The sequence below is a fragment of the Erithacus rubecula genome (assembly GCF_903797595.1).
Source record: "Erithacus rubecula genome assembly, chromosome: 10".
Taxonomy (NCBI): domain Eukaryota; kingdom Metazoa; phylum Chordata; class Aves; order Passeriformes; family Muscicapidae; genus Erithacus; species Erithacus rubecula.
Genome location: NC_136662.1, coordinates 12,173,608 through 12,316,672, shown reverse-complemented (window position 1 = coordinate 12,316,672; position 143,065 = coordinate 12,173,608). Strand labels below are relative to the sequence as shown.

General features: G+C 42.5%; 3 protein-coding genes and 1 long non-coding RNA gene across 11 annotated transcripts in view; all 4 read left to right on the top strand.

Moving 5' to 3' along the window:
* Positions 1–11,158, top strand: part of LRRC8C (leucine rich repeat containing 8 VRAC subunit C) — a 19,159-nt gene extending 8,001 nt beyond the window's left edge. The window contains exons 2-3 of the mRNA XM_079313833.1: positions 6,102–6,243; positions 8,703–11,158. Coding sequence (XP_079169959.1) covers positions 6,106–6,243; positions 8,703–10,973 — 2,409 coding nt within the window. The 5' untranslated portion in view covers positions 6,102–6,105 and the 3' untranslated portion in view covers positions 10,974–11,158. The remainder of the gene's footprint in view (positions 1–6,101; positions 6,244–8,702) is intronic.
* A 34,313-nt stretch (positions 11,159–45,471) lies between these two features.
* Positions 45,472–96,882, top strand: LRRC8D (leucine rich repeat containing 8 VRAC subunit D). Of its 7 annotated transcripts, none has more exons than XM_079314311.1 (4): positions 45,472–45,710; positions 57,083–57,221; positions 69,972–70,088; positions 91,231–96,882. In XM_079314311.1, exon 4 carries the CDS (start codon positions 91,233–91,235, stop codon positions 93,798–93,800), a length of 2,568 nt encoding a protein of 855 aa, XP_079170437.1. In that variant the 5' UTR covers positions 45,472–45,710; positions 57,083–57,221; positions 69,972–70,088; positions 91,231–91,232; the 3' UTR covers positions 93,801–96,882. The 7 variants fall into 7 exon arrangements, with proteins under 7 accessions (XP_079170437.1, XP_079170438.1, XP_079170435.1 ...); XM_079314309.1 differs by lacking the exon at positions 69,972–70,088 and adding an exon at positions 55,035–55,247 and having other exon boundaries at positions 45,473–45,710; XM_079314308.1 differs by lacking the exon at positions 69,972–70,088 and having other exon boundaries at positions 45,473–45,710.
* Positions 96,883–100,151: 3,269 nt separating this feature from the next.
* On the top strand, positions 100,152–106,932 carry LOC306805970. Its single transcript, XR_013775348.1, has 3 exons — positions 100,152–100,848; positions 102,095–102,202; positions 104,987–106,932. It is a non-coding gene; the product is annotated as an uncharacterized lncRNA (long non-coding RNA).
* Positions 106,933–113,775: 6,843 nt separating this feature from the next.
* ZNF326 (zinc finger protein 326) lies at positions 113,776–136,966 on the top strand. 2 transcript variants are annotated; one of them, XM_079313850.1, is made up of 13 exons: positions 113,776–114,017; positions 114,490–114,564; positions 120,198–120,324; positions 122,349–122,754; positions 125,294–125,492; positions 126,877–126,911; positions 127,797–127,884; positions 129,992–130,106; positions 131,106–131,253; positions 131,564–131,663; positions 132,826–132,956; positions 133,905–134,000; positions 136,251–136,966. In XM_079313850.1, exons 1-13 carry the CDS (start codon positions 114,002–114,004, stop codon positions 136,410–136,412), a joined length of 1,698 nt encoding a protein of 565 aa, XP_079169976.1. In that variant the 5' UTR covers positions 113,776–114,001; the 3' UTR covers positions 136,413–136,966. The 2 variants fall into 2 exon arrangements, with proteins under 2 accessions (XP_079169976.1, XP_079169977.1); XM_079313851.1 differs by lacking the exon at positions 114,490–114,564 and having other exon boundaries at positions 113,870–114,017.
* Positions 136,967–143,065: the final 6,099 nt, after the last annotated feature.

Sequence of the window (143,065 nt, the reverse complement as noted above, 5' to 3'; positions counted from 1 at the left end):
TCATTTAAACATCTCTTCTAGTCAGCTTAAGAAATCCCACCAATTTTTTGTGCTTGCCGACTGTCAATATCACTATTTCTTTCTCCTCCAGCTGTGTTCCTTCTCCTTTTTCCCTCTGGTGTATAATTCATAGCCTGCCCTTGCCAAACTGACACTTTTTGGATGATTGCTGCTTGTCTAACATCCAGGGCCCCTGATTCTGGTGCCCAGCTTTGATTGTTCCCCCAAAACAATAATGAATGACACCGATTGCTTCAACATGTGGCATGATTGAGTAACCACTAGTGGAAGGACAAGATTGCAAAGGGCTTGACTCCTGGTGAGTAACACCTGTAGCATGGCAAACAGCTCTGGCAAGTCCTGGTGTCCTGCCTGAGCACATAAAGCAGCAGTGACTCCACTCCTGTCACATGAGGATCACCAGGGCACGGAGACAGGCTGGGTGTGCAGGGCACAGAGACAGGCTGCTGGGTGTGCAGGGCACAGAGACAGGCTGGGTGTGCAGGGCACAGAGACAGGCTCCTGTGTGTGCAGGGTATGGAGACAGGTTCCTGGATGTGCAGGGCACGGAGACAGGCTGGGTGTGCAGGGCACAGAGACAGGCTGCTGGGTGTGCAGGGTATGGAGACAGGCTGCTGTGTGTGCAGGGCACAGAGACAGGCTCCTGTGCGTGCAGGGTATGGAGACAGGTTCCTGGATGTGCAGGGCACAGAGACAGGCTGCTGGGTGTGCAGGGCACAGAGACAGGCTCCTGGGTGTGCAGGGCATGGGCCATAGCCAGGGCGCAGGGTGGCTGCTGTGACACCGAGCAGCGCCTGGGGAAGGTGCAGAGCAGTGGCAGCTCTCCTGGGGCACGGCGCAGGTCTCAGCTTGTCGTGGGGGGGAATGGTGGTGGGAGCTGCAGGGCTCTGCCTCAGTGAGGATCACTGCCAGTCCTTCCTTTGCTCCCGGTGGTGCCCTGAACGCGTGTCCCTACAGGCCGTGCCTGGAAGGCTGAGGGGCAGTGGCAGTGGCAGGTGCTGTTCCTGGGGTGAGCCGTCCCCAGCAGCCCGACCCTGGCTGTCCTGAGGGTGCCGCCAATCCGCGCAGCTCCGCCACGTGAGACGAATGGGGTGACTCCATGAGAATCCGCCTGAAAACAGCAACGTCACCTAGCAAGAGCTTGCGCCTGGGGCCTGGCAGGTGCTGCAGGCCAAAAGCGTCTTTGTTCAGGCTTGTACAGAGGGGCAGTTTTCTGAACATGAATGTTTTTGCTTTGTGAAGAGTCTCTCAAGACCCAAGATGAATGCGGCTTAATGAGGGGGCGTGTCCACTTCACGTCCCTTGTGTTTGCCCGTCGGGCGCGGTGTGTGCTGCCCCGGCCGGGGTCCCGTGCGTGCTGCGGCGCGGTGGCCGCGGTGGGCGCGGTGGGCACGGTGGGCACGATGGTCACGGAGCCGTGCGAGCAGCTCTCGGTGCCCACCTGGGTAGCGCTGCCCGCGGCCGCGGCTTGTCCCAGCGCTTTGTGGCCGTGCTGTGGCAGCGAGCAGTGCCGGCCAGGGCGCGCTGGGCCCTGGGGCTGGTGGCACTGTGCTGGTGGCACTGTGCTGGTGGCACACAGCCCTCAAACCCCCCGGCTGCCTCCCGAGCTCCTGGGCACGAAGTTCGTGGATGGATTTCGTTTGTACTCTGCGCAGACACCACGCAGATTGCCGTGCCTGGGATTTGGCTTTGGCCGCTCTGGCAGGAGCCATCCTCACTTCCCAGCTGTCCCCACTGCTTCCCTTTATTCCCTCTGGCACAAACCAGCTCCTGACAGGCTGCTTTGCTCCACGCTGCAGCATTTCCCAATCAGCCTTTCATTCAATCTGCTGATTATTAAGTCTAATTTGGTTCTGATACTTTTGTCTCTAACTTGGATCTATTTATTCTCCTTGACTCTTTTAGGTCACATTAATTGGTTGTGTCTCGCCCCTCATCTCCCATGCAGTAGCTGATTCCTGTAGCTGGGGTTTCTGATGGAGAAGGTGTCACACTTGTACCTGGATTCAAGTATTTAATCTTATTATTACATACTCATTTCCAATGACCAAGTTTTCTACATTTCTTAGAAATTTTTAAATAAGAATCACTACTGATTTCTCTCCCAGCCAGTGTTTTTGTGGGGTTTTTTCCTTTTGTTTGTTTTGGGATTTTTTGTGTTACTATTTTTTTCCAGGTTAGTTTTTTTATTATTTTTATTTTTAGTTAATCTGGCAAACCCACAGCTCTGTTCTACAGCACTGCTTAACAGCCAGTACAACTGTTTTTCAATCCAAGTACCTTTTTTATTTCCTTCTGGTAGCTGAATATCAGATGATTTATCTCATGTACCATTTTATTTTCTCTAGGGTCTGAGGATTATTAAAAATGAAAGAGGAAAAAAAAGGAAAAAGTTCTGATTTTAATTGAAATGAGTATCCAGTATTTAGAACTCTAGTATTTACTAATGGAGGTTAGAATAATATTTTACAGTAAGTCAGATGCCAATTTCGGCTACAAAGTGCTGTACAATTAAATAACATTTTGAATGTGAGGAAACTCAAATTAGTAATGCAGTTTTCACCAGCTGAAATGTTCAACTCCTTATCTTTTATCTCCTTGCTACAAGGAGAGAGAAGAAACTACAGTGTGACTTTTTAGTACCCATTGGTTTGTTCAAAATGGTGATTGATTAAATAATTTTATTTTGTGGAAACCTGTTTTGTGTGTGATTATAAATGAGTCAGGCAGTGGTGCACCTTTGGGTGTAGCAGTGGAGAAGATCTGGACTTTGGATGTGGCCAGAAGGGAATTTTCAGGATTGCTGTGAGCCAGGTGGACTTGCTGTGTCTTCTCTGATAGATGTCCTTTCCATCCCTGGAGAAGCCAGAATGGAAAAAAAAAAGCTAGAGGGAAGTGGGAGACAAATGAAAAGCGACTTGGTGTCATTTTGTTCAGTGTGCAGATGTCAGCAGTGCTGGTGAGCCTCGGCTGCTCTGCAGTTCTTTCCAGCATTTTCCTTGATTCTTAATGCAGCAAAGGGAGAGGCAGCAGGGTTCCTCCAGTGAGTGTTGGAAAATGGTTTTCCTACTTCATCATATTCAATTGCCATTTAAAGTTTCTTGTGAATGTCTTTTTTCCCCAAAGCTAAAAAATATAATCTGTCAGTAGACCTTTTTTTTACTGTTATTTTATGCGTGGTACTATTGTCATCATTCAGTAATGTTTGTTTTCTTTTTTAAAGATATAGGAAAACATTACTGGCAGACAGGTTTTGATGTCTGGTGTTGAACTCCACCCCCAGAGATGGCTTTTCTAGGATGGCTCAGTGGGACTCTCTGTGTGCAGCTCTCCCTCTGCCTGGCCCATTAATTTGGGTAACAGTATGTGCACTCTGCTAATGAGGAGTCACGCTATGCAAACAACAGCCTGTGAAGGGAACAAGGGATCAGGGCAGCATGTGTTCCTGCTATCAGAACCTATCTGCCTTCATCTAAATTCCCCACACATCACTTAGGAGAAATAAAGCAAATACGTGAGCCCTAAAAATACATAGTGAAACTATAAAAAACAACAGCCTAAGGATTTTTTGGTCTGAAAGCTGTCCCTGCACAGTAATTTGCAATATAGTTTCCAGTCCCATCTGCTGTCAGGCACTGCCCCTGATTCAGTGCTGCTGCTTTCATAACGCTGTGGCTCAGCTCCACTGTTGCTTGGGTGTCTAACCAGTGGCTCCTGGGTCTTCACATGTTTCTGTGCATGTGAGCACTTGCACTTTGTCAAGAATCTCCACTGCAGGAAACATAATTCTGTCTTTACCTGACACTCAAATTGTTTATCCTTATGGGAAAAAACATTACAAACAGGATTTCAAGAGACTGTGCCATCAGAATATGAAAACACACTCCTAAGCCATTATTGCAGGGGTGGGTAGAAAATGTTGTGATTTTAAAGCAATCTGTTGATAGGTATTCTTGAGTGTACTGATGACATTCCAGTCAGCCAGCTGGCCTCAAAACCTGAGCCAACAGTACTATATGTGTTACAAAACTTTGAGCAGGACTGTTGCATGGCAACTGCTTAGCTAACATTTGTAGTAGTGGATTCCTTTGAGAATTTTCTAAGTTTTTCAGTGCTTGATTGAAGAAAAAAAAAAAAAAAAAGCTTACCAGCAGCTACTCAGTCACTCAGTCACTTGCGTTTTATGTGGAAATGAAAAAGAGAATGGTAATTCCTTACCAATAGCAGTGAAATGCAATGGGAATGGAAGAGAGATTGTGCATGATGTTCTTTAGCTCAGGTGCCTCTGGGAGCTGCCAGCAGAGGTTTGGCTGAAGGAGTGCTGGGCATGGACTTAAAGCTACATGGGGCACTTCTGATTGATGAGAACTACTTTTTCAACCAGTATTTTTATAAAAGGAGAGTGAAAGGCAAAGGTTTGTCCCGGCAGCCACCCCAGCTTTTCTCTGCTGTAGAGGTATATCTTCCCTGACATGTCTGCTAACATTTGCAAGGCAAGCACACAAATAGCAGAATTGTGGATTCTGGCTGCCTGCCATTTGATAACAAATGCTGTGTTTCTCTGCCAGCACTGCAGCAATTCAGGCCTGTTGGCAAGGATGCTGCCAGGCCTCTGACCTGGCTGTGTGAAGTCAGGCTTGCATGGCCATCATTTTCACTGATGGTCTATTAATTTGAAAGTGCTATGGAGGACAGCCTGCCTTCATCTTAGGGATTGCCAGTTGTGCAAGAGGTGTGTGTGGTTTCATCTGGCATTGTGGCCTGTGTCCTGGGGACAGGCTTTAGAAGGACAGGAGGCTGAGAGAGCGACTCTCCTGTCTGGCCAAGTAGTGTTTAAAGCAATATGGAAAGGTTGCAAGGAACAAAAGTTTCTGTGCTACTCAGCTGCAAAGCCCCAGGCTAGCTGCTAGCACAAGTTCATTTACAGACTTCACCTTATGCCTTTGGGAACTACAGTATCTCCTGAGCATCAGATGGGCAGGCAGAGACAGAGACTTTGGCAGTGCCAAAGTGAGCATCCTTCCACACATGTATGGCCAGTTAGTGGAGGTCAGTTCTTAATCCATAGGGTGGCTGTACACTTGGCAATCAATTGCAGCCATTAGGGCTTGAAGCATTCCCTTCCTGTTCCCTGGCTCTGAATGAACTGAATCCCTGAGTTCCTGGGCAGCCTCTCAGCAAGTGTGTGCTTATCACTAAGCCTGCACAGAAATGCATGTCACCAAACCCACATTAATGGGTCCCAGTGTGCAGCTGAATCAGGATTATAGGCCTCCAGTGTTACTGTGATATGAGCTGATTGTGGTGAGCATTTATGATGTTAGTTAATGGACAGATGTTGTTAATTGCTCTTGGGAGTATTTTTGTTACATTCCCATCTGAATTTATCTTTCCACGGTAACTTACTAAGGAGTTTCAATGCTGGTTTGATCTCAGGGATTCAGTTACACAGTATGCTGTAGGCTTTAATATCAGTTGCTTTGCCTGTACATGCTCATGTCTTAGCTGATTTTTCAGAGGACATAATGATGTAAGCCTGCACATCTGAGGTGATGATAAAGGCCTTGATCTGGCTGTAGTTTTGGTTACCTAAAGCACTTTAGGAACTTGCATTTGAAACACAGTAGATTTAAAATTGCAGTGAGTATGCACAAAAATATTCCAAAGCATTCCTGAAACCACTGTGAATAAAATGGAAGTGAATGAAACATGATAGCTAAAAAAGTGTGTGAAGGTTTAATGCAGGACAAGCATTTGAGACCTTTGAGATCAAGGCTAATGCGTGTGACACTGAGCATCTCTATCTGCAGAATGGGCTGGTTTTCAAGGATGCAGGAGATCTCACTGACCCATCAGAGATGCTGGAGTCAACAGAGAGGGATTTGCCTGCCTGCATGGATAGCATTGCAGCTCTCCCTCCGTCAGGAGCTGTACAGTGTCACCTCGAGCATCCCTCTCCTGAGCGGGGTGTCAGTAGCTGGGGATTTCTATGGCACATGGGGGAGCTGATGCGGAGAGGTGTTTCAGCTGCCGGCAGTGTGAGGGGTGAGCAGGAGGCTGAGCGCGGTGCTGTTTTGCAGGAGGATGATCCCCGTGACGGAGTTCCGGCAGTTCTCGGAGCAGCAGCCGGCGTTCCGCGTGCTGAAGCCCTGGTGGGATGTGTTCACCGACTATCTCTCGGTGGCCATGCTGATGATCGGCGTGTTCGGCTGCACGCTGCAGGTACGGCGGGGCTCGCGGGCTCAGCAGCGGCAGCAGCGGCAGCAGCGCACGGGCGCGGGCCGGGAAGGATGATGGCCCGTCTGGTTTTATCTCTTGGGCTCACCCTGAACAAAGCAAAAATGCGCTGGTCTCAGGATTAAAGCTGTTTAAGTAGCAACATCAAATAACAGAGACCAGACTTTAGCAGCTGTGAATCAGCAGACTTGCGCTACAGTCGGTGGAACTGTGCCAGCTGAGATAAGAGCTGTTGGTTTGGCTGGTGTCTGGATCACTAATTTCAGCTCAGTTTGGCATAACAAAACATTATCTACTTCAGTTCCTACTTGTTATTATTTTGCTATTTGAAAGTTTAAAAATGGAATTTTCTAATTCCCGTTTTTATTTGGCAAATGTTAATATTATTTCTGTCATTATGCTTTAAAGAGATTTTAAATTAATGTGCTAATTTTATTAACAACACCCACAATTGGTATTATGTCTATTCCATTCCAAAATGTCTCTGAGGATGCTTACACATAAACAATTGACATTACTGTCAGTCACTATTAGTTACATTTTGCTGAAGAGCCAAAAGCAGAAAAGAAATGAAAAATACTGTTTGGGATGACTCCACAAAAATATAAAGTTACAGTACAGGTTCAAAGATGGATCTCCCATTCCTTGGCATGACTTTAAAATGGAGCTAAAGGGACATTGAGAGAGCTCTTGTTTCAGAGGAATTTGCTCACTTCTTACATGGCTTAGGATTTAGATATACTGTGTCTCAAATTTCACATTACATCAACTGTAGTCTCGTCCATATTCTCCATTCCCAAGAATTTTCAGTTGATACAACATTCGTGTTTAAAAATATCTTTATATAGAGCTGAATTTTACATTAGTAGATGTTTGCTTTACCACACAAAGTAAATCCTCTGTTGTATCTGTTACCTGTTGTAAGTTTACCTGCTTGATTGGAGGAAGCACACTGGAAAATAATGTGTGGAAAGAGGAAAATAATAGACAAATTGTTTTTATTCCAACTTATTGTGAGATACATAAATCCAGGACGTAACTAAGGGCGTATATCACAGTAGCAGACAGTTTACAGACACAAATTAATTACAGAAGTTTTTGATGTGTCAACAGTTATGGCACTGATACTGTTCAAAACACACGTGGTCTTATCAGCATCTCCCTATACCAGGGTGGATCATCAAGTATCATCTGATTTTGGTAGCTCTTGTTGCATACCTTATATTTGATGCTTTCAGCAACCATGATGTCAGAGTACATCTAAACTACACACACCTTCTTAGTTTGGGCTAATTCCAGGTAGTCATCCAGGGCAAGTAAGAGCGCTCCTTGGTTTATCACATGGACTAGCATTTTAAATTCCAGCCTGTAAGGAGCTTTGCATTGAACTCAGGGCTGTTATCCCAAATTAAACCAAAGGTCCCTAAAGGCAGTCTCACCTCAGTTTGTCAACATGGATGACCACCCCAAATTAAGAAGACTTCTTATTTGTTTTTTTTTCATATAGACAAACTCAAGAACAGAGCTAGATTTCCCCCAACATGTGTAGTCCATGCTACAGTAGCCCCCCATAGAGAAGGACTTTGGACAAGGGTGTGTAGTGATAGGAGTAAGGGCTTTTAGCTGAAAGAGGGTAGGTTTAGATTAGATATTAGGAAGAAATTCTTCACTGTGAGGGTGTTGAGGCAGTGAAACAGGTTGAAGTTCCAGAGAAATTGTAGAAGTGTCTGAGGCCAGGTTGGATGGGACTCCGAGCAGCCTTGTCTAGTGGAAAGTGTCCATGTCCATGGCAGGGTGTTGGAAGTAGATGATCTTTAAGGTCCCTTCCAACCCAGATCATTCTGTGATTCTATGAGGACTCTATGTATATGTATGAGAAACTAAATGAAATTTATGTCCATGCACATACAGATGCCATCAAAGAACTGTCCTTATCTGTCTTTATTAAGAAGATTAATAATGTCCCAGCAGAGATGTGCTCACTTTAGCCCTTTGTCAGCCATTTTTGGTGTGATAAGACATCACAGTGTGAGAGTACAGCCACATGAATGCAGTTGTGCTGCTGTCAGGCCTAACCTGTCTCTGAACATTGTAGCCAGGGTGATTACACCTGGCAGTAATAGCCTGTCTCTGGGGAGAGCAGAGCAGGAGATCCCTGGTCTTTTCCGGAAGCATTCCCTACATTTCTCCTTTTTTTGGATCATCTCAATGCCCTCTTATTCAAATTATAGAAAGCTAACCATACATATAGAAAGGAGTGGCCTAGTTCCTGGCATGTAGAACAAGTGTCTTGTTGAGCATAATAATAGCACAGCCTGTGGGGCCAAGTAGCAGGCTATGCGGAGGAATGCCTGGAGCTGGAGGTACTCCAAGGACAGCTACCCACTGGTGCTGCCACCATTGTTTGTACATCAGCTCAAAAGATATCTGTTTGTGTCTTCCAGGTCATGCAGGACAAGATAATATGCCTTCCAAAGCGTGTCCAGCCTTGCCAGAACCAATCTAATAGTTCAAATGTGTTTAACACAATACCAGATACCACCTCCCTTCCACCCCCGAAGCCATCCACCCCTCCAGCTACAGTTGAGATGAAAGGACTCAAGACTGATTTGGACCTTCAGCAGTACAGCTTTATCAACCAGGTGTGCTATGAACGGGCTCTGCACTGGTATGCCAAGTACTTCCCTTACCTTGTCCTTATACACACACTGGTCTTCATGCTGTGTAGTAACTTTTGGTTCAAATTCCCTGGATCAAGCTCCAAAATTGAACACTTCATTTCAATACTTGGGAAATGTTTTGATTCTCCCTGGACAACAAGAGCTCTATCCGAAGTGTCAGGAGAAGACTCTGAAGAGAAGGATAACAGGAAGAACAACATTAACAAGTCTAATACTGCTCAGCCAAGCACTGAAGGCACTTTGGTCAAGACACAGTCTTTAAAATCAATCCCTGAGAAGTTAGTTGTGGATAAAGGAACACCTGGGGCATTAGATAAAAAAGAAGGTGAACAGGCCAAAGCACTGTTTGAAAAGGTGAAGAAATTTAGACTGCATGTTGAAGAGGGTGATATTCTCTATGTCATGTACGTTCGCCAGACTGTACTTAAGGTAATTAAATTCCTTATTATTATTGCTTACAACACAGCACTTGTCTCAGAGGTTAATTTTACAGTAGTCTGTAATGTTGATATTGAAGACATGACAGGATACAAGAATTTTTGCTGTAATCACACAATGGCACATCTGTTCTCTAAACTTTCTTACTGCTACCTGTGCTTTGTAAGCATCTACGGCCTGACATGCCTTTACACCCTGTACTGGCTGTTCTACCGTTCACTGAAGGAATATTCTTTTGAGTATGTTCGACAAGAGACGGGAATCGATGATATCCCAGATGTCAAGAATGACTTTGCTTTTATGCTTCATATGATTGATCAGTATGATCCTCTCTACTCCAAGCGCTTTGCTGTCTTCCTGTCTGAAGTCAGTGAAAATAAGCTGAAACAGCTGAACCTGAACAATGAGTGGACTGCAGATAAACTGCGACAGAGGCTACAGACAAACTCCCACAGCCATTTGGAGCTACAGCTTTTCATGCTTTCCGGACTACCAGACACAGTGTTTGAAATTACTGAGCTGCAGTCTTTAAAACTTGAAATAATTAATAATGTAATGATACCAGCAACCATTGCACAGTTGGACAATCTCCAGGAGCTCTCATTGCACCAGTGCTCGGTGAAGATCCACAGTGCTGCCTTGGCTTTTCTGAAGGAGAATCTCAAGATCTTGAGCGTCAAGTTTGATGACATCAGAGAACTTCCACATTGGATGTATGGCCTCAGAAATTTGGAAGAGCTCTATTTAATTGGCTCCCTAAGTCACGATATTTCTAAAAACATTACACTGGAGTCTTTTCGGGAGCTTAAAAGCCTAAAAGTTCTTCATGTAAAAAGTAATTTGTCCAAAATCCCACAATCTGCAGTCGATGTTTCGAGTCACCTGCAAAAATTGTGTATCCATAATGATGGCACTAAGTTAGTGATGCTCAACAACCTGAAGAAGATGGTCAACCTGACACAGCTGGAATTGGTTCATTGTGATTTAGAGCGCATACCTCATGCAGTCTTCAGCCTTCTCAGTCTTCAGGAATTGGATCTAAAGGAGAACAACCTCAAATCCATTGAAGAAATAGTAAGTTTTCAACATCTGCGAAAATTGACAATTCTAAAGCTGTGGTACAACAGTATAACCTACATCCCAGAGCATATAAAGAAACTCACCAGTCTAGAGAGACTTTCCTTCAGCCATAACAAAATAGAGGTTCTTCCGTCCCACCTATTCCTATGCAACAAAATCAGATATTTGGATTTGGCTTACAATGACATTCGCTTTATCCCACCTGAAATAGGAGTTCTGCAGAGTTTACAGTACTTTTCCATTACTTGCAACAAAGTGGAGAGTGTGCCAGATGAACTATATTTCTGCAAAAAACTTAAGACTCTAAAAATTGGGAAAAATAACTTGTCAGTCCTTTCACCTAAAATTGGTAATTTGACGTTGCTCTCCTACTTGGATATTAAAGGCAATCACTTTGAAATCCTCCCACCTGAGCTCGGAGAGTGTAGAGCTCTGAAGAGGACTGGTTTCACTGTAGAGGACAACTTGTTTGAAACTTTGCCTTCTGATGTCAGAGAGCAGATGAAAGCTGAATAGCTTCTTTCTCAGTTTTACAGAAATAACACTTCTACCAAAAACACTCTAGAGAATGCATACTCCGAATATGCATTTGATTTGTCATTACTTTTTGCTTTTTTGAATCCTTTCTGTACAAACAAATTTGGAGTAAGGAGTACATATATTTTTAAATAAAATTTTCTCATATTTTTTCACTGTTTTAAGATATTTTTAAGTTTGTTTTGCCCTGAGAACAAGGGCATCTGTAACTTAATTTTTACCGGTAAAAGTAAATGATTTTGTTTGCTGGTTTTTCTTTTCATTTCCTAATCCCACCAGGGAACCTGTGTTTAAATTGTATGTTTTGGGTTGCATAGTTTATAATAGATGATTATATTGTCTTCCTGGTTATTGTTAATCCCTTAGGACATGGTCTTCAACAGGTGGTGCTGCAGGTGTTGAATGCCTTTGTTTCCTCTTTTCTTCAGTGGCAGTAGAAGGTGTTCAACATCTAACAAGATCAAATCTAGGCTGACAATCCCTTTTTACTTACAACAGGGTTTTCTCAGATGGTCAAAGCAAGTAGAAAAGGTTCTTTATGTATTTTAACAGGTGAGAGGGAGCATTCAGAGCTACTTCAGGGCCTGTTGGCAATCAAGTCTGGCTGCCCATTCACACACTGCACTGAGCAGGGGGCACTCACTGCTATTTCCTCTCTGGTGCAGGAGGAGTGAGGTCACAGTTCACAGTGGAATCAGGACCAAAGTGACTCATGTTGAAGCTTCTCCTAGCAGTGCAAAGAGATGTGGCTGCCCATTTCCTACTAACTTGAGTAGAAATTGTGCAATGAACTCACTTTATTGGAAATGTCAACTCAGCAAGATGGAATGCTGTCTTGAAATACCCCATCCTCCCTTAAACACTAGTGCTGCAAGACAGAAAGTGCCCTCTGCCCCCTCAGCCCACTTCCCCACTAAATTGCTTTGCACCTTCTGGAAATGGGATCCAGAAAAAGTGCAATCATGCTCAGTTTGTAAAGCTTCTGACAAGGAAATAGCCTCTAATGTGCTCCTTGATTTAGCTTGGGTAGCATAAAACCAAGATCAGCACAGGAACGTTTGCAGATTTGCAAAAATGAGATTAAATGAATATATTCATAAGTCTCAGCCTACCCTGCATACCCAAGGACAGTGATGAAGGCTGTGTTTTCATCTCCCAGAGAATAATTAAATTGGAAATGCTGCATTTGGAAGTTTGCTTCTTAAAATAATGTAATCTCTGATGATTGTGCATCAGATTGGGAACTTTATCCTCTGAAGCCATGTTCAGCTGTTTACCTAATCCAGCCATTTGATTTCTTTTAGTCAGGTTTTAAAGGGATATGCTGCTCACAAGCTAATTTAAGCTAATCAAAAGTAGTAAAACATTTTGCTGGGAGGAGATCTCTTCATCATATCCAGCAACACATATTTGAGTCAGATGCAGGCACTCGATAAATGTTTCACTAGAGTATCTAGGAATAAATCCTTATTTCTCTAGGAGTCAATGCTGTTCATAAATTGCAGAGGTTGAATTGCTGATTGTTTAAACGTATGTAAAATATTTGACAGTTGTCAGATTGGTTGCTCATAAATGTTTTCTGAGTGCCATTGTGTGTCTTGAGCTACAGTTAATCTGAGTTCTGGAGCTTGGTACAAAAGCATACAGTTGGTTTAAGAGGATGACTTACAAAGGTGGGGAGACAAACTACAATGAGAAATTCCTCATTAATCCAGGATGTGCTATGCAATTTGATGTATGAGCTTGCCACAGTACCAGGTCAGACTTACTTTTTGTGTTTGGCTATGTTCTGGAGAAAATCCATGTGATTAATCAAAAATGGTTCAGGCATGAAGGAATCAAATCAAGCTTTTTTTAAAGGGGTTTGATTTAGTTCTATTGAAGACCTCTAATTGTAGTAGCTGTTTTGAGAGCTACCCTTACTCGTATGTGGAATGCACTTACTGGAACAGCTTGGCAGTATATATATTCTAAATGTATTTCACTTTGATGTTATGTGAGGAAGAGAAACATTTCATTGCTCATATTAACCTAATTATGTAAACCAAAGTGCTGTTGTCCCTGATGAATGTAAACTGTTTGAAGTGTCCAGGTAATTGGTGGAGCTGTATAGTTCTCTTATTTAGATTTTAAATATGGGATTACATTTAAAAGGTTTTTTAAAAGTCTTTATATTCCTAGATGTAGCATTTGAAATCCCTAATTTATTTTGTGTCTAATGTTGTTTCATGTGTAGTTTGTGGTCTAGTTTCTGAATGGAAGTTGTGCACACCTTGTAACTGAAGGTTGGAGATGTGTTCTATGCCATTTTTGTAAATACATCATGTAGGGGATGTGGGGTTTTGTTTGTTACTGTTTATATTTATACCAGTGCAACCCCTCATGTGGACACAGTTACATGAGTATAAAGTGCCTTGTGCTGGCATATCTTTATTCACTTTGCTAGGAATAAACTATACCGGTCTAAGCACTTTCACACTAATAACTGTATCTTCTCCAAGGTTTTGGTGAGCTGGGACAGCTTCCTCAGTCTGACAGCTCACTGTCACCAAAAAGGGGCAGCTCCCTCCTCCTCCCATGCTCCCTATTCCTGCCAACACGTTCCAGCTGCTTCTCATGTCCCTTTACAGGTCGGGTGCTGGTCTGATCCCTCCACAGGACAAATCAACTTTTTAAGCCAGCAGAAAACTATGCCAGTCTAAAAAAGGGAGTAATTTTCTGCTGGATCAGCTCTCTAAAGGATTAGAAGGACACTAGGATGGGGACAGGACTCTGCAGCTGGGGTCTGTACAAGGAGAAGGCGGCCAAGTCCCTTTGGAGATGCTAGGTCAGTTCATTCTCTTGCCAAGCCATGTGCTTGGAGGACTGTGCTGTTTTATGTATAGCAGGGTTAGGCAGCTTGGCTTTTGTGAGTAGACAGCCCTCAGGCTCACAGTGGATGATAAAATACCACATTACTGTTAATTTCTTAATGAAACAAACTCAGGTAGCTGCACTGTTGACTTTTCTAAACTTCTTACTGTTTATTCTGGGGTGTATTTTCCAAACCCATGTTACAGTAACTTAGAAATTAGTCAGCTGAGGGAAGATTGTTTCCTAATTCTCTGTAACATCCAGGAAAATATGTAAAAGTGCCATATTTACTCAGTGAATCATGTACTGCTCATATGTATGTTCACATGTGGTTCGTACTAGACTTTTCTGTGACCAATGGTATTTGACTTTGAATGGATGGACATTTTGTGGACAATACTTTAGCATGGTTTGTATATATACAGAGTTTATATAACTGCTTATACTAATCAGGTGCCTAACAAGTATTACAGTTCCAGAATTTAAGCAAGGTATTTTTTCATCATTGCTCAAAAATAATGAAAATCTTTGGTGACAGAATTAGAGATGACAAAGATTGCATCAAAAGTAAGAAGACAACCTTCATAGTACATTGAGCCTGACAAGCAAATCTGCTTTGTGATCAAAATCTGGAGATGTGTATCTCCCCACTTGTCAAAATTAGAATGGATATTTGTGCTGACCTCGTGCATCCAGCCAGCCCCAACAACTTTTGCAAATTCTGATTGGAAAGCGCCTGCTCCAAGTCTTACATCACGTTTTTTTGGCACGTCAATAATTCATGTGCATAAGTGGTGACAAATCCTGTAGAAATGCCAAGAAAAAAACTTTGAAATTTGACCAAATGGACAAACTTAATTCTGTAGCAAGAATCTTAATATGATAATAGACCTGCATAGTGTTATGTTGCAATATAGTACACCCAGAAAAAAGAAATAAAAGGCTGTTTTGTAATAATGACCATTATCAGACTGCACTGTGATTATTTGTTTGGGAAACACTTTGTTTCTGGGTTACCTAAAGATCAAACATAACCATCTTTTGGGTTTGGTCCCATGGGAGGGAAATCAAGAAATCATGCTTAAAAAACATCGTTATGCTTGACAGGATTTACAGCTGCATGGCCTCGCTTCCTGTGCACCTCCTTCCATTGCCTGACTCCAACAGCCAGAAGAATGGCCAGGAAAAAAGCCATTCCTGCTGGAGCAACTCCTCCACTCTGTTTCTGTGCTCTGCCAGGGCTTGGGAGGTGCTCTGGGAGCCCTGCCAGCCTGCAGCCAGGGCTGTGAGGGCTCCTTGCTCCCCCTGTCCTGTGCCTGCTCTGCCAGGGAAATAGCACTGTTAGCCCTTGCCTCTGACATAGCCTGCTATAAATATGAAAAGATTTGGAGATTCCTCCAGAGGCAGTTGGGCTGCCTGCATTTGGTATAGGATGTTTTCCTGATTTCTGTTTCTTTTAGCTGTAAGGAATAATGTGTTTCAGTTTTGGTGTTTCACACCAAGGCAGCGCTGTCCTGTCAAGATGGAGCAGGCATTAGTTCTTTCTGTGCTTGTGGTCCCAGTGATGGGAGGGGGGTGGTAAAACACAGCACTGGAGTCACCTTTGCCTTTGGATAAGCCCTGGCAGGGAGCTGGCCTGGGGACATGCTGCCCCTGGGGCATGGTGGGACTCCCAGAAGAGTTGAAGGAGATTTCCTGACAGTGCCTGCTTTTACCTCCAGGCTGTTCCTTTTGAAAATGTGGAGGGCTGGGAAAGCTGTTCACTCTTTGCAGCATTGCTCCCTCCCACCAACCCACTGGAGATGCCATCTCAGGACTACATCCAGAGGGATGGGAGCCATGGCACAGGTGTCACTGCCAAGGGGATCCCTGTGGCAATGCCAGCTGCTGGTGAAGATGTCACCCTGTTTATTGAGTGTGCTGGCAATAGGAGATGTTCATGGCCTGAGGCAGCTGAGCCCTGAAAAACCTCTTGTTGCACTTCCCTGAGTATGTGTGCTTGGGGATGGGATTTAACTGGAGCAGGTGCTCCACCAGCAGCTATGTCCTCTCCTTACCAGCAAGCAGCAGTGCTAGGGCCAATGTGTCCTTCATGCCAGATAGGTGCTGGAAATTCCCTGTAGCCATGACAGTTTGTACATCTTCATGTATTACACTTGAGAAATGCACTATATGCTTTGGTAAAAAAAAAAAAAAAAAAAAAAAAAAAAGGCAAGTCTGTCCTCTTTTCCCCTTTGGGTTGTACATGAAGCCCTGAAGATTCAGATGAAAAACAGTTTCTGTTGTTGTTACTTTTCCTCTGTGATTGCCTCAGAAATACCCCTCCTACCAAGGGTGCAGGTCCTCCCTGCAGCCTCCATCCCCACAAGGAGCAGGTGCCTGGGAGCAATGGCACACAGGCAAAGGCTGGGAGCTCTGCAGGAGTGTGGATGCAGGAGAGGCTCTGCCATGAGGGTGAGGAGCAGCAGGGGCAGGCAGGGTGGGCAGGCAGTGTCCCAGCAGCAGGGCAGCTCAGCACAGCAGCTCTCTGAGCTCCAGCCGTGGGGGCCTGGCCCGCCAGGCTCAGCTCCCGATTTCCATCACACAGGCTGCCCATCATCATGATCCTTTCTGATACACAGGGTGCTGAGGACCTGGGGGACAACTCTGGGCTGGACCTGCCCTGTTCCCTCTGGGATGGAGAAGGCTGGTGTGTCATGGGGGGATATGAGGTTGGCAGACATGCAGTGCATGGAAATGGCCCCAGAGCTTCCACAAAAGGAAGCCCAGAGCAGCATGAGGACCTCACTCCAGTCCTCTGGCTCCAGGCACACATCTGAAGGAGCTTGTGCTGGCAGGGAAGTAGTTTTCAAAAATACAATACCATCAAGGAGTGAATTAATCATGAGCAAAGGGGTTTGATGGCTTTTGGTGAGTCAGATTCCCAGGTACCACCATGGGCAGCACTGGCAAGGAGTGTGATCCCAGGGGTGTGGAATAAAACACCTGCATTCCAGGCAAGCTTGAACCATTCTACTGTCAAGAATGATTTTATCAGTCCACCCTCTCCCCTGCTGCCAGGCTCATGAAGATACACCTAAAGCAGTGGCTATGGGGACCACATGCAGCAGAGTCCTTCTTGTGACAAGGTGGCAGTGACATGGACATTGATAATGGTAATGGCAAGATGGTGCTTCATTCCAAACCTCTCAATGGGCCAAATGGGACAGGAGGGGCATGTCCCTTGACAGTTACTCAAAAGCCAGACCTGAGCTACTTCAGACAACTGTACCTTTCCTCAGGAACCTGACAGAGGTGGCAAGGGAATTCAAGACTTCCAGATACACCAAAAGCACCCAGAGATTTCATCAAGGAGTCTCTTAGTAGTGCATGTGCTGCTGCTGGCCTGGTTTGGTATGCTGGAGCATAGGCTGACTTGATTCTTTGTGCTTTTACATTGCTGGAGTAAGAGGGCTACTAAACTGTCTGTCAGAGGAATTCTGTCACATGAATTTTATGAACTGTGGTAAATAAGTGTTGATGCTTTTCTGAATTAAAATTGAATTTAAATGTAACCCTTGTCTCTTCCCAGCTGGGGTCATGTGGCACTGTTGGACTGGCTTGGGAGACTGCCTGCAGTTCTATTTATTTAGTAAAATATTTTGGCAAAGCTCTGGCATCCTGTTTCCTTGCTGTGAGCAGAGAGAAGAAAGTAGTTTAAGTAGCACAAAACTTCAGTACAGTCACAAGGTTACCCTTAGGATCAAGTTGTTGGCTACATCTAGAAGTTAGATGAGTTCAGAACAAGTTGCAAACAAAACCACAACACAAAGTAATAGCCTCAGCAGAGTAGCTTAGGGAAACTGAAGTGGAGGAGCAAATATAGGTGGGATTAGTGCCTGGGGTACTTGTGACCTCATTGACCCATTTGCCCCTCTCCCAAGGCACATGATCCTCTGCAATGCAGGGGTGGAGAGTGAGAGAGGCATCCTTACTGTGGTTGGATGCAAGACAAAGTAGCAGAGCACTTCTCACCTGTCTTTTGAAGGTGATGCTACCTGTAATGCTGCTAATTTGCCAACTTGACTGCAGCATCTCTGTGCTGGATGCACTGAGGAGAATTGGCAGCCTCAAAGGGACAGAATTTATTATTTTCTTTAAATATTAGAAATCTATTGCTACATCCTCACTGCAAGGTCTCAGGGAAACACTGACCCTTCTCACCTTCACCAGCAGCACATCAGAACCCACATGTATACTCTGTGTGGAGTAAGACCTGGTAAATTAATCCCATCACAGATGTGCTCCTACAATGCTCCTTGGAAACACTGCTGAATCTTTAGGGGGTTTTACCCCTGTGGTATCAATGACCTGAAAGTTTCTACAAAGCCTGGGCCTGGACTTTTTTTTTTTTTTTCAAACCAGAGAGCTTATCAGGAGTACAAATCAGAAGAATAGACAAGAAAATTAACTTTCTGAGCTGATGGAAAGGGCTTTGCAAGGCCTGGCACTTGCACAGTGGAGGAGCAACCATGTGGTCCTGCCAGTTCAGGGCTGAGCAGGTCGGGCTGGTTCCTCCTGCCCAAGCAGCCCCTCCCAGGAGCTTGGCATGGACACCCTGACAAACTGCTGGGGGAACTGCCGAGCAATGCTTTGCCTTTGCCAGCAAGTATTTCTGCAGAGGTTGTCAAAGTGCAGAGGTACTGATTCCAGGCTGCTGATAGCATCCACTCTCAGAATCCAGCTGCACAAGGGGCTCCTCCCTGCCAGCACCAGCATCCAGGTACCTTGAGCATCAATGGTCCAGCTCTGCCACAGCCCCTGTGCTGTTCACAGCTCCTCCACAGCTCTGGGACTCTCTCCTTAGCACCATAACCCACACTCTCCTATGAGCACCCAGGTACTTGGAGTTGTTTTCTACAGAGAAATGAGGCTGGGACTTGGTGAGTCCAACTTGTGCATCAACAGAAGCTTGAGCTTGTACCTGCTGCAAGTGGAGCTTTGCCAAAAATCTTGCAAAGAGAAAGATTTTTTGGTGGGAAATATTAAAAGGACCTGAAGAGATAATTTAGTGCTTATCAAGCATCTGAAGGGGGGCAAATAAAACCTTGCATGTTTAAAAAAAAGTGAGGTGGGTGAAGCAGGGGGCTGCTGCATCTTGTGATGATACCCAGGGTGGGGAGTGGTGCTGGGGTTCTGCTGGCCCTTTTGCTCCAAGCTCTCAGGGGTTACAGTGCTTTTTCAAAAACAGGGCTGCAGCAGTGAGGCAAACTTTGAATGTTCAGTCCATGGCAGAGTAAAGGCTTTTACAGTCATTGAAGAGAGGGCTGTGGCCTGGGGAGAGAGAGACCAGTGAAAAGGTGTTTTGTTGGGACTGGGATTTTTCCTGGGCTTGTGTTGATGCCAGAAGGGCTCTCCCTTGGCAGGAATGGGGAAATGGAGGGAACAGATGTGTTGCCATGGCAATGCAGGGAGCAGCTGCCATGGGCACAAGCCTCCTTTTCTGCCACACTGAGAGCCCCCATGAGGGACATCAGCCCTGCAGCCCCACAGCCACCCTCTGACCCCAGTGACCCTGGGCAGTGCAGCACCCACACCACCAGCCAGGCTCCCCCTGCCACCCACCAGCACCAGGAACGCCAGTAGGACACTGAGGGCTTTCACTGAAAACACTTTTGTTTATTTACTTAAATGTCATTTTTTTCACTCAGGTTCATAGCTCCAATTCCCCTTAGGTAGGCTTCAAGAGTCCTCATTCACAAGGGAGCAAGAGGTAAGTCAGACTCTTTGAGGGAAGTTACACCTAAATACAAAAAATGTGTCTGCTCAAAACTTGCAGATTCCAAACTTATTATCTCTGTGTCCCAGGACTTGCAAAATATTTTTTTATTTACTTTTCAGGAAAAAAAATTTAGTGGGTCAGTAGATAACTGAAGTGGTGAGTTTCCCAAAACTGGTCTTCCCTTTGTTCTCCTTGAACCCCAAGATTGGAGCACAGGGCACCCAGGGTCCCTATGCATCATCTCACCAGAAAGGGCAACAAGGTCTAAAGCAGCAGAAGGGAGGAGTGTGGCAGAGGCCAGCTGAGGCCAATTGAGGTGCTCCCTGTGTCACTGACAGCTCTCCTCCCCATGCTGCAGGTGTGCTCAGTCCTGGCAGGAAGAGTATTTGTCTTAGTATTTGTCCCAGGATATTTTAAATAGGGATTAGAGGGAGAGGAGTAATCACTGCTGAACTAATCAGTAGGCTCCAGGGCTAGGATGTTCAGTGGTACAATTAGGTCACTCTGCCTCAGATCCCTCATGTGGCACAGGCTGCTGCCTCCTCCTCCAGCTCCTTTCTGCATCCTTTGGCAGGAGCTGGAAGATGAGCAGTAACAACTGTGTGATGCTCAATCCCAAGCAGCTGAAAGGAGGGGGGAAGTTCCCTACCCAAATGACTTACAGCAGGTTCCACCAGCCCTGGGGGTTCAAGGGTGCTTGATCCCAGTAGCTGAGTGTAGCTCTATACAGCACAGGCCAGCTCAAAAAATTTTGCCAGGATTTTGATATCAGCTGAGACACCATCCAAACAAAAATGAGCAATGTCTCTCCAGGTCAGTAATTTATAATGTGTGTGGATGTTTTCCCTTGACAGCAATACATTTGAGCCTTAGCCTTATCTAAATCTCATTTATCCAGCTATCCAAGAAAAGTTTAAAAAGTAGCTGAAAACTGCATCTGGATCCATCCATTTGAGCATCCAGTACTTGTTTAGAAGAAGTTATGCCTGAGAGTTCTGCCTAATGTATGAGAGTTTTCCTTACACATTGCCTGCCTTGACATTATTCCACTGGAGATCATTCAGCTGTTGGGGATCTGTGATGATAATGATGATTTAGAAACAAGGCAAGCAAGGAATTCAGACAGTGTACAGACAAATGGCCCAAAGCTGCCTCCATGCCAAACATATTTCCATTCTTCATACCCTGTTTCTCTACAGCATAGAAGGCCCATAGCACTCCATAAGTACACATTTACAGTCACTCCAAGGGTATCCTGTATGAAAACAACTCTCATATAAGAAATATTTCCAGTTCAGGAGCCTTTAAAGTGAATTCCAGTAGTGTCATGCTTCTGTGAGTCCTGCAGCTCTCTCAGTAGGATTTGATCCCATATTTACATGTTCCTTGGATGCTTCAGTTGCCTTCCAAGTTATCAAAAAAAGGTTTCCCTGGTTTTTTTAGTTACATGGTAGCCTAAGCACTTTGTTTTCAGGCCTTTAATGTATTATTTGCCATGGATGCACAGATAATGCAATGGATGCCAGATTTATTACGTCTTACAGAGAGACACTGTGAATTTTTTCCCATTGCAATCTTCATGAAGAAGTTTATTTATTCTGTAAAACTTCAAAGCATTCAAATTTAAACATTTTGCTTTCCCTTTTATGGCTGTGAAAAAGAGAGGTGAGAGCTCAGAATGTGAGCTTTTACCACTGACACTAACAGGCAGTGTCACTGACAGGCAGCAGATCCTGCAGAGGCTGGGGGAAACTGGGAACACACCAGACAAGATCTGCCAAGGGTGAAGGGCAGGAGCTCACTGGGCAGAGCTGCTGGAGGCAGCAGGAGCTGAGACCTCAGCTCTCACACAGTGCTGGCTGGTGTGGCAGGGCCAGGCAATGTTCCCTCTCTGGATTGTGCCCCTTTCTGTAGTGAAGAAAGTAGAATTCGCTGGGGACAGGCTGGGGAAGTTTGTCTCTTTCCTTAGCTAATTAACTTGCTAAGCACACATTGAGCATGATGCCAGCTATTGCCCCAGGACAGGGGCAGTGTCTGGCCCCAGGTGGGGGCACCCATGCCAGGTGGGGCATCCCAGAATATTCCTGCCAGGGCTCAAACTATGTATGGAAGTTAGAGCCTGGTACCCAGCATGCTAAAACAGCTAAAACTCTGTGACCTCTGGTCTCTCCATCCCCACCTTTGGCATGGGAGGAGCATTTGAAGGAGTTTGTCAAGCTGACAAGAGGTGATGTAAAATACTCTGAGGTCCTCAGGTGAAATCCACAGATGAAATAACCTGTTATTGCTGTGCATCTCATCAGACTTCCATGAAAGTCGTTCTGGCAGTTCCATGTGAGTAATGCAGGGGTGTATGCAGGGTTGGTAAGGGTTTTTCCTCTTTCCAGGTGAAATAGGTGCTGATTTGATCCTGGTGGCAGTTAAATATACAGCAGATATTAATTATTCTGTGTTTCTCCTGGGAGTTTATAGCTGAGTGAAGCTCCTGATCAGTAAAGTGAGTAAAGCCAGAGGTGAAGCTGCACTGCAGGAGATCCTGGCAGTGTAGATGCACCCTTTGTCAGCAATGCATGAGTTTGGTTTGCTTGCTTTGGACTTGCTTCCTCTCCCCTCAGCCTCTGCTGCTGAAATCCTGTCCGTGTCTGTTCTTCAGTGCCCCATGGAGCTGAGGGGTTGTGCTGGATCCCGGGGGCAGCAGCTGCTGGGTCAGACTGAATGGTTCCAAGGCTGCAGGGCTCTGTGCTTTTCTGGGGGCAAGGAGCCCAGGTCCTACCCCTCAGGGTGTCCCTGCCTGGCTGCAGGTCTCACAGCACCCCCAGCCCTGGGCTGTGCACCAGGAAGGGCTGCAGGGGCCCAGCTGCAAATGGCAGAGCTGAAAGCCTGACTAGTAGAGGAAGGAAGTTTTCCAACTGTCTTGGTTTCTGTTCTTTCTTCAGAATTAAAATGTAATTGGTATCTAGGAGAAGGTTTTATCCTTAATATTGGTCCTCTTAAATCCTTCTCTTTCCTCCCTACATTTGCTCTGAAAGCTTTTTGTTCCCTTGCCTGTTTCTCAAAGCTTTTCCCGCTCCTTGTTTCCCTATCACTGAGGGGGAAAAAAAAAGTAAAAGTTCCTAAACGCAAACCAACAACAACAACAACAAGAAATTAAATAAATAACTCAGACTTACAGGAAAAGCATGTCTATTTTTGAACTTCCTCTGCCTAACTTTATTTCTGCCTCCTTCAATGCCCAGTGTCTCCTGCCACCCCCCTCTGGCTTGGTCACAGTCACAGGCAGGGCTGGAGGGGTAGGGGGAGCCTGCAGGGACCCCCCTGGGCATGTTAACCTTGCTGCCTCATTGGGGTCAGGGTTCTCCCCCAGGGATGGGGAAAGGGAGGATTTTGCTGGCTTTGAAAAGCAAAGGAATTACTATGGCTGGGCAGGAAATTCTTATAGGAGTGGGGTACACAAGGAGTAGCTCAAATTCTCACCGAATCAGAGTACCCAAAAAACTGTGCCACAAAAGCAGCTTGATATCACATCACCTTAATGGGAGTGCTGTATTCCCAGGCTGATAACATAAAAAGGAACAACTAACATGTAAAATAAGGAAATACTGTATTTCTCCAACTTTCTAAGTGCTTACCTACATGGGGTTTTTTCTGCTTTTTGGTTCCTATTTTCTGCAAACCCAGTTTTTAGGCAGGATTATCGTGGCTCACTCAGTGAATGCCTCACTCCAGTTTGCTTTCTGCAGCTTTTTTGCACTTGGATCCTCTGTTAATAAACAGCCTCTACTGTTTACCTCCCTGGAGAACTATGAGAGAGCCTGCAGTCAAAGGGGATTGAACACATCATCTTTCCTCCACCATTGAGCTGGAAAGAAAAGCCTCCTGAAAAGCCTGCAGGACACTGTTTATAGGAATCTCAGCTCAGATGAGGCCAGGAATAGCAGAGGGATGAAATGATTCATAGGGGCACCAGGGACACAGGTGGCTCCTGGAGGAGGGGTTAGCCAGAGGGATGGCTTCTCCTCCAAAAGCTGTTGAGAGGTATCATGCAATTCCTCCTTGGTACACAGAGAGGGAGAAATCTCTCTCAGCTGCCACAAGTGACTCATGCAGAAGGAAGAAGGTGGATCTAAAAACCAAACTACAAATCAGGACTAAAGGGTTTTACCTTCCTCCTCCGTTACTATGCAGAGGAACATTAGAATTGAAAGGGCATATTGCTGTTTGTGAAATAAATTGCAAACAACTGGAGGGCTTCAAGAGTCTGATCTATTTATAATAAAACCAGTAGGAAGTCTAATTTGCTTATTTTCCTAACACTTAATAAAATAGCTGGCAAACAGAGGTGATAAAACCATTTATGTTAAAAATTTTGTGTTTTCACTTCTTCAACAAGCCTTTAACTGTAGACTCTGCTCACCCTGGGATACCATCAAGGGACACTGGAAATTCAGAGTTGAAAAATAAACATTCAAGCTAAAACTCTCTGAGCAAATATTTTATTACTTATTTCTTGGCATTAAAAACCAATACCCCCAGTTCTTCTAAGATAACTTCACATCACTTTAACAAAGATTCAAAGAAATAAAGAGGGGAGAGGCCTTTAAAAGGGTAAATCCTCTTCCACTGCAGTCTGCAAAGCTGCTGCCAGTGGAGCCACTCACTGTGGGAATTTCTTTGAGAAAGCCCTGAAACAAGATAAAATTGCTTGGTGAAGGTGATATTTTTGATGAATATCAACACTCACACACCATTTCACAGTGCTTTTGAATGAGGCTGGGAAGAGGAGGATGCAGAGAATGTGTGGGTGGTTTGTTCCTCTTTACATTTATTTTCCAAGTTCCTCTCTAATAAAATAAAATTGTTTAAAGTGCAGTTGAGGGTATCTGAGAGGTCCAGGAAGGCTGGTGGCCTGGCAGGGCAGGACAGGGGTTTGGTTTGGAGGCAGCAGGTGGAATGGCTGCCATTACTTGCCTGGCTTTGGCAGCCCCTGGGTCTCCTCCAGGCAGCACAAGGGCAACAGTGAGGCAGCTGTGCTCACCTGAGCACTTGCTGCAATTCTCAGCTCAGGGAAAATAATACCTGGGAGAAAAATATGTGCATTTATTTGTTTATTTGTGTATATTTTAAATATATGCAGGACCTTGATCCTTAGAAGCATGAAAGAAGGTGAGAAGGATTTAAAGAGCTGTGTTTCTATCATACTTACGAATTGTGCACTTATTTTCCTTCATATATACTTTGCAATAAGGCTTACAAAGAATGAGTACCTTTGCACTAAAGGTGCTGAGGTGCTGCTTGCTGGAGAGAGCTGTAGGACCAGCTGTGTTGGTGCAGGTTGAATCAGAAAGCCCAATTGGCAGGGGTAGGACACTGGCCTAGGATGAGTGCAGTGCTTCCCTGGAGCTGATGCCAAGCTCCCTGCCCTACATGGCATCTGCAGTCCATGCAAACAGGGCCCTTTGAGCCTGGTGAGTGTTTTTGTGGAGTGTTTTTCAGGATGAGCTCTGGGTCCCCATCCTATTCCAGAGTAATGTGTTCCATATTCCTGCTGCAGGGCACTCTCTTCCCCCACCTGTGGATCCCACCTCCCACTGACAGGCTCTTTCTTTGCATTACTCCCTGCAGCTCCTGAGTCCCTGCTGCTGGCTACCTTCAATGTAAGGGCTTTGATTTTCCACAGGAAGCTAGAGCAGAAAAGGGAGGATGTAGTTACAAGCTTGTGGCAGTGCTGATGGGGAGAGTTGATGTCTCCTGGGCACTGAGAGCTCTGTGTGTGTGCTGCAGTGCTGGCAGGCACTGACTGATAGAGGTGCATGAAACAGAGGCTGAGCAGTCCCAAGGATGGGCAGGGTATCCTGCTGAGGAGGTGGAAGGAGCCTGACTAAGCAGGCAGTGTCTGGGTTTTTGGTTATTTTTTTTCTGTTGCTATTCAAGTGCTGTGCTAGTTTTGTCTGCTGAACTCTTTCAGCCATTGGTTCCCACAGTATTCAGCATTTTTCTAATGTAAATGAGCTCCTTCTCAAAGTCTCCCTTGAACTGCACAATGCTTGGGAAGTTCAGAGAGACACTGATGCTCTAGGGCAGGGAATTTTGAAACCCCTGTACAAGTAGCTGATTATCAAATCCTTTCAAGTTATTTGTCTTTATCCTCATTTTTCTCATTCACCTGGCATTTACCCACACTCTCCATTGGTGTGGCAGTGGCTGGAAGAGGCATCTGGTCTGTGTCAGCTTTTATCTGCTGGTTTTTTCCCTACTGTGCCTCATTGTGTATGCTCACTAATTCAATTCAGATTTGAAAGGAAATACATGAGAAATTAACTGTCAAGACAGCAGCAGCTGCAGGAACTCCATGGGAGAAGAAATCTATGAACTAATGGACTTAGTGGCAATGTAATACCTAGACATTACTGCAAATTGCTTCAGCACATGTCAGTCTCAAAACAGAGAGAGGATCAAAACAGAGAGAACATGGAAAGGAGTCAGAGAAAAATATCTGTGAAGTGGAATTTTCTTGCTCCTCTCAAGGCTGTAGATGTACTCAGAGCACAGTAAGGCACCTTGCAGAGCTGGCACAGGCAGGGCCATACAGGCAAAATCCTCAGCAGTGCAGTGGCAAAGTTCATCACACTTGCTCCCAGTGCCCTGGGAGCTGCCAGCAGGACTCAGGGCATGGTGCCAGCAGTGTCCCAAATCCTGAGAGCACCTGAGGCTGCATTCTGGGTGCTTGCATTCCCCACTGCCAGTCCCTTGGAGCAGGAATATGGCTGTGAGGAGTTTGCCATGGTTGTCCTTCACTTGGCACCTGTGGGACACTTGGGTCTGAGTAATTACACACTTTGAGCAGCCTTACTACAGATATAGGGACAGCTCCAAAAAAGCACTCTGCCTAATTACAGATTTCAGTAGTTGATGTCAGGATTAAAACAGAGACACCTCCCCTAGAAGACCTGTGATGTCCCCTAAGAGTCCACCCCAGCCCTGGGCACTGTGGGGCTGGGGACATTGCACATGTTGTATTACAGCTGAGGGTTCCCACTGCCTTCCTTCTCTGCTCTTTTGTTTTGTTTGTTTCTTTGTTTTTGGTGGCATTTTGTTTTGGTTTTAGTCAAGTGACAGAAATATTCTCTAGTACTGAGGAGCCACATTTATTTTTTAAGACTGAACTTGTGACACCTCAGTGTTTAGGGCAGTTTCCTAAGAGAACTGTGCTCACCCAGACTTCCTGCCCCTTGCTGGTAGCCAGTTCCATCAGCTGGGACTCCCAGCCTGCTCTCAAGCCAGGAATGGACTGGGAAAATGCCACAGAGGGATGCTAGGCACAGCACAAGTGACAACAGCCAGCACACAGAAAGCAAGTCTGAGTTACAGCTTCTGTGCTGCAGCTCTGCCTATAATGGGGAGATTGTTTCAGCTGTGAAAAATGCCACTCACTTCAACCAGAGTTTGCATTTGGACAAAATGGAAATAACAGGTACCCACAGGGTATCAGGATGTGGTTCCAATGCCCAGAACCACTGCACAAAATGTTGTCAGCATGAGGCAAAGAGACTCCTTAAATAACTTGGCTGAAATTAGCCCCAGATCAGCATTCTTTCAGTAGCCCTGTGCTGTAAGGCCACTATAAATTTTTCTTTTTATCTTGCTGATTATAATAGCAGCAGCAGTTTTTCTTGGTGTGCTGTGTTTGTTTTCCTTTCTTAGGAATTAGAGAAAAAAAAAAAAAAAAAAAGAAACAAAAAAGATGGACCAATGTTCTGCAGGCACTGTGGAGATAAGCATGTGTCCTTGTCCACAAAATGAAATATCTTCTGGTTTTTTTTTTCTAGCTCCTTTTGCTTGGGCACTTGGCCAGCTCAGCTGGTGAAGTCCAGTGTGATGAACTCCAATCCTGTCACAGACTTGCCAGGAGGTGAGGCAGTGGGGGCTCAGCATGGGGAAGCTTCTTTCCTGCGCAAGTTTTCCTGGCTGATACACAGAAGTCCTGGCATGGAAACCATGGTGGCATGAGGATTTCAGCCTGGAAAGCACTGGCCTCCAGAGCTGGGGAGCAGAGCCACCATCCCCATAGAACACAGGGCATTTCTGTGGTGTCAGCATGGTCCAGGACAGCCCTGCCATTCCCTCCTCTCCCTACAGGTTTGGGACAAGTGTCTGGGGACAGTGGTGAGCACAGAGGCAACTGGGGCTCAGCCAGATTGACCAAGTGTCCCAGGCAATCCCAGAATGTACCCGTTGCTCTGCCTTGCACTGGGAACCAGAATACAGGAAGATATAGAAGTTTTTAGACCTCCACCATCATCCTCACCTTTCCATTCACCCTTTGTACTGGGTTTGCTGATGTACAGCAAAGGGTTTGCTAGCATTGCCAGCACTGTGCAGTTATCTATAGCTGTAAAATTAGGTCAAATGCTTTGGAAGTGATTACAGAACAGAGGTCAGGCCCATCTTACAGTGACTTTGGACTCTCCAGAGAGAGGGATATTTGGATTCCAGTCATCAATAGGGAATACAGATAGCACAGAAGGAGCAGAACAGATGTCCATGAGTCTTTAAACAGTAGAAAAAGGAATTTAAAACAGATTCTTGGAATGTAACTTTTAAAACAGGTGAGTAGAAAAAAGAGAAAACAAATGCAAATAATTTCAGGTTTCCAGTTCTTTAAAAATTGTAGTGGTTCAGTTATGTGATGAGCAGCCACTTCTCTGAAAAGCAGGCAAAATATAAAAATCAAAGAAAAAGGAGAATATATGTACATATGCATGCACTTTGAAAGCTTCCTGTTGAATTATGAATACCTTCAAATCATAAAATATAGAGCCTGTCAGTGGTTTCCATAGAAGTTTGAACATGCAGTTTCACTTGTTCACAGTGCAATCTGTGTGTGCTATCACATTAAAACCAGAGAGAAGCAAGAAAAACACAGAAACGTCTTGTAGGTAAAAAAAACCAACAAAACCCAAACCAAAAAAACCCACAAACCTGATTGACAGACTGAGTAATTACTAATGGGAAATTCAGAGTGGAGAGGCATGAGGAACAGACTTCTCTAGGGAGCAACTTTGAGGTCGAGCTGGACAATAGCTGAGGCTTTCCAAAATACTGGGGAAAATGATTCAGGTGAACAAGCAGAAAATTTCTCAGCTAGACAAGACACAGCTGCAAATCCAGTAGGCAAACCTCAACATGTGGCCAAGGTAGGTGGAGACAGTTACATTGCTCTGGAAGTCATAGAATGATTTGGATTGGAAGGCACCTTAAGTTCAGCTGTGCCTTAACTCTATGGACTGCTGTGTGTAGCCTCACTAAGTAGGAACTGGGTCATTCAATAATTATATGTCAGTTTTACATGTAATCATATCATATGGGCACCTACTATTGATTTTCTTTACTGCTAAAAAGGAAGTAGTTTGAAATGAAGCCACTAATATAGGGAGATACAGAGATTTCTAGCAACAATGTGGGGGGGTCTGAATGCAGTTCTACAAAGGAAAAACTTTCCTTCTCTGGAGAGTGTGTGTTCATGATGTCCAGAAAAGCCTTGAAACAGGCTGCAGCACACCATCAGAACTCTACTGATGCAAACCCTCGTGTGGATGCCCTTGCACTGGAGTGACTAGAGAGATTCCTGTCTGGTTTGTGTTTATGGGCATAAAGAGCAAGTTTACCCTGGTTATTATTATCTGGGTTTGATACACATCAGAGTCAGCTGGTTTAAAAGCAGAACCCTAGGCCAGATCTCTTGTGATACTCAGAGCAAAGTCCTTTCATGTAGCCATGCTGCCACCAATCCCTCTGTGGCTTAACCTGACAGGTGCCTTCTTTCTGCCACCCTCATTTCTGGCAGGGAAGCAATTCCTGTTACTCTGCCATGTGCTGAGGGCAGACTGTGCTTGCAAACTGCAGCCTGCCCAGCACCCCAGTGTGTGATGGCACCTTCCTGCCCCTTCCCTGCTGAGTCCCTTTCACCTGCCTATGCACAGGGGGGAATTGGTGGGGAGAGCTGGTTTCCCCAGGCTGGGTGCAAGAGCAGGCAGCAGTGCTGGGAAAGGTGAAGGGGGCTCTTGGTTGGGTGTGTCCAGAGGAGGCTGCTTGTGCTGTTCCCTTTACAGAAAGCATCAGGGGACACTGAAGCTTGAGCATTGTGTGACTCCAAGGAGGATATCAGAAGTACTGAGGGATCCACCAGCTGTCATCAGAAGAAAGACAGACATAGCTGAGGCAGGTGACAGCACAGGCAGAATATGCACTTGCAGAAACCTGGCCAGCAGCAGAGGGTGCTGCTGGTGAGACAGTAAAGGACATGGGCAGGCATCAGTTCATCATGAAATGCTCTGGGTAAGCAGGTGAGTGCTGTCAGAGATCCCTCACACGGCACTAGAGGGGGTAATGCTGCTCTGCTCACTCACAGCAAATCTGCTTTGATAGCATGGAGTAGTGCCCAGCTTTCATCTGTCACTTTGCAAGTACAGAGAGATTCTAAAGAGAGAAAAAAGAGAGTCTACACAATCACAGCACTTGCTCTTTTTTTTTTTTTTTATTTCCCTCCTGATGGATCTCTGAATTCACCATCTCTTGTCCTCTATTCCCATCTCTAAGACTGAAGGTTTCCAGTACATCCTTGCATGCTCCTCTGGACTCTGGTGGCTGCTTTGCATGGGCCAGTCTCCTGAGCCTCCACACTGTGTCTGGAAGCTCTGTGCAGTCTGGGGCACCTTGGGGTGTTTAAAGTGGTGGGTGGGCAACTGCTTATCTGCCCTACTGCCAGTACCTCCTCCATTTCCTATGGGCCCTTCCTGTCTTCCACTTTGGCTCCCATCTTGGCCTCGGAGACATACCAAGAAGTTGAAAATAATCTCCAAAATTTCAAGTATTTTGCTAGAGTTGTGACTGCTGAGAATCCACATTAAAGACACAATTACTACAGCAGTGAAGAAAGCAGAGAGCTGGGTGCTGTGTCTGAGAACTGCATAGCTCACTGGGACACTGAGAGAGCATTTTCTTCCTCTCCGTGGCAGGAAAACAATCAGCTCGAAAAGTGTGTTTGTGGGAGAAGGAATCTCTTGTGTGGGGGTTCAGATACCTGGCATAAGCAATTTTCATTATCCGTGGAAGATAGGGGCACAGCACAGAGTCACTTCTTTGATTCCCCTGGTTATCCAGCCCCACCAGGTGAGTGAGGCCAAGGGTCTGAACAGGGCAGGTCCAGTAGAGAGCCTCCCGTGAGGGAAGGAATTCCGTGAGATGAGAAGTCCTTGCAACTTCTTTCATCCCTCATTTACATGTTTGGTTTTTGTTGGTTTTGGTTTTGTTTCGGTGGGGTTTCCCCACTGTGTGCTTGCTTTTGCTTCTCTTATTGCTAGACTTTAAAATATTCTGGTGTGTAATGCCTTCCTGACCAAAAATGTCAATAAGAAGTTAAAAGCCTGCCACTATTCTGAAGTTCATTCATGGAGTGGGTGTAAAGACTCAGCTTTAACAGCATGGCACACTTTCTCCCGTGGCTGCCTCTCTTGCTGGTCATGGAAACAGGAGAATACTGGCTTTTTCCAGAGCGTCATCATGACTCCTTGTGAGTAACGATGACGGTCCAGGAGTGCAGCGCCAAGGTGATTTTTAAAGGTGCGAAGCCTTGCGAGCCCGCCAAGAAAGGAGCCGCGCTCCGACCCGCGGGCGGTGCCGGACCGGGGCGGTGCCGGGTTCGGCCCGCGGGCTCTGCTCCCCGCGCGGCGCGGCGGGGCCAGCGCTGCCCTGTGTTCGTGTCGCTGCCCTGTGTCCATGTCGCTGCCCTGTGCCCGTGTCGCTGCCCTGTGCCCGTGTCGCTGCCCTGGCACGGCTCCCGGGAGCCTCCTGCCGACGGGCCGGCAGCGGAGCCGCAGCGCACACCGGAGCTGCTGGAGCGGCCTCCCGGAGCCCGCACGGGTCACGGCCCCGGGCTGTGCGGGAATGTGCGGGGACCGGCGTGTGCGGGACTGTGCTCAGAGCCCATGACTGTGCAGGGATGTGCTCAGAGCCCATGGCTGTGCGGGGCTGTGCTCGGAGCCCATGGCTGTGCGGGGCTGTGCTCGGAGCCCATGGCTGTGCGGGGCTGTACGGAGCCCGGCAGCGGCCCGCACTCGCACCTGCTGTAGGGGCCGGGCAGCACCGGGATCTAAACGCCATTTGCCAGCGTTTGGTTTAGCGCGCTCTGATGGGATTTGGGCTGGATGGCGAACCCTCCCAGCGGGAGTTCCGCCCGCCTGAGCACCGGGCCCGTTTAGCAAAGGGACAAATTTCTGCAGAGACACCTTCCCGAGGCTCGGCAGTCGGCTGTGCAGCACCCACTGGGGTGCTCTGCGTGGAGCCCTCATTTAGGTCAGAGAGCAGCTGTAGCTTGAGGAGAGTTTACTTCCCTGACCTGACCATCTTCGAAGTATCTTTGCAGTAATAAAAAGGAAACATTTTTACTTTGCTGTTTTTTACTTCTTCTTTTTTACTTACTACTCGTGCTGCAAGATTGACCTCATGAAAAAAAAGAGTGTTTCATAGTGCTAGATACAGCATTTTTATAACATCAATCATTTTATAACAAGTACTGGAATATAGCAGTAGCAGGCTTCAGTCATCTCTGATGGATTTTGGAGCATGACAGAAAATCTGTTGCTGGTTCTCTTTGCTCTTCCAGATAAGTTGTTCATAGCCAGGGCCCCCATGGCAGCTCCTGAGCCCACTTAGGCCAGGCTGCTCCTTGTGGTGGTGGCCAGCCCCAGCTCTTGTGTACTATGAGGCCATGACTGCATTGTTTAATAATTTTGCTTTTGTCTTCCTTTGCAGAACTGTTAAAACCAGCAGACATTCAGGCAAGAAGACCAAGACTGGGAATGCAAAATGTTGCATGCTCAAAACCATATGAGTGAAGTGTTTGTTTGCCCTCAAACCTAGGGACCAGCCTACTAACACCGGTGATGGATGATGAAGGTTGGCTGCAGGAATTGGAGCTTGCTGGGAATCTGGGAAGGGCCAAGGATCTCTGGCTGATGAGCTCTTTGTCTCTTGGGTGCTGCAGAAGGTGGCCTCCCTTCTTCCCCTTTTCATGCAAGGGAAGTAAGGATGTAAGAGGGGGAAGAAATGTGTTAGTGGGCATCCTCCAAAGACAGATTTCATTTTCTTGGAAGATCTGTGCTCTCTTTTCTGTTAAAACATATGGAAATTGAGTGCATTTTGGCCTACAGTCATGTGGATGTTTTTCTGACTAAGGATTCAATACTGTATAGCACCCTGTAATGTGGTCTGATAGGGCATCTTCAGTTTGCCACTGTGGACAAGTTTCTTTGATTGCTTTGTGACTAGTGCAATTGGAAACATATTCCAAACACAATGATGGGAAGAAAGGGAGGCCTGTATTTCCCTTCAGTGCTCTCCATGTGATCTATCTGGATCATTTTGCCATGCAGTTTTCTGTGGTTCTTTTGCATACAGCTACCCCAAGTGAAGAAAAATAAGCTTTTTAGACCTAAAAGAAGCTATTCTTTCAAAGCACGGGCTTTTCCAGGTTTGTAATAAAAGTATCATTGTGCTTCTTAAAGGTAGAGCTTCTGCAAGTGCAACTCATAAACAGTGTCATGGGATATTTTCAGTGCAACTCAAGATTTGCTCTACTTCCACAGAGATCATGGAAGTCTTGGTGTTGACAATATCCTGATTTACCTCCAGTTGTTATTCCAGCAGAAGAGAAGTCTCTCATGGTCCTGTGTCATGTCTGCAAGCCCTTCTGGCTGCTGACCCATATCCCTTGTGAAGCTGTGCCAGGCACTGGTTTACCAGAGATGCAGTAAAATGCTGCATCCTACCTTCAAATTCCAAGAGACAGAAAATGAATTCATAAGCTTTGGTCTGTAGATGTCAATACACAATCATGTCTGTCCAGATGGGACAGTTCAATCCTCTCCATCAGTTGCATGCGGGGTTTTCAAAGATCTACATAAGTGTTTTTCAAGCCTGTACAGCCTGGAATTGGAACAGTAAGAAAACATCCACAAAACTCAAGTAAATGGACTGGGGAAGAATCTCACCTGGATTTAGAAAATCCACACAGGAGTAAGTAACACAAAAATAGTGCAATTAGTCTTAATTTAAGGGATCTTCAGCTACCCCCAGCCCCAGTTTCTCAAGTTGGTACTTCATCCCTATTCATTATGTGCTTAAAACAGAGATCAGCTCTTCCTTCCTGTTCATGCAGCTCTGGGAAAACTGGTAGTGCTTTGTTCAGAGAAGAATAAACAGCAACCACCAACATGGTCAGCTCATTCCTACCATCATCACTGATCTTGATCTGTCAACTGCTTTTGCTGCTTATTTGCTGGCAAAGAAACTCAAACCAAAGGTCCTTTGGGACATGCAAAGACAATAGAAGGAAACATTTGCCTGATGTCTGATTTTACCACAAAGATCTGTCAGTGCACATAGAAATATTTGACTTCTGATGGAATCTTTCATTGGAAATATTGCAGGAATAGAACCTGTGCTTCGAAGGGCTTATCAGTTCCCTGACATACGCTCCAATTTTCTGTTCTTTTCCAGCACACTCCTCCCCCTGGAGGAGGGTACTAGTCACAGCACCTCTCCTAGTCATTCTGTTTTCTATTCCCAATCCCAATTTCCAGAACTTCCAAAATTAGACAGTGCTTGCCATCTGAGTAGTCCTGATGTGGAGTACAATTTAATCACAAGACACTGACTGTCCAATCCTTCCCGGAGTTCTTCCTCAGGTGCATTTTGGCTCTTCCCACTTGCACCAGAAAATCCTGGTTCACTCACAAGCTGCCACTGCTCTGTGCAGCTGCTGCTTGTTATCAAGAGGGTTATGTGTGAAACAAAACCTAGTTATAGAAAAAGGGGAATATGTGGATTCCCCGGGGCTGGGAATGAGGCTGTGGGACTGTCTTAAACCCCTGGCAATTAATTTCTTGTTCTGCAAACAAGCTCTGAGTGGAAAATATTGCCTGCTGGAGCCAGCTACTGCCACCACAATTAATGTGCAGGAACTCGACGTATGTGAAGGTTGTGTCTCTGGAGGCATCGTGATGGACCACTGCCACTACAGAAAACCTAGAAAAAGGGCAATAGTAAGTAGACATAAACTGGAAAATTAGGCTGTTTTCAGTGAATTTACAGTGGATTTAGTAACATTAAGTTGTCATTTTATAAATATTCAGATTTTTTTAATAGCAATCCAAGCAAAGGGGTTTGCAATGGAATCAGCTGAAGATCAGGAGGACAATATATGTGAGTACCAGTAGAGCTCATGCCACAGCAGCATCAAGCATAGGGTTGTGTAATTTGAAAGTTTGGGTACCCATCCCTCATCCTTTATTGAACTAACCTGAATATGTTTTGCAATAGAATTCATATGGGAAATATATGAATGGCTGGTTTTGAAGTGGAAAGACAAGAGAACTTTTTGATAGCACAAGGAAAAGGCTCAAGCATAGAGGGTGTGCTAGAAGTGTTTAAAGACACATTCAACAACTGGTATTCAGACATGAAGAAGAAACTCTGCAGTAAGCACAGGTAAGACAAGCTGCTCTATATAAGAAAAAAAAAAAAAAGGCAGTTGAGGGCTAACAGCACAGACAGTCTCTTTTTCCAATACCTTGGAACTAAAGTATAGAAATTTCATATAGGGAAAACCAGGAATATAATGCTGCCAGTCTTCTCCAGGCCAGAATGGCCACAAAATGCATTTAGAAACTAGATATAAGAAGCTTTCCCAAATACTGGGGAACAGGAAAGAGATGGTGACATACTAATTTCAAGTGTATTCAGGATGCTGTTCAAATGGACAGGGAGTGTTCAAAGCTGGAAATTTGAGTCCAAATATATAGATAGCAGGACAACGTGGTGTGCAAAAAGCAGCTAAAAGAACGCTGCAAAAAAAACCCAACTTGGTAATGTACTGATCTCAGGGTCCAGAGGTGTCATTACAAAATAATGAAGTGTCACCTCACTTTTCCTTACTTGAGAACACACATGCAAATTACTCCAGGCTGCATTAACAACCACATGTGGACCTGAGACTACAGACAAATGTTAACACATGCCAAGCTAGCAGCCAAATGTGGGTTCAAGAGTCAGAGATGTTAGGGGAAGACTCTGGGTCACATTAAACTAAGAGACCTCGTTGTTGTTAAAAGATGAGCAAAATTGGGAAGCACAAGAAAACTGTTCACATTTTGCTGAGTTTTCAGATCTGAGTCTGCTAAATTAATGTTTTAAGCAAAATAGCACAATTTTATAATATGCTTTCAACTAGTCATTTTACAGTTTTCCACAGATGGTAAGAAGTATGTCTGAAAATATAATACATATATAACAAGTGGAAAATTCCTTGCCTTTAAAGCATCCTTATGTGCTCTCTGATAATGCACACCTCCTGTATGTCCTGCAGCAACAGCTTAAATGTTACGATTTCTTGACCACTGGTGATTTGCTGATGATGAAATAAGGCTGGAGAAGTGGAAGCAAAAGAAACAGAGCAAGAAAGAGTGATGTTTCTAGTAGCAAAAAAGAGTGTGCAAATGCAAGGGACTTGTGAGGAAAAGTAAAAGAATTAAAGGAGGTGGTGTTAGCAGCACTCAGTTCATCTAGGAAATGGTGGGGTTGGCTGAGATGCAAGGTGGAGAGACACCCATCAGGAATGGGGACCAGCAGACCTGTAGATGTTAGCTGAAGACCTCCAGGCAGATGAGTTGGTCTCCAGAAGGTCACCCAGGAGACATTTGTGTCCTATTCATGGGAGGAATCAGTAGATACGGTTACTGGAGACTCCCATGTGGAGGGCAGGGAACAGATAAGGGCAAGGAAGGATGAATAATGTGCCTGGTGTGGGATTAGAAGGAGGACACTGGGGTCCTGATCCAATGGTCTTTGTGGAAAGAAGGCAGCAGAGAAGAAAAGCAATTGCAGGAATAATACAGGAAGGAATAATACAGCTTCAAAGGGAATTTGCAATCAATGGCATCAGAAGCAGCAACACAACCAGAGGGATGGGGATAGAGATGGAGAGGTGAGAGGCTGTGAAACTTCATGGTGCAAGCACTGGAATAAAGGTATAGATCAGTGTTGTTAAGCTGGGGATGGAGTTGGCTGTGGTGCTGGCTGGATTCTCCCATTCAGAGGACAAAGAATAAGAAAGGTGTGTAAGGGTGGGATTTAGGGACAAGGGGAAATTACAAGGTGATTACCTTGGAGCCTGGAGGAAAGTGAGGATTTAGAGCTGTGAAGGATTGAGTATGGATAAAGAAGGTGGCAGAAGATACAGTTTCTGAGGTATTTGGATAAACAGGAGCAGAGAATGGGTAATGCTGTTGACTGTATAAGAGCCAGGGAGAGGAACAAGCCTGGCTCAGACCTGGGAGAAGCTGGAAGTACCCCTGCATGGGGTTAGAAAACAGAGGAGACCTATGTCAAACAGTAACCTGAGGTGGTAGACAGTGGGTCTAAAGTGAAGGAAACTGTAGGAGGACTGGGAGAGAGGATGGAGCAAGAGGTGTTAGGAGAGAGCACAGAAGATGTGAGTAGTAGGGAGATAAAGAGGAAGGAAATGGTAGAATAGTGCAGCAAAGCTTTGTGTGGCTGAGGAGTGCAAGAGCGAAGGGGATGGGAGTCAGACAGCAGAGGTAGTGTGAAGGTGGAAAGGATGAAGAGATGGAACTATTCCAAGGTGGGAGGGAAGGGGAAAGGCAAATGAATAGGCAAATTATAACTAATGCAATAATTAACTGCTACAGCAGTAATCTGATTGTCACCCAAAAAAAGAGGATGAGGCAGGGAGTTCGTGAGTGAGGGGGAGGCATGATCAGGCTGGCAGAGGAGCAGAAGTGGGCTGAGCCCAGTGGGGTGCAGAGGAAACATGGCAGGGAGGAGCAGGAGCAGATGCCGGGGCTGTAGTTCCTATGGCAACATCCGAAGGCAAATGCAGCAAGTGTGTCACCGTGGCAGCGTTAGCAGGGACAGCTCTGTGCATTTCTGTGTGCCCCTCCTCAGGGTGGGAGTGGAGCCATGCACCATCCCTGGGCACCAGGGCTCTGCCCCTGCAGAAACCAGCACGAGTTACTGGCAGGTTTTGAGGCCTGGCCCCCTCACTGCTGCTAAATGTGTGTCTTGTGCTCTCTTTCTCCAATCCCAGGAACCCCAAAGTGCAGCAGAGCAGGAGCTGCTGAGCATCTTGCCGGCAGTGAGGCGCCTGTGTGCCACACGGGAGGGGCAGCTCTGCAGGGAGCCATGGGGGAGTGAGCATCCCCTCCTCATGCCCGTGTGCCGTGAGGCTGGGGCTGGAATCTCCCACGTCCTGGCTCAGCATGTCCTGCTGCAGCTGGCACAAACCTCCCGGCACCTGCAGGGCTGGCACAGTGTGAGGCCAGTCTGCCTACAGCAGAGAAAGCACATGGCTTTCACAGGCTGGGGCCTTATTCTTCACTCAGTAATTCTGGCAGTTTTCCCTTCCCTCCCTATCGTATCTCCCCTAATTAACCAGCAGTTTGGGTCTGCATCTACTCCACGCATTGTGCTCATGTCCTAGCTAAACAGCTGGAGGCAGAACAGAAAGGCAAGTTTTCCTGTTGAAACAGAACAGCCCTGCGGGGCGTCCGACGAGCTGCTGCTCCTCTCCTCCCGCCCGTCCCGCAGCGCCCCGGGCTCTCCCGGGCTCTCCCGGGCCCGTCCCGCAGCGCCCCGGGCTCTCCCGGGCTCTCCTGGGCCCGTCCCGCAGCGCCCCGGGCTCTCCCGGGCTCTCCCGGGCCCGTCCCGCAGCGCCCCGGGCTCTCCCGGGCTCTCCCGGGCTCTCCCGGGCCCGTCCCGCAGCGCCCCGGGCTCTCCCGGGCTCTCCCGGGCTCTCCCGGGCTCGCCCCGCGTCCAACGGCAGAGGGAGCTCCGGGAGAGGAAGAGGAGAGCCCGGGAGGAGGGCGGCGGGCAGGGCTGGGCGCAGGGAGCCGAGGCTGCTCTGCTGCAGGTACGGAGCTTTGAACATGAATGGATGAGGGGAAAGGGGCCTGAGTGAGAACGGGAGCGGTTGAAAAGCAGCCACCGTGGAAACAAAATTCCAGGAGAACTTTAGGTATAAAAAAAGAGAACGAGACAAGCGAAAGATGTGTCTGGGTGCTCTTTCTAAGATTTAAGACTTAGGCTAACTTCAGGGTATCTTGTGCTAAATAGCTGTAAGGAGGAAGAAGGTATCTTAGTAACTTGGAGAGTTTTCTGTGTATTTAAGTGCTAGAAGTTCTGGCTGTATTTTTTTCGAGAATGCCCTTTATTGGACACCGTTGTCACGTCAAATTAATTTCAGAAAGTTTCAGTGACACTTGGAGAAACTCTGGTGCCACGGGTTCACACCAGGATCAAAGGAAAGCAGTGAATATGCCTTTGTGGCAGTGGAGATGCAGCCATTGGAGGCTGATGGCCATTTCTGCCACACTTGGGATGGCAGCAATGCCAGCCAGCCACATCACAGCCCCTACAAAGCCAGATTGTGGCTGGGACTCTCTAGCCACAGAGATCAGAGTAAGGAAATAAATATGTTGGTCTTTCCATCCCTTGTTCTGCGTGGTCCTGGGTGCAGCACAAGAGCAGGCATGATTCATTCTACAGTCTCTGGGCAACCCAAGGGAAAATCGCCTGCTAATTTCAGCTTCTGATGTCAGAACATATAATTAACCTGACAAAGCAAAACGTTATTTTAGGTTAAGGCGTGATCAGACCTTCCTTCTCCCCCTACCTATTTCTAAATGGTAATAATTGAAGGTGCTTGAGGCTGAGGGAGGTATATATTTTGGGGTGGCTATACAGTGTTGCCAGTGAATTTGATGCTCTTATGCCCTCCCCTTAATATATAAAAATATTACTAGTGCTTTCTCCAATTAATTTATATTTAAGTTAAATGCAGAGAAAACAGATTATTTGGACATTAGAATAATCCTCTTCCCTGTCATTGCATGTGTGTGCAAAGCTGTCCTCCTTCCCATGTCATTGCAAAGGTGTTCTCCTTTGTATCAGTCTTTGGAACAGGAGATGAAGCAGGTTTTCAAATTAGCATGCTGAATGCCATGGTGGCTGTGCATAGGAATCACAGGAATACTTGGAATCTCTAAGGTGTGTAATGTTGGAGTGGATAGTGTGATGCTAGACTGACAGTGGACATCTAATTGTGGAAGCTTTAGTGACTGGAATACTTTGGTTTACTGTTCTTGTATTTGAAAAAAAATATTGGAAGAGGATTTCAGAGGTGAATTTATATCATGTTGTTATGTTTTCCCTTGGGTAGAATTGATAGAATGGAGCAATTGATTTTGTTTGATCTATAATATGTGCACATAACTAGCAGAATGTGCTGCATTTAAAGTAAGAAAATTAATATAACCCATTTCAAACAAAATCAACTTCTTTTAGTGCTGTGTTGGCAAATCTGGGTTCTGTAGGCTCCCAGGTACAGAAACAAAAGCAGGCCTTTTGTAGTTCTTGAGGTGGGAAAAGAGCTCTAAGTACCTCTGGGTCCCTGATTAAGGAGCTCCATTTTAAAATAAGAATTCCATAGTCATCTGCAGAATGACTGGTGGTTTCTTTGCTCCATGGTAAAATAGGCAGGCAAAGAGAAAATGCAGTATGTAAGATATAAATATTACTCTCTTATCCTTTTTTTCCCCCCGTGCCGTTTTTGCCTTGTATTCCCCAAATTTGGCAATTTTTTGGTAGTTGGGGGTTTTTTGGTTGTGTTTTGTTTGGTTTTTTGGGGTTTTTTGGGGTTTTTTTTTTTAGTTTTGGGTTTGGAGTTTTTTTGGGGAGAGGGTTATTTGCCTGGGGTTTTTTTTCTGATCTAGTTGGGTGAGTCCTTAATCTTTAGCCATTTGAATGACTGGATATCAATCATTTGCAGGCTCAGAGCATTTTGGTCCCACATACATTCTTTTTTCCTCCTGCTGCTCAGAAAGCTTTGCCCAGCTGTGCACCTCATTATGCCCTTGTGGCTAGGCTATTTTAAGGCAACTTATTCCAAAAGAATAACAAAATCAGCAAGGTCTAACTATTGTACCTGCGTGATTGGGGAAGTAAAGGTTAAGTGCTGGCACAGGTACAGCTCAGTACTCTGAGGATAACTGGCTTGCCATTTCTTTAAAGGCCACCATTGTCCTAGATCCAGGTAGAGCTCTTAGGTTTTGTGTCACTCCATTTGCACGTGGAGCCACAGCCATTACACTGAGAAAGCCAATTGAGATCTGAAGGGGAAAGAGGGGCTTTCAGGCATGATTTGAAGAAAGAAGTAACAGACTGAAATGTCCTAGGGAAAGCAGGAAAATTGTTCCAGAGAGCAGGGCTGGACAAAGCGTGACACCTGAAAGCTTCTTTTGGTCTTATCCTGCTAATTCTGATTATGGCATGTTTTTAATTTTTATTTCCTATTCAGTCTCCATGTTTAGCATTTAGTATTTGTGGAAATGGTGGCGAGCAGAAGAGGCAGAGACCATAGAAGCAGTAAAGTGCAAAATTAAGAAAATAGGAAGATCTAAGTAGATTAAGTGGACTGGAAAAGACTAACGCCCCCTCCCAGCCTGCTGGTTCTAAAGATCTGAAGGTACTCATCATCTCAGAGGTGATTCCTGCCTGGGCTCTGATCTGAGTACACAGATCCATGTTACCAGCCACTGCATTTGACTGACACAGACTTCATCTTGGGCTGGCCAAGCAATGCACAACCATATTCTTGCTTCTGCTAAAATAAAGTCCTGCCCTGGCAAGCTGCCAGGGTGAAGGGCAGGTTTTCCTGCAGCTCAGTTTATGGCCTTCCATGTCATGCCTCCCATCTCCTATAAAGCTGTGTGCTTTGTGACTTTGTAGTCCTTTATTGATTAGTACAGAATGAAAGAGATTGGCCATCTGTTTGTATATCCACTGGATTAAATTTGACAACTCATGAAAACTAGGTCTTCTGTGTAATCAGCAGCAGCCAGCATGTGTTCCTGCCATCACTTGAACAACTTTGCTGAGCTGCAGTGTGATAACACAGGCTGCTTGCAATGCTCACCATCATGGCTGCTGCTCGTTTCAAAATACAAAGGTACTTGCTAAGAATGAGACCTCATCCCCCAGATTGTTAGAAATTGAACTGCACATTGGGTGGCTGACATCACAAATGAAATAAAACAACTGGTGAGCACATTATTGACTTCTGGATGTAAGGAGAAACTGCTGTTTACCTAAAACAGTAATTTACTCCTTTTTCAGCTCAAAGATAAGGTAAGCAATGATTTTTTTTTCCATCCAGGAAGTTCAGAAGTTGGGAGAATGGTCACAAGGCCTCCAAGAATCACTGTGTTTTTAATGCAGAGGCTGCTGTGCCAGGTGTTGGAAGACAAGCATAATAGCAAAATATCTTCAGAAAAAGCAGTAATTTGGTCTAGATAATTGTTTATAATGGAGTTACCTAATGGCAAAGAAAGATGGTTAGCAAGAATTAAAAAAAAATTTGATGGAACTACAAATGAATCTAGAAGGGACAGGGTTTTGCAATGCTTTTTATATTGGAAAAACATGCTTTTTTCTCTTCTTCAGTATCTTTGGGGTTGTCAGTAAAAATGTATCTAAAGGAGGACTGTCTAATAATTTGATTAGACTTTCTGCAAGCTTTGGCACTTTGTCCTGGTGATAGGGCAGACTAAGATGCAGCAGTCTGGTATCATGGGATCACAGTCCTTGGGCTTCTCCCCTCTCTGGAAGAGCAGAGCCCTTGGGCCCCACACCCCATGGCTGGCTCTCCATGCCAGCTGAGGGCATGTCCAGAGCCAACATCTGCTTGCAGGACAATGAGCCAGCTGCCAGCACAGCTGCCAGCTCTGCCTGGAAAGGCTCACTCCACCATGCAGGCATGTGGCACAGGGTGGCACTGGCACATCAGGCTGACCAGACTGCATCCCCACCCCATCCTCCTGCCCAGGTGTCCTGGGTCAACACCACAGGCTGAGCTGCTCAGCACTTAGAAATACTCTTTCTTGAAAACAGGTGGCCAGTAGCCAAGAAAAGTGACTCATATGCATCCTCCTCCTTATTTAAACTGGAGTCTTCCCCTGCATGCTTTGCCCACTCCATGAAGCCAAATTGCCCTGTTTCTGGAAAGGGGAAAGCTAATTCCCTGCCTCTTTTATATAGCCATCTGCACTTCTTCCCAAGTAACTACAGCCTCATCTACTTCTTAATCATAGAACCATAGAATAGTCTGGGTTGGAAGGCATCTTTAAAGGTTATCTTGTCTAATCCACAATATAAAAATTCTCCTTCATCTTAAATTTGCTTGGGAGACAAATTTGTCAGCCCACTGAAAGCCAGAACTGAAATATTTCCCAGTATGGAATTTTCTCACTGTTTTCTGAGTAACCACTGGCACACTATTTTTGACACTATCCCTTCCTTAAGTTCACCTTCTGCTGGTTTTCCTTTTGTACCTGGTTCCCTTGGACTGAACTTGGACACCTGCTGAACAATGTTATGCAGGTATATATGAAATGCACAGTATGGCAGTTTGAGTGAAAGAAGGTAAGAACTGGAAATCATCTCAGCTTTCAACCTGCCAAAACCATAACTCTGTTGGAGAGCTGATGTTTTCAGAAAAAAATTTAATGATATGAGAATAACAATAAGGTTGAAAAATACGACATATTTGGCTACTCAAGATTATGGAATTTGAAAAATTGAAACTAAAATGCAGTTGTAAAACCAGAGAGGATTGGTTTATCCTGTGAGGCATATGGCTGCATTGCTACTGCTTGTTAATGTAATCACTAATTCAGTTTTCTGAGCCACAAATCAAAATAATAATATTAGTTTATTTAATTGTAAAGGGCCAATGTCAAAACTGTGCAAGTGGAAAAGAGCAGTTCTCCCCCCACAGCCTCTGTTTTCTGGCATCTTTTCTATCACATGGAGTAACTTGGAGTTGGCTGACTTGTATTTTTGCCTATGGACTACAGCAAGATAACAGAACCGTTGGGATTTTTATTTGCCCTGAACTGAGCTCTTTCAGATTTATAATTCCCCTCCTCTCTTTTCTGTCCCTCCTCAGCATGTCCCAGGTGCTAAGAGCCAGAAACAGCAATCTAGAAAGAGCTGCCCAGAAATACTCAGACTTGAGCATGGGGAAGACCAAACCTGAAACAGTGGGAGAAGTCTTGACTAGAGAAGCTTGAAAGAGAGGGTGTAGAGAGGTTTAAATTAAAACCCATTAGCTTTACCTTAAATACCAAAACGAGTGAGAAAAAACAAACCAAAACAAACTCATACCAAAACAAAAACCAACCAAGCAACCCAGCATATGTTCTGTAGGAGGTAAGTCCTTTACACTTGTGTTTGCCTTGTCAGAAAGGGAATCTTAATTGGATCCGGATCTGCCCAGTTCCAGGTGTCTTCTCTCTCAGGTCCCCAGAGCCATTTGTTTGTTTTGCTGGTGTGCCTCAGCTTGGCAAAGTATCTTGATTGCTAAGTGAATGTGGATTCAGCCAGCTCTGACCAGCTCTGGCATCTGAAAAAATCCTTTTTTCTTCCGCTTGAATTTCTCTGCCAGCTGCCTTCGACTCAGGATTTCCCAGCCAGCAGCTCTTGTTATTATCTGTTTTCACTTGCCTTGATGTTTACCAGATTGGACTGCTTTTATCTCTATTAACCCTCCGTCAATGTGGAGCCCCAGTATTACACACCCTATGTGCCTTGGCCACTGGGTCAGAGCAGAAATAAGTAAACAGATAATAAAATCACCTTATTGAGAAAACCGTGAGGTCGAAAATGGTGGACAAAAATAACACAAGTGATGATGATCTCACGGAAGAAAATAACTAAAAGGCCAAATGAAGGTTGTAAAAATCAAAGCTTAAAATAATTGACAGCTCATTAGACTAAATCTGAGCTCTGCTAAAATTCCCCACCAGATGAAAACTCTAGTATGAAAATAGTGCCGAACAGCTGAGAGCAGGACAAGCTGGCCTGATTTTTTCTGGTCTCAGAAGTGAATTGTTGCTAAGAAGTGCTTTCATTTGTAACCTTAGATACATCATACAGTCATTTAGATCAGAAGGTCTGATTAAAAACGCATCTAAAAATATAGAGGGGAAATTCTCAATCTTTAAAGGGACATAAAGGTCTTCTGAACAAGCACCAAAAGATCACTTTCCATCTCCTCCAGTTCTTGAAAACGTGGGGAGGAAATAAAATATGAAAAAGATGAGCTTGTATTTTTTTTTTTTAAATTCCATTTTGATCAAGACCAATATACTTTCAAAGGCAATAGATTACATCTAGTTCAAAAGACCCGCAGGTCTGGTCACGTGTCGGCTGAGTGTTCAAGAAATATTTAAGAATATCGGTGGCTTTTCAGTTCAAGTAGGAAACAATTTTCTAGTGAATTTCGGGGCGAGGATCAGGGTCAGTTCGGCTTCTTCCTCAGTGTCCTGTACTCAGCCTCTGGAGCCCCATGGAGGAGTCTGTCCCTGCGATCCCAGCGGTGCCGCCCCCCGCCAGAGCTAACGCTGCCTTCGACTTTGGGTTCCCTTAGGGGTTCAAGACAGACAAATAAAATAACTTTCTTCCTTCCCCACGGTAGTATTTTAATAATTAAGACACGCAATTTGAACTTGTCGCTGTTTTCTTTGGCTCACGCAGCACGATCCATCTACCTGCGCGCCGCCAGCACCGCCCGGGTTCGGCCGCCCGGCGCTCCGCTCCCGCCGCGACCCCGGCACAGTCCCGGCGGGCGCCGCCCCCGGCCCGGCCCGCGGGCACCTGAGCGCGGCGGCTGCGCGGGGGGCGAGCGGGCGGGGCCGGCCCGGCCCTCACATGCGCGGCGCCGCGGGAGCCATTGGCCGCCGCCCGCCGGCCCCGCCGCCGCCGCCGGCAGCCGGTGCTGTCCGCTCGCCGAGCCATGCGGGTGCGCGCTGCAGGGCGCTGCTAGGAGCCGAGCCCGCCCCGCCTGTGCCCGCCCGCATGGCAGCGCCGCGGGACTGACCGCCGCCAGAAGCTCTGCGCCCCTGCCGCACGCTCGGCTCGGCTCGGCCGGGCGGCTCTCGGGGTCCGCAGCCCGCAGAGCCGTCCCTGAGGTGAGGCGAGCGCGGGGCCGGCGGGAGGCGCTCGGGCAGGCGGCGGAGGGGCCGCGGGGAGGGGGCGGCATCTTCGCCGGCGCCCCCGCCGCTCCCTCCCCGCGCTTTCCGTCGCGCTTCTCTTTATCTCTGTGCGCGCAGACCGGCCTGGGCCGGTTCGCGGTGCTGCTGCCGGTGTGCCGGCGGAGCCCCGGGGCGGCTGCGCTCGTGGCGCTGCTCTCCGCGGGATGCGCATCCGCGCAGGACGTGTCCGAGCGGCGAGCGCGGGGCTGGCCCGGGCGGCTCCGGGAGCGCGGCGCGGTGCTGGGGAATGCGGCTGGAACCGCGAGCTGCTCTCGGGGCCAGCGGGGATGGATCCGGCCCCTCCGGGGGCCGCCAGCTGTGCGGCTTTTGTGTGGGGTCAGCTGTGCTTCGTGTTGCAGCACACGCAGATTGGAGGGGCCCAGGCCACTCAATAAAGCACATCTTCAGGGCAGAACCAGCCCTTGTCAGATAACCATCTCTGTTTTTCGAGGCGCGTCTTCTCCCTTCGCCCTGCTCCCCAGTATGTGGCAATGCCGACTCCCGCTCCTTTAGAATCCCTGAGCTTGGCACAGCAGCTCGTGTCTTCAACCTCCATTTCCCTCGTCACAAGTGCTGCCACTGCTCTTAAACAATCACGAATTCAGGCGCAGAAGCCTTGTGACTCGCCCAGCATCCTCCGAGGGAGCTGGTCTGCGGTCACCGGGGGGATTCAGGCTCTGCGTTTGCAGCACGCCCGCAGCCCCTGGCACTTTCTCCCCTGGACGTTCCCAGTGTGTCAGAGCCATGAGATAGGTTGTTCAGACTTGAAAATGGAGGACGGTAGTGGTGGTGGTGTTGTTTGGTGGATAAGTCTTAGCAGTACTTCCTGTAATGGTGGTGCTGAAAGTGGTGTTTTACTTGACTTAGCTGCCGGTGCAGAGAGCACTTTAGGGTACCTGCTACTCATAAGTTTTGACACAGCTTTAAAAAAAATCCTCAAACGCTATAGGGAAGTATTTGGGTTTTTTTCAGCGTTATGTCTGTCACCGTGATAGGAAAGGATAGTATTTTCTGCTTCTGAAACTGAAGGTGGGGAGTGACAGTGCCCACTTGTTTGGGAGAGAGGGCTTCAGGATGGGAGAAATTTATGTGAACGGGGCTGAGACTTTAAACACACAGCTCTGAGCTATCAAAAAAGCACTCTCATGCCTGGTGGGGTAACTACGACCCTTTCTCTGTTGCTGTCATTTTTTTTTTTCTTTTTCTGTCTTGTTTGTTGGTTTTGGTGGTGGTATTTTGTTTTGTTTTTTTCCCCTCACCTCTTCCTGGAGGCAAAGGAAACCATCTTTCTTCAAACTTAGGGTAAGGTTAGTGTTGTGTTATTTGCTCTTGATTGCCGTCTTAAATTAATTCACCAAGCCTTACTTGGGGCCAGGATCCTATTCATTCTTTGTGCCTTATAAATGCCCTATAAACCTTTTATTATTAGTTGGAACTGATTTATGAGGTCCTGACCTAGGAATATGCTTCTGTGGCTATATTTTTTTACACAATTTTCTCCTGTGTCTCTAGACAGGCATTGCCTTTATACTAAACTCATTTGGTGCTTTGGTTAGCGTCAAAAAACACTTCTCTGTTTGCTGTGTCTGTTTTCTTGCACATAATAGCAAGGAATATTAAATAGTTACTGTTATTTGTGATTGTGATTACTTCAACACAAAAGATGAAAAGTTTAGAATGGCTGTGTGAGGTTATGTGGGGAAGGGAGCAGCATTAAGCTGTCATTTGTTTTGTAAGATCTGGGTATGCACATTAGATCTCTAGCAGTCCTGACATCCTTGATGGGATGGTAATCTGGTGTGTTGCGATCTGGGAAAGGAATTCTGAAGAGCAGTACCAACAATGAAGAAAAACTGTGTGCTGCAGTCAGAGGAAGGTAATTATTAATAGGAGCCAACCTCTATAATAACAATGCAGAGAGGGAAAGCACTTGGGTGCTTGCCCTGCAGAGATTAACTAGTGAACGTTGTACTAACAGATAGCTGTACACCTGAAATGTAGTTCTTGCATTCATATCCCTTTGTGCCTGTTGCCGCCTTCCCAATGCATAAGTGGTGGTACAGGGTGCCACAGCTCTGCCTCCTGTTTATGGACAGTTTTCTTGCCTGTGTGCCTGAATAGGCAGGAAAAAAGCTAATGCTGTCTGTGCTGGGCTTGCAATAAATCCTGTCAGTGACAGGAGGATAAGAGAATAAAGGCTAGTGGAGAAAAGTTTGTCCATCCCTGTGGTCAAAAGCACTTGCAGCTATGTGTGCTGTGGCTTGGCGCAATTTTGTAAGAAGGGACTGAAGTTTCCTGGGTTGACGTTGGTTCTTTTAAATTCTCTAGGTCTTCCCATTTCCTCTGTGTATTGAGGTCCCATTCAAGGTCTGTTCTAACCAGTGGCAGTAAGTGGTTTTGACCCAGGGCCTGTCCACAGGCTGTTTGTTGCCTGCTGTGCGTTCCCTGGCGCGCCGGTGGCTGCAGCAGGTCCTGTTCCTGTGCGAGGCTTGGGCTGCCCTGCAGCCGGGTGCTGCCTCAGTCCCCAGCCCAGGGGCTGCCTTTGCTTTGTCCTGCACCTCTGAGAGCCACAGGGAGTTTTGGTGCAGCTACATGGATGCTGTGATCACTGACTTAGTGCCTGAGACTTCACACACTTAATCTGTGTGTGGCTGCTGAGGGCTGCTTTGCTGAGAAGGAGCTTGAGTCACAAATGGGGGAACATGAGGGAACTCAGTAAACAAGTTTCTCAACTGGGTGCCAAAAAAAACCCGGGAGTTCCAGGGTAAGTATTGCATGAAATAATGAACTCTGAAGGTTTTCATTTCCTTTCAAAAAAGCAGTCTTTATCTTCCAATTCACAAAGTTGCTGTAGATCTCTAAATATCATAAAGTACAATTAGCAATATTTGTTATACTCAGATGTTACATATAATAGCACAGAACATTAAGTGGAAAGAACAAAACCTGTTATTTCAGATTCTGCTATTTAAATTCTTCCATTTTTTGCTAGCATCAAAATAGGGCTGCACAGTTCTCCTTTTGTGTTTTTCTTCTTTCTGTTTTATTTATTTATTTATTGTCTCTTGGTGGTGGGAAGATTATATCTTAACCAGTATAGAAAGAAAAAGCTACTGCTGTTTTAAGAAAAACAGCAATATTTTTCCTTGGAAACCTTACATTTCGATGAAGATTTGTCTGTGCTTTTGCATAACTGACATTTTAAACAATTTTTTAACAAGCAGTGAAGAGTCTGTAGACTTCACCATGCAAAGGCTTATTTCCATGACTGATTTTACATGTATATATAGTTTAATGAGTCCACCTGCATGCAGGAGGCTCTCTGGGGTCACACTAGTGCTGCTGGATCTTGGAAGTGTTTATTCTTGGCTGTGATGATGAGCTGCTGTGGGTCCACACAGGGCTGAAATATGAAGAAAGGTGTTTGTGAAATGCAGTTTTCTAGCAGCCACTAGCATTATGTTTTGTGAAAGCACTTGTAATTAGTGTTTCAAAGCTATCCTGTTCCTCTAACCTTGAGAACACTTTGAGCTACGTTTTTTGACTTGCTTGCATTGGGTTGGGTTTGGCTCAAGATCATTTGGTCGGAGCAAATTGAGTACAATTTTCTTTTAGCCATATAACAAAGAATAGGTACCAATTGCTTGCCAAACAATTTCTCCTCTCAGAGGTTACAAACAAATTTAAGAAAGAACAAAGCCAGGATTTCTAGTGTCTAACTTCTTGAGACTCATCTTGGTTTTGGCATGTTAGAAAGAAAAGTGCGTCACAAGTCAAGTTGGCACCTAATACTGTCAGTAATACTAATTTCCGCATCATTAATTTTAACTGACACTTCTTCAATCTTTCTCTTACCACAAATTTATTTAATTAAAAGAATTGAAGTTCTTTTAATTTATTTCTATATTCCGTTTAGCTGTAGCAAGAACAGGTTCTTGTCCCCATTCAGGAAATTGATAGGAAGAGAAGTTAAAAGATATTCGTGTAGCAGCTGCCAGAATGTTCAGAAAGATATCCTTGGAAGGAGAGAACATGTTTTCATGAACTCAAGCCAACTAAATGCCACTTTTACCCAACATTTGGAGGCAAGCAATAGTATAGGAAGTATGGCTGCACCAAGGACTCGTTTGTTATAACTGTTTTAAAAGAAATACCTTAGTTTTTCTTGTTCTCCCTCTTCAAGTATAAATCAGGATACAAAACCATATTGTTCTCATAGCCTCAAAACTAATACTCCTTCTTTCCACTTGAGCTCTTTCCTCAGAAGTGATTTTTCTGAGACTGAAGTAATTGCAACATCCAAGACTTGAGAAGCAATCGTGGTGTAAAATACAGCCACCCTTAGGGAGGAAGAAGGATAGTTGTTGCTCAGATATTTTTTTCTTTTTGAAGGCCCTTTTTTGTTGAAGATAACTGATTAAGAAGCAGAAAGAAATAACCAGGCTGAAAGCATGTGGCATCCAGCAGTGGGTGAGGATAGCATTTGTTTAATCATCATGGTTTTGCTTTTTGTAGTGTGTGATCAGTAGAAGAAGATAGTCTGATTCTTGTGATCTGCCTTGCTCCTTGTTAGTGCTAAAAACCCAAAATCAAATCAAAAAACCCCAAAATCAAATCCCCTCTGTATATGGTCTTCTTGTCAGAAGTTAGGCATCTCAGGTGTTCTATCTTATGGTTGTCTACTTTGAAGACGAGATTCTCAGTGGAATTTTCTCAGACCTAAGGGATGGGCACTACAGATAATTAAATGCTGTTGTTACCTTTTCCTGTCAGATATCTCTTCAAGCTGTTTGCTGTGCATATAATTTTTTTTTTTTTAAAGTGCAGTTCTCAAACTGTTTCATGATCTCTCTGTTCATCTGAGTTGTATCTCCAGATGATTTCCCCTGCATGGTTGGACCATGGATGAGGTGGATGAAGTGTCTGTTGCTGTTTTAGATGTCTTACCTGTGACACTCACATGGAGCTGGTAAATATGATGAGCCCATCTGCTGGAGACAGTGATGCTCAAGATGAGCCCCCTCCCTGCACTCCTTATGTAAAGATACACAGAGAAAAGAAAAACCTCATGCATGAAGGCTCTTTATAATCCTTCTGATGAGGCAGTGAGAGAGGCTCCTACCTGTCCTCATGCAACCTAATGGCTACAAAGTCACAGCCAAGATACAGCTTTTTCCTCTCTTGAACTTCATTCTTTACAAGTCAGCATTGAGATAAGTTTCTTTATGAAAGGTATTCCTGATTGCCCTTGGGTCCTACAGAAGCCAGAGCTGCCACACCTTTGGTGTTTTCAAGTCTGGCCAATGGCACAGATACCAACATGCCTGTTAAAAACATGTTTTTTGGTGGTTTTTTTTTTTTTTTTTTTTTTTTTTTTTGGTATGGAAAAGATTTTGAAGCACTTTACTCTTGCTCTGGTGGTTTTCCAACCTGTGATTATAGCTTTAAGGACAGAACAAGTGCATGGGATGTATATATGAATATGATGGCTGAATATTACCTATTCTTCATCTGTTGCAGGATAGGAAAGAAAGGAAACTTACATGCTTTCAGCTGGTGTGAGAACTTGATTTAAAAATGTGGATGCCTGCAATTATCCCAGTGCAGGCTTGCTGAATCTGTGTGTGCTGGGGATGGATATATTTTGATGTGCACACCTAAAAAGTTGATTTTTTTTTTGTGTTATGTCAATAAAATATATGGCTTGTTGTCTGTCACAAATAAACTGATTAAATAACCAAGCTTATACAACACTGATTGGGTAATCATTGAAAATAACCTTTTGGTTCAAGGGCTTCCTCTGTGAAAATTAATATTTTATACAGAAGTGTTATGTAATAGACATTTTGTTGCCTTTGCAGTCCTGCACAGAGGAACACGGTGTTAAGCTGATGTAGTTTGGATTGTTCTGTATAAAATTGTCCACTAAACCAATGCAAATACCAGTGAATGATGGGGAAAAGAAAGTCCACATTGCAGATTTGTAAATGGTGGTTTGTGCACAGGTCGTGGAGAGGCAGGATGGGAGTTGCTTTGGTCTGACAGTCTGTGCATTAAAAGCTGAGGGAGCAGTGTTAGGGGTAGTGCACTGGCTTGCTTTGTTTCCAGGCACCACTATGGTTACACACGCCTTCCACATGCATTAGCAATTGCCTTCATCAGGGATGCAGGGAGGAACCAGGCTCCATGGTTAGACTGACTGGTGTTAAAAAATACAAATGAGAAGCCCACATACAGGGGTCCTCTCAATGGCTGCCATCCAGAAACTTTTATGTACTTACTTTCTGACTAATTAAATTAAGAAACAAAGCCTAACCTCCCTAGTTCAGTGGAGGAACTGACAAAAGGGAAATGAAACTTCTCATGCACTTGAGTTTAAGTAATGTTTGCTGGTTTATAACCTATACTAAATTTCTTTGCAGTTTTGCCTTGTTGGCCTTGATAGTAGAGAGAAAGAGAAAACTGGCTTGATAGTTTTGCTCCTTTCCTTTTCTGCCTCTCTGAAACAAATCTATTGGCTCTGGAAACAAGGAAGTGGAGGAATGCAGATGTATAAAGGCTTGTTGGTGCTGCAGAAATTGTGAGTTTAACCAGTGCTGATGTCCCCATGAAAAGTGGATAGGAAAGTTTTTAACAGAAGAGTAAGAGAAGAAAAGTGTTCTTAGAAAAAAAAGTGGACTGAGAAACAAAATTGTGTTAATAATCATCCAGAAAAGTGAAAAATGTGCAGGTTTAAACAAGATTCTTTTTCCAGTGTTTAAAAGTTGTATTTATGCTATGTTTATTTTTAGTGAAAGTTAACTAAAATGTACTTAGATTGAAAGGTGAATTTAAGAGTGTCTTTATTAGCATTGATCAGTTTCACCCAAACAGATTTTAAAGAAAGAAACCCCTTAGGCCAGAGTTATAGGAGAACAAATATAGTAAAGTCTGAAAATAAAAACATGAGAAACATGCAAAATTACAAAAGAGAATAGTAATAGTGAGGCATAGGAAAGGAGATAACAGAACTGTAAAGTGTGAGTAAATATAACATAAAATTGTAAAGTGTGAGGTTATGTTTACTGTTCTGCAAGTGGAAAATTTATGAGTTCTGTTTGTTTCAGGGTGCCTCATTCCAGACACAAGGCTTTCATGCTCACAGTGGGATGGCCAAGTTTTCTCTCTTTGGAGTCAGCTTGAAAGCAAAGTGTCTGAAAAAATGCATTGCATGAAATGTAATGGGTACCTGGAGCTTGTGGGTTGAATTAGTACAAGCCTGGCTTGGACTCATGGTTTGCACGTGGCTCATTTGTATGTTAGGGCTGTCCTCTGTCCGTGTGCACGGGCCAGGGCAGCCTGGGGACAGGCAGTGTGCAGCTGGCCAGCATGAGCAGCAGACAGCCCCTGCTCTGCTGCTCTTTTGTGCCTCAGGACAGGATGGTGGCCTCCACACTCTCATATTAAGACTTCTTCAGTGTCTGATTATTTACCTGTTTGCTGTTTGAACTTGTAAAGTCTTAGGTCTGTGTTTCCATCTGCCAAAGTGTGTAATAGCAGAGCTACCAGCAGCCCCCTCCTACTGCCTGTGGGCCAAGCAGTGAGTTAGGTGGAGCAGGGAGAAGCTTTGCCTGCTTGACCAGCAAGGTTTGGTTAGTTTATGTCTCTGCTGTATTCCTGCTGTCTGCAGCAGAAGAGAGGAAGTGGGGAGGAGTTTGCACACAGCCTCTGGCTCATGGATGGGGGAAGAGGAGGTGGCCACCAAGAGAAGGGAGGAATTACAGATAGCTCCCGGATTAAACTGGGTGTTGGGTGTCATGTGAAAAGCTGCAGCAAGGCCCTGGAATGGACAATGAACTCCACAGGGAGTGGCAGTGGGATCCTGTTGGATCCCATGCAGCAGGAGCAATGCCTAAGGTGCTTTCCAAGGGCAGTGTGGTTTCAAGAGCAGCTGGAGCACATTTGGGCTTGCACTGCTGTTGAAAGGGGGAGTCCTGCCTTCCAGCCCACCCTCTGCTTTGGGCAAGATGCCTTTCCCAGGCACACACCATGGAGAGAGCAGCAATGTTAAGTAGCAGGGTGGCCACAAAGAATTCTCAGCTACTTGCAAAACTTACTCAGAGATAGCAACAAAATCTGGTATTTATCTGGTTAGGTTACATGCTACTTTTGACAGTGTTACTACAGTAGGTATCTGTGCTGGGGTTTTTCTCTCTTGATGGCATGACACTTTTCCTGTGAGCTGGTTTGTTGTTTTTCTTACGCAGCAGCAAGGGAGGAGGATGGCATTTTAACTGAAGAGATTGTCAAATGTCTGCTGTTGTTTGGGGACTTGGAGATATATGTAGAACTGAGAATTATTCACTTGTGCTGAGATTAAACCTCTGATGACTGGATTGGCTTACTTATTTAATTAGCTGAGGTTGTTGTTTGTTTGTTGTTTTTTTTTCCTCAAAATCTCTACTTCTTCCCCAAAATACTTCCCTCCCTTTCCTTTCTCTACAGAATTCATAATGTTTTGTTCTGAGTGAATTGTTTGGGTTTTTCACTCTGTTAACAATGATTATTTCCTTGTTAAATGCATCAGAAGTATTGTTTTCCTTAATAGAGAAGATGTTTGATCAAGTGACTGTACAAATGGAGGCAGCCACATGTAGGCTACTGTATGTAGGACGTGGCATTTGGAGGTTGCACGTGTTGTGCCTGAAGTGCCAAGTGCCTGGCTGTGATTCAGATGAAATTGGCACTGGCTGATGCCAACACCCCAGTGTAAATGTGGTGTCTTTCCCTATGCTGTAGGGCCCTGAAAAGAAGGTATTGAAGTGAATGAGTACCAGAGGGGACGAGGTTAAAAGAGAAGTGGTGCATGTGCTCCTTATTTAATCTCCTTCATAGCCACAGTCCCACACACTGACTATACCAGTGGGCATGTATTCTTGTATCAAAGCAGATGTTTCTGTAAGAAAGATGTTGCTTTGTTTTAATAAATTGAGGTTGTCACTTCAAAAATGGGAGAGGGAGGTGAAGGAAGTAGCATAAAGTGAGAATTTGTCAAGTGGGATTTGGAACAAAATCCATGAGAATTTTTGTGGTAAGAACTGCAGGAAAGAATTCTTCACTAGTCTTGGCATTGCCCAAACATCTACTTATGCACTGCTATGATTTATGTAAGAATTTCTGCTTTTAAATTGGTTTTTGATTTGGTTTTTGTTTTCTTTTGTTTGTTTTAAACCAAAATTATGTAAGTGTTTTGTCGTTTGTTATCCTTTACATTTCCTCCAGGTGTGATCTAATCCATGTGTTCAGCCTGTTCTGGGAAGGGGAGGGTGGCAGTGATGGACCTCAGCAGTCTTTCAGATTGTGGTTCAGCTCTTGAAGACAAGCTCTCCTCTTCTTCCATGCCTTTCCAGGTGTGGTGATGGTGCTGTTCAGCCTCTGCTGGCCCCTTTCCTTAAATGCTGGTACATTCTCAAAAACCACAGTCCTACTTCGAAGGTGGGAACTGCCTTTGCCTGCTGTTTTTGGGAATGGCTTTGGGGTGGTGCTGAGGAGGGATTGCAGGGCATGGTGAGCTCTGTTTAGGCTCTTCTCACATGGCTCCCTGACCTCATGACAAAAAGGGTTACAGAAGCAGCCGAGGTGAATGGCCCCGTGGCTGTGAGCATTTTCTGTTAGACCTCGGGTATGATCCAAAGGTCTGTTCTGAAGTCTGCTTGCTGTAGACCTTTGGAAAGTATCTGGTGGTTTTTTTTGTGGTTTTTTTTTTTTTTTTTTCCCACTGTATTTAGAAACCTGGAGTCTCTGAAAACTCCAGTTCTGCATGAAAAGATTTGCTTCTCCTGAGATCACTTGACCAGCCCCAAGCCCTTTCAAGGAGAAAAGTTTATGAGGCATATTTTATTAAAGGATTTGACAGTGTTTTCCCCATCTCCTTATCCTGGGTCTCTAGTGCTGAGAAGAACCTGGATCAGCAGGTTCCTGCTGACCTTTAAAATGATCTCAGTGGGAAGCGTGACACAGGACTTGTTCCTGTGTGCTTCTGAGTGCCAGTGGGTGCCACCCCTGGAAAAACCTCAGAAAAAAAAAATTAGAGGTTGATTTGGGGGCGGGGGGGGGGGGGCTTGGTTTGCATTTTTTCTGCAGTGGTTTGGGAACAGCTCAGGTGGGTGAGTGCCCTGCTCTTGGTGCTGGGTGCAGACCCCTATGGTTGCTGAACCCTGGAGCTGCTCTGCTGCAGGCACTGCTGGGGTGGGGGCAGTGGCTGGGGGCTGAACAGGGGATGCAGCTGCTGTCCCTGCCTGTGGAGCATCCTCTGCCCTGCAGGGCTGTCCCTGTCCCGTGTGCCCAGGGCTTGCTGCCCTTGCAGAGAGCTGTGCCTGCTGCATTGGTGTTGGCACCTGGCACTGTGAGCTGTGCTTGGCAGTGCCAGGAACGCCCTGGGCACACAGCAGTGCTGCTTGGGCTGCAGCAAGGCAGTGGCAGCCAGCGGGCTGCACACAGCCCTGTAGAATCCTGCCTGTTGCTAAGGGACTCCTTTGGATATGGAGCAACATTGGTTTACACAGCAGCTTTCCCTGTGTTTGTTGATTGGAGGCAATTACTGTAAAATACTTGATTTATAACAAGGCATACTTAATAAGCGACGAACTGAAATAAATATTAATGAATTACCTGCTGGAGTCTGGCTGTTCTTTTTGCTGGGTTGTTGCTTTCTGTCTGTGTGCTCTGCACAGCCCTGGAGCCTCTGGGTCTCTGGAGGTGAAGGCTGCCGTGCTGGGTCTTAGCTGGTGGAAGTTTTGGCTGAAGTAGGAGGGGGACAATCCCACTCCTTCTCTATTTTGTTCATCCCAGAGGACAGAGGTGTTTTCCTGAGATTTTTCCAAGCAGCTCATTTGACTCAAGGTGGTCTGCTTGCCTGGCATCCGGCTGTAATGCAGCAATTGAAGTGTTTGTGTGGAGCACGTGCACTGTGCAGCTACCACATCACTGGGGTCTGGTCTGGCTTTTGTGGTGGTGTAGGGAGGTGATGATGTAGAAATAGCAGTGCTCTTGGTTAAGTTAGGATGAGCCAGTATGTTTAAGAAAATATGTGGGAAATGACCAATTGCTCATTTGGGATCTATGCTCTTCAAGAATAGGATGGCTCATTTAGAGTAGTTCCAAAGTTATTAAAAAAAGGATGTGCTCAGTCTTCCCCAGAGATGAAGCACTGTCAGCAAAAGGATGAGTAACCTTTGTCTTCTGTGTTGCAGAGTGGCATTCCTCTGACCCCTGCTGCCATGACCACTTTATTTGGCCAGTTTGATTCACAGCAGTTTATTTTTGTATAGGAGGAATCTGTGGCGCTTGTCAAAATGAGGAAGTGATCATCAGAGTCTGGCTTGGTTTTCCTGCTGCTGGAGCCTTCAGGAGCCAGCCTCAGCCCAGCTGAAGCCAGAGGAGGAGGGTGGAGAAGCACAGCCTGATCAGGTACTGAGTCAGTAATGGGAAAAGTTCTCTGATGCAGAGTTAAGTTATAGATGATCATTAGTTATAAAAAGTTACATTCCTTAGAAGATCTTGTTTAGGTGTGTGATGCAGTGGAGGCCCAGTAAGGACAGCCACATCTGTGGGCCTGGCATGGCTGCATGTTTGATATCTGAGTTCTGGAACAGACCTGAGGTGAACATGAACAAATGTAACATGTTTTCTGGGGTATTACTGTGCAGTACTGCTCAGTATGTGTTTGCCAATACCATTTTCATGGTTTATGTAAGTTGTAAAGAATGGGCTAGGAGTACCAAAAGTTTGAACGATGAAGAGCAATTTGATGTCTTGAGGAAAGATTTTTCCTCAGCTTTGTTCTAGTAGGGAGACTGCAGTGCAAGCTTTTGATGAGCAGCATGTTATGTGGGAACTGTAGAGCAGAACAGAGAGGTAGCAGACTGATGGGTTTAAGACAAAACCAGCTGTCAGCTTGCTTGCTGATTTTATATGCTGAGATGTCCGTAACAGTTCCTGGAAACTGGTATTTATTCTTGCATTCACATCTTTCAGACTGTCATTCTTGAGAAGATTTAGTTTGGTTCATCTTCTATGAAGACAGAGAAGTTCAAGGTTTTGATTTATTGCATTCAGTTTTTCTTTTGTAACTTTTTGTCTTTTGTACCTTCCAGTTTAGGTGAAACTCCTGCTCTGAGGACCATGTTTTGAAAAGACTTTGCATGTTTTTATGGGCCATTAGAGATCCTTTAAGAACAGGGCTGCTACTAATGTGGACTTGTACAATGCTTGGGATGGCAGTGGCATGCAATTCACTGTTACAGGGAGCATTCTTTGAAGAGGTGCAGTGTTTTTTTCATCTCAAGTGATGCTTTCTTTCCAGAAATACCAGCCTCTGTTGCTTAGACTGATTTTATTAGTCGCATTTTTGTTATTTTATTTATTAACCCGGGTGGAAGCAGTGAGCATTTGTTTAAAATCTGTTAAGAAAATGATTCCTAATGTTCCAAAGGCAATTTCCAGCTCTCATTTTATCTTTCCTAGTGTGGTTAAAAGACAGACTCTTTTTCTAGCATCCATTGTGAATACTTCACTTCTTTTTTTTTGTTGGTTTTTTTTTTGTTTTTTTTGTCTTGGGAAATAAGAATCAGCATTTATTTGATTCAACAACCAGCTTCCTGCTTCCCAAGGAAGAGATAGTGGCTCATTTGCCTGCAAACATCCCTCCTGTGGAGAGTCTTTGTTGGAGAAAGCTAGCAGTTCCTAGTGAAATAGCTGCATAGAGGATGAAGAGGGATTATTGAAGCATTACTAGGAAATTCATGGCTGTGTGGAAGACCTTATGTACTCCACAGACGAGCTGACCTAAATTCTGCAGCCAGGCCTTACTGGTTTCTGTGTTGATGTGATGTGGCAGGCTGGATAACCTGCAGCAGATCTGGGGTTTAAGAAAAAAAAAAACCAAACAGAGGGAATACAGAGATTTGTATTTGAGTGGAAACACAGACAAATCTTTAAAATTGTACTGAATTTGTCTTAATTTTTTTTGTTGTTTTCTAGCCCATATTTCTCTATTCTTAGTATTGAGTATTTTTCACATATCCAGAATGTGTCTGTATTACAAGGATGCTCATTAGGAAAAGTGGAGATGTTGTTTACTCCTGGGTGGGGAATACGGGGATGGTTTTGCTCCTAAGAGGCTTTTACAGATGGCTTGGAGTTCTGAGATAGGCTTTAGCAAAGAAGTTATGCTAAGTATCTTATCTTCCTTAGTGAAACAGTTAACACAACTGACACTTGAACTCTTGGGGAGAATAGGGTTAATATCCACTTGACATAAATGGCATGGCTTATGTTTCAGTTTCTAGGTGATGTTTGTTTCTCAAGATTATACACTGCACAAAACAGGACACAAAAATCCAAATAGAGAACAAAATGCCAGGTCTACCACAGTCAAGTTGGTCAGTCTGACCTGTGTGTTTTCATGCTGTTATTTGTTGTAGCAGTGTTGTGACTTTGCAGTGTAGTTTCTGCTGGCACAGATGTGGTGTGAGGGCAGTTACTGCTCCCTGCCTTTTTCTGTACACATTAGCTGCACTGATGCAATGCTCACCTTTGCTTTCACCCTTCCCACTCCCACACTCCTGTTACCTGGTCTCACCACTTCCTTCTCAGGTTCCTCTGCTGGTATGAGAGGAATTCTTTCTGCTAGTACTGCTTATACCATGTCCTGTGAAAGGAATGGTTTATGCAGGCAGAAAAGTTTTGCAATCACTAGAAGGGCTTTTGCAGTAAGATTTTTGCTGGCGTAGTTGGGAAGCAAGAAAAAAAAATTGGCTGATACAGTTCAATGAACAAAATGTTAAAGTGTGGCTAGGGGCTTTCCTGTGCAAGTGTTCTGGTCTGGTTACTGTGATGGAGAGTGTGTGTGTGTGTGTATTTATAATACATTTCTGTCTGGAAAACTATTTTTATGGGAGCATAAGCTTTAAGTCTTGAATTGTTTTAGAGGAATTTCTGCAGCTGCAGCATCATGAAGTGCCAGGGGAAATGGTGATATTCTGAAACATTGCTGGCTTATTTTAGATCACATTTCACTTGATGTGCTTTTGATTTGTTTTAAGAACAACTTGTCTGTATAAGCTATTTGTTTACTATACTCACATAGTAAGCAGCAATGCTGACCTGTGACAGGAAGCCAGAATGGCTGCTGGTCCTGCTGCCCCACTGCCAGGGGCAGGTATGGTGGGGGGATTTCAGAGCAAGGGCTGTTTCCCTTCTGTGTGTTTCAACAGCAGAAGTAGTAATTAGAAGGTTATGAACTGACATATAAATTAAATTGAATGGAAAGGCCCTCAAAAGATGATAAGCTGTTTTTTGCTTGCATCAGTGTTACTGCCCAGGCTACCTCAAGGCAGAAGCAATGTTTTCCTTAGTGCTGATATAGATGTTGTTTTGAGTAATTCTTTGCAATGAGAAGAACTTTTGTATATCTCACTTAAATGTTACAATTTTAATGTTAGTTTATCTCTCCTCTTCCTCTCCTCTTCCTCTCCTCTTCCTCTCCTCTTCCTCTCCTCTTCCTCTCCTCTTCCTCTCCTCTTCCTCTCCTCTTCCTCTCCTCTTCCTCTCCTCTTCCTCTCCTCTTCCTCTCCTCTTCCTCTCCTCTTCCTCTCCTCTTCCTCTCCTCTCCTCTCCTCTTCCTCTCCTCTTCCTCTCCTCTTCCTCTCCTCTTCCTCTCCTCTTCCTCTCCTCTTCCTCTCCTCTTCCTCTCCTCTTCCTCTCCTCTTCCTCTCCTCTTCCTCTCCTCTTCCTCTCCTCTTCCTCTCCTCTTCCTCTCCTCTTCCTCTCCGGAAAACAGTCTCAATTTGGTGGTTTTTTTCACTGTTTTTACTCTCATATTTCTTTTCTTAGGCAGGTGACTTGTCCATTATTGATGCCAAAAGCCAGTCCCCATAGCCACGAGTCAGTGAGCTGAGCTGCTTCCAGCTTGTCCTTCTGGAGCCTGACCCCAGCCTGGCCATGGGCAGTGGCACCAGCACAGCACGGGGGAGGAAGGAGGTGGCACTGGCAGGGCTTGGCACTGGCTTTCTATAGCAGAGAAAAATCTGAGCAGGGTCAAAATGCAGCACTGCTCTCTTCCAGCCTTCCCTGGAGTAATGCCTTGTTGTATGGCTTTGTGTTCACAGACCTGTTTCCTACTGGATACATATCAAACTCAGTGGGCTGCAGCATTCTTTGCTCTGTGCTTTGACATATTATGATGTTGTTTTGAAATACTTACCTGCTCTCAGTTCTCTGCTGGAATCTCAGGAGGTGCCTTTTGCATAGATGGCAAGTGTTTCTCACCATGTTGCTCCCTCAAGCTTTGTCTGTTGCCTTGGGTAGGTGATGCTGTTTTGAAGAAGGCAGCACCATCACAGCTGGGTGAGCACTGCAGTGAGGTCTGCCTGTCCTTGTCCATACATGATTTGGTTTCAGGAGAGGTGAAATACTTCCAGCAATTGAGAAACCACAGGAGAGACTGGGCTGGGGAAGAGTTGACCTTTCCAACACCAGGTTTTCCTTGTGTAGATGCACCCAACATTTCTCCTAGTGCTGTATTTGCACATGATGTAAAGACATGCAGTAAAATGTTGGTGACATTATTGCCTTGCACCTCAGATACTAAAGATGGGGGCAAGAGAGAGAGATTTGCAAGGGAAAGAAATGAACAATCAGCTATTTGTTGCTCAATTATTTTAGTGGTTCTGTGGTTTGGCTGTTATATTATGTTACTCTGTCCACAGCTTTTTATGGGCCTCTTTTAGAAAAATTCTAAATTTGCATAAATAATGCATTTCTCTAGTTTTATTTATTATTTCAAGTGCTAGAATATGCTTGAAATTATAACATTCTACTGCCTCTGATTGCATATATAAAATTCTGGCCTTTGCTGAGCAGTGAGCTCCCAAACTTTCTGTTTATCTGACTGTAGGTTTTCTCACTGTATTATTGGAAACATGGAAAAGTCTTCTATGCATAATTGGAATTGTTTTGATCAATAAAGCATCAGTCTCTTTTCCATTCCATTAACTCTCATTCTGCAGGAGCTGGGCAAAAAAGGTGATATTTTTTTTTTGCTCATAAACTGAATCTGCTACCTTTTGAGGTAAAATGTTTTTCCAGCAGTCTGCAAAACAATTTTCATGGGCAGTTCAAGTAATTATTGTAAGGAATGTAATGATTGTTTGCATTACTGATATTTGAAACATTGGGGGAAAAGCAATTCCATTAAAATAAATTTTTGAGAAAGAAAAATGCCATGCAGCCCTGGCCCCGCCACGTGCTGTTTTGAAATTCTGTGGTACTTAAGGGCAGCACTGCCCAGGTTTGGGTTTGGTTTGTTTTTTCCAGTCTTTAGTGTGGAGGAAGAGTTGTAGTTTAAGGCTTTAGAGGCAGAGTTCAAATGCCACTCCACTTTTTCCCCCCTAAACCCCAGATTGTTGCTCATACCTGAGCTGCACTCTGGTGTCCAGCTGTTCAGTTTGCAGCTGGATCTGGCAGTCCCAGATGCTTTGTCTTTTTGGCAAGTTGTGTGTTTTGGTGACATGACAGCAGGCTGAGATGCTGCCAAAGGCTGGGAGCAGCAGACATTCCTGTGCCATGGGTGAGATGGGAAGGACTGGAAATAGGGGTGCTGCATGGGTTTTTCTTTAGATGCAGGATGTGATGGGCTGATAGAACCAGACAATTGCCTCTCAAGTTACCACCTTTTGGCTGATGGCTCAGGGCTGTTTTGTTCTAAGTCTGTGCTCTCTAGTCCTTGGGAAGTCACTGATTGGTGGTAACTTGCAGTCGAATTGACTGCAATACCAGTTCTTCCTTTTCAGCTCAGGGAACAGGATGGGAGCTGCAGGTAACCTCTGCAGGACCTGGGTGAGTATTTGTGAAGGCAGAGGTGGGTGGTGGTGGAGCTGGGAGGTATCAGAAGGGAGAACATGGAACATAAACCGCAGCTAATCTTGCAGGAGTGTATTGGCCCACTCCTCTGGATTGTGCTGTACTAGTATGTGTATTTAAACTGAGACAATCTGAAATAACTGGCTGTCAACTTGTTAAAATAATCAGGTTGCCAAGAACTCTATCATTTTGTTAAGCTTCATTTCAGATTTATTGCATATTTTTTCACCTTTAATGGAACTAATTCAGGGGATGCAAACATGAGGTTTAGCGCACTAGTTCCACTCCCTGCAGTTAATTTAATTTTTCTTTTGATTCTTTTGCACCCCTGCTCTGTCTCAACCAGGGTTCAGTCTGAAGGCAGCAACTGAAAGGGTTTGTCTAGGTTGTAGGAGATGGGAAAATGAGAATCAGAGCTCTTATCCATAAACATTGAACAAAGTTTATTTCAACAACCTCTTCTGTGTTTCTTAGAATGGTTGGAGGTATGCCAACCTAAAAACCTAACCCTAACCCCAAACCTGCTTTTATTTAACTTTCAGCTAGATCTTTATGTGTAATACCCTAACAAGGGGCAGAGCTACTTCTGTTTTCCTTGTATGTTGGATAGCACTTTCATACACTGGTGGTAGAACTTGGGTGGGTTTTTTGCAGTGCCATTGAGTTTCTTTTCCTTATGGGGGTTGTTCAAATAGCTATCTTAGTGGGAAGACAAACACTTGAAATTGAAAAATATGATGAGGCAAGGGCTGTCAAGTATTATGCATCAATTTTGTACTTTGCATGCTGAGGTCCTGGCCTGTTTGAGGTCTCTGCGTACTTCTGCAGTGTAAGTGTTTAGCAATGATAAACTGCAGTGTCTGGCAGAGGGATTTGGTGTGCAAGGACACCTGAAAAAACAACCTTTAATCCTTCCCTGAAATGAGCTGGTTTCCAGGTTTCTCTTTTTTCAGAGAGGTTGGCCAGGGAGCTTCCATTCAGAGTGTGCTGGCATGATACTCAGTGGCCAACACCTTTTTTTAATAGTTGTCAACCAAGTAACATTGATAGATCTGATTTACTGGGCTTTTTTCCCCCTGCGTGTGTGCTGCATTAATTCTTTGAATGTGTTTTCTTTTTTTTTTTTTCCTAGAAGTAATCAGTATACCAGGAAAAGCCCAATTCACCAATAACATCTGAAAACAGCAAAAGCAGCAGAAGACCAGAAAGCCCCCAGATATCCCTAAACAGCAACAACAAAATGAGCTATAATTTGGTCAAGGACAGAGCTACTTGTAGCCAAGGGCATTTGCTAAGAGGGAGACAGATTATAAAAGCCCATCATTTATCTTTGATTTTTGAATGGGGAAAATGTAATCGTGTTCTCTAAATAAATGTGTGGAGTAGTTATGTTATGTGTTGCTCCTTGCAGTAATAAACGGCTTGTTAATATTTATAGTTTCACAGCTTGTCACAAAAGGCCTTGGTGTTTATTCTTGGTTTTCTAGATAGTCTGATTACAGATGATGGAACTAGACAAGCTAAAAGGTCATGGTGTTTTAGAAGGAGATTCAAAGAATATCTCAAGGACCTTTTAGAGTTAGAGGTGTCCCCAAGATAAGCTGTTACTGATCTGAGGCCACAGATATGAGTGTTTCTTGCTTATTAAATGCCCAGAGCATGAGTAGATGTGTGCATGGTAAAAGGCTCTGTGGACCAGCACTGGCTGAAAATGTTTTCTGGAGTTTGTATGGGTTAAACATCAATGTTTCTTGACACTTTTTCTGCAATGTTGTCTAATCTATTAACAGCATATTTAGGGGATGGGCTTGTTTTCATTCTGTACAATCGGAGTGCACATAAGGAATGTGCATCTTGCTTTCATAGCAGTCACAGACCAGTCCTCAGGAGCTGACTCACTGCTATTTTGTAAGCAGGGTTTGCCTTCCTTTTATGCGGTTCTGCATTTTTCCATTCCACAGTCTGTGGTAATTTAGATCTTAAGTGTGCTGGTGTTAAAAAGCCTGCTTCCTGGAGTAAATGTTACCCCCATGTATGTGGCATGTAATTTGATACTAACAAAAGCAATTTTTGATAATTTCACCTTTTTTTAGTTGGCTCTTAATCACGTTATGTTACAAAGGCACTTTCCCTGCAGCTAACACAATCATTGAAAAACAAGTATTAATGATTTGTGGGGACTTGTATTTGGTCTGTTAGTTATTGTTGCACTGTCACACTTGTAGGGGTTTGTTTTCAAATTTTCCTGCGCAATATTTGACTAGCTTGAGTTTCAGATTGTCTGGTTCTACTTGCATTTTAACTGTGTTTTGCTTTTGGGATGTTGTGGTAGGGTGGGAATGGTAAAAACGAACCGCTGGAAAGATACAGAAGGGAGGCCATGGCTTCCTATAACTTGAGATTCAAGTTAGAATTTCTAGTGTGTAGCATACCTTGAATAACTCTGGATTTCATTATTGACTTCAAAATCACTTAAACTCACTCTCACACCTTAGTAACACTTTATTTAAGGCAAGTCAGATGTTTTCCTGTGAGTTTATTACTTGCTTTTACTTGGCTCAGTTAGATTTATTTTTTCCCCCGCACTGGCATCTTTGGAGGAAGTAAAGTGCCAGAAATCTTCAGTGCTGTTGTAATTTCTATTTTTTTAATGAAAATAACTTTATTTCTGAAAATAACTGTGCACCAGTGTGTAAACCAAACTTTTCCCAAAGTTCTGCTACCTTTGTAATTTTTCTTTATAGCTTTCCTGGGTAAAAGTTGCAAGATCAGATTGTTTTAATTGATGTTTTTGCAAAACTTGTGTGGCTGGAAAACTGACAGTAGTCATGTGAATTTTGAATTACTTCTGCATGATTAAAATCAACAGCAGCACTCTGGGCTGCTGCTAGGAATGTTTCAGAAAAACCATGCAGGAGAGATTAGGGGAGATAACCCAGCAGAGAATTTTTTTTCCTGTTTCTTGTATTCTGCGATAGCTCCAAGGCTGAGCATAGTAAAAGGGAAAGATGTAAACCATTCTGATGGGAAAAGGGTGAAGTGATACTGGTTCTCCTGGTAATAATCAGGAGGCTGCAGAGAGGAGAGAAACAAAAGGAAGCTTTTTGTTTCCTGGGTGCAGTTTCACGCTGGACACTGCTAAGTGGGAGCCTGATCCAAAGGCATCCGGCCCTAGAACAGCAGCACCTTCCCTGGGAGCTGCTGGACTTCAGCCTGGGTGTTCCTGCAGGAAACTCCACCCTCTCCTTCTATCTCTTTCTGGTACGTTTTCTAAGCCCTGATGTCGTCTTGTTACTGCTGGCAAAAAGTTACATGTGTGGGAGATATGCAAATGTGTTGTAATGTTCTGATATAATTTTAGCACAGGAAAAGAGCAAGCTCTGTACATAGGTATCACCAACTGAGCTCCAGTCTTGCAGCTCAGCTTATTTAGTACAGCTGTCAAACTTTGAAAAGAGATTTGCATGGATGTGGGGTATAGGATCAAGTTCATAATTTTGTAAATTTAAGAAGTAGCTTCTGTCAATCCACAGTTGTCTAAATTTCTTTGCAGACAGTAGAAACTGTCTGAATGAGTGTAGAAGAATTGTACAGTTCAATGACATGATAATTGAGGATTTCTGATTGTGAATCCTCTAATTGAGGATTTCTGATTATGTGAATCCTCTTATTATTTACAGTGTATACTCTTGCTGGAAGAATACTGGCTCTCCATGAATGACTGAGGTGGACTTTATCTTTTGTTTCTCTCAGTGTAAAATTCTAAATACTGTCTTGCCTTCTCTTTTTTTTCTTTTTTTTTTTTTCATTTTCTTTGGGTGATTTTTTTTTTTTTTTTGATAATTTTTCTTTCCAGGTATAATGAGGGCTTGATAATCTTGTGGGAGAGGAATGAATTTACTAAAATCCTTTCTCATATATACAGGGTTAAGTATCACACTCAGGAGGGTAATGTTCCAGTGGAATTGCAGTCTCCCCATAACAGTTTAGACTTTGGTAAAGCAAGTGGATGAGTCATTGCAGGGATTTGATGGCTGAAAAGATTGATTAATAATTAATTTAAAAACAAGATGCCCTTTCCTCTGTGTCCTAGCTTTCAGCCATTCAAAAGATCATCAGATTCCCACATGTAGTTTAACATTTGAGTGCTAGGGAAGTGTTTATTTTGATGTCTTTCCCTGAACTGCAAATGTTGCTTTGTCTTTGCTTTTGCTCACACATTATTTATGGAGTTATAAATGTCGAATTTGATTCAAGTGTTCTGATGAGGTTACAGCACTTAGAAGGAGCCAAATGTTCCCATTTGGTGTGCTGGGGTTATCCTTGCCTCATGACCTTTTTGAGGTGCATTGGTGTACCAAGTGCTTCATGGATAATGGCATGGATGATTTTCAGAAATTCCCACATAGGGGTTCTTTGCTTTTCTTCAGTAGACATTTGTCAGTCAAGGATTTGTTTTTCTACAGGTTTGCATTTGAGCTGGGTGTCTAATGGGAAACCCTGGATCCAGGGTGCTTTCTGCCTTTATGCTGTGATAGTCATAAAAGGGAAGAATGCTGCTGGCTGCAGTGTGACCCTGAAAGGATGACTCAAAATGAGCCCTTTGAATTCAATTAAATTAACATAAATAATGTCTATTTGAGGGGGCGTTGAATAGAATAGGTCAAAGATGAGGGATCAGGGAAAACCCATCCATGAAAGGCATGGAAGCTTCAGCAACCTTTTGGAATCCTTTAAGATTCCAAAAAGGAGCACCCTCTTGAGTGCTCCTGTCTGGGGCAGATCTTTGATACAAGATAGGTCTTGTGACTCTGATATTAGAAGTGTTTTGTCTTTTTGGTTAATTAAAAGCACACTGTGTGCAATCCTGGGCAGTTTAGGTGCTGAATCTTGAATAGTGTGTGGTGAAAATACATCAAGGCATTTATTTGCTGACAGTGTACAAAAAGCCACTCTCCAAACTTTCATTTTTACTTATTTATAAGAGTGAAAGGTGAATGAAAATGCATAATAATCTTACCTTGAGCTGTTGCTATCATTCATAATTTAAACCTGAATAATTTAAATGCTTCATGTTTTTAGTGTAATGATCCCCTTAATTCTGAACTATGACTTGGATGTTTTCTTCTGATCAGGCTTCTGACAAAGAACAATCCTGATATGTGGTACTAAGATGTAGCTACAACCTTCTGGTGTTGGTGTTTGAGACATTGCATGTTGTCAGATATCTAAGGTACAGGAGCTGACACCTTGCACTTTGCAAAGCCTCAAGCTTTGAAGATTTGTCTAAATTTTCCAGCCTGCAGATAATGAAATACTTTGGCCTCCTTTAGCTGTGAACATTATTTTACTGTAGTCAAAAGTTAAGATTTAGTTGCACTGCTTTATAAGTGCTGTATAATTATTGCATACTGCAGAGTTTCTATGAGTAGGATTTTAGCCTTTGCAAGGACAGCATTAGAGTTAGACTTCAGGAAGTTTTGTAAAAAGGGGTTGTGTTTTGACCTTTGTGATGAAATCACCATTTGCCTGGGCACAGAATATGGAAGGAGAAAGCTCTCCCTCCCTCCCACTACCTCTTTAATTTGTGTTAAAAGCACTGAAAATAAGAAATGGGGAGATGAGATTTTAGCTGCAGGGAAGAGTAAGTAATCTGATTTATAATAAAAACTAGACCTTCTTGAATGCTTGTTTTACTCCAGCAAAGCCTCATTTGGTAAATGCAAGTGCAGGATTGAGTGGGTGTTCACCTGCTGGTTTGCAGAGAGAGGGACAGGAAAGCAGTTTGCTCTTGAGGAGTGCTAGGAAGAAGTGGATGATTTCACAGCTTGAAGTGTATAAAACTTGCTCTGGTGTCGGTATGGGCAGTGGAATTTGACAAGAAGTGGGAGGGGAGAAGTGTGTGTGTGACTAGGGTGATACTTTGCATTCTGGAAGGAAGAAGCAGGGTCTGGAATTCATAGTTTGACATTTTTGAATGCGAGAAAGAAGCCAAAGGAAGCTGGTGGGTGTTGGGACATGACTGATTTGCTCCAGTTTGCAAAGTAGGTGTGGACAGCAGAAATCAGAAGGGCAGCAAGAAATCACCAGGTTTTGTTTTAGCTGAAGGGGTAAGAGACTGCCAATGGAATGGTCACCCAGGGCACCCTAGCCTGCTTCATGTCCTGATATTGGAGGCTGGCACTGCAGCTGTTTTCATTTCACAACTTGGGAGCCACTTTGCTCTGGATTCTTGCCATTGGAAACATCCTAAGGCAGAGAAGTCCCTTTAGAGGAGTCGTTGCAGTTCATTAGCTTTTTCTCTGGGATCACTGTGGAGCTCCTGGATGGATGAGACAGGGGTCAGAGATGGATTGGTGTTTCCTCCGGACCTTATCAGATCTGCCTGCGGAGATGGATTTGTGTTGAGCAATGGAGCTGTAAGAGGATTCTGTTGTGGCAGAGTGGGTAAATGTGGCTGCTGGAACTTGCCCTAAGGAGCCAGCCTCACCAGGGCAGCTCCCCAGAGCCTGTCAGCTGGGAGCTTAATACACAGAGTATAGCTGGGCAACCCTTTTGCATCAACTTTGGTAATTTCTGTAAGGTATCTCCTCTTAATTACCTCACTGCTGAATAGGTGAGAAGTAAGATTGGGATTCTTTTTTTCTTTTTATTAAGCTGACCTAGAAACAGTCCCTATGGGTTTGGAGGCTTGGTCACAAGAACATTACTTATCATGTGGTGTCACATCAGCTGGAATCCTCAGACAGTAAGGCTGCTGGATTTCCCGACACTTGCCTTTCTCCTAGTCTGTCACAATTGTTCCACCATTCAGACTGGTGTTTCTTATATGTTTGGGTTATGGGGGTAACAAAGCTTGTGAAACATGACAGTCTGTGAAAAATAAGTCTGCAGTGTTCCTTCAGCTTTTCCACTGGGATGATTTTTCACATGTACATTTGCATTAATAGCAGTTGGCTTCTGGTTAATAAATACAGTGCCCTGTGAAATTAATGGGTTATTAGGGTTGGATGGGTTCCTATGGCACCCTAAGTGCTGCAGCTTTCACTAGCTAGCAGTGCCTTTGCCTATGTGCACAGCAGAGTTGTTTACATGTTAGGAATATGCTAGAGGCAAGGAGAAAGGAACAGCTTTAATGTGATGCAGCTTAGATGCTCTGTGGGGGAGGCCTCAGAATTGTTCATAACAGGATCAAATGTCAATCAATGTTTCGAGAAGAATAAAGTTACTGTTTATGAGAAAATTAAGGAGTAGTTTATTACATGCTTTTCCTCCATCTATTTTTGACCCTTCTAGGAAAATGTCCCTCTCCTGTGGTTCTTTTGAACCCTGTGAGAGTATTAGTGGTGCCTGGGACAAGCATCTGTGCAGACCTCTCCTTTTGGCTCCAGCCACTTCTCCGGGCTGCCTTTGGTAAGGAGACAAGTAATATGCCAGCCAGCTCCTTTCTGCTCTTCCATGAAAAGCCTGCTGATTGTGTTGCTGAGGATGCTGCTGGAGCATTGTGGCTACTATTAAATTTCTTTTGCAGGCACATCTGGGGATTTACTGCTCTATAGTGTAAGAAAACAGTTATTGACATCAAGCCATGAACATGAGAAAATGGCTTCTCCCTCACTGCAAGGGAGGAGAGAGAGAAGTGGAGAAGGAAACAGCTGAAAACCTCCTCCCCTCCCTCCAGAGCTATTTTTTGCTGGTGACAGAGAATGGTGGGATGAGCAAAGCTGATCTGTATCTGCAGCAGGCTGTGGCTCTGATCTGAAGATGTATCCCCAGGAAAAAACAATGAGAGCCTAGTTGTGGGGGAGGGAGCACCTGAAGTCAAAGCACTTCTCTGCTGGTTCTGCACCTGCAGTTTCTGTTCCAAGCTGCTTTGCATTGTAGGCAGGTGATGCTTAAAATTTGTCAAGAAGGGGCTGTCACATTTTGTCTTAGACTGTGCCCCATGTGTCAGCTGTTAGGGCAACGGGCTGGGGTTTAGAAGAGCAGCTGGGGAGTGCAGCTCCTGGAGAAAGGGTAGGGATGGGGAGGAATCATGGACAATTGTGTCAGAATAAAAGGATTTTTAAGCCAAGGCTTAGGTGCCTGCTGGAAATACTTCTCTAAAACCTGGGAAATACACAGCCAGGAATTCCATTTACCAGATTCAGGCTTTTCTGATTGTGTGGCTTCTTGCATTCTTCTTAGAATGGTTTGGGGTTGAACCAGTATCCTGATGTGTTGTGTTGTCTGGGCCTGTCTCCCAAGGGAGATATTTTGGACAGTTACTCCCAAGTAAATTCTGTGTGTCATTCTGGAGTTAAGGGCTTGTCTTCACATGCCATTTAGAAATTATTCAAGTCAGCTGAAGGTGTGAATTTAAAGTGAATTGCTTCAACTGTTCTACATCTTTGAGGCACAATAATTGAGGGTCGCTCTGATTCTGAAGAAGAGCATCTGAAGAAGGTCTCAAGCAGTTTAATCAAGTCAGTTTTTAAATTTGTGTGGTTTTTGTTTTAAGAATTAATCCAAAGTGCCTTATGCAGATAAAGCCTCAAAGTGGATTGTATTATATAGGAAAGCTGTTCTTGAGGATTTGGGAGGGTTTATGTGGATGCAGATGTGTTGCTAGTCAGGAATAGCACTTGTATTTTAAAGTCACCTTGCACTTTCATCTTTCAATTTTTCAACTTTCTGACTCTGCTAACCTTAAGCAGAAATTATGAAAGGATGTGAATTGACTTTAGTCTTTGCAATAGACCTTTGAATTGCTAGTGGCATCCTTAAAGCTGTCACTAGTCATGTAATTTCAGTAGAAACATCTGGTTTACATATTTAATCTTTTATAGTGGATGGAATGCACTTTAGTGGGTAAAGCTGCTGATTTCTTCTAAGATTTTCTAAGCTGGTGGAAGGAGGGTGAAGGACATTGGAGGAGTCCTCTTGGACTTCCACCCCGAACTGAAATTCTTCTCATCCCATACAAAGTCTTTTTTTCAGATGTGTGTGTGAAGCAGGGACCTTTAGCAAAATCTGTGTAGTAGGAAAAGGCTGACTGTTCTGTTATCTGGGGCTTTTGGCAACTTGCATAGTTTACCTGAAGGGTAAGGGACAGGGGAATCTGGCACAGAGATTGCACAGACAGTTCTGTCTGAAGTGCACAGACTGGCAGCTTTGAATATTTGCTGCCTAATTCAGGGGGAATTAGTTGGAGAAGTTATGGGCAGAACTCTCCATTTTGCATTTTAATGTTCCAGCAGCCATGGGAGATTAGGTGGAAAGGTCCATCATGTATGTTGAACTGCAGAATTCCATCTGTGGATTGCTACTGCCATGCATCTAGAACACATAACACATCACTGTGTGGATAGTTAGCATATTATTTAAATAAGGTTGTGAAAATGGAAGGTTCTGGATATTTTTCTTATTTTTGAGGCAATTATAAAGTTGGATGTAGTTTTCTTGCTGAGTGCTTTATTTTATTGCCCTGTGAAAGACTTGGTCCTAGAGACTAAGGACTGATTCAGTACTAAGGCTTAATTGACAGGATGGAGAAATGCAGGTAGAGCACAGTTGCCTTCACCTTGGGCAGAGGAGGGATGTTGTGTGTACACTCTGAGTGTGCTTTGCTCTGCCTTTCTTGGCTGAGGAGCTGTGCAGTTTCTGTGACAGTGTCCCACTGGGATCAGACTGAGATCAGCTCATTTTGCCTTGTTGATCAAACAAGCAGCAGATGGCTGGGCTGTGCAGAAGCTGTCAACCAGAGTGAGGGTCAGGCTGATGGTGAGAGTCTGAATTTGTATGTTGTCCAGTCTGGTTACTAACCAAGTTGGTTACTCAGTAAATACCTCATCCTAGAGTCAAGGACTGGATTTTGAGGTGCTTTTTAGAGATGGCTGATCAGCAAATATATGGGTTTGTTTCCCTTTGTATACTCTGTTTTGTTTTGGCCTTCAGAGTGCTGAACATCCTGTTGGCATCATGGAAAGATGTTCAGTGCCATGGAAATTTAGCCCACTGCAGGTCAGTTCTTGTTTCAGGTCTTCAGCTGTGAAAGCTGCTGTGGACTTTGGTATCACACTGCTAGAAGTTGGTGGTTGCCATGGGACCATCGAGTGTGACCCATTTGTGTAAAGGATGGACAAACAGAAAACAGCCCCAAAGAAATTAGACTTAGTGCTTCAAAAGAGCATATTTGTCATCATAGAGAACTTGATGTCATTGTAGGAAAAAAAAAAGTGTATGGAAAACAGATCCTTGTAAGAAGACACTAAATAGTCCAAAAGCTGAAATTCTGGTTTAAAGAAAGAAGACATCTATACTAACAGCCCTCTGGTTTAAGGACAGATCTAGAAATTTCAGAGAAAAAACAGTAATTAAGGGGAAAATGCAAGTTGGAAGTTAAGGAAGTATGTTAGAGAATTAACTGAATATTTTCTACAGCTCAACTATGTTAGAAATAATTCCAATTACTAGACAGAGATAATAAAGTAGCTCATGCAAAAAAGTAGAAATATTTGTTAATACTCTTCCATATTTGGGAAAGTGTAGAATGTGGTGCCATCATTGCAGTTCCAGTAGAGAATGAAGTCTGATTTAATAAATGTAGATTTCTTCTAGGGATGTCCATATGTAAACCAGCAGTGCTGTGGCTTGATTGTTCTAAAGACCTTGATGAAAAGTCTGTAGGCATGCAGACAGTTTTTAATAACTGTTGTTATTGGGGGGTCTTAAAATAGACAAGGAAATATACAGAATAGACAAGGAAGGCGTGGGAGACTGGCTTAATCATATTCCAACTAGCTTGACATTAATAGTCACCAAAACACTGGAAAAATTAAAGCAACCAGGACGCTGAGATGTAGTAAAACTATGTCTTCAAAGACATCTGATGCAAGGGGGATGGAGACAGTTCAACCCATTGTGGTCCTCTGCAACTCCCTAGCTCTTCCAAGTCCTGTCTCTCATTCCCTTTCTCAGCAGCAGCAGAGGTAGTCAGTGAGCACTGCTGTGCCCCTTGGGGACTCCTGTCCTGGCATGTTGCTGCTCTGATATTGCAAAAGTAAACGAATTAAGAACTGACTAACTGATGTTTAAAAGTTAGTCACTTGTGGTGAATCACTGTCAAATGGGAATGATTCTAGAAATCTTGCTTAAAGGATTGAGGCCAAGATTCCATTGAACCTTTTCATCAAGTAGCTGGAGACAAGGATAGGATCTGTACTGATAGAACTGGCAGGCCATATCACACTAGGCAGTGTGGGAAACAAGGACAAGGCAGCCTGTACCATGGAATTTACACAGCCTGGTGAACTGTATCAATCAAAGGTGCAGTTAATATAATCTGCAATATCACGGGGCCTGCAGGTGTTGTCCTTCAGTGTAGTGACAGAAGAGGAGCTTGGGGACAAGGCTGCTTGGGGGTGCAGTGAGTCAGCAGCTGGACGTGGCTGCTGTTTTGTGGGGCAGCAAAGGGGTAGAACCTGTGTGTGGGAGGGGCAGTGGGTGAAGGAAGGTGACCTGTGTACAATTCTGAGGTCATGAGCAGCCTTGAAAATGGGAGTGAATTCATATAAGTCAGAGGAGATATTTGAAGGCTGACTGGTGTTCCACAAGGAGAGCCTGAAACGCTCATTCTGTTGGCGGGTTTGTTGTTTTTTGATAAGTGGAGGAACTTGGTAATTGGTGGGAAGCACGCTGGAGGCTAAAATGCAAGCAGGCATAACAGAATGATGGCTGGGAGCTGCAGTCAGGCAATTGGAAATAAGTGCATTTGTAATGGTGAGAGAGCATAAGTGCTAGAACAAATAACAGAGGAAAGTGGTGGATTCCACCCAAAATGTTCACAGGGCTGAAAGATTTTCTTAAAGTGTCCTATGTGCTACAGGAATTATTGAGAGTAGTGGTATGTGATGTCAAACTGACTTTAGTGAATAAGTCATAGATGGGACTATACAGACCTGCAAACCAAAATGTTCTTCATGTGTGCTGCACAGCTGAGCATTGGCTGGCTTCCCTGCTAGAAAGTGTGGAAAGTGTGTGTGTATATATGTATATATATAGCATATGTGTGTGTATACTACAGGAGAGGAATAAACATGGGTGGTACCTCTTGGCCTGAGATATCGAGCTTCTCTGTTAAATGTTTCAAGAGCAACTGAAAAAACTGGAACCCACAAGTGGTGACCAAGAGTTTCCTAACCATACATATGGTTCTTCATGGACTCAGACTGGGAAGCATGAGTGCATTTCCACTCTGCTTATGCTGGGATAATTGCTCTCTGCAGGGCAGACTAACTTATGTGTAATGCTGTCTGAACTCTTCTCTCTCTAGAACTGACCTTTCTTGAATATAATGACTTTTGGGATCTTTGTGCTGCTCTTCTCTCACAAACCAGCAGCTTAGATCTTTCTGTTCCTCTTGAAAGTGCATCTAAAGGAGTGTTGAGAAGTAGAACAGAATGGAGTAAGTGCAGCAGGCTCACAAGCAATGAGTACAAGAGTAATATTGAGGGGGGTGGTGATTTATTTTTTCTTTTCTTTTTTATAGTGAACAGTTAATTTCTGAAACTCACTGCTGCATGGTACCATTACAGATAAGAATTGATAGGAATCTAGAATGGATTAGACACCCAGGAGATTATTTTATTTAGTTTCATGTAAATCTGTATGATTCTGTTCTGGACTTATGAAACAATTGGTAACAATGGGGTGTAATGTGGTGGACTGATTATTCTATAGCTGTTTACTAGGAAACTTTTGCTGTATCTGTTTCTAGCTACTTTCACAACAGGAAAGAGTGATTCAGAGTTCTGTTTCTAAATTTGCTAAGAGAAGGAGCGTAATTCGGGCTGGAGGAAGACTGAGGGTGTGTGTATGGAGTGGAGGTGGTGATAAAGGGAGAACGCACCCTGTGTGCTGAAATGTGTCATTGTATCTCTGATTGCAGGGCATACATGCTGATCTACAAACATAATATGCATGGATCACAGTAGCAAACTGCTTTTTGAATACTCAGCTTTTCAGTGATAGCACTTATACAGTATTTGTTGTATTAAAGTAATTAATCTGCTGAGAAAATGAAGCATCTTTGAGGATTGATACCGTCAGAAGTGGAGAGAGAACTAGGAGATTTAAGTTATGGAAAGAAGAAGGTTTAACTGTGTTTTTGTCAGGCAAAGTCTTCAATTTCCTTTGTCATTAGCTCTTGACACTTGTTTTGGAGAAAGCTTCTCTCTGTTCTTAAATGGAGAGTTACAAATGCTGTATTTTCATTACTTTTTATTTTCCCTTTTTTCCTTCCCAAGTTACATGTAGGTGAGACAGGCACAGCCACAGCTTTATTTGGTGTGACAGTTGCATCTGGTAAATACAAGTGGAGAGAAAGTCTTGGTGGGAAGGTGCAGGTACAGGCATAATGACTGTGAGGGTTATTTCAGTGCTGCTTCCCTTTGATGGTTTCCAAGCCCTGGGATGGCTCAGCACTGTTGGCAGGGTATGCTCAGAGTGCTCCTGAGATGCCCCACGAAGAGCAGAGAGCTCCTCTGTGTTTGTCACTGTGTCCACACACAAGCACATGCACATGGTCAAGGAAAACCAGTCAGTTCTGCATGGGTCTTGCAGCACACATCAGTTCACCACCCAAATCTTGGTGGAAAGCAATCTGAAGGATTATACAGAAAGGGAAGTCTTAGAACAAGGACATGAAAAAAATGGTGATATAGTTAAAGTTTTAAAACTTAATCAGGTTGAAAAAATGAAGTATTTTAGCATTGCAGTCCATGTAGATGGGGATGGTTATTTTGTTGTCATGCCATTTGTGGCCCAAAGATGGGGACCAGTGAGCGGACTTCCAAGGAAGTTCTTTGCAAGGATAAAAGGAACACGTCAGTCTTACCTCTACAGGCTGCCCTTCTAGCTTAATGTAGCTAATCTGGCAGAGAGTCAAGTAAGGATACTGGACTGTGAGCAGAGGAAAACACCACGTTGAAGTCACAGATGCTATGAATTGGCTCGTAAGAGCTGGATCAAGAAACACAGTGAGTTGTGATATTTTGTGGCTTTTGTATGACTGCCATATTTTTCCCTGCATGCAGTAGTTCCAACACAAGTTAAATTCTTTGTTGTAGGAAAGCTAAATATTTTTGAATGCTGAGTCTGAAATACAGATGATATACTGCAGCAAAAGACTCTCATGGGATTTTTTTACGAGATGGCTTTTATTTGTTAAATGAGTTTTCAGTAGTTCTTCAGTACATGCTATTGTATTGTTTGTGTGATGTCTTACAGTGTCACTGGTCTGATCTGGACTGTGATGACTGAATAAATTGCATCATTTGCTGACTGTGGAAAGATGGCTTGATCTGTAAGACACATTTGTGTATATGTGCATTTTGTAATGTAATTGTAATCATAAATTAAAGATGCTCAGTTAATGCCAAATACGAGCTGTATTCATAACTCTTGCTATTCTTGTCTACCCACAGGAGTTCTAAGAGTCAGAGGGGATCACAGAGGAAACTGAAGCTGCTTTTGTACTTTAAGGGGGGAAAAGTAATGAAATAAATTATGTAGTCTAAGACATCTTGAAAATTGGCTTTTAAGTAGTCTTTGGACTTCTACCAAGAAGCATGCTGCTGGCATTCGGTTTTGTGCATTAGAGGAAATAAAACACTAGAAATCTCTTGGCTTTCATCTGCAGAGAAATAGCTACACTTTGCTGCTGTATTTTGGCCATGCTGGGTTTTGGCATGGTTATGGTGATTTATAATTTTGTGTCCTGTGGGTTTTCAGTGACTTAAAATTACTAAGAAGAAGTAGTTTGCCCTGAAGTGGTTGGTGAGATGGTGTTACAGTTGGCAGAGGGACCTCCTGTAGGAGCTGGAGGATCAGACCCTGTGGTGTGGTGTGGCTTTGACAGTGACAGATGTCACAGAGGAGGACTGCAGAAAACTTGAGTAGCTGGCTGTGATGTTGTGATGTGCTTGATTGTTCATTGCTGATCCTTGCCATGGATGATAGAGGTGTAGATCTTGTAATTAAAAAACTCAAGTGAAAGCCTTGCTGGGAAAAATTGAATATTTTATGTTAATAGGATGATGCTTTTGCTCATTGCTAAGAAATTTCCAATTTTGAGTCTGTGTTATAGTGAAGATTTATTGAGATCTCTGTTCAAATTGCAGCTATTCACAAACAGCGACTCAGAGGCAAGAAATCATTTTATGTAACTTAATTTCAAGTGGTGCCATCATCACATTATTTTTTTTTTGTTAACTGAAAGCAATAAAGATTCTCTAATAAATGAATCATAATAGCATTATAGCTCTTATTTATATAATTTGAAATCTTGTAGTCTAATCCTGTTGGCCTTTACTTCCATGACTATTTTAATTTTTAATGGGGATTTTGTTTCTTTTTTAAACCACTTCATGATTACTCATTTCATACATGCATTTTTTTCTCCCCCCTTTAAGGGTAGAAGTAAAATTTTATTTACAACTTTCTTCTTGTAATTTGACAAAGCAAGTGTCAGTGAATATGGCCAGCTTCATCAGGTATGTCTATGCAGAGCACTAAGAAGCACTATATCCAGATCAACTATTCATGGAAAACTTGGCTACACTCCCAAAAGAAGAGTTTCAGTAACTCTGAGAGAAATGGTTTTATTTGTGAATTGTCCACCTGCATGGAAATACCAAAATTTCCTGCTGCTTTGTATCTTTCAATGATACATTAGTTCAATCACTTTTCACAATAGAGTTGCATAGTAAGGAATAATTCCAGCACACTGCCAATACTTGAAAAATTTTTTTAGGATGAATTTACCTTGTAGTTACTCCTGTGATCAAAGTATTGCTAATGTAAAGAATAAAAGATTTATTCCAATTTCTAGCCCGTAGCAGAAACTTCCTTTTAATAACTGATCAGTCTTGAAACTTGGCCTTCCTCAAACACTCTGCTGTGTTATACAGTATGAAATCTGATGAAATTCAACTGAATTTTTGGACCATAATCGTTTTGAAACAGGATGACACAGTGTATAATGCAGTAAGGCTTTGATATAGATTAGAGTATTAAACCTTTTATGCACTATAAGTACCAAATGCTAGCAGAGTCTGAGTCTTGTTCAAATATCACTTTTGCTTGTGTCAATTTGATGAAACTGACCAAGACACAGGATCTGGGGATGTAAAGCACATGGAACATAGAATCAAGTATTGTGGAAGGTAGTGAGTGACCTGTGAGGCATGGCACGATGAGACAGAGCCAGTGTCCCTGCTGAGTCAGGAGCAGGATTGTCACAGTGCTCTGTCTCAGAGGATGTGTAACCCAGCAGGAGCTCTGCCACTCAGAGCACAGCAAGCAGCACAGGAGCCACGAGCCATGTTTAAAGACAGGCTGCAACAGCAGTGCCTGCTTATGTGTGGTGAGCAGGGATCCAGCTTTGACATTGGGATCCAGGGCTGTGTCCATGTGCAAGAGCTCAGAGTTCCCAGCAGTTCCACATCACCTGCCTTTTTTTAAGTCACCATTTTGGCCTTACCTGCTAGGTCAGTTGCTGCTGTGTGTGGATGTCCCAAGCTTTGTGATGGGGTTAGAGAACAGTACTTCATTTGGCTTCCTAAAGCAAATCTATTCTTAGGAAATTGAAACGAATGAAGACTGAAAGGAGTATTTTACTTAAATTTTCATTAATCCAAAGCTGCTTGATGGTTTTATATCTAAGAGAAAGAGTTTTTCTTTTAGCCTTTGAGGAACTTGAAAATGAGATTAGAATTGCTGTTTAGTTGAAAAAGGAACAAAAACTATCAGAGTTGTAGGCCTTGATAAAATTTTTCTCATTTTAAAAAGAATGTACTTCAGACATGATTTATTAGGCAGTGCTCTTGGTCAAAGACAGGCTTATCTTAAATGGATGATTTCAGTCTGGCCATGACAAATCCTAAACTCTTGACTGATATCTGATGGGTATGTAGTCATATGTATATTATTGCTGTACACCCACACACACAGGCAGTTGTCCAAGTGTGCGATGAGATTACAGGAAAATGTAAATAAAGCTAGTTGTCCTTATGTTCTTGAGCAGACTCTTGTGAAAATAATGCCAGTCAGACTTACAAATAGGTCTGTATAGAAGATGACTTTTGTTCAGCTGTGACGTGATACAGGTCACTGTGTGGGAAATTGTGGTCATTCTGTGTTTTATTTTGTGTTGAGTCAACAACCTGAAATGCAAACCAAGAGCTCAAATAATCCCTGCTGGCCCTGGTAGATGTAGGATATCTCCAGGATACCCTGTGCTGAGAGGGCTGTTTGCTGGCCCATGCCACCTGATCACTGTGAGTATCTGGAGAGAACACTGTAGTTGTTCACTCTCACCACCACCACTGCACCAAATCAGGTGTTTTCTGGTGCTGTTGCAAGATAAAAACATCATTTGCTCCATTATTCCTGCTTTGTGCATAGGTGATGCTTAGTCCATCACACATGTCTATAGAAATATGCTGCATGTGATGTCAAGAATTTGCCTTAGAGCAAGTTCTTGTTCTGCTCAGGACACCAGGGCAGCTGGGGGGGCTGGACTGCACCTCTTTCTGAAAGTCTTGCATTTTGCTGCATGGAAGTCACAATGAGAGCCAGGACTCTGAAATCACTGATGTACTTAATCAAAGCTCAGACTTTGCATTTCCACTTTTTTATTTTTTAAATCTTGGCATGTTGATGGAAGGGCTAGAAGGTGATTAAGAAGGTGAGGACCCTTCTTCCAGCAGGTCAGTGTGATGTAGTGCTGTGTCCTGAGCTTGCCTTGCTGGCTGTTCAAGCTTGCACAGAATCTCCTGGGGACCTGGCTGGGGCCTGATGAAGGATGTGAAAATTGCTTACAGCAGCAGCAACAAAACCTGATTGTTTTGTTTTCCTCCTGTTAGAAGGCACTCTGCTTTTATTTCTGTTGCAGCTGGGGAGCAGCTATTGTGCCACCCTTAAGTGATGTGAAACTTGCTAAAACCAGTTCAAATGGAGAGCACCTGGGATAAGGGGAAGCTACCAGCAGAACAAAACAGCTGCCTCTGCACTGATTTTCTGATGTGGATATCATCAGATGTCAGCAGTGATAGTCAGACAGACAGTGACAATGGTGCATGGGAGTCTGTGAAGGTGGCTGCCAAAAACTTCATTGCATGTTCATGTGGAAGCTTGGAGTAATCATGGAAAAGTCATACGTGCTGGAGCAGGAGTGGTGTCTGTCTGTAAATGGGATTGAATAAAGTCTCTCCTTTCTGTATTTTTATTTTACTTGAAGTGAAGTACACACTCAGCTTCATTATCTATTTTAAAACAAATTTGACTGGGAAGGAAAGCTTCATTGTCCATTTCACTGGAGAGGTAAGATTCAAGACCTGTTATGTTCAGTGCCTTATTTTTGAGATAGCATTGTCCTGAAAGCAGTGGGAAGGAGTATGGCTAAGTATATAGTAATGCTGTAATTGTAAATGGATTTATCTGGACATAATGTTAAGCCTTCTCAAAGATTGCAGTGCATTAAAACGTTAAATTTGATTATACTTTAATCAGGCTGTTATCCCACATTTTTTTATCTTTTTCTGGAAGCCTGAGGGAGTTTGATTTTTTTTTTTCTTTGAATGTTACAGCCACAAACATGCTTATTATTGCCTAACAAATAATCACTTTTAGATTGTGAGCCTTCAGGGGCAAGGGTTGTCTACCCACTCCCTGCTGGAGGGCCCTGAGTGAAGAGGTTACAATTCCAGCTGGAGCATTTGAGTCAAATCAAAATATAAATTTAGCAATAGTAAATATTGAAATTAGAGGTTCAATACATCTGTTAGTCCTGGTGAATGGCATCAAGCAATAAAATGGAACTTACTGAAACTTTTTGCAGAACTGAAAGCTTGCTTGTTAGAGCAGGAATGCTGCAATCTCCAGGAGGACAGCAAGTCTTGGAACATTCTTTCTGTTCTTAAGGCAATGTTTTGAAAGGGGTTTTAAGAAAATAAAGCATAAAAAGAAAGGAAGGAGGTGATCTGAATTCATCAACAAAATTTCAAAAGAGCCCCCAAAAATGTGTTGCAGCACAATTTCTTTTGATATTAAAGTACTGAAGTACACACCCTGAACCAAACAATTATGGGACTAGATGGACTAAGCAAATAGCTTATCTCTTACAGAAAGCAGCTGAAGTTTAGAAGAGGAAAAAGAATTATAGTAAACTTAAATAAATCCCTTTGAGGATAAATGCTTCAGCTGCAGGCATTTTTCCTGGCATGAAACCACTGGAGGTTCAGCTATTGGAAGCTTGGCAGGAATGTGGTAACATTAATAACTCATCCTTCATCTGCTGATCAGGGTTTTATGTGAGAAGTCATAGTTGTTACCCATCTGGCAGGATGTCTGAGGTGTAGAAGATCTCTGTGCTAGATAAGGAGCAGGTAGAGCTGGCAGCAGGCTGTCAGCTGAGTGCTGCCTGCCCTGGCTGGGGGCATCCACAGGCTGCTGGGGCTGCCAGGGGCTGCTTGGCCTCTACCCCCAGTGGTTCCTGTGACTGGGCTGGACAGCTGGACCTGGGCTTGGGCAAGGAAGTATCCCCTTCTCCCTGGGGATAAAAAGCTATGTGACATTTAAGTAGGAACAAAGTTAGACTGTTGTCCCATGAAGAGTGGAGAGACAGTGTTTGAAAATTGAGGGTGCAGCCTAGTTTTTGAGCTGTAAACTAGCATTTTAATTTTTTTATCAAAGCAGCAGAGTGGATAAAAGGAAAGGTGGACTTGGAGTGTGTTTTTTCATATTCTGATTCTCAACTGTATTTAATTCATCTTCCTCCTGCTCTTGCTACAGAAGAGATCTTGGCAGAAACAGAGAAACTCTGATGTGTGAGTAGGAGGCTCATGTTTACATGTAGCTTCTTGTGTGCTGGGCACTTTTTTGTGTATGTGCATATGTGTAATTTGCTTTTGTTATTTTAAGTATTTTTGATGGTGTTTTTTTTTAAGTGTGACCTTTTACCCACTGCTTTTAGCTAATGGGTATAATGAAAGTGCCACTGTAGATGTTTGAAAATACAGTAGCTTGTATGTGTGCAAATCTTTATGAAACTTCTGTTCAACATGTAACCCAGTGAGAGTGACTATGTTTGCAGGCTGAACAGATGAACCAGCTTAGATAGGGAACAATGGAGCCTGTTTTTTAGTTAAAGGAACTTTTTGTCTGTTCTTGGCTCTAGATCTCCATGAGGATGCTGTAAATGTTCCAGTTCAAGGTTGCTGACATGTCCATTAAAAATAAAAGGAAGGAGAAAGTATTAATTAAAAATCATTTACTTCAGTTGCTCAATAAACCTGCTTCCATATGGATGGGAATGCAGTTTAGAAATTAGGTAAAACAAGACTTTAGTACCATGAGTTAAGGTTTAATAGCCCTGAAGAGAGGCTGTTAAAATTCTCAGCCAAGTGAGCTTCAGCAACACATTTCTTTCTCCTTGGTAGGCAGTCCTCCTTATTCTTTAGGTACATTTAGATACATGTAGTTACTATTATATTCTGTAATAAGATTTTTATCTTTACATTCTGTGGCTTAAAATCACCAAACTGTCAGCTCCATGTATGCCAGGTTCAATTTCTTACCACTTTGCAGTTGCCTCAGTTCCAAGTGAATTCAGAAAAAGGAGACAGAGGGGCTTGGCAGTGTGTGTGGCTGTGCATCAGGGAGGAGCATTTTTCAGAGGAATTGCATGAATTGCTGAGTGCTGTCTCTATCTGAGATAAAGCAATTTCATGTAACAAGATTTGTAGCCATGTGGACGTATTCAAATTTGCTTTTACATAAGTAACTAGGATATAATCCATTTGTAACTATTCTATTTTTCAGGTTTCTAAGTTAAAAAGGAAATAAAAGTTTGTTATATTTTTTTTACTTTTTTTTCCTCTTCCAATCCTTTTAATTTATTTTAAATTTATTTTTAATTGTATTGCTGGGTTGTTTTTAGTGATAAAAAGCAGCCTCTAGGGACAAGAGTTACCAGATGTGCTTTTATTTTGGTGCAGCTTGCTTTTGCAACTTGATAAATTCCCAAAGTGCTCTGGTTAGGAGAAGTGACAGATGTTTACTGTGTGTCCCTCTGCTTCTGATAGTGGTCATGAAAACTGCAGAAACCTCACGGCCTAAAGGATAGGGAACAGCAGATTTAGAAATAGCAAAAGGATTAAATATTTATACTCGAGCACAAGCAGCTGTTAGTTTATTGTATGGTGTAACTTCTAATTGCATTTTACATCCATGCCAGTGCAGGTTAAATCTATTTCAGCTGTGTCTGCACTTGAGCCAGAGTGCTTGCTGTTAGACTGGGAGTCCTGCACACACAAGTTGGGCTGTCTTTCCAAGATCACTGGCCTGGCTGTTTTGGGAATTCTCTGAAACAGGATACAAAGTGTCTGCTCACTGCTTTTTCTCTCTGGCTAGGTGAAGCAGGAAATGCTGTTGGAAATTTGGTACTCAGCCTTAGGGATGTGACTTTGATCACTGGGATCTGCTGCCTGAGCTAAAAGGAGGATGAACTGGCATTGCATGAATAAGAGGGGTTGTGGGAGTGCATGTCCAGGGTACATCCAAGGTGTGATCTTTGCCTTGGTGTGCCAGGTCCTTGCCACTCTGCTGTAGGATTTCTGTGCCCATGAAATGCCTGTGCTTTCATGGAATGTTGCTTACAGGTATGAAAAGCATCTTAAGTTGAGTATTTACCCTGCTGGTGTCTCATTAACCACCTCTTTTGTCTTCTAGCATGTTGCCTTGCTGGGTGGTTTGTTTTGCAGCTGTAAAATCACATGTGGTTAACTGACATCAACTGGAACACACCTTATCCTGAGCTCTTCACCAGATACAGAGACCCTTGGAGAGGGATGCTCAAGGACCAGTCTCTCCAGTCTTGTTTGCTTCTTCCATCTCTTCTCTCCTGCCCTTTGTGGCCTCTGACCCTGCTAAACTGAGAGAAGTAAGGATGGAGCAGTATTGCTGAACATCCAGCTTAGGGTCTCCTTGAGCTGTCTGAAGTATACTGGGCACCTGCTCTGCATTCTGAGCTTGGGGGTAAATGGCAATAAAACCTGAAGCTTGTACTTCTGGTCAAAGCAGCTCTTTAATAAGAGCATGCTCAGGAGTACTGCACTAGGTAGAGTGGGAAGTTGTTAATTTTCTGTGCTCTGCAGACACAGAATTTGCATGCAGCAATTCAGAGTTAATTGTATTAATTTTGGTGGGCTTTGGGGAGCTTTAATTGTGTTGGTAATCTTTGGATGCTTTGGGTAACTGTTCAGAAATATAAGAATGGGCTCCTGTTTTGAAAGTCATCTTTAAACAGACCTCTCTGGTCATTTACAGTAAGGCAAGAATGAGGTAAGATTTAACAGTTTATTGTTAGGGAAACAATGGCTGCTAATACTGCTTTTTAAATATCACATTGATTACAAAACCATTTGTGTAGGAGTGGTGTATGGCACTAGACCTTCAAAGAACTGGTAAACAAGGAAGATTCAGTGTAAACACTTAAATAGCAGCATCTAAAGTAGGTTAGAGTGTTACACAACCTGAAAAAGCCCAGCTTTGAAGGGCAGCATTTTTGAAGATATAAAAAAAAGAAAAAAGTGGTTTTTATAGATTTCATTTTTGTAAATGGTGCTAATTTGATACTGATTATGTAAAGAATCTTATTTTTGTCTCCAACTTACTGAAGCCTAATATTTCTTTATGTAGTCTAAGAGAAGTAAGATTTTGATAATTTTTTGTTTTGCAAGTCACTGTCAGGTTCATGTTGTTCATAAAGCTGGTGCTTCCTTAACTGGAGAATGTATTTGCAGACTATATCAGAGATGATATGTATTATGTATATAAATATATATATAGAGAAATATTATTTATCCACTTTAAGGGAAAGTCCAAAATTATAGCTGTGCACTTTGGGCAGTGGGAACTGGGGAGATGGGTTAGATGTGGAGGGGTTTGTTTGGTTGCTTTTTGGTTTCTCAAATAATGAGTATATATACAAGTTCTGCAATGCCTTCCATCACTCAATTACCACCAAAACATTTCCTATAGCAGAGAAATACTATAAAAACACCCATGCTGTATCTTCCTGTGAAATGTTTGCTGGATTTTCCAGGCAGTAGAGGCACTCATAGCACAAGCTGAACTTTGGGGGTTCATTTGCAGGGTGGCTGAGAGGAGGAGCTGTAGTCACTGTTGTACCTACAGCTGGTTTTTTAGCTTGAGTGGGCTCACATAAAGTACAATAATCCCTTGTGAAGTAAAGCAGCTGAGAGCTGAGTCCTCTTAGCCAATGTACTTAAGAGCTGCAGGCTAGGGATAGTTGTAATATTCCCACCTAGTTTAGCAGGGCAATTTCCCTCTATTACTCAGTTACAAAGTCTGCTGATGGTTAAACCTTCAGTTTGTTTTAAACTTCCTGTCTCAGAAACTGAATAATCAGTGCAGCTGTGGATGTGTCTGTATGCTCAGAATGCCTAACCTGATTCATAGACTTTCCTGGATGTCTTTGTGCATTATTTCACAAGGGTTCTTATACTTGGTTCTGTGGAGAAGAAAAAGAGGGGATGGGGGGGAAAGGATAATGCCATCTTTTGAACCTTTGCAGATTGTGCAGGGAGCACTTGATATTGACAGGGTCCTGACTAACATCCTGGCTAACAAGAATCTCATAATCCATTCTTATCACATTAAGGTCTCATAGTCTGCTTTATTAGGATACTGCAGAAGTAGAAATGGTTGGTGGAAAGAGACAACAAAATATACAGTAGAAATAACTTTAAACTTATGGTCACTTGATCAAAACAAGCTAGCAAAGCTTTTTAGTTATGGGAAAACTTTTCTTCCCCTTCATTTCCTGTGGGAAGGGAGAAAACAGTTTTGTTCATGGTAGCACTTTTTCTCTTCAGCTAGAAATGTTGAGTTTTTTTAGGAAATTCTTTACCAGATGCAGTAACAAGGCGAATTCAAGAATCTTTTTGTTTCCTGAAACAAAGTGGACTTGTTTGGAGTCTTGGGAACCTGAGAGTAAATGAGTGTATCATGTGCTACAATTCTTGTTTTATTTGTTTGTTCTGACTTTGAATTTGCTTTAACTTTAAATATGCTTTTAAGACAGGAGGGCCAGTGAGTTACAGGACAGGCAGTTTTTATCTGTAAGTACAGGAAGAAGTAGGATGTAAATAAACATTAGTGACATACCAATCTGCTGCTTCCTTTTCTGCTAACTTCTGTATTTAAGCTAGAACAGTTTCTTAGGAAATATCCCAAATATGTCCATTTTGTATTTCAGCATTTATAGTCTGAAATTTGTCAGAAATTCACCTGGCTAATCACATTCTGACCTCTTTTTATTACAGCTTTTAAGACTAATGAAATTATTATAATTAAGAAGAATGATTTATTAAATTAGTTGCTACCCTTGCTGATTTAATGTGGGCCTATGACAATTGTATTGTCATTGTTGTTTTTTTCTCTCTATATTCCAGTTTCACTGTATTTTGTATAACTGCAAAATAAACAAAGTAGGTTTAATTCTAGAGCTCCAAATTGCACTACTGCACTACTTTCAGAACCTCAGATTTTTCCACCTAAAATCTTATAAGGTAGCAAGAAACAGCTGTGCTGAACAGTTGCATTTATTTAGGCTAAATAATTTTTATTTGCTTCAGGAGAAAGAATACACCCAGTAGGTAGCTGGAAGTGATAGATGGAGATGAAAGAAGTTGATGCTATCCTGGGATGTCATTCATTTACAGAACTGGAGACAGGGTTTGGAAGGAAAAAGGTTATTTGTTAAAATTAAAGCCTAAATGTAGCTGTGCACCCCTAAGGATCATACTGATAGGCTTGAATTAAAATCTATGCTTCTTAAAACTACTACCTGCTCTCAGATGTTTTCTGCATTGGGGTAGAGATGCCATGACTGGTTTTGAGGGGACACCACCTATGGCAAGGTGTTGCAGGCTCTGCCTGCCAGACACTGACTGACATTTGCATCTTTCTTTTTTCTTTCTTCCCTTGCTTCTGTGTTTCCATTGTAACTTACAATGTAACTCAATTTGTCACTCTTAAAAGGAGTTGAAAATTAGCAGTGAAAATACTATCCACCTACTCTAAGGACTATTCCAGACAGTAGGTTTTAAAAGCTTTGAATAGTTTAAATTCAGCTGGAATAAAGAAAATTCAAACCCATTACAATACTGTACAGACTGGTTGTTCTGAGTGCCTCTTAATTGCTTGATTTCTAAGTGTGCACAGAAATAGGAGTTAACTTCTATGATTATTACTTTAGTAAAATCAAACAGCAATACATGTTATGATTTAAAAGAGAAAATACCTAATTTATTTGTAGCCTGTCAGAATGTGTTTTATACTGTGTGTAGGTTTATAGTTTTTTGTTTTGGTTTTTAAGATTCAGAATATTTTGGACGTGAAAGGAGGCAAATCCTTTTTCAAGTCTTGGAATATATTTTTGCTAGCTAGAAAAAGGTCTGTCTTTTATGAGACAGTGTTAGTCCCACAGAGGATTTTTGTGTTTTATAACTGCTAATCTCTGCCAAAACAGGAGCTCTTCTCTGAGTATCATTAACCTGAAAGAAAAGATGTGTTCAGAGCATTGAATGTGGTACTTCCTGGTGTAAAGCTCCTGTTACACCATGCTGCCTGCAGTCTCAAAGAGGATTACTCAGGCTCTGTTGTGTCCCCTAACCTTTTTGGGAAGGATTTTGTGTGTGCAAGACAGAGGTCTGGTAGAGGCAATTTTTAACTTTTGCTTTTATTGCTGTTCTTTTATTGCTCTGTCATTTCTTCTCCATTATTTCAGTTGTTCAGAGCAGTCAGGTCTGCAGTGCCTGGGTTTCTGTGTTTTATTACCCATGTGTGGAAGGCATTCTGGATGCCAAGCCCATCCTGCAGTGAGGTGACTTCCCATTAATTGGGCAGTGCAGAGCTGGGGGCAAGGCTGGCCCCAGAGGAAGGAGCAGTGGCAGGAGCTGTGTTTGTTCCAGCAGTGATCCTGTTCCTCCTCTGCAGCCTCTGCCCTGCTCTCCCTGCACAGCCATGGCTGTGTGAGCTGGGCTGGCCTTGTCCTTGCTCTGCCTCTGGCTTTGTGCTCTCCTGCTGGGAGAGGAGTTCATGTGGCAGCCAAGGGAGGTGAGACCACAGTGCAAACAGCTTGGAGATCGACAGAATGCCTTCCAGAGAGCTTCCTGGAAAGAAAAAAATCCAGTCAGGGGAAAAAATCCCCTCTCTGTTGGTTTGTGGTTCTCCTGTTCTGGGCAGGTGCCAGGCAGTCAGGCCCTAGGAGTTAGGAGGGTCCCTTCATATCCATCTGGGGCAAGCAGTCATGCTGTGACTGGGTTTAGGCAAAGCCCTGGGGACATTAAGATGGGAGTTTGTAGCTCAGTTTCACCCAAGCACTGCCAGGCTGTGTTAGCTGGGGTGTGTTACTGTCCCTCAGCCCTTGGAGCTGCAGCTGCACCCTGCAGAGGTGAGGGGCTGCCTCAGAACCTCTCAGCAGGGAGGTCCTTGTGGAGCTGGGACTGTAAGACCTCAAAAACTTGTGATGGGGAGGAGTATTTGACATTCATATGCCCACTGGAAAATAAAGAAGGTGAGAACTGGAAGCTCCTTCTGCTGACTCCCTGAGAAACTCAGCCCTAACTTAAATTTTGGCAGCTGTGCCAAGAGCTCGGAGATGAGTGCTGCAGTGCGATAAGTCCTTCCCTCTCTGGCTGCTCCACCAGATCCCAGGCTTGGTGTGTAAAAGCTTCTGGGAGCAGTGTGGGAGGCAGGGGCTGGCTGGCTCCCTGTGCAGGAGGAGACACTTGGCTCCTGAGCTCTCTAGTGGTGCAGACATGTTCTGGCCTTTCCCACAGACTGAGAAGTGGGAGCTGCTTGCACTGGTGTGGGGAAGGAGGGGTGCTAGTGCATGGCTCTGATCATACAGGCAATTGCTGGCATTTGAATTCTGTGTGTAGAAATGTCTTTAACTAGAAATAATTTCATTATCACACTGTATATATGTTGCCTGTGATGTTTTTTAGGGTGTGTAAGGTGCAGATCTGTATGAACTGTTATGTTACAAGTTTAAAATAATAAATTAATGCATCTTGTTGCTCCCTGCTTTGATCTCCTTGGGCTCTGCTAAGCTGTTCTTCACCCAAGCGAAGGGAGACAGACTCTGTGGGATAGTGTACATGCTGTCTCCTTCCCAGCTGCATGTGTGCACACAAGCAAGCTATTTTTCTTCAGAAATGGCAAATTTGGGTCACACATTCAGCAGTCAAAATGATGATTTTACCACATCCTGCTTGCACAGGAAGCTTAGTTTTTTAAAGCTGATAAGTTGATTCCTCCATATTTGTCAAAACAAAAAGCAAAGCAAAATTATTTAAAGTTGCAGAGAGATTTGGATTCTCATGTGGTCAGTTTGCTGCTTTGTCTCACACACATATATTTAAGACAAAGTCAAAGCCTTCCAGTCAGCTCCTGTCCTACTTGTACTAACTGGCTTCCTATGATCACTAGGATGTGATGATAGTCTGAAAAAATGTTTTCCCCTTTATATTAAGAAAGAATTGTGGGGTTTGTTCTTGGTTACCTGGGTTAGATCAATTGGGGAGAAAAATGTATACAGTTGGACTGTAATATTTGTATTACAGTTGGACTGCAATATGAACTAATATTTGGTCCAATCATAGAATAAATGGTTTGGGTTGGAAGGTTCCTAAAAATAGTATCTAGTTCCAACACCCCTGCCATGGGCAGGGATGCCACTCACTAGATCCGGTTGCTCAGGGCCCCATCCAACTTTTTTACTTTAAACCATCCAAGTATGTTAGAAGAGATTGTGCCAAATGTTCACATAGTAGCTGCAAGGCTTTCACTTGTGCAGTGATACTTAAAATGAAAAGGAACCAGTCAATCTGGTAAGTCACCTGTGGATGCTTAGGAGGAAGGAGTGGAAGATACTGTCTTGTGCTAGATGAAAAAAAAAAAAAGAGAAACCTTGTTGACAACAGGACCCAAAGTGTGCTGTCCAAGTCATGAGCAGAGTGCAAAGCATTTAGAAAAATGCTATTTTAAATGCTTGCTTAAATGCAATGTACTGTTAGTATTGGATTTTATGTGCTCAGACTGAAGCAATCATTTTTACAGAACTGGATTTTGTGCTGTGTAGTCTACTGTTGCTCTTCCTTTTTTAAATCTATATCAGGTACAGTATTATACCTTTCAGACATTTCACTTGCACAGAGCAAGCTTTGGTGCTGTGAAGTGGCAAAGATACACAAACATGATCTAGCCTGAAGTGGGAAGTCTTCTGTTTTGCTGAAATACCTCATTGTTTGGTCATATCCTTTGGAAAAACTGCTAAGCGGAATGGTGGCTAGCATGTGACAAGCAAAAAGCTGTAAGAAAAAATGAAACCTTCTGAGGGATGTGTGTCATGCTGGGATTGTTTTTAAATGGTAAAATTAATGTCCCAGTCAACAATTCTGATTTTGTCTTTGTTCTCTTGTAGGAATGTTTACCCTTGCAGAAGTTGCATCGCTCAGTGACATCCAGCCAACTTACCGTATCTTGAAACCATGGTGGGATGTATTTATGGATTATCTCGCTGTCGTTATGTTAATGGTTGCCATTTTTGCTGGAACCATGCAGCTGACAAAAGACCAGGTGGTCTGCTTGCCAGTTTTGCAGTCTACTGTAAGTCCAAAAGTGCAGCCTGATACAGCAGGGAAGGCTGACTTTACCACTGTTGAAACAACCACTGTTCAAGAAGAAGCATCAATGAGAACTGTTTCCTTCGAAAGTCCCACCACTGTAGCACCTGACATTCTTCTGAGCAGAGCTACCTCCTCTCAGTATCAACCCACTGAATCAGGCCAGGAGCTGAAGAAGGAACAAAAAGATTCCTCAGGCCGTAAAACCAATTTGGATTTTCAGCAGTACGTATTTATTAACCAGATGTGCTATCATTTGGCTCTTCCTTGGTACTCAAAGTATTTTCCCTATCTTGTTCTCATCCATACTATCATTTTAATAGTCAGCAGTAATTTTTGGTTCAAGTATCCCAAGACTTGCTCAAAAATTGAGCATTTTGTATCTATATTGGGGAAGTGCTTTGAGTCTCCTTGGACTACAAAAGCATTGTCTGAAACGGCATGTGAGGACTCTGAGGAGAACAAACAGAGGTTAACTGGTGCCCAGTCCCTTCCCAAGTATGTTTCCACTAGCAGTGATGAAGGAAGCCCAAGTGCTAGCACTCCCATGATAACCAAATCTGGCTTCAAGTTTTCAGCCGACAAGCCGATGATCGAGATTCCCAGTGTCACAATTTTAGATAAGAAAGATGGAGAACAGGCCAAGGCGCTCTTTGAGAAGGTCCGTAAGTTCCGGGCTCACGTGGAGGACAGTGATCTGATTTATAAGCTCTATGTTGGCCAGACTGTCATCAAGACTGTCAAGTTCATATTTATTCTCTGCTATACTGCAAACTTTGTCAACACCATCAGTTTTGAACACATCTGCAACCCGAAAGTGGAGCACCTGATTGGCTACACACAGTTTGAATGTACACACAATATGGCTTACATGCTGAAGAAGCTGCTTATCAGCTATATTTCCCTTATCTGTGTCTATGGTTTCATCTGCCTCTACACGCTTTTCTGGCTGTTCCGAATACCTTTAAAAGAATACTCCTTTGAAAAGGTCAGAGAAGAGAGCAGCTTCAGCGACATCCCCGACGTCAAAAACGATTTTGCCTTTCTCCTGCACATGGTGGATCAGTATGACCAGCTGTATTCCAAGCGATTTGGTGTGTTTTTGTCAGAGGTGAGCGAGAACAAACTGCGCGGGATCAGCCTGAACCACGAGTGGACTTACGAGAAGCTTCGGCAGCACGTCTCCCGCAACGCCCAGGACAAGCAGGAGCTGCATCTCTTCATGCTGTCAGGAGTCCCCGATGCAGTGTTTGATCTGACTGATCTGGATGTGTTGAAACTGGAGCTGATTCCTGAAGCCAAAATTACAGCCAAAATTTCCCAGATGACGAATCTTCAGGAGCTTCATCTGTACCACTGCCCTGCGAAGGTTGAGCAGACTGCCTTCAGCTTCCTCCGGGACCACTTGAGATGCCTTCATGTGAAATTCACAGATGTTGCAGAAATCCCTGCCTGGGTGTATTTGCTCAAAACCCTCCGTGAATTGTATTTGATAGGCAACTTGAACTCTGAAAATAATAAAATGATAGGGCTCGAATCTCTTAGAGAGCTGAGACACCTTAAAATTCTCCACGTGAAGAGCAATTTGACCAAAATTCCCCCCAATATCACAGATGTAGCACCACATCTGACAAAACTAGTCATTCATAATGATGGCACTAAGCTTGTGGTACTCAATAGCCTTAAGAAAATGACAAATGTTGCAGAGCTGGAACTGCAGAACTGTGAACTGGAGAGAATTCCTCATGCCATCTTCAGTCTCTCTAACTTACAGGAACTGGATTTAAAGTCAAATAGCATACGCACAATCGAAGAAATCATCAGTTTCCAGCATTTAAAAAGATTGACTTGTTTAAAGCTGTGGCACAATAAAATAGTCAGCATTCCTTCATCCATTACCCACGTAAAGAATTTGGAATCTCTTTATCTCTCCAATAACAAGCTTGAAACCTTACCTGCTGCAGTGTTCAGTTTACAGAAGCTTAGGTGTTTGGATGTAAGCTACAACTCCATTGCGGTGATTCCAGTAGAAATAGGTTTGCTTCAAAATCTTCAGCATTTTCACATCACGGGAAACAAAGTCGACGTTTTGCCAAAACAATTGTTTAAATGTGTTAAATTGAGGACTTTGAGTCTGGGACAAAACTGTATTACCTCAATCCCAGATAAAGTAAGTCAGCTGTTGCAGCTGACTTACCTGGAACTGAAGGGAAACTGCTTGGACCGTCTGCCAGCCACGCTGGGGCAGTGTCAGCTTCTCAGGAAAAGCGGGCTCGTAGTGGAAGATCACCTCTTTGACACTTTACCCTCAGAAGTTAAAGAGGTGTTGAATCAAGACACAGGCATTCCCTTTGCTAATGGGATTTAGACTGAGGTGGAATGCTCTGGTAGCTGACTTCCAAACAGCAATTGCTGAAAAGTATGGCAATGGTGAGATCATGCGTTTTAGAAAGCAGAATTCCTTGGAAGGCAGAATTACTAGCAGGATTAGAAAAAGTGCAACTGAGTGTTCAATGTTTGCAGTGTTTTAAAAGTTCATTTCCAAAATTTTTGAGAGGATAAAGAACCTTAATAATCTCAATTCTTTTTTCCTTAAATTGTTTGTAACTTGGATGCTGCCGCTTTTGAATGTTTACAAATTTGCTTGCCTGCTTAAAGTAAATGATTAAATTGATGACCTTTTCTTACTATGCAAGTTATTCCTTAAGGTCTGGTTTTACTTTAGTGCATTATGGGGAGACAAACCAAGGCTAAATGTTGTATGTGGTATGGGCCTAACAGCACTTGAAATACACATTGAGTTGTGTTGTTAGTGTTCAGCTGTCCTTGGCAAATTAAACCAGTTTGGCTGTGATTTGAACTGCACCACAACCACCATTTTCCTGCATTAAGGTATGTGGTTTCATAGGATCATTTAGGTTGGCAAAGACCTGTAAGATCATCAAGTCCAACCATTAACCTGACACTGCCAGGTCCACCATGTCCCTAGTCACCATGTCTGTGCTTTTGTTGAGAGCTTCTGAGGGTGGTGATTCCACCATTTCCTAGGCAGCCTATTCCAATGTTTGACCACTCTTTCAGTGAAAAAAATTTTCCTAATAATCTAAACCTTTCCTAGCACAACTTTTGTCTTTTTGTGCTATTGCTTGTTACCTGGGAGAAAAGACTGACCCCCACGTCACTACACCATCCTTTCAGGTAGTTGTAGGGAGTGATAAGGGTCCCTCCTGAGCCTCATTTTCTCCAGGCTCAACACCCCCAGCTCCCTCAACCAGTCCTAACAGGACTTGTGTTCCAGACCCTTCACCAGCTCCACTGCCCTTCTCTGGACACTCTGCAGTCCTTCAATGTTTTGCATCAGCCTAAGTGTGTTTGCCTTCATTCTCCTCCTCGAGGCTTCATGTTTTTGGCTGAGATTCTTTCTGTGGACTGGTGTGCTGGTCCTTCACACTGGCCAAGGCTGGGCACCTTCCTGCAGCTGGTGTCCCTCAGCCTCCATAATGCTCCTCTGTCCCATGCAGCAGTGGTGGCAAAAGGGAGAATATTGCCACTTGGCTTTCAAGTTGGAGATAGTTTTGATGTTTGAACCATTTTGGAAGGTGACTTTGAAAGCCATTAAACACCAAGTGACTTTACTGCTCATGTTTTGCTCTTCTGAGTTTATCTGGAAAACTCAAGGCATTTTATGAGTTGGTGATTGTTCTGTTTCACAGCCCTTTCTTAGGATGTGGGGCATCATCTCCATTTACTGGACTAGTAACAGACATAAGATCTGCTTTTTTACTCAACTGTGCTTAAGCTTTATCGCCTGTTGTGGTGTCTTCCACACCTGGACTTTACCATACCCCAGCCCAACTAATTGGATGTCTTTGAACACTCACTTATTGTTAGAAATCCTAACTGTGTACCAGATAAGTCATCCAATAAAGAAAGAAGTAGACAGCAGTGAGCTTGGGATTTTTTTTTTTTTTTTTTTTAACTGAGTTTGCATTGCCAGAACCATTAGAGAAATATAATCCATTAAATCTGCAAAATCATCAGTTGTAAATCTCAGTCATTTACATTCCATGTGTGCAGAAAAGAAGTACTATGCTGGGAGATGATTGCATGATTACTCATGGTTTAAACACAATTCCCTATTGTAGTGTGGTCAGGACTGAACTAGTCTGTAGTTCAAGGGACTGTTCTTCTCACACAGAAATCCTCATGCACAGTGATTTCTACTGTAACTTCACCAGAGCTGCCCTGACTTACACCACTATTAACGAGCAGATAGTTTAGGCCTAGAGGCATTGAGCAGGCAGGAACATTTCAAATACTGCTCTTAGAGGTCTTGCACATTTTATTGTTAATAATTTACTGTTAGTCATGCTGGGAGGACTGTTCTCAGCTGTAGGTAGCAGTCTCTGAATACATACCTGCACCATATGTTTATGTATCTCAGAAGACCAGTTTATGAATAGTGGTTTTCCTATTTCTCATGGGGATACAGTCTGTTTTCCACTTGCCAGCAGGTAGTAAACTTGGGATGTTGACAGTTTTGCAACACCAAGTCACAGGTTAGGCAGAGTACTTGGAATTACTGATCTGTCCTCCACTGGGAAACTTAGTGCTAATCCTCAGATTCTTTTTTTAAAGTAGAAGTTAGGGCTGCAGCAGACTTTTCTTTTTTTAAGAAACTCTTTCATTTGTTAATTTTTTGCACATAGATCACTTTAAAATTGCTGGACTATTGACTCTTTAGAAAAACTGTGGACTATACTATTGGTGTATGCTTTGTATTTGCTGTTGAGTGTCATTTCAGTTTCCAAGAAATTGTATGTAGGAGGGAGGAAGAGTTGGAGGATGACAAAATTATTAAAATATTTAGAAAATAGTTCTATTTTTCATCTTCTTTCCCTTTTTTAATAGCAGAGTCGCTCAGAACGTGGCTGTGTATTGATCTAGTTTTTAAAAGGTGTTTTTGGTGTTTCTGATTCTCCTGGTTGCCCTACTGATGTTCAAAAAATAAACTCATGTCTATTTCATATGACAATGGTATATTCAAAAATTAAACCCATGTCCACTTAATGAGTATGGTATACATACCATTATATACTTAGACCACTGTTTTAACTAGTTAGTAGCCAACTGTACTTCTTTAGACAATTTCCTCCAAAATAAGTGTATGTTAAAATTAATTTCAGGCTTCTAATGCTTGCTTAGCATAAACTCCATTCTTGTTTTTAGGACATCTTTCTCAGAGTGAGGAGGAACTGCCCAGCAGCCCAATGTCACCTCCCCCCAGTCCTTCCTCCTCTTTGTGACTGTTTATAATGTTCCTGTTTCCTGCGTGTCAACTGACACAGTTTTGCTTTAAAGTCTTGGAAGTTCATCTCTTTTCCATGTAAGGCATGTGAAATATATTTTGCATTTCTATTTGATTTAATAAATAAGATGTTTATATCTTCCTCTAATCTATTTTTTTAATGGGTGAAAAGTGTGTTTGCATAGTAAAAGGTCTGATTTCAAGTACCTCATGCTGAACTTGTTCTCTGGTGCCTCTACTCTAAGAAGGAAGACCTATGAATTGCTGCTCCCAGTAAGTCCTGTAGGTATGTTTCTATCTAGAATACTGTACTTCAGAAACTTTTTTTTTTTTTTTTCCATGCACACTATTAAAATGACCTACCACTGTTTTTATTTGGCTAGTTCAATTCTGCAGAACACATGTATGGTCCTGGAAGAAAAACCTCATTAGTTCAAATGAGAGGAAGTAGGAAATTGCCCATTCTGTTTGATTCTGCCATGGTAACTCATTTTGGGAAAGATCCTTTAGTTTTCCAATTAATTGACCTTTTGGAAACTGTTTCCAATGATGCAGACTGAGCTATGGCATTTCTGGGCAGGTATCAAGCCTCTTGGTGTAAGGGAAGATGCTGGCACTCATAAAGGGCTCTCTGCTGCTACACAAATGGCTTTGCAGTCCTGAGCTGCCCTCTCTGGTAGCAAAGTGGGATGCCCAGGCACTGTGCATTGTGTTTGAGTATGGGGCTTCTGCACTGTGGACTGCATGTTTAATAAAAATCTTACAGAAATAGCTGTATTTGTGTTTCCATGGGTGTGCAGAGAAATCAGTGGTGTATGGTTACATGAAGGCAATGGATGAGATTGTGATTCCTTTACATAAAGTCAAGTCAAACAAAGCAGATGCTTCTCCAGCTGTGGTGCTGACTGTCATTCTCATTTCTTGCAGATTCTGGCTTTCAGACTTCTCAGCTCTCAAGACAGAGTTGAGCAGGAAACTTGACAGTCCCACATGTAACCTTCTGCAACTTTTTGTGAACATGAAAAACAGGGTTTCTGTTGTCTTTGGGTGGCAGCCCTGTGAGGGTGCTAAACATGAGAACAGAAGTCTTTGATTTGGTGAGGGATTGTGGTATTGATAGCACAGCCATGAGGCACAGGGGGTGAGGGGAGCAGAGCCATGGGGCACAGTGGCACTGGTCTGAGGGGAGCTTATCTGGGCAGCTGTCACCCAGTGTGATGGGATTATTTTCTATGCAATAATTAATAATGCATAGTGGCCTCAAAGCCACTCTGGAGCATGGCACTGCTTTTCAGTCCACAGCAAGGAGGGAGGCTAAGCCTCTGACTTGACACCTACTTTAAGGTTTGGTACAGCCTTCTCCTCACCTGGGGTAAAGGATATTGAAAACACTTTCCTGTCTATAAGCTGTGGATTCTTTAAGGGAGTTAAAATGCCCGAATGATGATGGAAAATGCAAATCATGCAGAAATTGTCACATAGAAAGATTCAAGAGGCAGGGACAGTCTCATCATTAGCTGCATGGCAGAGCCCTGTCAATGTGTTTCTAAAGTGTGATCCCTGCACAATTTAATTTAGACAGCAAATCATCATCAGTCTGGGCAGGACTAGAAGATACCTCAGGATGTCTTTAAACCTGCCACCCTGCCTCAAGCAGAAATAAGGTTCCCTTACTCATTCCTGCCAGAGATTTGTCAATATTAGGATGGGCTAGACAGCGATGGAAATTCTTCCTCTCTAGGCAAGCTGTTTACTTAAGCATTTCATTGTAGAAATACAGCAAGACAACTGCTAATGCTCTGTTCAAGCCAAACCAAATGCTTAGAAATATATTGACCTGTTTGCTTGCAGAGGTGTGGATATGTTGCATCCCAAGCAGCTTGGAAGGACTGAAGTTTGGAATTCCTTTGAAAAAGCCCTGAGGGACACTTTGCATCAGTTCAGTTACAGATGCAGTGCTGGCAGTTGTGTTCTCCAGGGACAGCAGGGCCAAGCACGGTGCAGTGCTTGGTCTGCCTTGTCTTAGGCTGGAGACCTTGCCCTTGCATAGCCTGGGTGCTTCGTTTCTTCAGAAAGACATTTTATGAAGGCATTTAAATAAAAAGTTTCTTGAGCAAGTTTGCTGTGGCAACACGCAAGTTGATCCTTAAGATTACCAAAATGGAAAGATTTGAGACAAATTCTGTTGTGATTTTGACCCTGGCATTAATCCCTTGCCTCCCTCCGTGAACTGATAAAATTACTGCACAAACTAATGATTAACTTGCAGCATTACCCACATGATTAGCATTTCAGCACTGTTGAAGTGTTCCTAGTTCAGGCTGTTCACTTGTGCTTATACAGTGTGTTCAACACTTAAACCAAAGGCATCAAACACTGAGGTTGCAAAACCCTGTGGGTTTATGCTGTGACCAATTTCCCAGGACAGCAAATCATTCCCCATGCTGCTCAAGGGAGGGTACACTGTGTCACTGAGTACAGTTGTTTCTGTAGCAAAGATGAGCCTTTAGAATTAAGCTCAGAAACAGATTTTCCAAGCAGATTACAAACGAGCACTCATTCCACGATAAAAGTCATGAGAGATGTCATTTCTGGCCGAGATGATGAAAATAGTTCCTGTAAGTCAGCCAGGCATGGGTGCAGAAGTGGCAGTTCTGTAATGCTGCACATTAACACAATACAACTCAAGTGAGGATCTTTAAAACCACACAGCCTGGAGTTTGGCCAGGCTGCATCTCTCTCCCTGAAGAGAACAGCCCCTAAGCCCTTTTGCAATTACTATCGCTGGGACATTTGTTCTGTCTTGCCTCCTACAGCACACTGCCCCTTGATGCTGGAGGTAACACAGGGTTATTGGTTTAATGATGACTGTTTGGGAAGAAAGCCATCTTCTAAATTAACACCACAGTTGCTTGCAGGAAGTCTTCCAGCACAGAGCAGGTCTGTTCCCATAAAATGAACATGCTGTGCCCATAAACAATAAAATTTCAAGTTAGGACTGGGTTGTGTAGACCATTAAAAATAAGTGCACGAACATGTTGCTGTTCTGCTAACCAGTTCTGGGTATTTTTGCTGCTTCACGTGGTTTGTAAAAATGGATTTTAGAACCATTTTCCCTAACACCATACTGCAACAACTCCAGAGACAAAAGTTGCTGGAGGTTCTCTGGGTGTTGTGGCTGCTGCCAGCACCCCACGGAAAGTCCCCTCTTCTGGGGAAGCCAGATTTACCTCACTCCTCCTGAGGCATCTGTGGGAGATGCTGTACAAGAAAGATTGTGCCCTTAACCACAAAATAAAGGGAATACTGTTGAATGAAACATGCAATATTTCTGAAAGATGGGGATTGTGATAATAGGAGGAAATGCAGAATAAGTGGGAGAAAAAGGGAATAAATGGTCCTGAGACCTCTGCCTTGACGTTTCAGAAGTTTCAGAAGGATAGTGTAAAATCTGGAATGCAGTTACAGATGCTCCTGCCTAGAGCTAAGTTCAAATTCTCAGGGCACTGAATGACTTCACTTGTATTTTTTCTATTTTGTTTCTTCACATCTGTGTGCTCTGAGAGGCAGAGGGCATGCTCTCCTTCCTCTCCTGTGCAACTATCTGTGATAAGCTCGTGTTGGCACTTCCCCAGCAGGGCCCTTGCACGAGCTGCACCCCTGCCCTGCTGCGTGCTCGCCCTGCAGGGAAACCCTGGCACTATCAGGGGCCTGAGTCTAATCTGGGAGCTGCAGCTTCCCCAGAAGGGATTGTCCCTCCTGGCTGGCAGGTGATACCCGCCTGGGGCAGAGCTCTGCCAGCACAGCAGGGCTCCAAGCTCCCCCCAGCCTCCCACTCCACTCTGCTGCATGGAAGTGCTGGGGCAGGCAGGGTCCTGTCCACTTCCAGCTCGTGCAGCTGCTGGGAACCACGTTCTTCCTGCAGCCTTCCAAGGAAAAGCTTGCCATAACATCCTTAAATTGCATTTTCCATAGGCATCCCCATGGCTCCTGCAGTTTTGTGTCTCAAGAGCCTCCCATATCTTTGTTGGAAATAGGGTTGTGTGTTTCTAACCCTGTTCACAGAGGATGCAGGGAACACCTGGTGATTGTCACAGCCTCTCCTGCAGTGAGTGCTTCTCCTCCACCCTTTTTTTCTCTTTGCCCTGGGTTAAACCTCTTCCTTCTGCCTTTCTTTCTTGTTTGGGTATGGTTTGTGACTCCTGTTTCTCTCCTCTCAACCCTCTCGGTTTACCAAGTTTGATAAAGCAGTGGTGTCTGTAATGAGATGTGGGATGTGGGCTGAGGCCTCCCAGGGTGGAGCCCTGACACTGAGGATGGACACCCAGTCAGAAGGAGAATCCAGGAGCAGCAGTGTCACACAATGGCATGTTTGCCCAGCCCTCCACCCAGCCATGACTTCTGGTGCCCTCCTAGGAAAGAAGGAATTCAGAGGCCATTCTGCAAGGTGCCTTTGGTCTGGTGGCTGGTCAGGCAGTGGCAGGGTGTTGCACAGGGTCTGCTGCCCTCGTTTGCTCTTTGGCTTCTCTGAGCTGCAGGGGATGCATCCAAAGGTGGTGGTTGGTCTCCAAGCCCTCCAGGTTATTACCTATCATGAGAGTTTTATTGTGGAGTTCTTCCCACTCTGTAGCTGGAAGGGTGTCCTGTGGATGTAAAATGCTGGCAAGTGGAGACTCTGAGAATGTACCCAGGTCTGCAGGGCTGTAATGCACAGCAGAGCTGGAAACCAGCCTTTCAGGGCCTTGGGTTTTAAGCTATTGAAATTGTGAAATGTGCCTAACAAAAGGCAAAGGCCAGCTGGGTTGTAAATTGCTTACTGTCACTATCGATTTGTGTATTTGAGACCTAAGAAAATGCCAGCATGATCTGACCCAGGAGAATGAGATACGTTTCTAGCTGCCTTTGTACTAAAATCTGGTTAACTAAATTTGCTTTAAAATTGAGTGTGTGTGTGGTGGTGCTGTCCCTGCGAGTCAGCACTTGTGTGGATGAATAATAGTAGTTGGGAATGTTCCTCAAACCTTCTGAGCTGCAGCTTCCCCCAGAGAAGGGGTGTTTTCCCCAGGTGCTGCTGTTCTGAAACCCCAGTGATTCAATGTTGTGTCTGGAAGGCAGGTCAGCTCCAGCACTCCACATAGGCATTGCACAAAGGAGCTTCAACGTGTCCTCTCTCAGGCACCTCCTCTTCTTTCAGTTTAGGACCACTAAAACTGACAGGCTGCAGTTTTGAACTAGAACTCTGCAGAAGAGGTCTTAATTAAAACATTTTTCTGAAGTAATTAAAAGACTGTAAAATAATCATGTAGGCAGCAGCTACAGCATGGTTTGAAACCTGCCTTCCTCCTCCCTGCCAGGAAGCCAAGTGAATCTTGGCCACTTCTACCCCATAACAGCAGGTGTGCTCCCAGCCAGGGTGTCTCTGAAGGAGCTGCCCCACAGAAGAATTACACCCACTGTGAAAGGTAATTTCAGAGGAAGACAGGCAGGGTTACTGCCCTGTGTACAGGTCCTTGTGCCTTTGGAGCTTTGTTTGTGTTTCTTCTTGCATTGATAATCCTTAGCAACATCTTTAACTCTGAATATATTTGTTTAATTAAATGCTTTTAACATTCTTTACAGGGCTCCTAACTGCTGAGTGCCCCAGAGGAGCTGCAGCAGACAGCATGGGCTGGGAAACACTGAACAGCCTTGTTGAGGATCTGAGGCTCCAAAAATGAGCATTTTAGCTTTACATTCTGCTGCTCTCTCCTCACCAGACTGAGCAGGGTCTGTAATGGAGACCTCAGAGATGTGGCATCACTGTGGTTTGGACAGGCAGCAATCAGTGCTCCTGGCAGCCTGAAGGGCTGCTGCTATTATTAGCAAAAGGGTGGTGGTGTGATTAGCTCTGTGCAAGACTGGAGTTCAAAGAAGCTTAAAGGATGAATGGACAGATGCAAACTGGACTAGGCACTGGGTATTATAAAACTACATCAGTCCTGTGTGATGTGGAAGAAAGTGTGTAGATGCTGGTTCTCCACTTGTTATCCTTCTGGCCTCAGCATTTGCAGTGTTTAACAGCTAATTAATTTAACAGCTCAGTGTGAGCTGCTGCTCCTCAGTGTGTGAGAGGGGAGCAGATGAGGTGCCTGGGATGGATTTCCCATGCTGTGGTGTGTAGTGGGCTGGGCTGTTTACAAGGACTGGGGTTAAAAATGCCCTGAGCCCCAAGATCACTGGCCCTCAGCAGCCCCAGTGCCTGCAGGGGTGTCTCTTCCTGTCAGTAACTCTGAATTGCACATTTTGGGGAAGAAAAACAACTCTGAACACTCATTTTAGTACAAAAGTATTTTGCTGTGGTGCTGTTGAGGAGGTTTGTTGCTGTGAAATCCCTTGGTACAGGATATTGAGGATGATATGAGTTTTCTTAGTCTCAAGAGGATGCAAAGGAATTTCATGGGAGAGAACTCCCATGGAGCAAGAGATTAGCAAATACATGGAAACCACCTTTGCTGTGGCATAGCCCTGGCTTTTGCCCTGATTTCCCTGTGATCTGCAGCACCTCCTTTGGCTGCTGTCAGGAAGGGAGGTTCTCCCAGAAAATGCCCTGGTGGAGAGCTTTTTCCCATTAGTGCTCACACTGCAGAGCACACAGGATGCTGCCAGCCTCAGGCATGGCTTCAATTCCTCCATCCTGACACCTTTATTACAGGATATGCTTAGGATAACTTTCTTTGACAGGGAAGCTAAATTCCCTGTCCTTCTCTGTCTTGTTTTTGTCCGTCCTTCAGAGCACGTACTTATTTTGCTTTTTCCAGACCAGCCAGCGGTGTCGTCTGGGCACACAGGCACCATCTGCTCCGAGGGGAGAAGCTTTACTCCTTGGTGTAAGCCACAGCCTTTGATAGGTACTTCTTTGATTGTGTCACACAAACAGATGGTACATGTTCTCTGTTTGAGGGCTCCTCCCTGGCAGGATCCCTTTCCCCCTTTCCACCCCTCTGCTCCATCATTTGCTGATTCCTGAGAGATCTGAGCTTGTATGGCCTTCCAGGACTGGCTCCAGCATGGGCTCGGGTGCAGGACACAAGGATGGGACTTCAGTCACTGCTGGCAGAGGATATTTGAGTCCTACTCCTGCTCACAGAAGGGAAAAGGGACTGCCAGATTCCCCCATCCTCCCTGCTCTGTACTAGAGACAGGAAGGGATGGATGGCTGCTGCCTGCCTTTGCTGAGTTTGTCTCTCCAGAGCACTGTCAGCAAAAGGGCCCAGATGGGCTCCTCCACCTCACTGCACGCTGGGGGCTGCTGAGGTTGTGCTGATTTGGGAGCAGAATGAGCCTACAGTTTTGGAGCTCTTTTGAGCTGACTTAAAAATGCAAAGGTTTTTTCAGACTGAGCAGACAGAGAGTCTTACTGTCTCCTGGAGCAGTCACGACATTTGGAGATGCAGCTCTTGTTTCCTTCTGTGAGGTTTTGCACAAAGGCAGTGGCTGTCAAAGGCCAGGGGATGGAAATTTCCTGTTTCTAATGTTGCAGAGTTGAAGTGAGGCACAGCTTGTGAGATTAATGCAATGATTATGAGGAGCTTGGAACTGGTCCTAACACATCACAGAAAGCAAAGAAATCCTGCAGTTCAATGTGCTGACTGTTCACAGGCTGTTCTGCCTCTTCACTGCTCACCTCCTGAAACTCTGTCTTACAAAGCATATGGTTAAATGAGCTCCAGTGAAACAATCATCTAAAGAACCTGGGCTGCTTCTCAGAGCTTCATCACTAACTGGGGCAGAGGTGAACTGTTCCTACTCTAACCCCTCACAAAGGGGTAAAGAAGTCCTCTTAAAGGACTTCTTTCTTTTACCAAAATGTTTGTTCTGAATTTCTTTGGCTTCACATTCAAAATTAATTGAAACTTGTTTTTTTTCCAGATGCTTCTTTTGAAAACTGCAGATTTGAGCCATTGTGCATGGTAGCTCTGATTTCAACCTGCTAAAAAGTTTGACAATATCTGCAGTTTTTATTTTCTCTTCCCTGTAGGTTTTGTTTTGGTTTTTTCTTTCTTTGCTGCTGATTTGGAATAGGAAAAAATCTGGCTACATTCTTCCTCGCTAATAAAATCTAGTGCAAAACTTCTCATCTGAAGGAACCATTCTACTGTGTCCCCCTATAACTTTGTCAGAAAAAAAACTACTCTCTAAAATTCAAGGCCATTTTGGAGATGCTGCCATCCTTCATTAACTACTTTGTTGTTCTATTGAAATCACAGAATTGTGGGAAACATTTCTGTGCCAGGCCTTCTCAATGGGTCGGCTGTGCTCAGGTAAGTGCTCAGTGCTGCAAGGGTTGCACAACCCAGTCCTTCAGCTTCTGTATCTTTTTACAAGCTCTAGGATCAGAATTAGTACCTGCAATGTTTTTACTTTGGTGCAGTTCTCTTAAGTAGTAAAGCACTGTGTATGGGGTGGTTATTGGGGAAACACCATGGCTTCAAACTCCTGCAAGTGAAACTGCCTTTGTTTTATTGATTTTCACTGTTCCAGGCATACCAAGAGAAAATACAAATACCATATAGAATGTGGATCTTCAGATGCCATTTGGGGATAAATATTTACAAAGACACAAGTTACAGATAAAGAAACATGCTCATGGCTGCAAAGAAAGTCCAGTCTTTATGTTGTCCCCCTGTCTCTGCTGATCTGGCTCAGCCAGGGAAACAGCAGCGAGCACTTGGCTGGTCAGCCCTGCCCTGGCACCCGCATCCAGAGCTACCCAGGGAGCTGAGAAGGGAGGTCACTCCTTTGCTCTGCTCTGTGTCTTCTGAAGAAGAGAGCCAGATGGTGGCATTCATTCCAGTGGCACCGAGCAGGGGACACCAGCCTGCTGGGAAAAGATCCAAGACCATCAATTCATCTTCATTTCCCATGAATGGCGAGCGTATTGATTTAATCCAGAGCTAGAACTGACAATGCCATATCCACAGTTGCTGATATATAGCTTTGCTTTTCTTGGGACTTAGAGCATCTGGAAAGTAACTTGAAACCAATAGCTTGTATGTCTTCTTTCAGGAGGGAACTGGAGAAAGTTCATGGAGACACAGTTGCTCTGGCACAGCCCTCATTAGGCTGGAGGAATCCTGAGCAGATTGGGAACTACCTTGGTTGTGCTCAGTTTACAAATTTATTTAATTTGCTGAAGGAATCAGACCTTCCACAGTTATAGGATTTCATAAACAACTTTCTTTTTCCCTATTCTCACTTAGATCCTCAGGCAAAAAAGACACCAAGTTTTAATTCAAAACCCTACATCCTACAGTTGATCTCCTAGATGTCTCACATTTAACAGCAAGTTGATTTAGTTTCTGTGTTTTAAAAAATACACAGAGATCTCTGACCTTTTCACTTGAGCTGAACTTACATGATAAGGCAGGTTATGATCACAGCACAGCTCCAGTGCTGCTGCCTTTTATTGGTTTGACCAGCAGTGGTATGAATGTCAGCAAAGGGTCTTGAGACTTTCTACTTCAAATGTTTGTAAAAATATCTCTCCTACTGTTGCTGGCAAGCCCTGACTGTGCACACAGGAACCCCACCTTCACTGGCTAGTAGGTGGCTCTGATTTCCCATGCTTCTGGTGCCAAGGAATTTTGCAATTTTTTTTGTGTGACTTGGATGGAAAGTGATATTTTGGTGTTTTTTTCTGTTATTGCTGCTTTTGCTCTCCTTCCCCTGGTATATATCTTGGAGAGTTTATACATCTTAATGAAATTATGCAAAGGTAGGTGGTGCTCAGAGGAAAGGAGAATGTGGAAAAATATATATAAGCTTCCAGAAATAACACAGAAACAAATTTTTTTCTGTAATCTTCAAAGCCTGTTCTAGATGAGTAAATTAAAAGTGCTTGTTAGTAATACACTGAAAAGATAATATAAATGTATGGGTGTCTGCTGGAAAGTCTGCTGGAACAAGATTCCATCTCCAGAAGCACTGCCACCAGAGAATTTTACTGGTACAGCCAGAGGTTTTCCAGGGGACAGACACTGGGATGGACCTTTTCAAATGCCATCTGATGAATCACACTTTTATGAGGTGGTTGTGGAGCTCTGCATACAAATTCCACTGAACAAGCACAATGCAGGAAAAAATCCTTAAACATAATACAAAGATAAAGCTTCAGCCAGTCTAGCCTGCATCAGCTCCTGGGGTAGCCGAGTCCCACCTGACTCTGACCCACCTGGAGCCTGAGCTGCCCCTACTGACAGACCCAGTGATGCTCAGACTGATGAATATGCACAGGCTCTGCAGAGCATCTCTGCATTCATGCCAGGACTCGAGACCCGCAGTAACAAGTGCAGTGCGAGAGGAGGAGGAAGGAAAAGCTGCTAATGAGCAGATGCTTTCTCTCATTTTCTGGATGAGCTGCTTTGGCCTGAGCAGAAGAAGCTGTCTCCTGGCAGGCAGAGTTACCAGGGCACAAGTCATTTTCAGATCATAAAGAGAATTCTTTCCCAGGGAAGAGCTGGGGGATGCGAGACCTCCATCAGTGCCAAGGCACTCATATCCATGACACCCTGAGAGTGCTGCTTTGGCTGCTGACATGTGGAGAGTGGCACAGCAGCCACCTTTTGCACTGAATAAACCTATCCTGTCTCCAGCCCAAAGCTCCAAAGTGAGATTACCAGCACAATTATTGAACTACCAGAGTGTGTAATCATCAGAAACCGCAATATTTGTATGTGAGGCTCCTCACTGTAGATTAATTCAAAGCAAAACAAATGGGAAGCACAGACAATTGTTATTTTCAGCATTAAATTTTCATATTGCACTACATACACAAATCTGATGTAGAAACGTGCAGCATATGTAAGTTTTATGAGCCTTGAACAGTAAAGAGTTTGCTGAAACTTCTGTCATTCTTGAAGTGCATGGGAATGCATGAATGCAGTGTGAGAAAGAAGCTGTAGCTGTTTTCTTCTCTCATACTTTTTAAAGGGTTTTGCATATGTGCCTTGTTTTCATAAAACTATGCAGCAGTTCTCTACAAAATGTGACTAACCTGGAAATAAACTGTTACATGGAAGTTTGACTGTCCATGTTGTACATGCTTGTTCCATGATGTACACACTGTATCATAGACCCAGCAAAAACACAGGGCAGTTTTCCCTTCCTGCACTATAGGAAAAATCCTTCTAGGTCCTTCAGTAATACTCACCAACATAACACAATTTAAAGGAAATAATGCTGAGATCTCTCATAGCAGGTTGTACTGGGCCATGTGGAAATGGTTCCTGGCATGAAGTACTTTTAAAACACAGAAAAAAAAATACATGAAATGTTATGTCAAATCATATGCTGACATTCTGGTGATTTTATCACAACTCTTGTAACAGTGTTTGCTGTACACCTCTGCAGTCTGACTCAAGAGAGCATGAACTTTAAGTAACAATACTATACATTAAAACTATACATTAAAAATAAGAAAAAATACTGTTTAGTCACACTGAAAAGTGCAAGAATAAAACCAAAGAGCAGAAGCTCAGAAAGTGGCCTGCAAGTGTAAGTATATATACACACTCAACATTTTTTGTTCCCCCTCCCCCTTTTTTAAATGTACTTTTGAAGTGTCTGTGACTTCATGGCAGTTTTGAGGAAGGAAGCACAGGCGCATGGGCAGTCCTGTACCTCTGTCAACAGTTCCTGTAGGAAACCCACATCCAATCCTACTGCAGCATGAAAGAAAAGAACTGGGTTTGTGCTCTTTCTGATACAGAATTACCTGTACAGAAGGGTTGAAAAATACTGGCAATGAGTATGTATGTGTGTGTTTGTTCATTGTCTTGTTTGGCTTTTTTTAAATTTTTATCTCTAATATGGGAGTAAATGGGAACATAGTAAGGAACTGAAAGAAATGCTCCAGGACATAAATGGCCTGACTGAGAGGGGAAGAGCAATGTCTACTCCAGTTCTGTCCCTCTTAGGGCACCTACACAGCTCTGACTGCCCAGTGTGGAGGCCATAGGGCAAACAGCCCGACCAGAGTCCCACACGCTTCTTGCAGCACTTTTCTGTGTGATTAGATAATAACTAGAGCTGGACTCCAAGGAGTGTAAAGTAAAAGCAAGCTCTAGATATAAAAAAGCAATAAGCATAATTGCTTATTTTCATGTATTTGCATTCAAGAAAGTAAAGCATTTCACTAATAATTTGACTATTACTAGAAAGTTGTTCTGCAAAAATCCTTTCTTCTCTAAGGCTGTGTCATAATGAAGCTGATATCCTCTCTCTATTCCCAACTAACCAGCTGTTGGCAAGCATGCAGAAAACCAAACCCTGAGATGGGTTTTGTTACCCTCACTTCAGTGTTCTGTGGCCCAAGAGTTCCAGCAATGGCTGTCTCTGGCAAGTCCCCATGCTGCTGATGGGATGCTAATGAGGCTCCAGCATGCAAGAGGGACATCCAGCCTGCCAGCTCCAGCAGGTCTGTGTTACAGAACATTTGAAGAGATTTTTTAAGTTTGGTTGATTTTTAATCTATATAGTAAGTGGGATTTTTTATTTTTCCGTGGAGGAAAGAATAATACTATTAGTTTCTGCATTAGGATGTTTCCACTTCCTCCTGCTGAATTTTAGGGCATCTGTTATGCTTGTATTCTCATATATACATTCAGAAAGCATATTTGAGCCTTGGAAATCTATATTATGGCTCTGATTTATGCTGTAATGACAGACATAAGAGCCTTGAAATCAGTGTGGCTCTGGATGGTTACCATGGTTCTTCTGTGAAGCTGGGATGGAAGGATCTGCTTCTCTGTTAATATCTAAGAAGAAACAAAGGGGATTAGATTTCATGTTCTAGAAAGAATTAATGTAATTTCTACGTTCCTGCTCTACTCCCCATCATCCTAAAATACAAAGAAAGCTGCTTCCTGAACATGTGAACTGTCAGTGGACATCCATGTTAAATATTTTTGTATATTTATAAACATATATATATAGCCCTGCTGTAAACCCTGCTTTAATGGCCCTGGACAGAGGTACTGTTAGAGAGATGCACTCCTGTAGGTTTAAACATTATGTCAGTCACACCTGTCTGAACAGGGTTAAGAGACAGCTTTCATCAAAGGCCCAAAGAACCCTCTCCCTTATTTTCAGTGAGATGTAAATCAACTCCACTGCAATTAAACTGTGTTAGTATTAGGCCTCCACAATTGTTGGTACCTGCTTGCTAACCACTGTTAGAAGCAATTGATAGTAGTTTGACAGAATTTCTTTAGGTCTTAGGCAGTGCTTTAAAAGAAAGGGCAGAGGAAAACACAGCACGTGGGAAGAGGAGGACAGGGTGTGGATAGTTACAGTACTGAACTGGAGAAGATCTGCATTTCACAGGAACTGTGCTGCTGTTTGTTCTTGGAAAAAAATCACTTCTTGTTCTCTTATCCCTGTACTGCTCTGAAGAATCTCCAAAAAAATAAACCCAAACAACAACAACAACAACAAAAATAAAAACTGAGAAAACAAACACAAGGAAGCAGTAGAACATGAATACAAGAGCAGAATGTGATTGCACAAGGAGATTCTACACTGAACTGAAACATTCATGTTTTTGATCATTAAGAACAAATGAAGTACAATACTGGTCTGTTCCCCTTCTCTTCTTATGTCTCCATTTTGTTTTACTTTGCTTAGCTTAGATTTTTTTCCTTTTTGGAGCCCTGCAGGGAGGAAAGAAGGAGCCTTTGTTTTAAAAAGTCTGAAACCAACAGTGGCCCATTGATCATAATTAAGTCTAAAATAATACGCTTTTGGTGACCTGTTTGTATTGCATCCAAAATATTGTATGTTATACCTGCTATAGTCTTAATATCCCCCAGATCCAGTTTCTTCTCCTTGAGCTTCTGGGACTGTAAGCTCAAATAAACCTCTGTGTTTTCAGGGCTATATTTCCTCTTCTGTATGAAAACAAATTTTTCATAATCAGGTGTTCTCTTTGTCACATACCCTCATTTCTTTGTCAGACGCCTGTCCCCATAACAACCACCTCTGTTGTCAGTAACTTCTTCAGACCATGAAAGGACACACAGGGCAGCAGTAGTTTTCACAGGAACACCAGGGAGTTAAAATTTGCATACAAATTTAAAGTAATATTAATGTGATGTGCATGGGCCCAATTCAGAGCCTCCTGGAGTCCATATGAAACTGCTGATTTCGACAACCACTCATCTCTTCAGGGGCTACTTCTGATTTTTTGAATTCAGATTTTTAACATGACAAACTATAGAGGCTTAACCCTGTGATTCTTGGTGGTCTAGTATACTCTAATGAGTAAATCTGCTCATGATTAGTCACAGAATAGATGTGCTTTAGGAGAATAGTGGAGAGATTCAAAAATATATATTTTGACATAATTTTCCTATGAATGAGGAGTTGTTAGATGCCTTGGAGCTGCTTCTGCCCAATTTCAGTTTTGGTGGGAGACCCTCAACATGCCTGCAGGAGCATGCATAGCCTGATCCTCCTTCTAAGGATATGTGCATAGGGAAAAATCCTGCAAGGGTCTCCCAGCACTCCCAGACTGCTCATGAGACTGCTCATGGAGTTCATTATCAGCTCCTATGCATGGACACACAACAGAGGACACAATCAATCACATGAAAAATAGATAAAAACAGAATTTGAAAAGAAGACTGGACAGACAGTGGCAATTAGCCATGGGGCTCACCACACAACCATACTGCCCAGCAGCCTGCTTCCCTGCAAATAGTCCTTTTTTATTCCCCTTTTCCAATGCACCTCAATCTTTTTACTTTTCCCTGGTCTGCCATGGGTTGTCCCATCCTTGTCTATGGGACTAATGCCTAAATATCTCATAATAAGGCTTATCATTTAAACATTTTCCTGTTCTGAGTTTCCCTCTCAGAATTATATTTCATATACATACTGAAATAAACAATAGTCCCCTTAGGTTGTGAAAGGGAAGATGTGTGCTAATGTCTTTATAGAAAATTTAATTGGTGAAGGTATGGGTGTTTCCCATTTTGAAACAGGTCTTAATGTCTCTATTAATTTCAAGCAGCAGGTTTGCTACAGAGCCCAGAGGCTTGGCTTCTGAAACACAAGTGGGTCTGCACAAGCTTGACTGCCTGAAGTTCGGTGTAAAATTACAGATTTGGGGGGGATACGTGGTAGATGGTCTGGGGAGGCTGTACCTTCCTGGAACCTCAGCAATGGGGAAAGGAAGAGGGCAACATGCAGCCGGGAGTGTAGGATAAAAGGAGGCTCTGCCCTCTGAAATCTCGAGAGGGAAAACCTGTGTGCTCCAGTGGACTTTCCCTTTATTCGAATAAAGCAGGATTCCTCTGTCTCCTTTATGGACACTGGCTTTTCATAGCATGATTTTCATACAGTTCTACAGACAACCAGAGACTTTCAGTTGTTGAGTCTCTCAATAGGTTTTGTGCCAGGGAAACTGCTTGATAGACTTTCGGGCAATTGGTTCAGATGAATCAGGTTTCCTGACTTTCTGTGTTTATTTTGAATAACGATTAGCTGCAATGCTCACAAATCCATCCATCCTGCATTATTTCTTCCCTTCAGAGCTCTAGGGCAGGGGGATGCTGGTCCATGTGCCTGTTCACAAGCACGAGTCTGCAGTTCAGGCTGGACCATCACGGCACAGAAGGCTGCAGAAAGAGCTCGCTGTGCCGCAAACACGAGATGCACAGCCCCGACATTCAGGAAAACGTCTCCTGTATGAATCTCACGTTCGGTGCAAGAACTGTCAGGTGTGCGTGTGCAGAGGGATGGGGCACAGCCATGAGGGGTGTCTGCACCTCGGGGCCATGGCGGTGCCCAGCCCGTACCGGCGGGCAGGGCTCCTGGCGGCTGCCGCGCTGTCCCGGCCCGGCGGCCACACGCGCTCGCCTCTGCTGCCCTCCAGAGCCCGGCCCGCCAACTGCGCCCGGCCTGGGCCGCGCCCGCCCCCGCCATGGAGCTGCCATCGCTCTGCGGATGGCGAGCACCGGACTGCGGGCGCCCTGATTGCCCGCAAAATCGCCATGAGAGAGGGGCTGTGCACACAGCCTGAAAGTTCACCCACAGCCTGTCCTCAGAGACATTTTCCCAGGTTTTCTGCACCAGATCTGCTCATTGCCATCGCATATATATATATTTTTTTTTCTTTTTTCCTCCCCTCTCTTTTTGTTTCTTTCAGGGTTGTATAAAACATTAAGAAACTCTAAGGAGTGACATACTCCTCATGTGATCTTCACACAGGTTGTTGAGGATTTTTTGCATGATCATGTACATGGGCAAAGTTTGTTTATTGAAATCTTTTGGCTGCATAGAGGAGCACAGTGTTACCTCAAAAGAAGTTTGTGTGTAACATCAGCCACTGAGAGTGTTTCAGTGTTTGTTTCAGAAACAAAATACTTTGTCTGGGTACTGACGCATCACAGAATTACTGAACCATAGAATGTTAAGGGGTTGGAAAGGATCTTAAAGATCATCTAGTGCCAACCCTACCGATTCACCCCCCACCTCCAGGAGCAGGAACGCCTCCCACTAGACCAGGTTGCTCAAGGCCTTATCCGAGCTGCCCTTGAACACTGCCCAGGGTGGTGCCACCAAAACTGGGCATCCACAGCTTCTCTGGGCAACCTGTTCCAGTGTCTCATAACCCAAAACTAAAGAATTCCTTCCTTAGGTAACCTGGTGTTGTGAGGCATATGAAAGGGGGGTATCACAGATGGCATTTCTTAAACAAACGGTTTATTTCGTAAAGCCACTTGGTTTGCATAACAGCAGCATCCCACACGGGTAACTGGCAAGGGCTGTGCAGGTGCAGGGACGCTCAGCCCCGCCAGGCACTGCCGGACTTCAGGGGAGCGTATTCTGAGGCAGTTCCCCAGGGCCCGCTGGGCGTGTGTGGGAGGGTGACGGTGTCGATTTCCAGCCACTCCTCGTCCTGCAGCGACTTCAAGCATGACAGGCCAGACGCCAGAACACAAAATGGCGGCTGCCAGGGCTCAAAATGGCCGCCGCGCAGCCTCCCTCGTGACCCAGCCGAGCCAGGCCCCGTGAGCGGCGCTCTGCGCGGGGGGCCTGGGCCCGCGCTCCCCGCAGGCCGGCCGGCTCACGTGACGCGCCGCCCGAGCCAATCGCCGCCCGGCGTGGCAGTGCGTGCGGCGCGCGCGTCCCGCCTCGCCTCGTTGTGGTAGAAGGCGCCATTGGGAGCCGCCGGAGCCGCCGCCGCCTTCCCGCCAGCAGCGCCCGCCGCCGCCGCCGCCATGGACTACGGGGAAGGTGAGGGCGCGCCCCCGCTGCAAGGGCAGGGCCCGGCCGCCGCCACCGCTGCCGCCGTGGGGCCCGGCCGTGTCTCAAAATGGCAGCGGCCGCTTTGTTAGGCGCAAGACGGAGCCCCCCTTCACCCACGTCCTCGTCCTCCTCCCCCGCCGCCACTGCCGGGCCGGGGGAGCTGCGGCGGCGGCCGGCGGCGGGAGGGCTGCGCGGGAGGAGGGCCCTCCCCGGGGGCGGCGCGGGCGGGCGCGGGGCGCGGGCGGGGGCGGCGCTCGGCGGGGCGAGCGGGGGGCGAGGGGGCGGCGGGCGGGGGGCGCGGGCAGAGCCGGGGGGAGCTCGGGGCGAGCTCTGTGAGGGGGTCGTGTCAGGAGCCTGGAGATCCGACAGGAGAGAGAGCCGCCTCTTGTTGCGGCTCCCTGTCTCTCCCCTCCAGCTCTTGCTAAGCACTAAGTCATTCTCACTGACCCATCCTCTCCAGCTGAAGACAGAGATTGGAGATTCCCAGATACCCCCATGCATTGTGGTGTGAACATGCCCAGTGGGTCAGTCTCAGGTATGAGCTATAAATACGTCTAACCTGTAAAAAGAGTTGGGGCTGAACAATCAGTGTTAACAAAAACAAAATAGGAGACGGGTTTTTAAAAGTGCGTGACATGGTTTGAGTGGTCATGTTGTTTTCTGGAGGAGTTGTAACTGTCTGGGAGTGAGACTTGATTTTCATCTTGGGCATGTCAACATGAACTCCTGCACGTTCCAAATGAAAAATTGTGAGATAAAGGAGTGGGGATGGGGGGTGGGGTAGAAATACAGACTTTTCTTAAGATTATACTTTTTTTACGTAAGTCAGTTTACTCTTACAGAGTACTGTATTTCATTCTTACTACTGCTGTTGAAAAGAAAGGATATTTTCCTTTTCTATAAAAACTACAGCCTGTAACTGCTTGGGTTTTATTTACTCCCCCCCCCCCAAAAAAAAAAAGTTTAACAGTTTGGGAAGGAGTATAGAGAAAACATTTAATGTCAACACCAAAAGTTACTTCTTATTTTTGCATTGTCAGAAATACCATGTAGCTAAATCAAAAAGGAACGCACATACTTTGGTAGGATGATTAAGGTTATGATTTTAGAAAAGGCTCAAGAAATGTTTTGACATCTCTTCCCAGCATGCAGGCAAGTATTAAAAGGATCTTAATATAAAAATTTTACTGATACTGTATCCAGGCTTTGTTTACAGATCCTGTCAAATAAATGCTTGCTGTTGGATCTCTTTTGCTGGCTGTTATATGGGAGTAACACATTGAATTACAGATGCATCTTTGAGTGCAATATAGTAGTTTTTGTGACACATTTCTTGAGTCTTATCTTTTTTTTTTTTTTTACAGTTATGTTATTTTGCATTAATATTTCTGCATAGTAAAATTAAGAAATAAATAGTAAATAAATAAATTAAAGATATTGCCCTGTGTTTTCATCTTCTGTTTTAATTCCTAATTAAATGTCCATTTGATTTTTAGAATGAAAGGTTATTCTTAAGTGCCAGTTAAAGTATATTATTGGAATATTCATTGTAACAGTTAACTAGAGTCTGCTTTTCTGCTTTTCTTTAATATTTGTGATGATACAAATATTAAAGTGAATCCAGGCTTATTGTAGGGGAAGTAACTAATCAAATGTGTATTGTACAATTAGAGTACCTCTGTAATAATAGTTTTCATTGTGTTAATTAAACTATTATTTGTAATTATTAAAAAAAATGTCTAATTATGATGTATGCAGCTTGAAACTTTTACCATGACTGTTTATACATTGTGTGTATTTAATGCAAGGCATGCATTAAAAATTGTTTTAGGAAGGTTCTGTACAGGGGGCTGAAGGCTGTTTTGTGGGGGTTGAGAAGATGGGCAACAGAGAGTAGATGTTGGGAATTCTCATCTTTGCCTAGTTTTCATTTGAGCTCTTGCCAAGTTTCCTCCTGCTGGAAACTTTTAGCCAGTGGGAAGCACTTTTAGTTGTATGTCTGATGACTCCTGTGATTGCACCATTGTCCCTTCCTGATGGCTCAGTTTGAGCCCAGAGTTGACATACCTTTCAGAATAAATTTATAGCAAAAATATTATTAAAAATTCATGTTATTATTTGATTATTTCAACTCTTGTCGTTTAAATCTGGAAGGGAAAATGGCCTAATGACAATGTTGTGATTCTAACAACCTAGACATGGTGTTATAAAAATGTAATGTGCCTGGAAAAAAATACTGCTTCCTATTGCACAACAGACCCTTAAGCTTCTGGTAGTCAAAATTTCACTTTTTTAATTTATCATTTATTTTGCAAGGTCTTTCTCATTTCTCATTTCTCCTTTTCATCTGCTTCATGTGGAGCACACTGTTTAAAATAATTTCTTGTCTTTAAGCTGTGAATATGATTTCAGTGTTCTCTGCTCTAAATCTTTTTCTTTTAAATGCAGTTCTTTGTATCAAGAGATTCTTAGTCTTACTTACTGTTTGTTTCCTTTGTAGTCCTTTTCCATTGGAAAATTTGATTTTTTCTTTACTGGCTATTGAGATTTATTTTGCAGCTTTTTTTTAAACAATCTCTTCACCAAGTATGGCTTTTTTTTATTAATCTCAAGAAATAACCTATACATTAGCATTCTAATTTGTAAATTAAGCTTGTGTTTTAGCATCCCATTCTTTTTTATTTTACAGATAATGCATTTTTTCATCTTTGATGTAGCTCTTCTCCCTTCTTTTCAATACAAGTATACAAGTATGATCTAGAAATTGAAAACCAGATAGTTCTTCTATTTCTGTACTTAAGTTCAATGGCTCATTTGTCCATGGGATATTTATGCAAGAAGCTGCAGATGCAAAAACCTCATTTATTCTGTTAATAAATTCTTTGTTACAGATGCTTTGATAATACCTTCATTTCAGAGATTCACTCTCTCATTTTTAAACTTTGAGTAAAATGGACCACTGTATTTTAATTTCTTTTTAATTCTGCAGTTTTCATAGATACACAGATACAATATTTCTTCAAAGGTTTCTTTGATAAGTAGTTACTATTTAAACTTAAATGAACTACTACTCTTGAATTTTCTGTTTGAGGCACTGGAATACAGTTTCTGGTGTTTTAAATACAAGTTTAGTCTGCACAGATGGGCAACTTCTCTGTATCTCTACTGGTGGTGACAATGATTATTAATCAGTTGCTACACTAGAGTCCTTCTTATTTTCGTTTATCTTAATGAATATTTCCTGTTGTCTTGTAGTTTCTCCCCTTTTTAGGATAAAGTCTGTCTGGAGAATATACTTTCAGAGTAAAGTTTAGTACCCGAAGAAATACTGTACTTGTTAATTTGAATGCAGTATCTTTGTCAAGCTCTGGGCATGAAGTATAACATGTAGAAGTGTGTGGTAAAGTTGCAGCTGATGACTGAACCAGGAGGGCAGTGGTTTGAACGATAGGTTAACTGCTCAGCAGTGTGGAACAGTTAATGAAATACTTGGAAGGATCTCTGGAGGCATGGAACAAGTAGTACAAATAAATATACCTTTGATATATTTATATGCCTCCACTGGTTTGCAGCTTGAGTGCTTTCCCAGCTATAGTCTGTGTTTTGTCATGCTTTGAATTTCTTGTCAGTTTGATTTTCCAATTTCTGTCTTAAATACCTGTTAATTTTTATAACTTACTGCTTGTAACTCAGCTCGCGGACTTCTATGTCAGTTTTGTGGAAAGTGACTTGTATCCTTCTTTAGCTAGTTATTTGTAAATTTCATTTGTTCCCTCATTTGTCTCTTGCAGTGAATCATTTAATTGATCACCCCTCTTCATATCTTTGTACCATTTGTATCCCAAGTTAACCTTTTTCAAATGTGAGTGTATTATTGTGTAGGTAGGTGCAGGACAGGGAGTCTGGACAGGGGTGAATAAGTTGTTCCTTCTTAGGGAAAAGATGGTGGTGATATCCTGAAGGAGTCAGGGATATGAGGATTTAGGTTCTGGCATAGCTCTGTAGCAAGACTGCTGATGTTATATAACATGAACTGAGTAAGGAGTGTTGAGCAAGTGTGGATGTCAGAAGTTATCCTGTGATTGTAAATAGTATTTTAGTGTTTGCTTTCAGCTAAGAATTTTCTACTAAAATGTATTTTGTAATGATGCTTTTTAAACCATTTTTGGGAAGATTTCTTTGCACATGAAAGATTTTGTTTTTCCAGTACTGAACTGCTGCCATATGCCTAACACTGACCCCTACTTCCTGTGCTGTAGTAGGATTGCATTGCAGTGGCAGGAATCTTGACAGTCTGTTGTGTTTTTCCTTGTTGTATGACTTGATTCCATTCTCAACCTCATTGATTCGCTGCCATCCTAGGGCCTGTAGATAATAGGGAGGAGGAAACAAAAGTAAATTATTGGGTGCTTTCAGGTCAGGTATGTCCGTTTTCAAAATGTCAGTGTCTTTTGATTAGTTATCCTGTATTAAAAATGGATCTGAGATTAGATGATCTCATGGCCAGTTTTATTTTCTGTGAATCTGAGTTTATTTTCTTGACTGTTTTCTCTTTTTGCCGGTCTGCATCTTTATGTGTAGGGTCTTGAAGGTAATGTATTGCATTAGGTGGCAGATCATTCAGAAATTCCAGAGAGGAGCATTAGATGCTTTTATTAGAAGCCTCATCCATTTCTTTTTGCAAGTAACTCTTTGCAATTTAACTTGATGATGGGTGGTGCTACATGATTCATTTTTTGAAAAGGTTTTTTGTGCTTTGTTTTTTGAATCTTTGTATGTTCAGAATATGGAAAAGTACACTGTGACTTCTATGTTCAAAGCTTTCTTTTCCCACAAGTATAATCTTTAATTTTTTAGAAAGTACCTATGATCATTAGAATAAAAATCAGCAATAGGTGTTTATGTGTTGGAGTCTCTCTTTGGGCATGCTAAGAATATCTGTGTAAAAGCAATACAGTCAGCTTACTATAATTTGCAGAATTCTCATTTTTGACAATAAATTACAATGACTTGGTGCTGACAAGAACTAGGTACAAATGAGATATAATTTATATGTGTATTTTCAGTACTACTGTTATTTTCATGAAATGATATGCACAGAGAGCTACTGTATTTCTTTAAATAGGACAACTTTCAAGGGAGCTAATTGTCCTGGAAAAGTCAGTGGTTTACATGTGGATATACTGAGATGTATAAAATACTCTCTCTTGTTAGAGTAAACAGCTATTTGGTTTTATTTTTATCCTTCCTGTGTTCATTGTGTGTTCCTTCTCTGTGTTACTTTTTCTGTCAATCTTGACTTGCCAGGTTTTCTTGGTATTACCCAAACCTTGGTATTGGTTGGTACTGGGAAGCAGTTTTGGTTTCCAGAGTGCCAGTGAAGTGCAGATTGTGTATGTTGCAGGAAGACAGTGGATTGTACTTGTTATACAGATTGGCTGCATTGTGTTAGTGCTTTGAATTTGAGTGATTATTTGCCCAGAATTTTTAGGGAGACCTTCCAGTGCTGAGGAGGAAGTTTTCTTTTGCCAGACTTCAGTTCAAGATACTGAGATGTCATGAAGTGACATCAGTTTGGCTGTGAAATGCTGGCATCTTAGCACAGTTAGTGAGCTGCAGCTCAGTGCTGATTTGGGTGGACTTTTTTGTGCTAGATGGCAGAAAATTATTTTGTTTGACTGTAGCCTATATACAGAGGCTGCACTGCAGCATAACAGCTTGTAACCCTGATCCAGGGTCTCTCAGTCTGAGTGAGGGTTTCTTGAGGCATTGGATAGAGAGAGCAGATTCCTGTGAGCTCTTTGTATTATTAAAGGGTTGGAAGTGGTCTTAATTCTTTACAACTTCAGACATATTCTACATCAGGTATCTTCATTTATTTCTCTTAATTTAATTTATGATGATTCCAGCTGATGGAATAAAAATCCTGAGTTACCTACCTACTATTGGAAAGATTAGGAGCTTGATTCCAGTCAAGAGGTGCTCAGATGATGTGAGACACATGGCTTCTCTAAGCAGTGTCAGAATTGGTTTGCAACTGTCAATTTTGTATTTTGATTGTAAGCACTGTGGCAAAGAGTAAGCCTTTTACTTAAGAATTTAAAGTAGATTACTTAATAAGAATTCTCACTTGCTTTCTTTATAAACATTTTTCTGCTCTTTTTTTAGACATGGACCGGGATTATGGGCATGGAGGCTATGGTGGCCCACGATCCATGGACTCTTACCTTAACCAATCCTATGGGATGGAGAGTCATGGAGGTGGAGGCGGAGGAGGTGGTGGTGGTGGTAACAGGTAAAATAATCCTTCAGTTGTCCCAAGAATTGATCAAATCCAATTTAAGTTTGAATCATTCTTCTAACTTAAGTGTTCCTGAGGCATGTTGCTATGATTTTGTATGAATACTTTCATTCTGAGTCTTCATGTTTGATAAATACTGGCAAATACTAAACTGTAAGTGCTAGATTCTTGTAATAATCTGCATTTTTGTGGAAAAGTTTGACAGCGAAACAGTGCGTCTGAATGAAAATAGCAACAGTTTTGTTTTTCAGTATTGTCTAGCAATTGTGTAGCTGATTGGCCTGACACACCTTTTCTGACCTAGTGGACTAGACCTAATTGGTTTAGTATCTTAGACTGAATCTGTCAACATTCCGTTTTCAAGGAACATTTAGGGTACGTGTTCTTTGGTTTGTATGTGCAGTGCTCGAGTGATCTTGGTATTGAATCTGAAAGTCATGTCCAGATTATTTCATTGGAAGGTACTGATTACACTTGAAACTGTGTGCATGTTCTGGGCTGCTTTGTAAGATGGATTGGTCTAAAACTAAAAATTCTGATGCAGTGGTCTTAAAGTTGAGTATGTAATGCTAGCATACTATTTGCTCTTTCAGAGCAGCTGATTTGATTTAGGTCTTAATATTGTATTCAAAGAAGCATGCTTTTCAGAGTAGTGATTTTATCTTGGAGGAGATAAAATGTGAAGAAAACTTAGATAATCTGATGGTTTTCTTGTGTGCGCCCTTGAATTTTTGCCTGGCTGTTGCCAGGTTACTGTGTGGTTCCTGTCTGTAGTCATTGTGGTGCCACTGGGGAAGGACAGTCCTAAACAAGGAGGCTGGAGAGGTGTTGTGCCTTGCTGCTCGGTTCTATTAAGCATTTTAGTTAAGTATAACTTGTCATGAACGTTAATACAGATTTAAGAGTCTGAGCAGAGATCAGGAATGAGCTGTACCTACCATATAGTAATCTGCATATGATGGAGGTTGAATGACCAACTGAACGCCAAAATGTCTCTTGCTGTGTAATCTAATATTATGCATGGACTTTTTCTAGTGTCATTTTCTGTATGTCTTTGAGTCTTCTGACATGAACAGATTTTAAAATGAAGGCATTCAGTTTACTGTAGATACAGTTAGTAAGTTCTCTTGTAGGCTGTACTGTGTCAGTTAAGGGATTGTCTTTCCCAGCTGCTCAATCACCCTTTTATAACCCTGCAGGGACACTAATGTGTTTCCCTTTCAGGTAGTTACAAATAGTGATTTCTAGCCTGACACTGCCCATGTCCCAGGTGAAGCAAACTCTTGATAAGTAGCTGAAGGTTTTAGCTCCTTGTTGCTTTGCTCTGAAATTCCAAGGACTCTTTCTGTGTCCACTGTGCATGCATTGGGGAGACCTTCAAAATCTTGAGTTGCTAGACCTGATGGTCTGCAAGTGAAAGCTGGATACGCTGAAGATCATGAAATTTTTGATTGCGAGACTGAATTTTACAGGGAAAAAAAAAATCCAGAAAGAAAAAATGTGAACAGAAGAACGTGTATTTTTCCTTTCAAATGAGAGCTGTAGGGTATTTGGAACTCACAGCTGTACCACTAAAAAAAACGAAAAGTTTTTTTCCCCTCAGTTCAGAACTAAGCCGCCTCTAAATTGCTGTTTAACTGTTAGACTGTGAGGGTATGATTTTGAAGAAAGGGGAGCTTGACTAGGCTTTGAATGTCTGCAGGTGATTATTTTTGTGAGACTAGGGCTGGGCTCCAATAATGTTTTAGTAAATAAATGTTGCTGAAAATTTAAGTGAACAAAGTTCAGGTATACTGAACTTTAGAATTGTGTGTAGCAAAAATGGCTCAGATAGCTTTCTGTCTGGTCATAGTGTGAATTGCCCAGCCCTAATCAAGATTAAACAATAACACAACTGTACAGATCAGTATAGTAATAAATTGATTTTAGTTGATAAATGTCAACTGATAACTTGTCTTTTGAAATGTATAACATTAGTAAGCTTACTTTTTTTTCTCCTCACTGTGCAACTTTTCCAGGTTTGGACCTTATGAGTCTTACGACTCCGGGTCTTCTCTGGGTGGGCGAGATCTGTACAGATCTGGCTATGGTTATAATGAACCCGAACAAAGCCGCTTCGGAGGTAGTTATGGTGGTCGATTTGACAACTCCTACCGGAATAGCCTTGACTCTTTCGGAGGTAGAAACCAGGGCGGGTCTAGCTGGGAAGCACCTTACTCCCGTTCAAAATTGAGGCCTGGGTTTATGGAGGACAGAGGAAGAGAGAGTTACTCTTCCTACAGCAGTTTTTCTTCACCCCATATGAAGCCTGCACCTGTAGGCTCTCGGGGGAGAGGAACGCCTGCTTATCCTGAAAGTGGATTTGGAAGCAGAAACTATGATGCTTTTGGAGGACCATCAACAGGCAGAGGCCGAGGCCGAGGAGTAAGTACAGAATCTTTTCAGATTCTTTTCACTAGACACTCTTTTAAACCCTTTCAAGACCACTGATTTAAAATGAATGCACTGTTCAGTACAGTGTGGGGGTTTTGTCCAAGCAAACTATCATGGTTGACAATGTTGTTTATCCCTTTGAAGCTGTCTTCGAGTAGAACCCAGTTCCTCTTTCTGCTGAAAGTAATGAGTAATAGACTAGCTGATAAGGTTTGTTAAATCTCTCCTTTTTTTTGAAAGGTGAAGATAAAAGTAGCAGGTTTGGTCTAAAAGGGATTAAAAGGATTTTCATTTTTCCTTGTAAACACTAGCATCTCTGCTGCTGGTGAGGAAATTTTTGAACATTGTAAAAGTTGAATTCAAAGTCTTTGAAAGTTTTGAGTAGGTTAAAGGTGCAATGTATAAGCAAAAAACCCCAGGCTGTGAACGCTAGAGCAGTTTTTGGTTCGTGTAAAGGGGATAGTTTAGCTAATTCTTTAATATGTTGAGTACATGTTTTATCAAACATCAAGTCTTCTTCTAAACTTAATTGTTGCTCTGACTTGTTTATTGGAAGGGTGATGGGGAGAAAATGGCAAAGGTGAGTAGTTAGCAATTATAGTGATTCTTTTTCATAATTAAAGCATGGTTAAAGGGGCATCATCAACTTGAAATCAGGTCCTTTCACAGAATTGAAATAAATTTCCACACAGTGTGCCTGGTTCTCTTACTTGTATTCATTTTGAAGACTTAAGTTCTAAGTGCTTCTCGGTGGATTCCTTTCAGTATAGGTTGTAAAAAGCGTATGTCCAAGAAGCAGCATGATAAACTATATGCAAAATAGTGGAATGAGAAAGTAATGCTTGATGTTAAGTGAACTAAGGGGGGGGAAAAAAGCAGAAGAGAATTAAAAAAGGACCCTAAACTGACAGAATTACTAACTTTAGGTTGATGGTGTCCCTTTGTCTTGGTTTTATATCAGTTTTGATATTTTTTTAAGCACGAAATATTCAGTGAACACCTTTCTGCCTGTGCCTCTAGGTGTACCTTACCTTTTAAAATTCCTGAGCGTGCTGTATTTCTCTGGGAGGTGATTCTTTAATTTTAAGCTATACAGCTTGTTGTAGCTTGAAGTATAGAGGAAGATTATTTTTTACTGGGTCTTTTATATGCTTAACTTATGTGGTGATTTTCTTCCGCAAAGTCTACTTTCCAGCATTCCTGAATATTGTAGTTGCCATATTCAACTTTTAGCTCAGATTTGCACATGGCTGTTAGCTAGCATGTAGCATGGTATGAGAAAGAGATTCCAATCTTCTTTTCTCTGCTTGTGAAGCTGAAAGTGTTACGTTCTTAAGCCTTTATGCCATCCTTTCAGAACTCACTTAGATCTGAAAGCTTTGTGCAGAGTTACAACTGAGTTGTTTTTTAATTTGCTTTGAAATTTATCATTTTAGTCTTTTATGTAATAAAGGAGAATGTGAAGGCTAGACTACTTACCATATGTAAAATGCATTGCACCTTTAATAGGTAGATTGTCTTGTTTGAAAAAAAAAAAAACCAAACTTGAAATTATCGAGTGTGTACTTCATGTCAAATTTGTGTCTGATGTAAGCCTACGTGCTAGGCAGTCTATAGCTATCTCAACTAAATAAATTAACACAGAGATCTTGTGCATGGAGTTCTGATTATGGAAAGTGCCTGTTTTGGTACCTTCGGTTATTTAAAATCTGCTCGAAAAGGTCATATTTCTTCATAAGTGTTTTGGAGTTATTTTTATGTTCTTTTGACAGTGTAATATTAATTCTCTTCTCATGGAAACACATATATTTCTGCTTATCCAAGTCACTCATCCAGTCTGTGGGCTCTCTTCTGCCCTTTATTAAACAAGTAATTTAAGAAGTATGTTAGTATGTTTTGAAAATATTTCAGCTACCTAAATTCCCCTCTTCAGATTATTCATTTATTCCATGTCTTCAGAGAAGTAACTTTCATATACAAGTGTCCACAAATGACTGTACATAATTTTAGAAATAGTGGAAAGGTTTAGTCTTTCAGTGGAATTTTCATTCCTATCTCTGCATTGTTTTTGTATCACTCTCTCCAGGCCCAACTTAATTCTGACTTTATTGATTTCAGTGGAAAGATAGATAAAAGAAAGATTGGGCTTCCTTCAATTAATCTGTGTTCCACATGGGTCAACCTTCTTTACTCAGTTTTCAGATCACAGCTATGTTGTTTTGCATAAGATGAAAAGCAAGGTAGCTTTAAAAAAAAGCTTATTTTTGTTAAGCTGAGATATGGTAGATATGTTCATTGCCTGGACTATGGTTCTGAATAAGCAGAAACACAGTTTCTACATAAGTATTCGTTCTACCTGACAAACACATTGCACAGACGTACGTCAGGCCAGGAGCTTAAGTTTCCTCTTGCATTTTGCTCTTAGAACACAGATTTTAGTTAAGGTTACAGTCATGTTGTACCAAGTAGTTGATGTATTGACATTGCTTTCATGTACTAATACCTTCCTCTTGATTTCACAAATTTTCAGCATATGGGAGACTTTGGCGTAATGCACAGACCTGGGATTGTCGTTGACTATCATAACAAACCCAGTCCTGCAGCAGTTGCTGCAAGAGGAATCAAAAGAAAAATGATACCACAGCCATATAACAAACCTGGTGGGACATTTATCAAGAAACCCAAAATGACAAAGCCTATTTTGAAGCTGAGCCAGAAAAAATCACCTAGTAAGTAGCAAGTGTCAAAATTTTTAAGTTAAAATTGTTGATTTCTTTATTCATTAGAAATTACCTAATTTTAATATTTAGAAGGAGGACTGTATGTGCTGTTTTTTCATTCTTCATTTCCTACCTTTCAAGTAGTCCGCAGTGGATTTTAGGAATTTGCATGTCTAACTTTCCTACTGCAAAGATAAAAAAATGGCAGAAAGAGATTGTTCCTACTTGTAAATGAAGTGCTGTAATGACAAGAAGAACTATAAATGGGATGAACTATAAATACAAGAACTGCAAATTGTATTAGTCATACTTGCTTTCTTTACTTCCATAAAGATATTCTATAACTATAATATTAGATTTTCATGTTGCAGTCGAAGTTGAGGAAAAAAGTCACTAATGAGGTTTGAATTAATTACTTGCTTTGAGGGAATGTAAACTCGAGTATTATATATTGTGAACAGTGTGTACAGCAGTCAGATTTTAGTTTTTATGCTTGTGATTTCCTAATAATTTTGATCTGCAGTGTTTTATGTAGTTTGATTTCAAATCGCCCATGAAAATTGTTTAAAGTTGCTGTAGTTCATAGCTTGCAAGGCAAATGCACAAATTTGGCAGAGATGTTGAGACAAATTCTGGTTTTGGTTTAGTTATTCTGGTTACATTACTGTGTATTACATAACTGTTCCCTTAACTGTAGCATCAAGAGCTCTGTACAAACACACTCCTCTGCTTTTTGTACAGGGAACTTTATCGGTGGCCTCGCCAGCTTTGTGATGAAAGGGATCTCTAAAATGCACATCCAAGTTCTTTCAGTACTTCTTACATTATTTCTAAGCTGTGTTCAAACATAATGTTTCTAATTTACTATCTCATCCCCCTCACTGATATCCACAATCCAAAGACCAATACATTTTGGTGTTACTTTAGGAAGTGGAGTAGATTGTGCTTATAAGAATGCAACCTGTCCTGTGGCTCTGAGATTAGGGGGAGGAAAACCACTTAAGTAGTGTAATACAGTTTCAGAAACTTGAACAGAAAGACCTAAGCAGTAACATGTAGTTGAAAACTAAAAAGTGGGTGACAGCTAGCAGAAATATTGACACAGTCAGTATCTATTGTATGAATGAAAATATATTTCAAAATTATATTGTCCTTTCAACATTGAAATTCTTGTTTTGGAGTTAGATATAGGCAACTGCTTCTAAAAGTGTTTAGTTTATGTTTCTAAGGATAACTGGTTTTACATTTAGTAGTATTACTAAACTATGATAAATTGTAAATGTAGACAATCTTCCCTACATAACAAGCTGATTTTTTTCCTAAATATTTTATTGTCTTAAAGTGAATTATCAGTGACAGCACTTTTGCATTGTTTCTCATTTTATGTTAATAGACACGAAGACATCTTACCAGGATTCTACTGTAGAGGTAAAGATTCCCAGAACTGGAAAATGTTTTGATTGTTTGAGAAGTTTGCTTAGTATACATTAAGACAAATAATTCTTAAGTTAGAGTTATCAAGTTGAACATTAAACTAGTTAAGTTTTTCTGAACGTGTTTTTGTTTTATTTTTACCTTATCTAAAAGTGTCTTATTTTGGTGGCAGTTGGTTTTGAGTGAAAGATGTAGCTTGTGCAGATAGCCTGGAAAGTGAATTTTAAGGTGTATTTGTAGACCCTACCTGTGCTTGTAATGAACAAGAGAGCTCTCATATGATCACTTCCCATGTTACCACAGGCAGACAGCTTGAGCTAATGCAGCTGTGACCTGCTTGGGTGGGTACAAAGAGATCACTAAGCAGAAGTGAGGAGGAATGGCTAAGGTTTAAGATGCATCGAGGAGAGAGGGTGAATAAAAAAGGGTCAGGCCTTCTGGGGTAGGGTAGGAAGATTAGTCCCTTTTTTCAGACAGATCAGTTGCAACACTGTGTAAGAATGTTACTAGTAAGCTAAGCATGCATTTATATGTAAGTACTGGTTTAATGTTGCAAGACTGAAATGGCATTTCCCTTCTCTTTGAGTGAGGGTATTAACACCTTCTCAAATAAGTAAATGTCTGGATTGCAAGTCAGAATATTTATATAGAAAACAATTTTGATTATGCAAATAATTCGCTAAGGCTTCAAGGCATTATGGAGAAATGCAGAGCTAGAAGTGTTTGTACACTGAGTTCAGCAAGATACTCAATTCACTTTCTTTCATTGCCCTGTTGAAAAAATAATAGCAAGCAACAGATCATTGGAAATAAAGTAATTTACACTGCCTTTCCTGGATTAAATATGGATTTATTAATTTATGGATTTGACTTTATTAGGAAATTGAAGTTGATACCAGTGGTGCAGTTGTTATATATGAAGACTTTACAAGAGATGCTTATGATCTTGGATATCAGACTTTTGGAGGTAAGTCAGTTTGCTTTGTCAGGTAAAGTATTGTAGGTATTCTACTTTGAGAGAATACATTTTGTAAGCCTGTATTTATGACCTCTAGTAGTTATTTGGTAGCATGGCTGCCTGTTTTTTGTTTAAAGAGTTAAAAAATTAATTCTGTGGAAATATGGTTGTTTGTGACATCTGTCCATTGGTTACTTTTTTCATGCTTACTGTGTCTGTTCTCTGATCATTTTGATATGTTATTTGCCTTTTTTTTTCTTATTTTTAATTTTTGTGAAAAAAAATCGTGGTCTCCTATACTTGATACCATTCCATTGCTTGAATGTTGTTTATCCCACTGGTTCCTCACCCATATCCTATTATTTATCCCACTAGCTGATCAACCTCACCCTTAAATACTAGGTGAGTCACTTTTAATAGACTAGATTCAGTTACCATGGAGAGCTGCTGTTAGGAATGTGGTGTCTGTTTCATGAACAGTTCTTAATGAAACAGGTTTATTATTAGTTTACATAAAATCAGTTCAAGTGTGTATTAACTGTAGTGATTCTAGACACATAGAAAAAGAAATCCAGTCATAAGGCTGAAATTACTTTTAGTTCCCTTTCCCTTATATGCTGCCCCACTGCATATGGCATAGTCTCATTTGATGGCAAGGAGGGCTGGAAATTTGCAGCCAAATGAGTATTTCTTTTCTTGGAGTAATAGTAAATTTCTTGAGTTTTTTAAATTGTATGAGTTTCTTTTGTTTTAAAAATTTGCATAAGTGCACTGAAGGAAAGAGGGAGTTTTTAGAGGGAGTTTATAGATTCAGGTCTCCATTCCCCAGCTTCTAACAGGACAGGCACTTCAGTTTGTGGGTTTGAGGGTCAGAATAGAGGCCATTTCACACCACAGGATATCATACCAGGTGATTTTTACAGCAGTAAAACAAGTGATCCTTTGCGTGTTTCCAGGGTTGGTGGTAATGCACTAAATGAAATTTAAATCCTGAGATCAGTATGGGAATTGCCTCTGTGGGTAGGTAGGTGATTTTTGTTTTCAGTTTGATTTTTTTATTTTTTTTTAATAGTCTCATGGACAGGTGCTTTTCTCCTCTCTTAGAATCACAGTAAATTTTGAAACTCTGCTACAAAATTATAATCAGGAGCTATTAGTTCTGAAGCTGTTTTCAGTATTCATTGACACTTCTCAATCCACAAGAGAGTTTTGCAGTCTTGGTGTTTGTGCATGATGCTGTTGTAATTTCCTTTCTGTTGCTGTTTGGATGGAGGTAGATTTCCTGGAGGCTGACCTGTCTTCTAAGGTAGAACTGTAAAAGAAAACAAAGTCATCCTCTTCTATTCTGGTCTAAAACTACCTACTGAATAATATTCCAATTGTTTCCCTTTGTCCATAGACTACTAAATAGACATAGGAAAGACAAACATTAGTGCACTTATGCAAAAAGTTACTGTCCTTGAAATGTTGTAGAACTAAATTCTATTCATTTATTCATTCACACTTTTACTTACATGCCAGGTGGTAATTTTATCAAGATTTTCTCTGAAGGTTTGGTTGGGTTATTTTGTTGTCTGGTGAATCTGTCTGTCCTTGTCTCTCCTCTGTCCCCTGCCCCCATTAACTGATTTATTTCTTTGACTGAAAGTCTTTGGAATACTTTTCTGTGAAACCAAGTGAAGTCTAGTGGGGAAAAATAATAAAGTTGTTGAATTTCAGTTTGGGTACCATAGCTTGAAGCAACACTGTCCTGTCTCCTCTGTGAGAACTTTTGATTTTAGAAACTGCCTTTTCAGTAGAAGAGACAGCTTTTATTTAGATAGTTTTCTTTTTATGTAAGGGGATTATAGCAGTGGTGCTTTAAAAGCATGGAAGAGTGAACAATGTGCTTTTCCCCATGCATTTCCAGTTACCTTTTTCTGGTCACTTACTTGAAGAGGCCTTTAATAACTAGGCACAACAGGGAAGGAGTTGCTTTAACTCTGAATTTCTTTTATTACTGTGAACTAGAGTGTAAACCCTTAGCTGCAAGGTGTTTGTGGAGGAGACGGAAAACAGGTACTTTTGCTGTTCTTTGTTTTGGATTTGGTTTTTAATTATTCAATTGTATGTTAAGATGGCAAAGGAGAAGCTAAAAGTGAGGAAGAAGAAAAGCGGCGGATTGAGGCCAGAAGAGAGAAGCAAAGGCGTAGACGGGAAAAAAACAGTGAAAAATACGGTGATGGATACAGGTTTGTGCTGTAACTTCTGTGTTCTGTGCAATGTTTTTCTTGCCCTTAATGCCTTTTTTTTTTTTTTTTTTCCTTTGGACTGATTTTAGGAAAATGTAAGAAAGAAATGAGGGAAATAACCCACACTCAACTTCCCCTAACCCAAATAAAGAAAAGAACCTCAAGCCAAAACCTGGCACACAAATTCAGTGGCTTAGAAGACTGTAGTAGTCATTGGACTACTGTTGTATCAGAAAATCCACAATTTACTGTCCCCTTCTTCCTTCTTCCCCACAAGTGCATCAGTGCACACTTGAGAAGCAGATTAGAATGGATTGTTTTTGAAGTATGTGTTCATGTTGACTGAAAAAGCTGTTAGAAATAAATTTTATTCCAGTTTTATATGCGTGTGTGTATATATACATGGCCAACTGTTTTGTGGCAAAAATAAGTACTTAAGTTTATAACTTTCTTAGTCTTGCCCAGTGGCTGCACTGTACAGAACTGTTCAATAACAGTGCAGTTTATGATCCTGGCTAGTGATTAGTGACATTTCCTCATGCTACTGAGGAGATCTTATTTCCTTTTAAAGATTATATAGCTTTTGTGTGGAAATTGAGCTTTAAATGAACTCTTCTGATTATTTATAATTAGGAATTCAGGGTCAAGATGGACTATGATTCTGTGCCAATGAAATGTACTACAAAAGGTGACAGGAAGGAGAGAGCTGCAATAGTTGAACTCACAGAATAATGTAGCTTTTAAATGCCTGGCTTCTGATTTCAGCAGTTTTTGTCTCCTGAACAGATAATTTGTTCTCTGAAACTGGCCTGATTTATATTTGGTTCTTGTAGCACTTATCCTTTGTAATGGAAAAAATGTAGATTTTTTTTTTTTTTTTTCTTTTTCACTTAGGCTTCTTCAAAGGATGCTGTTTCTGTTCCCTTTCTGATAGGGTTTGTCAAATGTCATACTTTTGAGGAGTTTTAATAGTAATATTTAATGTATTTCTCTTGATAGAATGGCATTTACTTGTTCATTTTGCAAGTTTCGGACCTTTGAAGAAAAAGAAATTGAGTCACATCTGGAGAGTGCAGCTCACCAGGAGACACTGGATCATATCCAGAAGCAAACAAAATTTGACAAAGTAGTGATGGAATTTCTTCATGTAAGACAGCTGGTTTTGATCTGTATAATACTTTTACATGAGAATATAGTTACAATTTACCATTTATTTTCAAAATGCTTAACTTGCCATTAATCGTTTTGCAGATGACTTTTGGTGCAGCGCATACTACTAAAAGTTCAAGCAAGTGAAGCAAATTCAAAGTCTCTAAAGTGCTGTTACTTTTACAGTTGAAAGTAGTGCCTTAAGAAGTAAAAACTATAAACTATATTGAATTTTTAATATCTGAGTTAATACTGGAATGTAAACAATTGTACATCATAGGTATTTACATTTTTTTTCTCCTCTGTAGGAGTGCATGGTGAATAAATTCAAAAAGACAGCAATGCGTAAGCAGCAGACAAGTAACCAAACAGAAAATTCCCAAGCTGCTGAAAAAGATATCATGGAAGGTGAGTAATGTGGAGCTCACCTGGTCTTTTCCTCCTTTTGTTCTTCTTTGAATCTGATGAAATGGATAAAAACAGTTTTCTCATCGTTTCTGTACAATGTGGAATGTAAGCACAGCAGGAGATAGCAAAATTTCCTTATTTGCTATGCAGGTAGCCTTGTCAGAAGGTGAGAACATCGTCCTAGGTACTTGACAAACAATTCTGCCACAGTCTCATTCAGTGTAAGGCATGAGGAATGAAAACTTGTGGATGCAGTAGATTGAACCAGAGTGTAATAAAGCTGTAAGGTGATAGTGGTCAAATAGGATGACAAGGATTTGGAAAAGTGTAAATAGGAGTGTTGTGGATGTTTTGGATGGACAGTGACAAAAGGACGAGTTCATGCATTTTTTTGTTACCCAAGATGCATCTTGGCCTGGATTTTTTTCCCCTTGGCTGCCCTACAGGCAGTTTTCTGGAGCATTTCATGTGTCCCTGCCTTGCTGTGTCATAGCCTCCCATTCTTTGCTTGAGGGATTTCAGAATATGGGCTACAACTAGAGGAGACATCTTTGAGTACCTTTATTTTAGGCAATAACTATTTCAGTATCACCTTAATTTGAACTTAAATACTAAAAGCTACTTAAAAATGGATATAGGCAACATCTTAACAATCCCACAAATTCTTTCATGCTTTCCTTAGTACTGGAGGGCTTGTTTTCCTTTGTGATGGGAATGTTCTGTTACCATACTTATATTTAAAATTGCAAGAGGAGTTGGATTCATGTGCCTCTTCCTGATATGGTGAGGAAGAGCAAGGAAGTAAATCAGTTTCTATATGGAGTAAAGTATTGGTCAAGCTTTGTTTGCTGTATCAAAATGTGTATTTTTAAGGATACTGGTTATTGTTGATTGAAAATAGATGCCATTTTTGTACTTTGCCTGGGTCTTGTGTAGTCTGTGAAGAGGTGAAGTTGGAGTATTGAAGTGAAAAACTTCAATATTGCCCTCAGAGAGCCTAATTTTGATGCCTGGATTCAAACAAATACTCCTCAGTGGTTCAGTTTGACATGTTTAACAACTGAAAGCTCTGAATTTTTGTATAAAAAACAAGCAAGCTGCTTTTCTAGTTGCCTGAAGGAACACACGTTGTGTTAATGATTTGTTGCATCTTCTTTGGCAGGGGTTACAGCTGATGACCATATGATGAAAGTTGAGACTGTTCACTGCAGTGCTTGCAGTGTCTATGTTCCTGCATTGCACAGTTCTGTTCAGCAGCACTTAAAGTCTCCTGATCACACAAAAGGAAAACAAGTAAGATAGGACATATTGTTAAAAAAAGGGCAAGCATAATCTGTTAGTAGGTGGAAAGTGTTAAAATTCCTGATTCAAATAATTTCTAAGTTCTTGTTGATGTGGCTTATTCTCTAGAAAACTGTAATGTCCTTGCTGCACTTTGTAAGTTTAGCATCTCAGGAAGTAGCCAGCACTTAATCGCCCCAGCTAATTAAGTATTGGTGTTCTTAATAGCTGCCAGTAGAAAATGATGAGAAAGTTATTAGACAGGACAACTTCTTTTGATGAGTTTGCTTTACAGAGTTTAAGTATTGGAAACATTTTGTTATTCAGACAAACAGAGCACATGCTCTGTTTCTATGTTTCTAGCATAGTGCTAGAACATACTGTCTCTTTTCTTGGTGATTATCTTTTTAATTTGAAGACAACTGAGAGCAGTTTAGAATTAGTAGTTGTGTTGTATTTGTCCCTGTTAAAATTTTATAATGATAAACTTCAGGGCTGGTAGAAGGGTTGAAGGAGTAGCATGGGCATGATAGTAGGCAAGATGGCCAAAGTTATGTTTTCTTTATGTATATATATATATTTTCTTTTATATATTATTCTGTGATTGTGGAATGTTGTAGAATGTTTTGAGTTGGAAGGGACCCTGAAAATGAGCAGGATCATCTTCAGTGATATGTTAGGCTGTGATAGAGAAGCCTGCATGTTTTCTGTAGAAGAGAACAGATAACTGCTTGTAGTCTGTTATATAAGCATGATACATGTTTTGCTCAAGCTAAAGCAACAAGCTATAAACACTACTAAAACTAATTGGTTAGGTTTATGTGGTTTGGACTTAAGTACTAGGAGCAAGCAGTTCATGCTGTTCATTATTTTATTTACAGAAATTGACCATGAATTCAAATTCTTGTGACAGTTGTAATAGGAACATGATAATTATTCACTGTCAAATTTGTTTCCTAGGCCTACAGAGAACAAATAAAAAGGGAGAGTGTTCTTACTGCCACCAGCATCTTGAATAATCCTATAGTCAAAGCACGATATGAGCTGTATGTGAAGGTAAGATGCAATGGAAGGAAAATAATTGTTTGCCATTTTCTCCATGTTGATAGAGTTTAGCTTCCATGTTCTGTCTTTTAGATAGCTCACAGATTTTAATGTGTTTTGCCAGTCAAAAGTCATTGTCTCAGATAAATTAATTTGCAGAAAAAATTGCCACCTTCAGATTCACCAGCTTTTGGTTGTCATTTAGTCTTGTATCTAGGCAATTTTTAATTGCAAGCTCTAATGAAAAAGAACCCAAAACAAACTTCAGGCAAACATCAGCAGTGTCTTTAACTCTATATGTAATGTTAGCTGCAGAGCATAAAACACAAATGACTCCATCTTTATATTTAGAAGCAAAAGCTCCAGTGTGGGGGTTTGTACTGAAATATGGTGTGCACACTACTCAGCTATTTTTTTATTCTGTAGCATTTTTAGGTTTCATGACAAAAACAAAAGCTTAGAACTGTAGTTGATGAGATCAGATAATTTAAAAGGCATGCCAGCCTGTGTTGTAGATATGATGTATGGTGTGTATGATATGATGTAGATGTGTAGGCCTGAGAAACAGGTGAATTCATTTTAGCAAAACTGAGGATTTTTTTTCTCTTGGGCCACTTAATTTACTAAGTGACTCTAATACTATCGTGAGCTATATTTTATTACCTTTAACTGGTTTATGGTTCTGCCTGTGCCATGACAATAAGACTCTTTCAGACAAAGCAATACTGTCTGAGGGAAATTCGGCAAGGTATGAGCCAGTGCCCAAGTTCATGGTGATTTAAAATATCAAATTAGTCGTGTCCTGATAAGTTGTGTGTGGATGAGTGTGTGAATCAGTTTCAGACAACTGTTTTGTATCTGTGAGGAAAAGTTGCAAATGGCCAGATACCAGAGGCTGGAATATCTGCTGGTATTTCTGCTGCCTCTTCCCAGTTCCTTATGCCTGGCATGTGTTGTCCAATACAGCCCCCTAGTGGGAAACTGGTAAAAGGGAGGTATTTTCTGTGGTGGACTGAACTAAATACACTCTCACCAGGACCTCCTCAATGAGATGTATCAGACTTCTGGCTATACAAATCCCTTTCATCCTTATTCAATGTATAATGAACTGCAGGCTGAAGTAGTGCAGTTTCCTTATACAGCATGTGATGGAACAGAGGACTCATGCATTCAGGACCTGCAGTCTTACAGGAGAGTGGGAAATCTTTGTTATCTTTGGTCTCAATTCTGCTTTTTTTGTGTTAAGTCTAAATCTGATTCTGAATTTAAAATTTCTCTTGATTTTTAGAATAATATTGAAACCAAGTTTTTGTTTTGTGACATTTGCTGAGTATTTTTATAGTTCTATAATTTTTCAGTAGCCATCTGGAAGATTCTACCTGAGAAATGCAACTGGGGGAGAAAAAAGGGCAAAAAAGGACAAGAGGCCTAGAATTCAGTTTTTCTTTTGTATCTCCTTTTAGATAATACTTTTAAAATCCTAGTTCTGGTACAGTTGGTGGTTGGTATGTTCATATCAGACTTGCTTTATTTGATGTCTGAACATGAAACGAGCTTTAGCCAAGAAACTCCTAATAGTTCATGTTGTTATTATTCACTGATTATTCACAGTTCTTAAGTATATGAACAAGGGAAGGCTGAGGTATGTGTACTGAACAATTGTGTGAAATGGAGAAAATATTAACCAGGATGCCCCTGTGTTTAAAGTACTGAGAAAACTGAACTTTTCTGGGTTGACAATGAAATGAATTTCAGGCTAGTCAATGTAATGAATTCTAGATTTCTTTTTCATTTTTTTTGAGGAGTGTGCCTTTTTTCGTAGAATTACTCAGAGTGCATGAAGTCTGTAAATAACAAAAAGCAGAGCAAAACTTTTTTTCCAACTTGGTTTTAATCAAGGAGAGAATGGAAGCAGCTGTAGTTCTTAATGAAAACATGTTAAAACTTAAGCATGTAATTCTAATTTCTGAATGTTGAAGTGAAATCTATGTTTAGCATATTTTGGCTTTTTCTCAGCGCCATTTCCCCTTTCACTGAAAGAGTTTATTGGATCCCAGTTTCCCATGGGCATAAAGATGTGCTGTTGCTAGTTTTAAATCTAACATGTTTTGATTTTCTTGCCAAAAACTGTCAACTATTTAAAAGCTGTATAAAATAATGTAGCATTTCTTAGTGGGTGCCCTTTTCATTCTCAGAAATTATGAGTATGATTTTATATTTGAAATAAATATCAAAGTGTTTGTTTTCAATCTTCTACTTCAGGGTGAAAATCCTTTTGAAATTAATGATCAGGCTCAGGAGCAGCAAACGGAGGAAGAAGACAAAGCTGATGAGCCAGCTGAGGGTGAGGAAGAGGAGGAAGAAGAGGAGGAAGAAACTGAAGAACAAACTGACTTCACTTTAGACCACACTGTAGATAACTAAGTGTGCAAGAAAACAAAAATACATTAGTGGGGGCAAACCAGCCTTTTATTTCTGCTCTAAAGCAGCTCAGACTTTTTAATAGTCTCAAATGGATTTGAAGATTCCCCACCATATGCATGCATTCCATTCCATGGAGAACTTGTTTATATAATTCCTCTGTGTTTCTGATTTTGTTTAAAATGAAATTAAGACTATTTTAGTTGAGCTTTTTATAGAAAACTGACTGTTAAAGCTGATCAAACATTGTGTTGTATATTTTTTTAAGCATCCTATTTTTGGTGTGTGTACTGAAAGTTGGATATAATAACTTCTGGTCTAATCAGTTGAAAAGATAGGTGGATCTGTGGGGTAAATATTCTAAAAGCTTTATGGTGTAAGCTTATAAATATTTACCTCATAGTACAGTATAAGTAACTTCAAAAATTGTGCTGTTGAGTGTGGCTGTTTGGGGGACTGCATTGCACTCTGTATAATAGAGTATGTGTTTATAATATGCCTTGTAGCTTTTTGTGATAAGATGTACCAGTTTGTAGCAATAAAATACTTTAAAATTATTACTGTTTAAAGTGTCTGTAGTTTAAGTATTTCAAAAATTTCCCCATGCTGACTACTGAACTGGTTTCAAATTAAATCTTGATTGACACGATTATTGAAATTTGTAGTTGCATCTTGAGTGAGTCATTTATTGCTGAGTTTTGATGTATTCAAACTCCACCTACCAGGACAGGGAAGTACTTAAGCCCTCAGAGTGTTCCTGCTTTCTGTGTGTTTACATGTGGTGTCCTCTTGTCTTAGAAATTACAAGTACACCTGTGTTTTTTCTACTGTTCCTGTTAATGTAGCTTTTGACTAATGAGAACTAAAAATGTCTGATTTGATTGTTTCTAAGTGCAGTGAAGTAACTTGCACTTTTTTCCCCTAAATAAGGTAACTTTACAGAAGTAACTACAATTTGTGGTGGTTACAGGGAATTTTTTTTCAAAATCTCATCATAAATGTGATGTTGCATGTTTCTTTTGAAAAGCCCTTGTGACAACATATAGTCATTGCTATGTAGAGGTGGTAAATGCTTATAATACTTTATATATATAAATACTTAAAACCTTTTCCAGTGATCTTGGATTGGGGAAGACATGCAAGTATTTTGGAGAATACTTGATTGAGATATTTGACCACCTGAAATCCTAGTAGCAGTCAACTCTGAAGAATGAAAGCTGTGTATTGCAGCCATTTAGCTGTTGTCTTTTGTGTAGCTTGGAGAGTAGAAAAAATGACAACGCTGTGAGGAAAGAGAGAGGGAACTGAGTTTGGTGTCTTAACCTCTTGTTTATGGCTTTACGATTTTTGTTTTCTGTAAAAGATCAGCATGATGTAAACTAGATTGTTACACCTGTAAATATCAGCTTGGAACCAGAAGTTAGTGTGGGTTGGTTGGAAGATCTCTTAAGCCTGCAGCTGTTCTAGGTCTCTAAATACTCCTATTCTCTATGTTAATGGTAGGATCAAGATTCATCTTTGCGTTGTTTTTAAGGTGTAATCTCCCCTTCTGCTTTGCATGCTGGTCATTCAACTCTTTGTGTTCTACTTATAGGAGTTTTACCTTTCAAGAGAAAGGTGCATCTTTAATCGCTTCCCAGGCAATTTAACAGGAGCTGTATCAGTGTATTAGAAACTGGTGAGAGTTTTAGCATGAGAATTTGAGTAGTCAAGAGAATGGAGATGCTGCCCAGATTTCTGCAAGCGGTGCATTTTTGTCTATGGCTCCTTTAGTGGAGAGAATTAAGTTGCTTACACTCAGCTAAGATGAGCCCTGCCATTTATGATCTGAATAATTAATTTCCATTGCTGCATTGATTTAATCCATGATGACTTCAAGATCTTAGAATTCAAAGCATTCATGGTTTGACTGATACTGAAATGCATAATTTGCTGCTTATACTAACAGTTCTCAACTGTAAAGTGTGTTAAGTGATACTTGAAACTTCGATAACTTATTTGGGGGAGTGGGGGGGACAGCTGCTGATTATAATGGACAAAATTATTCTATAAGCTTAGGAGGAACTTCAGATGGAGTCCTTGGGTCCTTTTTGTGGCTAATGTTTCATCAAATTAATTTTCCTAGATCAATGACGTACGGAAATAACTTCAGTGAGACTGATGGCTGCCCATTCTAGGTGATATCATTGGTAAGACACACAGACTCATTCCAAATGGAGTGGAGATTGCATTTGTTTGTTTCAGAATCACTTCTCTGTGAAGACCACAGCTTTAGGCAGTTGCCGAGAAAAATGCCTCCTGATTTACACATCCCTGCTCAGAGACCTTTTTATTTCCTTTACATTCACCAGTAATGTGCTGTCAACTGCCTACTGTTCACAGTATTTGGTTGCAGTAGGGTATGCCTTTACCTGTTTCTCAGAACCTTAAAATGTTGACTATTGATGCAGTTTATGAAAAGACAAAAAACTGGGGAATGTTTTTGTATCCCCCATCACTAAAAACAACTTTAGACGAAAGATCAGTGAAAGACTGGACTTGAAATATAGTTGATGTTTCATACTGGTGGAATATTTGACTTGTTTTCATGCTGTGTGAAGGATTAAAATCTTAAAATAAGCCTGTAGATTCTCTTGCTTTGGCTTTTCTTGTTTTTCTTACACTTAAGAGTGAAAGATTTGGAGACTTACCATCTTTGTTCCTGTTTTCCCTGGACATCTTCCCTGTGGACTCTTAAACATGTGTTCCAAACTGTTGCTGTGTTTGTAGAGTGAAATCAGTTTTCAGCTTGCTGAATAGTACCTTTACATTTTCTTGCTGTTGTCTATCAGACTTTTACAAAAAAATGAATCTTTAAATTTATTTTTCAGCTTCTAAAATGTCTTCTGCTCTTTCTAATTGGCCCTAAAATGGCGTATCTGGAGTTTTTATTCAGTTGGTTTTCCTTCTACTAACTGAAGTCCTCACCTTCTCAGAGTGAAGATTATAGGGAGAAGCTTTATTGTAAGGAATGCCCCTAGCAAGTAGGGAGTTGAATCTCTCCTAGCCTTGGTAAATCCCCCATCCTCTTGAGTCAAAAGCCTGCAGTGAAGTCCCTCAAAATCATGTGAGAGGATTAGAATGTTACATCGAGTTTGTTAGCAGTAGAGTTTGTTCTGAGTTAAATGTAAAAATGAGTAACATACCATCTGTTTAATTTTCTTTTAAGTTTATTTCTAAAAGTGTGTCAAGTTTTTAGGCTTACAGTAGTGTACTTCTCTTTAAAGTTAGGTCCTGCACCTCAATTCCAACAGTTTTGTCTGGTTTCAGCTGAAGTTAGCTGATGATTAATAAGCCTTTCTGTATAAATAAAAAGGTGTATAAACTGAAATCCAACATCTAATACAAAAGAGCTTCTGATCTTACTCTCCAAATCTAAGCTTTCCTCATCCCATTCTTTGGTACTTCAAAGCTGGTGCCAACAGGGAAAGGAGTAAATACCCAGAGGGCAAATTTGAGCATCAAGATCTGTTAAGACAAAAACAAAAGAGAAGACTTCTTAAGACCCCACAACCCCTTACTGTCCTGTGATTCTGATTTAAACAAAGTCCTTTCTGTATGCAGAAGTCTGGTTGAGGGTTTTTCCGTGGGTTGGTTGTTTTTGGTTTTTTTTTCCTCACAATTTAGAGATTACCTAGTGTTACAGGGGAACAAGGAATAAGTAACCTATTTGCCTTTCTGGTCTCCTGCAGGTGAAACATTTGGGTATTTGCAACAAATATGCTTGTTCTTTTTATGGAGACTTACCATTTTCATTCCTGTTTACCCTGGACATCTTCCTTGTGGACTCTAGAACGTGTGTTCCAAACTGTTGCTGTGTTTGTAGAGTTCTTTATATAACCAAAGCTGTGAAGGTAAGTCAGCAATGCTGGGAGATTTGTGGTTAATCAAAAAAGCTAAGGATGGATAACATGGTGGCTGGAGCAATGCATGTACTGTGAATAAGCACAACCTACTGTGTACATGAGTGAATATTTGTCAAAGATTTTCAAAAGCAGAACAGTTGTATGGACTTAAGAAAAGAGCCACAAGTCAATGTGCCCCATTTAAAAAAAAAGCATCTTGTTTACTGTATACTCCTTTTTAATCTTCTCACTTCAGACAGGTCATAAGGTAGATGTCCTTTACCACTATCTAATAGCATGGTTGTCCACATCCTTTTGTTTTCTTCTGTTATCAGTAGGATTGCTGCATCATTAACCATCAGTCGTTAAAGTTCCTCCAAATGTCCCTGTAAATCAATCTTCCTCTTTTCACACCAAAACACATTGGAGCCTGTTTGAATGTCTTAGAACATAGCTAAGATGAGCTCATTAGCTATACACGAGGGAATAGGCAATTAACAGTTGCCTTACCATCAGATTTGGGGTCAAGCAGTACTGAATGCCCTACAATATTACTCCTTAGGGCTTCTGATCCTAGCCTGCTCTCCATAGGTATCATAGGATGCTAGATTCATTGGGAAGGAGTAATGTATGTCTGTGGCCTGTCACTCTTCTCACCCTGCAGACATCTGCTGAGTGTCTGGATTTTGTATCTGGTCAGATTTTGTATTTCTTTGTGACTTTCTGTCAAACTGTGTAGCATTTTGAGTCAGGCCAGGTTGCAGGCCAGTGTTGTAGCACTTCCTAAGAGAAAGACTTCACAGCATCTCCAGGGTATCCCAGTTCTGAACTTGACTGACTGAACCCTCTCTTGGTAGAGCAAAGTGCTGTGTGAATATACAAAGGATGGTGCCTTCCTTCGTGTCCAGTCCCTGAACACTGCATTATAAATGTCTTTCAGTGAAGGGTTTATTTCTGCAATTGAAATTTGCACCTTTTGAAGTATAAAGATTTTTATATATTCCTATAAAAATGCTTCTATCAATACATTAGCAACAAAAGGAGGGGTAAAGCGACTCTCTGCCTTCTGTTGGATGCAGGCGCAAACAATGACAAATTATGAGGAAAAGGCTGAGGTACTTAATGCCTTCTTTACCTCAGTCTAATAGTAAAACCAGTTATTGTCTGGGTAGCCAGCCTCCTGTGCTGGGACAGGGAGAGGCAGCAGGATGAATCCCCCGTAATCTAAGGGTAAATGGTGAGTAAAGGATCAGCAAGATCTACCAAAATCTACTGAGGGTGGTGGCAGAAGTGCTTATCACTACTTGCCATTGCTGACCAGCAGCCCTGGCTAACAGGAAGGTCCCAGGTGGAAGTTAGGTGTCCCCTTTGCCATCTGCAAGAGCAGGTAAAAGGGGGATCTGAGGAACTACAGGCCTGGCAGCCCGACAGTGCCTGGGAAGGTTATGGAGCAGATCTTGAGTGCAATCACACAACACATGCAGGACAAGCATCAGGGAAAGTTTAGATTGGATATTAGGGAAAATTTTGTTGCTGAAGGGCTTATCAACATTTGGAACAGGCTGCCCAGGGGGGTGGCTGAATCACCATCCTTAGAGGTATTTAAAAGACATGATCTGAAAGGTCTTCTCCAACCTGAATAATTTTATGGTTCTATGACTGTCAGTAACATGATGTTAAATAATGTCATAAGTGGATTTTGTGTACAACAATTATAATTTAAAGAATAGCTCTCATTCCATCTATCACTTGGCTAAAGGTGAGTAAAATCTTGTGCAGCCTATTTCTACTGTTACACCAGGAGTGCACAGCAGTCCTAATGCTGGAGTTCTCAACCCACTGTGTACCAAGGGGTTAATTTGTTTCCATCACTGGGGATTTGAATTCCTTGTGTGTGCTAAGGTCACTGTCACTGTTAAATGACAGATGTCTTTCTGAAAATCCCTTGCATCTTTCCTTGTGTTGTAAAGTTCAGTGACTGCAATAACAGGGTGTTGTTCTTTAATAACTGTTAAATTTATTCTTTAGAGAATTTACAAAGATGTCCTATTGCTCTGGGAGAGCTCCCTTGATGCCAAACTCTGCATTTTCTTTTTGCATAATGCCTACAGATTTAGAGCCACTGTACTCCCAGTTGTATAGCTTCTGTATCCCTTGTTCAGTGCTGCTGAAATACTCGTAAATCTCCTTTCTTCTAGTGGCTTTGTGCAGCAGCTGGGGTATGACAATAAGGTCCCTGATCTATAATTCCAGACAGCCCCGGAGGGTGAACAGATCGACCAATCCTCATCCCCGACGTAAGCCCAGGGAACTCACTGTCCCTGGGAGGTAGTTGTCTAATGCTTTCTATTTGTATTCTGCATGAAACTCTTCTTGATGCTGGACTGTTGTTCACTTAGAGAATTATCCAGTGCACAGTATATAAACTCCCACTAGAGATTGAATGCATGTAAATAAAGCATGCCTTAAGTCTAGCATAATGTAACTTTAAGTGAGAAGAAATAGACTCAATCTAAGCACCTTGTAAAGCTGCATTCACTGCTAAGATCTGCACAATGCAGTCACAATCTGCATTTCTATGTCACACGGATAAGAGGTAAGGAGGACAGCTGTAGAGATTTTCTAATTCCAGGGATTTCCTGGCTTTTTATTGATTTGATGAGAATACAACACTGGCTTTTAAAAATAACATCTGTTTTTAAATACTCTTGTGGAATAGCAACATTTATGTTGTAACAAAGAGACATAGTTTGAAAATGTGATTGATTGACC

Bases quoted from the DNA above. Each gene is read 5' to 3' on its own strand.
- LRRC8D (XM_079314312.1), top strand. From the start codon at position 91,233: ATGTTTACCCTTGCAGAAGTTGCATCGCTCAGTGACATCCAGCCAACT.
- ZNF326 (XM_079313850.1), top strand. The intron at 132,957-133,904 runs GTAAGATAGGAC...TTTGTTTCCTAG, and splicing joins ATCACACAAAAGGAAAACAA to GCCTACAGAGAACAAATAAA. The intron at 134,001-136,250 runs GTAAGATGCAAT...CTTCTACTTCAG, and splicing joins GATATGAGCTGTATGTGAAG to GGTGAAAATCCTTTTGAAAT.